The following is a 110,518-nucleotide window of genomic DNA, read 5'->3' as shown; positions in this document are numbered from 1 at the left end:
TTCTCCCCTTGCTAAGCTAGGTCTTAAGTGAAGAGTTCAAGAGGCCTAAGATAAAACAATGATGATACATGTTGGTACGCAACACTTCTTTTTAGTGGTTGTTGGCTAGGATGTTGCCTGATTTCGCTGTTCACCGCCTCGTTGGAGAATGTCGTCTACAAGTGTCCATCATACCACGAAACAATTGTCCGAGTCTACCGCTTATTCAACTCGCAGTTAATGCACGGGATGGCCCCCGTCAAGAACACTTTCAGTGTTATTCATCCCTGATCAAGGTTCTAAAATACTCACCTGTAGTTGAATTTGCTCAGAGTGTGCTTAAAATTATCAGATGAGTATTGAGTAACTTCATTCAGAAACTTTATTTCATCACAGAGATACTGGGCGTTTTTGTAATAGACTTCACCCGGGATGGATGAATTGTATTTTCATGCATACATATACATAGTACAAGTACATGGTTGGTCACTTTTGATATGTTTGAGAACTGATCACGAATATACTGAACATTATACATTATGGAAATGCTTTGTAAAACACATATGAATCACCTAGCTGGAAAGATTGGAAGACGTTTGATGAATTAAACCTAGCATTAGATAAACGCAAGATATACAATCAAGCATAATAGCAAGAAAGAAAGAATATTGGATAATGCAAAACAAAGATCGCGTGACGTCAAGTCTGTAAATTCAAATAATTCCAACATGTCCAACAAGCAGCCATTTTCTGAATTATTATAGTAAATAAAATTGTGAAATTTTATGACTAACTTTATTTGTTCTCAGTCATCATCTGACTCATGTCAGTCTTTACATGTTTAACAGAGGAGGGACAAAGTACATCCTGTTAGACAGGCTCCAAGCAGGAGTAAGACTGACGCTATGGTTGTGGAGCCTGCATTTCCGAGATTGCATCCGTCGTACGTGCATGTATGAGCACATGTGTAATCCCCGGTAACTGACGTGTAACAGTCATTGCCATGGCCGTAACGGCTGCAGTCGCGGATAAACGTCTTGGAACCATCTGGAATAAATGAAAACGTAATGAGATTTTAGCAAAAGTCAGGCAAACCGAGCCACGTCCCGAAAAAGAAACTTGATTTGACCATCTCCCCCTGGTGCCAACCAATGAAAACGAAACGTGAGCTGACGGTCTACCACCATTTCTGCCTCCAAATCGTTAACTTGTAATGAGCGAAATAATGAATTACAATCTTAAAAACAAAGATTGTTGAGCTCCTAGAAAGCCTTTAAGGGTTTTTTCAGCCAACATAAATAATTACATATGCAGCCCGTAGAGGTTTTTCTGGGACATAAAAAACCCTTTGAGGTTATTCACAAGCTCAAGAATCTTTAAGGATTTTTCATTTGGCTGCAAAACTTCGGGGGGGGGGGCATATTTGTGTCGACTGAAAAACCCTAAAAGGTTTTTGATTGAAAAGCCATAAAACCCTTCTTTTTAAGGGTGTTGTGGGGTCTGAACCGACCAACTTGTTGTCTCCCCGTACAGGGTGCCCTAAAAGAACGAAAGCCATACCACCACCACTCAGCTGAAACTAAAACTATTGCCAGTGGGTGGAGGAGCTTTGTAGAAGAAGATGAGAAGGAGACATTTTGATTTGGTGTTTATATACATTTCGATCCAGAGCCAATTTCGTGAAGCGAATTCGGAGTACTGGTACCGGTACTAGTGTTCTGGTTCTCCGGCATTTGGGGGAAGGGTTTAGGGTATATACATGTATGTTACACTTACTTACCACTTTTGGTTGTCTTCATGACTATGCAGTAATGCTCTACACCACTGCAAGCTTGTGTCTTGTAAGAGGAGAGGGAATCCCTGCACGCAAAGTCACCGGCATCACTGTCGATACTACACACATAACAATTGAGAGATAATGCTGGAAGCGAGAGAAGTAATTGGTTTAAACATCTATATTAGTAGATCGGATAAACAAAAGACTGAAAGAAACAGAAGAGAGCCAATAGGAACGCAAGTCACCCGAAACGCCAACGTGAACGCCTATCCCATCGTTTGACATCCTGATGATGAAGTCGAACAATAATGAGGTGGGCGTTCACGTGGACTTTTCGAGCGCTTTGCGAAAACTCCCTATTAGTCTCCGTTTCTCTGCCGAGTAATTCCCACCGCTTAATTCAGGTAGTCGGAGCCCTGCCTATAGCTTTCCGTCCAAGAAGTTCCATCTAAGCTAGTCTAAGACAAGATCTCATTGGACATGTTTGGTATTCTGATTCATTTTGTCCAAAACTCACCCACTCCAAAAAGGCTCGTCAGAGTTGCAAAACAAACCAAGGTTTTTCCTGAAGGTGACAGCATGGTTGCTACTATTCCGTTTACGAAATTCAGACCTGTTTCACACCTCGGCGTTTTGGTTGCGACGGGAAGGGAAATTCGGGTAGGAGATTATCAACATGAGAGAAGGTTCAATGTGGCAAGTTTGACAGTGAATTAAACCAGAAGTCCCCCTATTCATTAAATGGTTAACCGTTACATTAACTTAAGGGAAGTTTCTTTATCGTTGGCCAGTATGTATATTGTTAACATAACTTCAAAAAATACAAATAGACCCGGTCGCTTGGGCCCCATTGCGCTGGATTTTATTTGTCGACGGTCACTTATTCAAATACGTTCATGTACACTGTTAGCATGCGTTAGCAGCAAATGTCTCCTTAAGGAAGGGGACGTCAATTTTTATTCAACCTTCATTTTTTATTCCCGACCAAAACATTCTCATCATTGTACTTATACTACTTCTTATGAGGGACCGGCCGACGAACAGAGCTGGGTGCCAACTTGGGGATGTTGGGGGAGGGGGGATTCCGATGGTGCCAGAGATATTTTATTGTTTACCGCTGTTGGAAATCGAGTTTTCAATATTTATCGCCGATCAATAAAAGCAATGAGGTTATCACATGGATCCATTTCTAATCGTATGTAGAGTTTGAAAAAAGAAAAATATATAATGGTTATCCGACGTTTTTTCGCCTATCAACAATGTAATATTGCTGCACAGGCACTCAAATCATCAATTTTCCCTCCCAAATCGGTCTGGTCGTTACTCGTCGTGTTCGTAGATGACGCACGCTTCGCATGCGTCATGGGGAATTCCCATTTGGCATTTCCGCGTTAATATTATCGTTTTACACTATAAGTGGTTCGAAGCAAGCCAAAAATTGAATATCTCAACGCTGCTGTAAGTAATTCCTTTCACTACGTCCGTTTATTGCCTTCATTAAGTGATAAGGGTCGTTTTGGGTGTTGCTGAACGCCATGCAGCAGGGAGGCAAAATATCTCCCGGCTTGGGTGATATGAGACTCCCGGGGCAGTCCATTTCGTCATCCTGTTCATGCTGTCATGTGGTGAGGGTCGAAGCCAGTCCACCGCGTCCGGAGTGTAAGGGTGATCGTTGGCCGTGACGCAGAATGTCACCCTGGGTGATGTTCTGTATGTCTATACAGTAGTTCTGTATACAGGACATCATCCCACAGGGTGACATTATGATTGCACTATGTGAAACCCTGTCTAAATTCTGTGCATTCTTCTATGCAGGATTTGTTAAATACTGACCCTATGTATTTCCCACTCTTCCTGTATACACAAGGTCGAGAGGTAGGCCTATCGGCACTTAGTATAATGCCTACAAGACTGTCCTAATTCTGGGAAACCGCCATTCCAGCTAATATGCCAGTCATTGTTGAAATATCTGGATATATCATGTATGCCTGAACATATCGTCTATGATATATTTGATGCGAATTGAGGACGACTCATGATTTATGTAGGCCCAATCCTGAAAGTTCGGTAATATATATTACACTAAGCCAGCTTTCTCACCATAAAATAATCATCAGAGTCATTAAAAAATATGTACTTCTTTCAAATGACAGTGTATTTTTCGGATTAGCGGCTTTTCTCCCTGATTTCGGATGAGCGGGTCAAATTTTTTTATTTCAGATTAGTAGATCTTTTCCCTGATTCCGGAAAAGCGGAAAATAAGACTAGCGGGATCTTTTTTAAAGTAATTTTATAGTGTAGGCCTACTTTTCGGACTAGCGGGTCTTCGGACCAACGCACCTTCGGACTATGGGACGGTCATCGGTATTTCAAGGGGAGGGAATAATTTCTCATGCATCTTATCATGTAAAGATTCTCTGTGGCCATTGACGGTTACCGGAAGATTAGTTTATATACCGTGTGCGTGCAATAAAAAATCGATGAAAACCTCGAACTATTGATTTAGACAACTAACTGTACAGCAGCTATTCGCAGTGTTTGCTGAAGAAATACATTTTAACCACACTGACACTTTTTGTTGCCAGCTCTGGCGTTCTTCTCATTGTATCCAATAGCATTCCGCGATAATGAGGTCACTGCAGCTGCTGCCCTCTATTTCCCCATGGTTGAATTACAGGCAATGTCGGACAAACATGCGGTTTCGTAGTGGATTCAGGCTTTCTAACCAGGGCAGTTAGATTCAATCTGGCACATGTCCGAGTGTTGGAAATACTACATAATTGTTCTGAATATTTCTCTCTCTGACTCTATGGTATCATTCATGCAAAAACAATGCAGGGTCAAAGATAATTGACTTTGAAATAAGCTCAAATGCGTAGAAATAAGTGTCGATGTCCGACTGTCACGTGACTAAAACGTCATCAATATCTTATTCAAATGACCTTGTGAGCTATAAATAGTAACGTCGCGGAATGCTATTCCTTATATTTTCCATTACGTGTATTTGCCGTTGCTGGATTAGGCCTAATGACCCCCATGAAATATGTTTTGTGGGGACGATGTCATCAAGACCTTTGAAAAGCCAGTAAAATAACTGGAATTTCTAAAGACCTACGTGCGAGCGGGCTTTGTGTATGTATAATGTAGGTTTGAATTCTTTTGATTGCGAGGTTAGGGGCAAAAACGGTACAATTTCTTTTTCATTTTCAAGAGATTCCGACCAACAATGTCTGACATCCCACCAGGCTTGGAGTTGCAGGTAGATCTTATTTTCTACCTGAAGGGTGAACTTAAAACGGAGGAACTCGAGAGTTTCAAGGATGAAATTGGATTTTTCAAAGCCATCCAACCCTACTACTTAGAGAAATGCAGGACCTTTGAAAAGGTTTGGCAAGAGCTCGAACAGTAAGTTGATGGAAGGATTTCATAGAAAGCTATTCGTTACTCCACTTGTCATTGGCGTGTATCAATAAACAGAGCTGGCACTGCGGCTAATGAATGCCTTTATATTTAGGCTTCTAGAGAAAATCTTGGACGTTGACTAATCAAGGGCTCTTGTCTTATTAACCCCAATTTGCCTTACCACGTCCTCCCAAAACTAGAGGCTTAAGACCAGACAGTCATGGGAATTTGAAAATGATAATTTTGAATATGTGTCGGCCAAAGGGTTGAGGTCAGAATGTTTGACATAACATGATATCAACACGACTGCGGTAACTGTAGATAAAATGTTTTGTGTTTTTTCATTGACATACTGTTATCATTTTCACCCGTGTGCTTGCATTACAGGAGACAACATATTAAACTTGGTGACTATGAATTTATCATCAAGTGTCTGCAAAGGATGGGAAAAGTAATGCAAATTGAAGCAGTTGCAGTATATGAGGACAAAATAAACATAATATTAGGTTAGTAGGATGTTTTATAGACTCAATGGTTTAGCTTATTTCAAGCTTTTTGCTAAAATGTCACTTGCACATATAAAAGATAAGCCACAGCAAACACATTCGGGGCAAAGTTCTGGACAACATCTGGGAGAGATGTTGACTGCAGAGTGACAACACTACTCCAAGAACGTACATGAACATAAATTTCTACATTGTGTACCACATATCCTTATATATCATACATCAACAAGTCAGATAAGCCAATGTCGTTTTTATTGATCTGACATGTCTCTTTTTGTTCTAGGCAAGCAACCAAGGAGATATTTACGAGAATCTGTTCGACCAGACGATGACGATTCCATTCCCAAATTTGGCACTCAAGCATCGATCCCGAATATTGGCTATCCAAGACAGGGCGAGAGCGAGTCCACGCAGTCTAGGAGTCTTGAACTGACACGGGTTCCCCCTTCTCAAGAATCATATATGAGATGTCATTCAAATCCAGCCGCTGAGACCAGCACATACCAATCACAGCCGCATAATCCATTATTCCCACCAGTGACTAGTCTTCTCCGAAAACTACGGAGTGAGGACCTTTTTCCAGAAGTGGGCAGTCCTTTCCATTTAACAGGTCGAGATGCTTATTCATCAAAACGAGTCGGTGCAAAGATCGATTATGAGGTCAGCCAATTCCAGCTGCCAGGTCGTGTTCCACTTACTGGTAGTGGACATATTGAACAGTCCGAAAGAAACTGTGATCGATCATCTACGGAACTAGAGAGCGGTAATTTTAAACAGGCACAAACCAGCCCTGCCCGGGCAACTGGTGGTGATTCGTCGTCTATGAAACTACAGACTGGTAATTTTGAACAAGCACAGGCCAGTCATGCCAAACCTACTGGTGGCGATTCAATGTCGATGAAACTACAGAGCAGTCAATTTGGAGAGGCACAGATGAGCCCGAACCAGCCTACCGGTGGTAATTCAATGTTTGCAAAACTACGGAAGATGCATTTTGAACAGGCACAGGCCAGTCATGCCCAACCTACTGCCACTGGTGGTGATTCGTGGTCGATGAAACTACAGACTGGTTATTTTGAACAGGCACAGGCCAGTCATACCCAGCCTGCTGGTGGCGATTCGTCGTCTATGAAACTACAGACCGGTAATTTTGAACAGGCACAGGCCAGTCATGCCAAACCTGCTGATGGCAATTCGTCGTCTATGAAACTACAGAGCAGTCATTTTGAACAGGCACACGGCAGTCATGCCCAACCTACTGGTGGTGATTCGTCGTTGATGAAACTACAGACTGGTAATTTTGAACACGCACAGGCCAGTCATGCAAAACCTGCTGGTGGCAATTCGTCGTCTATGAAACTACATAGCAGTCATTTTGAACAGGCACAGGCCAGTCATGCCAAACCTGCTGGTGGTGATTCGTCGTCTATGAAACTACAGACTGGTAATTTTGAACAGGCACAGACCAGTCATGCAAAACCTACTGGTGGTGATTCGTGGTCGATGATACTACAGACTGGTAATTTTGAACAGGCACAGGCCAGTCATACCCAGCCTGCTGGTGGCGATTCGTCGTCTATGAAACTACATAGCAGTCATTTTAAACAGGCACAGGTCAGTCATGCCAAACCTGCTGGTGGTGATTCAATGTCGATGAAACTACAGAGCAGTCAATTTGAAGAGGCACAGATGAGCTCGAACCAGCCTACCGGTGGTAATTCAATGTTTACAAAACCACGGAACATGCATTTTGAACAGGCACAGGCCAGTCATACCCAACCTACTGGTGGCGATTCGTCGTCTATGAAACTATATTGCAGTCATTTTGAACAGGCACAGACCAGTCATGCCAAACCTGCTGGTGGCGATTCGTCGTCTATGAAACTACAGAGCAGTAACTTTGAACAGGCACAGGCCAGTCCTGTCCAACCTACTGGTGGCGATTCGTCGTCTATGAAACTACAGACTGGTAATTTTGAACAGGCACAGGCCAGTCCCGCACAGCCTGCTGGTGGCGATTCGTCGTCTATGAAACTACAGACCGGTAATTTTGAACATGTACAGACCAGTCCTGCCCAACCTACTGGTGGTGATTCGTCGTCTATGAAACTACAGACCAGTAATTTTGGGCAGGCACCTGCCTATTCAACCCATCAGTCTGAAGGTTATTCGTCGTCTATGGAACTACCGATATTTCTTGATGAACTGGCAGAGACCGAACCTTCCCAACAACCAAGTGGTGAGCCATCTTCCGCAAAGCTACCGAGTTGTCTTGATGAATATGCAGAAACTGAAGGTGATTGGTCGTCTATGGAACTACCGATATTTCTTGATGAACTGGCAGAGACCGAACCTTCCCAACAACCAAGTGGTGAGCCATCTTCCGCAAAGCTACCGAGTTGTCTTGATGAATATGCAGAAACTGAAGGTGATTGGTCGTCTATGGAACTACCGATTTTTCTTGATGAACTGGCAGAGACCGAACCTTCCCAACATCCAAGTGGTGAGCCATCTTCCGCAAAGCTACCGAGTTGTCTTGATGAATATGCAGAAACTGAAGGTGATTGGTCGTCTATGGAACTACCGATTTTTCTTGATGAACTGGCAGAGACCGAACCTTAATAATAATAAAATAATGTCTAGTATTTGTATAGCGCTACTCAGACCGCATTGCTGTTTAAGCGCTATTTGTTGATTTCCACTCATTGTCACTGATAATGCCTCTCGAACAGCCAACACTTCAAGCGCTTCCTAAATGTGTACAATTTCTTTTTCATTTTCAAGAGATTCCGACCAACAATGTCTGACATACCAACAGGCTTGGAGTTGCAGGTAGATCTTATTTTCTACCTGAAGGGTGAACTTAAAAAGGAGGAACTCGAGAGTTTCAAGGATGAAATTGGATTTTTCAACGCCATCCAACCCTACTACTTAGAAAAATGCAAGACCTTTGAAAAGGTTTGGCAACAGCTCGAACAGTAAGTTGATGGAAGGATTTCAAAGAAAGCTATTGGTTACTCCATTTGTCATTGATGTGTATCAATAAACAGAGCTGGCACTGCGGCTAATGAATGCCTTTATATTAAGGCTTCTAGAGAAAATCTTGGACGTTGACTAATCAAGGACTCTTGTCTTATTAACCCCAATTTGCCTTACCACGTCCTCCCAAAACTAGAGGCTTAGGACCAGAAAGTCATGGGAATTTGAAAATGATAATTTTGAATAGGTTTGAAGTCAGAATGTTTGACATAACATGATATCAACACGACTAATTGTAGAAAAAAAGTTTGGTGTTTTTTCATTGACATAATGTTATCATTTTCACCTGTGTGCTTGCTTTACAGGAGACAACATATTAAACTTGGTGACTATGAATTTATCATCAAATGCCTGCAAAGGATGGGAAAAGAAAAGCAAATTAAAGCAGTTGCAGAATATGAGGACAAAACAAACATAATATTAGGTTAGTAGGATGTTTTATAGACTCAATGGTTTAGCTTATTTCAAGCTTTTTGCTAAAATGTCACTTGCACATATAAAAGATAAGCCACAGCAAACACATTCGGGGCAAAGTTCTGGACAACATCTGGGAGAGATGTTGACTGCAGAGTGACAACACTACTCCAAGAACGTACATGAACATAAATTTCTACATTGTGTACCACATATCCTTATATATCATACATCAACAAGTCAGATAAGCCAATGTCGTTTTTATTGATCTGACATGTCTCTTTTTGTTCTAGGCAAGCAACCAAGGAGATATTTACGAGAATCTGTTCGACCAGACGATGACGATTCCATTCCCAAATTTGGCACTCAAGCATCGATCCCGAATATTGGCTATCCAAGACAGGGCGAGAGCGAGTCCACGCAGTCTAGGAGTCTTGAACTGACACGGGTTCCCCCTTCTCAAGAATCATATATGAGATGTCATTCAAATCCAGCCGCTGAGACCAGCACATACCAATCACAGCCGCATAATTTTAAGCAGGTAATTTTAAACAGGCACAAACCAGCTCTGCCCGGGCAACTGGTGGTGATTCGTCGTCTATGAAACTACAGACTGGTAATTTTGAACAAGCACAGGCCAGTCATGCCAAACCTACTGGTGGCGATTCAATGTCGATGAAACTACAGAGCAGTCAATTTGGAGAGGCACAGATGAGCCCGAACCAGCCTACCGGTGGTAATTCAATGTTTACAAAACTACGGAACATGCATTTTGAACAGGCACAGGCCAGTCATGCCCAAAATACTGCCACTGGTGGTGATTCGTGGTCGATGAAACTACAGACTGGTTATTTTGAACAAGCACAGGCCAGTCATACCCAGCCTGCTGGTGGCGATTCGTCGTCTATGAAACTACAGACCGGTAATTTTGAACAGGCACAGGCCAGTCATGCCAAACCTGCTGATGGCAATTCGTCGTCTATGAAACTACAGAGCAGTCATTTTGAACAGGCACACGGCAGTCATGCCCAACCTACTGGTGGTGATTCGTCGTTGATGAAACTACAGACTGGTAATTTTGAACACGCACAGGCCAGTCATGCAAAACCTGCTGGTGGTGATTCGTGGTCGATGATACTACAGACTGGTAATTTTGAACAGGCACAGGCCAGTCATACCCAGCCTGCTGGTGGCGATTCGTCGTCTATGAAACTACATAGCAGTCATTTTAAACAGGCACAGGCCAGTCATGCCAAACCTGCTGGTGGTGATTCGTCGTCTATGAAACTACAGACTGGTCATTTTGAACAGGCACAGTCCAGTCATGCCAAACCTACTGGTGGCGATTCAATGTCGATGAAACTACAGAGCAGTCAATTTGAAGAGGCACAGATGAGCTCGAACCAGCCTACCGGTGGGAATTCAATGTTTACAAAACTACCGAACATGCATTTTGAACAGGCACAGGCCAGTCATGCCCAACCTACTGGTGGTGATTCGTGGTCGATGATACTACAGACTGGTTATTTTGAACAGGCACAGGCCAGTCATACCCAGCCTGCTGGTGGCGATTCGTCGTCTATGAAACTATATTGCAGTCATTTTGAACAGGCACAGACCAGTCATGCCAAACCTGCTGGTGGCGATTCGTCGTCTATGAAACTACAGAGCAGTAACTTTGAACAGGCACAGGCCAGTCCTGTCCAACCTACTGGTGGCGATTCGTCGTCTATGAAACTACAGACTGGTAATTTTGAACAGGCACAGACCAGTCCCGCACAGCCTGCTGGTGGCGATTCGTCGTCTATGAAACTACAGACCGGTAATTTTGAACATGTACAGACCAGTCCTGCCCAACCTACTGGTGGTGATTCGTCGTCTATGAAACTACAGACCAGTAATTTTGGGCAGGCACCTGCCTATTCAACCCATCAGTCTGAAGGTTATTCGTCGTCTATGGAACTACCGATATTTCTTGATGAACTGGCAGAGACCGAACCTTCCCAACAACCAAGTGGTGAGCCATCTTCCGCAAAGCTACCGAGTTGTCTTGATGAATATGCAGAAACTGAAGGTGATTGGTCGTCTATGGAACTACCGATATTTCTTGATGAACTGGCAGAGACCGAACCTTCCCAACAACCAAGTGGTGAGCCATCTTCCGCAAAGCTACCGAGTTGTCTTGATGAATATGCAGAAACTGAAGGTGATTGGTCGTCTATGGAACTACCGATATTTCTTGATGAACTGGCAGAGACCGAACCTTCCCAACAACCAAGTGGTGAGCCATCTTCCGCAAAGCTACCGAGTTGTCTTGATGAATATGCAGAAACTGAAGGTGATTGGTCGTCTATGGAACTACCGATATTTCTTGATGAACTGGCAGAGACCGAACCTTCCCAACAACCAAGTGGTGAGCCATCTTCCGCAAAGCTACCGAGTTGTCTTGATGAATATGCAGAAACTGAAGGTGATTGGTCGTCTATGGAACTACCGATATTTCTTGATGAACTGGCAGAGACCGAACCTTCCCAACAACCAAGTGGTGAGCCATCTTCCGCAAAGCTACCGAGTTGTCTTGATGAATATGCAGAAACTGAAGGTGATTTGTCGTCTATGGAACTACCGATTTTTCTTGATGAACTGGCAGAGACCGAACCTTCCCAACAACCAAGTGGTGAGCCATCTTCCGCAAAGCTACCGAGTTGTCTTGATGAATATGCAGAAACTGAAGGTGATTGGTCGTCTATGGAACTACCGATTTTTCTTGATGAACTGGCAGAGACCGAACCTTAATAATAATAAAATAATGTCTAGTATTTGTATAGCGCTACTCAGACCGCATTGCTGTTTAAGCGCTATTTGTTGATTTCCACTCATTGTCACTGATAATGCCTCTCGAACAGCCAACACTTCAAGCGCTTCCTAAATGTGTCCTGATTGTCAATCGCAGTTAGTTCCGTCGGCAACTTATTCCACAGCCGTGCCGAGGACGCTGAGAAACTGCGATCCCCGTAAAGTGTCTTTGTTCGTTTTACGGCCAATTTCGAGGAACCTTCGTCCATCGAACGCGTTGTACGATGGCAATCCAGAAGTATTAGGGTAGCAGGAAGGGTTGGGCGTTTGTGGTTTCTGAGTCTGAGGGGGTTGGTGTCTGTTGACTGTGCTTTAAGAGAGACTAGGCATGGCGCCAGTCTCTCTTAAAGCACAGTCAACAGGCATTTGGTCTCAGTATTTGGGTTTTGATTGCCATGACTGTACCCCTGTAAAAGTCAGAGGAGGAGAAGTTTGGAATGATGAAAGCATTGAAGAAGAAGAAATGTTATTATATATTGAGGAAAGCAAAATTTATTATGAGACTAGAAGGCAGTGTCCTGACTTGATTATTTTGAAAATGGCAGTCTGAACACATTAAAAGGTGGAACATGGCATTTTATCGACTTTGAAGTGTTCCGCAGTTAAAGGGAGACTATAGGCAGCAGCTAGGTAGGCAAGATAAAGTCATACAAATTTGCCAATAGGGGTCAGTCATATCTCTAGGCATGGCGCCAGTCTCTCTTAAAGCACAGTCAACAGGCATTTGGTCTTAGTATTTGGGTACAGAATCAAGGCAGCTCAGAGAGCAATGATTGAACGATGCTGTGGACAAGTCCAAGGATACTGCATCAGTCACGACCAACTTCTCATCAGAAAGCGTCACCACCAGCATATTCAATGTTCAGTTCCAACCTGTACCAGTCCAATGCACGCCTGTCATGGTCAGCAGTGGTCAGCGTAGCGCGATATGAAACATTCTTCCGAAACTCAAGCGAGGTAAGTCTGCTCATTAGCCTATCTCGCGCACTGCTCCTTCTTGTCAAACATCGTAGTGAAATCGTGGTACAGTGTGGCGTCCTCGAGGATTGCAGCTGGTCGGACAGACGTGAGGTGGAATGTGGGCGGCTGCACTTCTTCGTTGATGTGCGATGGCAGATAGCACAGTTGTTGCGTTGCATGACAGCTGAAAGTGAATGTGATATCATAGAACTGAGGCGTTTGCAATGAGACTATAGGTGAAGTAGAAGCAAGGAGTGAAATGGGCCATCTTCCAGTGACTAATATACAGAGTAAGGGCACTGGGTGTTGTTAGATTCAGCATTGAATGTATTCCTCGTACAAGCGTGAATAGTGTGGACATACAGTGAGAGGTGAGAGACCCCTATTGACTACTTCTTGTAACTTTATCTTGGATATTATATTAGTATTGAACTTCTAGCCATGGATTATGAAGAAATTGAAGTTGTAGGCATGGAATATGAAAAATTATTCAACGTTGAACGACATTATTCCATGAGGCTTTGCCGTGATCGCAAAGGACGCGACGCGATTGGTTCACATGCTAATGAGGTATGATAATGATAATTACCTCTATAATGCTACTTGGATAGCGACTGTGTCGTTGATTGCAACAGTGGTCTATGTCAATGTGTGCCTGTAATGTCAATGAAGTATGATGAGGTGATGACGATAGTGCAATTGACTAGGTGGCGCATTTTAGAATCAGCAGTGAGCACTGTGTGTAACATGGTGGAGGCAGCGGAGATAATAACTGTGTCGAAAGTATTGTTATAGGGCCTTCCCTAGGCCCATGGGGTTAAATTTACAATCCACGATTGAAAAGATGTAGTTTGATCGCATTCAACTATAAATCCATTGAACAGTTGTGTTCCTTGGCTTTAGTCAACCGATGACCTTTTGTTGGGCCATGATCGGGGATTGTAAACTGTAAATGTATTATGGACTGGGAGACGGGGGAAACACAAGTGAAATAGACCAAAACAAGTGATTTTGGGGCTTTGGTTTAGACGCATGCCCCACATGCGCCATGCGGGATTATGCGGGATTATACGGTTCATGTGAACTTGTGGACATCTACATGATCTAGTGCCGTTATTGGTCATGGTACATGGTAGGCCTAATCATCATGGCAATATGTTTCAGGAAAAGCTCGGAGTAAAATGAACTGCCGATGAATAATGATGTTGTTCATGTTTACCATGTTTACTATACATAGCCATAGGGTATGCACTGGCCAGTGCACTTTCTGCACGTCGTCATGGTCATGTTACATGTACGTGATACCTTGCATATTTTGTTTTTTGAATGCGCATGCTTTTTGGGCAAAATCACTTGTACCAACACTAATGAATAATGTCTTCTTATCCCTATGACTCCATACACAGTGAGGGCATTGTCCCATTCTCATCAAATGGTAACTTATTGTACCGTATTAGGGTGGAAGTTGGGGAGCAGATACCTACCGCTGCACGCCTGTCATAATCAGCAGTGATGAGCTTAGCGCGATATGGAACATTCTTCAGAAACTCAAGCGAGGGAAGTCTGCTCATTAGCATATCTCGCGCACTGCTCCTTATTGTCAAACATCGTAGTGAAATCGTAATGGAAAACGTCTGGCTTTGCGCCAGACGTTGAGACTAATAAGTGAAGAACTAGTAGGTAAAGAACTTCTACTTGCGCGAGACTGCTCTGATAAAATTATCATTGCAGAGACTACGGTGACGTACACATATATTTTTTACAATCAAAAATGCCCTCAAAAGACGACATGGAATGATTATTTTATTGATATTTCCTACTATATACCTTCCAATTATCACTTTATACAAATAGATCGGCGTTATGTCGCATGCTTTTCTTTCCTGGTGACACTATAAAGCAAAATAGTTGCAACCCCGTAAATGCGCTATAAGTCCAATAATAAGTGACGGTGACCCGTTATAAATGTTTCGCCAGCTTCGCTTTTTTGCCGCTACGCGGCGCGTTGGGCCCTTGCGTCCAGACATTTAACCAGCTGTTCAAGGTAAACTGGTGCCCTTCCATGTAAGATTTTATGCGTCAAGTTGATGATTTTGTACTCAATGCGCAAGTGTACTGGCAACCAGTGAAGTTCCTTTAGTACCGGTGTTATATGGTCCCGTTTACGCGTTTTACTAATAAGCCTGGCTGCTGCATTCTGAACCCTTTGCATTGGAGCAATGGTTATCTTAGGAAGACCATGCAGCAGAGCGTTATTATAGTCCAAGCGAGAAGTCACCAAAGCATGCACCAACTTTTTGGTGCTGTTAGCATCCAGATATTTTCGAATGCGCCTAATGGAGTGCAAGTTGGCAAATGCACTTTTACAGACTTTCTTCACTTGAACAGTCATGTTCATGTGACTGTCCAACCAGCCACCAAGATCTCGTAGGAAATCCGAACTCTTTATCACTTCTCCATCGACAGTTATTGTAGAGATGCACGGAGTTCGTCTAGTCGAGGAGATCGCCATAAACTCTGTTTTTGGACCATTAAAACATAGGTTGTTTGCAACTAGCCACCTTCCAATGCTTTGAATGCAGAATTCAACATTTCCAACAGAAGACAAACCCTGTTTAACATTTCCATTGGGGAAGACTCCAAGTAGCTGATTATCGTTCGCAAACATCTCGTAGGAATGCACATCATGGACACTCATCACATCTCCAAGTGGCAATGTGTACACGTTGAAAAGGACTGGCCCCAATACCGAGCCCTGAGGACACCAGTTGACAATGCAACACTGTCTGATGTACATCCATTTACGCACACTGAGACCATACGGTCATGGAGATCTGACGAGAACCACTTCAGTGCACTGCCAGAGAGTCCTATTCTGTTCTGCAGTCGTCTCAAAAGGAGAGCATGGTCCACAGTGTCTAATGCAGCCGACAAATCAAGAAGCACAAGCACCGCTTCGTTTTGAGAGTCAAGAGCACAAAGAATATCATTGACAACTTTCACTAACACTGTTTCAGTACTATGGTGTTCACGGTAGGCCGACTGGTGCGGCTCATATAACCCCTCTGACGACATGTGCTGCTTCAGCCTCAGTGCAACCACTCTCTCTAGTAATTTAGAGAGGAAAGTGAGGTTCGATACGGGTCTGTAATTTGACAGTTCATTTTGATCCAGTGATGGCTTTTTCAGCAAAGGTGTAATGAGAGCATGCTTCATAGAAGCACGAACTTCACCTAGCAGGAGAGACTTGTTGATAATGCGAACGAGCACTGGAAGTAGCACGCTCAAACATTTACGTAAGAGCCAGGTAGGGATCGGATCTAGACGGCAGGACTTGGCCGGTGCTGCCATAAGGACTTTTCTTAGTTCCTCTTCAGTACACGGCTCCAGCACCTTAAGTCCCAGACCTGAAAAGGCGTTTGGTTCACATGGCATTCATTGTCCTTCATTTTATCCTTCAGCCTATCATGAATTTTCTCGATCTTCTCAGTGAAGAAACTGTTGAATTGTTCTGCGTGATCTCCTGAATCGGAATGTTCTCGTAAGGTCACAGTCTTACGCTTGCCTAGGATGTCGTTTACTGCACTGAAAAGTTCCTTCCCATTTGAGCCCTCAATTTTGTCGACTTTCGATAACAACTCACTGACTCTGATAATGACATATCATCTGATATCTCACCAACATTTTCCGCCAAATCGGAGCAGAAATTTTCAATGTTGTCTTCGATACGTAATGTCCTTGGTTGGAAGAGGTGGTTTCCGCATATTCAGCACGAAATGAACCGCGAAGTGGTCAGATATTGATGGACGACTAACAAAAACGTCAGTGACTGATGAGTCTTCCCTTCGTGAAATCACAGGATCCAATAGATGACCGTCTATGTGAGTGGCTTCCTTAACGTGCTGAATCAGGCTAAATTGATCAAGAAGAGCTCCAAACTTGCGTGTCGACGAGTCCGTAGGAATGTCTAGGTGTAGGTTTAGGTCACCTAATAGGACAATCTTGTCATTCGGCAATTCTGCATTCAAACGATTCAGCATGCCGCGAAACAATTGTCCGAGTCTACCGCTTATTCAACTCGCAGTTAATGCACGGGATGGCCCCCGTCAAGAACACTTTCAGTGTTATTCATCCCTGATCAAGGTTCTAAAATACTCACCTGTAGTTGAATTTGCTCAGAGTGTGCTTAAAATTATCAGATGAGTATTGAGTAACTTCATTCAGAAACTTTATTTCATCACAGAGATACTGGGCGTTTTTGTAATAGACTTCACCCGGGATGGATGAATTGTATTTTCATGCATACATATACATAGTACAAGTACATGGTTGGTCACTTTTGATATGTTTGAGAACTGATCACGAATATACTGAACATTATACATTATGGAAATGCTTTGTAAAACACATATGAATCACCTAGCTGGAAAGATTGGAAGACGTTTGATGAATTAAACCTAGCATTAGATAAACACAAGATATACAATCAAGCATAATAGCAGGAAAGAAAGAATATTGGCTAATGCAAAGCAAAGGTCGCGTGACGTCAAGTCTGCAAATTCAAATAATTCCAACATGTCCAACAAGCAGCCATTTTCTGAATTATTATAGTAAAGAAAATTGTGAAATTTTATGACTAACTTTATTTGTTCTCAGTCATCATCTGACTCCTGACAGTCTTTACATGTTTAACAGAGGAGGGACAAAGTACATCCTGTTAGACAGGCTCCAAGCAGGAGTAAGACTGACGCTATGGTTGTGGAGCCTGCATTCCCGAGATTGCATCCGTCGTACGTGCATGTATGAGCACATGTGTAATCCCCGGCAACTGACGTGTAACAGTCATTGCCATGGCCGTAACGGCTGCAGTCGCGGATAAACGTCTTGGAACCATCTGGAATAAATGAAAACGTAATGAGATTTTAGCAAAAGTCAGGCAAACCGAGCCACGTCTCCGAAAAAGAAACTTGATTTGACCATCTCCCCCTGGTGCCAACCAACGAAAACGAAACGTGGGCGGAAGGCCTGCCACCATTTCTGCCTCCAAATCGGTAATTTGTAATGAACGAAATAATGAATTACAATCTTAAAAACAAAGATTGTTGAGCTCCTAGAAAGCCTTTTAGGGTTTTTTCAGCCAACATAAATAATTACATATGCAGCCCGTAGAGGTTTTTCTGGGACATAAAAAACCCTTTGAGGTTATTCACAAGCTCAAGAATCTTTAAGGATTTTTCATTTGGCTGCAAAACTTCGGGGGGGGGGGGCATATTTGTGTCGACTGAAAAACCCCAAAAGGTTTTTGATTGAAAAGCTATAAAACCCTTCTTTTTAAGGGTGTTGTGGGGTCTGAACCGACCAACTTGTTGTATCCCTGTACAGGATACCCTAAAAGAACGAAGCTGAGACTAAAACTATTGCCAGTGGGTGGAGGAGCTTTCTAGAAGAAGATGAGAAGAAGCCATTTTGATTTGGTGTTCTGGTTCTCCGGCATTTGGGAGAAGGGTTTAGGGTATATACATATATGTTACACTTACTTACCACTTTTGGTTGTCTTCATGACTATGCAGTAATGCTCTACACCACTGCAAGTTTGTGTCTTGTAAGAGGAGAGGGAATCCCTGCACGCAAAGTCACCGGCATCACTGTCGATACTACACACATAGCAATTCAGAGATAATGCTGGAAGCAAGAGAAGTCATTGGTTTAAACATGCGCCATATCTTACAATGACCAATACTGATCTATATTAGTAGATCGGATAAACAATAAAGACTGAAAGAAACAGAAGAGAGTCAATAGGAACGCAAGTCCCCCGAAACGCCAACGTGAACGCCTATCCCATCGTTTGACATCCTGATGATGAAGTCGAACAATAATGGGGTAGGCGTTCACGTGGACTTTTCGGGCGCTTTGCGAAAACTCCCTATTAGTCTCCGTTTCTCCGCCGAGTAGTCGGAGCCCTGCCTATAGCTTTCCGTCCAAGAAGTTCCATCTAAGCTAGGCTAAGACAAGATCTCATTGGACATGTTTGGTATTCTGATTCATTTTGTCCAAAACTCACCCACTCCAAAAAGGCTCGTCAGAGTTGCAAAACAAACCAAGGTTTTTCCTGAAGGTGACAGCATGGTTGCTACTATTCCGTTTACGAAATTCAGACCTGTTTCACACCTCGGCGTTTTGGTTGCGACGGGAAGGGAAATTCGGGTAGGAGATTATCAACATGAGAGAACGTTCAATGTGGCAAGTTTGACAGTGAATTAAACTAGAAGTACCCCTATTCATTAAATGGTTAACCGTTACATTAACTTAAGGGAAGTTTGTTTATCGTTGGCCAGTATGTATATTGTTAACATAACTTCAAAAAATACAAATAGACCCGGTCGCTTGGGCCCCATTGCGCTGGATTTTATTTGTCGACGGTCACTTATTCAAATACGTACATGTACACTGTTAGCATGCGTTAGCAGCAAATGTCTCCTTAAGGAAGGGGACGTCAATTTTTAGATTCAACCTTTATTTTTTATTCCTGACCAAAACATTCTCATCATTGTACTTATACTACTTCTTATGAGGGACCGGCCGACGAACAGAGCTGGGTGCCAACTTGGGGATGTTGGGGGGAGGGGGGATTCTATGGTGCCAGAGATATTTTATTATTTACCGCTGTTGGAAATCGAGTTTTCAATATTTATCGCCGATCAATAAAAGCAATGAGATTATCACATGGATCCATTTCTAATCGTATGTAGAGTTTGAAAATAGAAAAATATATATTGGTTATCCGACGTTTTTTCGCCTCTCAACAATGCAATATTGCTGCACAGGCACTCAAATCATCAATTTTCCCTCCCAAATCGGTCTGGTCGTTACTCGTCGTGTTCGCAGATGACGCGCGCTTCGCATGCGTCATGGGGAATTCCCATTTGACATTTCCGCGTTAATATTATCGTTTTACACTATAAGTGGTTCGAAGCAAGCCAAAAATTGAATATCTCAACGCTGCTGTAAGTAATTCCTTTCACTACGTCCGTTTATTGCCTTCATTAAGTGATAAGGGTCTGGGTGTTGCTGAACGTCATGCAGCAGGGAGGCAAAATATCTCCCGGCTTGGGTGATATGAGACTCCCGGGGCAGTCCATTTCGTCATCCCGTTCATGCTGTCATGTGGTGAGGGTCGAAGCCAGTCCACCGCGTCCGGAGTGTAAGGGTGATCGTTGGCCGTGACGCAGAATGTCACCCTGGGTGATGTTCTGTATGTCTATACAGTAGTTCTGTATACAGGACATCATCCCACAGGGTGACATTATGATTGCACTATGTGAAACCCTGTCTAAATTCTGTGCATTCTTCTATGCAGGATTTGTTAAATACTGACCCTATGTATTTCCCACTCTTCCTGTATACACAAGGTCGAGAGGTAGGACTATCGGCACTTAGTATAATGCCTACCAGACTGTCCTAATTCTGGGAAACCGCCATTCCAGCTAATATGCCAGTCATTGTTGAAATATCTGGATATATCATGTATGCCTGAGCATATCGTCTATGATATGTTTGATGCGAATTGAGGACGACTCATGATTTATGTAGGCCCAATCCTGAAAGTTCGGTAATATATATGACACTAAGCCAGCTTTCTCACCATAAAATAATCATCAGAGTCATTAAAAAATATGTACTTCTTTCAAATGACAGTGTATTTTTCGGATTAGCGGCTTTTCTCCCTGATTTCGGATGAGCGGGTCAAATTTTTTTATTTCAGATTAGTAGATCTTTTCCCTGATTCCGGAAAAGCGGAAAATAAGACTAGCGGGATCTTTTTTAAAGTAATTTTATAGTGTACTTTTCGGACTAGCGGGTCTTCGGACCAACGCACCTTCGGACTATGGGACGGTCATCGGTATTTCAAGGGGAGGGAATAATTTCTCATGCATCTTATCATGTAAAGATTCTCTGTGGCCATTGACGGTTACCGGAAGATTAGTTTATATACCGTGTGCGTGCAATGAAAAATCGATGAAAACCTCGAACTATTGATTTAGACAACTAACTGTACAGCAGCTATTCGCAGTGTTTGCTGAAGAAATACATGTAAACCACACTGACACTTTTTGTTGCCAGCTCTGGCGTTCTTCTCATTGTATCCAATAGCATTCCGCGATAATGAGGTCACTGCAGCTGCTGCCCTCTATTTCCCCATGGCTGAATTACAGGCAATGTCGGACAAACATGCGGTTTTGTAATGGATTCAGGCTTTCTAACCAGGGCAGTTAGATTCAATCTGGCACATGTCCGAGTGTTGGAAATACTACATAATTGTTCTGAATATTTCTCTCTCTGACTCTATGGTATCATTCATGCTAAAAACAATGCAGGGTCAAAGATAATTGACTTTGAAATAAGCTCAAATGCGTAGAAATAAGTGTCGATGTCCGACTGTCACGTGACTAAAACGTCATCAATATCTTATTCAAATGACCTTGTGAGCTATAAATAGTAACGTCGCGGAATGCTATTCCTTATATTTTCCATTACGTGTATTTGCCGTTGCTGGATTAGGCCTAATGACCCCCATGAAATATGTTTTGTGGGGACGATGTCATCAAGACCTTTGAAAAGCCAGTAAAATAACTGGAATTTAGACCTTCGTGCGAGCGGGCTTTGTGTATGTATAATGTAGGTTTGAATTCTTTTGATTGCGAGGTTAGGGGCAAAAACGGTACAATTTCTTTTTCATTTTCAAGAGATTCCGACCAACAATGTCTGACATCCCACCAGGCTTGGAGTTGCAGGTAGATCTTATTTTCTACCTGAAGGGTGAACTTAAAAAGGAGGAACTCGAGAGTTTCAAGGATGAAATTGGATTTTTCAAAGCCATCCAACCCTACTACTTAGAGAAATGCAAGACCTTTGAAAAGGTTTGGCAAGAGCTCGAACAGTAAGTTGATGGAAGGATTTCAAAGAAAGCTATTCGTTACTCCATTTGTCATTGGCGTGTATCAATATAAACAGAGTCATTGGCGTGTATCAATAAACAGAGCTGGCACTGCGGCTAATGAATGCCTTTATATTAAGGCTTCTAGAGAAAATCTTGGACGTTGACTAATCAAGGGCTCTTGTCTTATTAACCCCAATTTGCCTTACCACGTCCTCCCAAAACTAGAGGCTTAAGACCAGACAGTCATGGGAATTTGAAAATGATAATTTTGAATATGTGTCGGCCAAAGGGTTGAGGTCATAATGTTTGACATAACATGATATCAACACGACTGCGGTAACTGTAGAAAAAAATTTTTGTGTTTTTTCATTGACATAATGTTATCATTTTCACCCGTGTGCTTGCATTACAGGAGACAACATATTAAACTTGGTGACTATGAATTTATCATCAAGTGTCTGCAAAGGATGGGAAAAGTAATGCAAATTGAAGCAGTTGCAGTATATGAGGACAAAATAAACATAATATTAGGTTAGTAGGATGTTTTATAGACTCAATGGTTTAGCTTATTTCAAGCTTTTTGCTAAAATGTCACTTGCACATATGAAAGATAAGCCACAGCAAACACATTCGAGGCAAAGGTCTGGACAGCATCTGGGAGAGATGTTAACTGCAGAGTGACAACACTACTCCAAGAACGTACATGAACATGAATTTCTACATTGTGTACCACATATCCTTATATATCATACATCAACAAGTCAGATAAGCCAAGGTCGTTTTTATTGATCTGACATGTCTCTTTTTGTTCTAGGCAAGCAACCAAGAAGAAATTTAGGAGAATCTGTTCAACCAGACGATGAAGATTCCATCCCCAAGTTTGGCACTCAAGCATCGATCCCGTATATTGGCTATCCAAGACAGGGCGAGAGCGAGTCCACACAGTCTAGGAGTCTTGAACTGACACCGGTTCCCCCTTCTCAAGAATCATATATGAGATGTCATTCAAATCCAGCCGCTGAGACCAGCACATACCAATCACAGCTGCATTATCCATTATCCAACTGTGATCGATCATCTACGGAACTAGAGAGCGGTAATTTTAAACAGGCACAAACCAGCCCTGCCCGGGCAACTGGTGGTGATTCGTCGTCTATGAAACTACAGACTGGTAATTTTGAACAGGCACAGGCCAGTCATGCCAAACCTACTGGTGGCGATTCAATGTCGATGAAACTACAGAGCAGTCAATTTGAAGAGGCACAGATGAGCCCGAACCAGCCTACCGGTGGTAATTCAATGTTTACAAAACTACCGAACATGCATTTTGAACAGGCACAGGCCAGTCATGCCCAACCTACTGGTGGTGATTCGTCGTCGATGAAACTACAGACTGGTAATTTTGAACAGGCACAAACCAGTCATGCCCAGCCTGCTGGTGGCAATTCGTCGTCTATGAAACTACAGACTGGTAATTTTGAACAGGCACAGACCAGTCATGCCCAGCCTGCTGGTGGCAATTCGTCGTCTATGAAACTACAGACCGGTAATTTTGAACAGGCACAGGCCAGTCATGCCAAACCTGCTGGTGGCAATTCGTCGTCTGTGAAACTACAGACTGGTAATTTTGAACAAGCACAGGCCAGTCATGCCAAACCTGCTGGAGGCAATTCGTCGTCTATGAAACTACAGAGCAGTCATTTTGAACAGGCACACGGCAGTAATGCCCAACCTACTGGTGGTGATTCGTCGTCTATGAAACTACGGACTGGTAATTTTGAACAGGCACAGACCAGTCCAGCACAGCCTGCTGGTGGCGATTCGTCGTCTATGAAACTACAGAGCAGTAACTTTGAACAGGCACAGGCCAGTCCTGTCCAACCTACTGGTGGCGATTCGTCGTATATGAAACTACAGACTGGTTATTTTGAACAGGCACAGACCAGTCCTGTCCAACCTACTGGTGGTGATTCGTCGTCTATGAAACTACAGACTGGTAATTTTGAACAGGCACAGACCAGTCCTGTCCAACCTACTGGTGGTGATTCGTCGTCTATGAAACTACAGACTGGTAATTTTGAACAGGCACAGACCAGTCCCGCCCAGCCTGCTGGTGGTGATTCGTCGTCTATGAAACTACAAACCAGTAATTTTGAACAGGCACAGACCAGTCCTGTCCAACCTACTGGTGGCGATTCGTCGTCTATGAAACTACAGACCAGTAATTTTGAACAGGCACAGACCAGTCCTGTCCAACCTACTGGTGGTGATTCGTCGTCTATGAAACTACAAACTGGTAATTTTGAACAGGCACAGACCAGTCCAGCACAGCCTGCTGGTGGCGATTCGTCGTCTATGAAACTACAGAATGGTTATTTTGAACAGGCACAGACCAGTCCTGTCCAACCTACTGGTGGCGATTCGTCGTCTATGAAACTACAAACTGGTAATTTTGAACAGGTACAGACCAGTCCCGCCCAGCCTGCTGGTGGTGATTCGTCGTCTATGAAACTACAGACCAGTAATTTTGGGCAGGCACAGACCAGTCCCGCCCAGCCTGCTGGTGGTGATTCGTCGTCTATGAAACTACAGACCAGTAATTTTGAGCAGGCACCTGCCTATTCAACCCAACAGTCTGAAGGTGATTCGTCGTCTATGGAACTACCGATTTTTCTTGATGAACAGGCAGAGACCGAACTTTCCCAACAACCAAGTGGTGAGCCATCTTCCGCAAAGCTACCGAGTTGTCTTGATGAACATGCAGAAACTGAAGGTGATTCGTCGTCCATCAAACTACCGATAGTTCTTGATGCACAGTCAGAGGCCGAACCTTCCCAGTCAACAGATAGTGGTGAGCTATCGTCTGTCGAACGGCAAAATGGCCATGATCAGAGAGGCCAGTCACAAACCAGCTCTTCCCAACCTATTGAAGGTGGCCGTGGTTCTCCGTCCATGGAATGGCAAAGGGAAAACAGTGGCCTGACAGATACCACTTATACCAGCTCTTCTCGAGAATCGGGTGGCGATGCATCCTCTGTGAAACTTGAGAGCAGTGCTAACCAACTACTGGGGACGAAGAAGATGGAACTTGAGGAACTCCCATGTTATACGATCACATCAAACCCCCGAGGACTGTGTGTCATCATTAATAACATGGAATTCCACCCAGGTGAAGATGGGACAAAGTTGGAGAATCGACTAGGGAGTGATCGTGACGAAGGTTAGTACCCCCTTTCAGAGAAAACATTCTCTGAAGAGCACTTCCGTCATTTGTTTTTGATACAAGTACATCACTTCGTAATTACGGCGTTATCAATGACAGTTTGGAGATGCTTTGTACGTTCTGTAATTCTCTTCTAAAGTGAATGGTCACGACTGACAGATCATACCTTTCCGTCGAACACAATAAATCTTTTTCCTAACTTCAGGAGCCGCATCTAATTCGCATTTCGCATGTAGTACGTGGCTAAATGAGTAAATACGAATGCCTCGTGATACATGTACATGTATATCAAGCTTGGGTTTGAGAAGACATCGGACAAAGACAATAAATACTGTACATGATTTTTTTTTCTTGAACCCCAAAATAGTGTATTCATTTGGTACTCATCAACGTTTGGTTTGTTTTTTCAGCCAGGCTCTGCAAGACATTTACGAAGCTGAAGTTCAAGATTCAAAAGCACAGGGACCTTCCAGGTGACGACATTATAGACGTTGTAAAAGAGGTTGCTAGTGTTAACCACTCGGAGTACCACTGTTTAGCCTTTTGTATCTTGTCGCACGGCTCAGAAGGATGCATTTATGGTACAGATGGTCAAGCAATTGAGATCCGCGATATTACCTACCATTTCAAAGGTATTAACTGTAAGACTCTACGAGCAAAACCGAAGCTGTTCTTCATCCAAGCTTGCCAAGGAACTACAGAACAGATGGGTTTCCGGCACGATAGTAAAAACATGAAGACGTTGATTCTACCAAATGAAACTGATTTCCTGATTGGGTACTCAACACTGCCAGGGTTCAAGTCATACCGAAGTGAAACCCATGGATCATGGTACATCACTATGTTGACGGATATGCTAGATAAGTACTGTGATAGGTATGTATGCTGTGTGCTAGTCTTGGAGTTGGCCTATTTCTTTGGTGATCGATCATAACCCCAGCCCCATCACCCTTATGCCCATTCCCACACTCAAGTTATTCTGCGTTCCAGGGTAGGCACAGTTTCAGGAAATTTCCCCCCCCCCCCCACTCAATTTGGAATCTGAATTGTTTTCTATGCAGTTGGCTGTAAATCAAGGACGATTCAGAAAATGTTGGTTATCTTTGGCCCTCATTTCCGACCTGCATCCGTGCCTGAAGGTATGGCTGAACTTCCTGTCAGTACGATCTTTTTAATTTTTTTTGTTTCAGGGATGACCTTATGAGCATCATGATCAAAGTTAATGAGGAAGTTGCCGAAGGAAACGCGAAAATTCCGAGGAGTGTAAATGTCGGGAAGCAGAATCCGTTGCCATATGCAACACTGCGCAAGAAGGTTTTCCTGAAAAGTTACTAAAGAATGGCCTTGCCATCAAATTGAAAGCCCCTTGACTGATGACGTCAGGGCTGAGAAAAGCGAGATGCAAAAATGGAAGGAAAATTTGATGTCTGAAAATATAAGTGACTGATTAAAAGGTATTTTAGAATTGAAATTGACCCGTCCGTCGGGTCTAATGTTGAAATACCAAACCCTTGAGGGTGGAGCCGAAGAGTTGAAGAGCCTGAGGCGAGGGTTTATGACGTAATGCTTGTGAGAAAAATTCAGCATCAGCTCGCCGTTTTGTGGGTTGAATTGCCTTGGGAATTGTCTCATCTTGGGTCGCATCTACGCATGCTGATGAAAAACGGGTCGCCATCTTAAAATGCGTGGAGTATTTTAAGATGGCGCCACGTCCATCTCTTATTGACAACCAGCTTTAATGAAGCATACAGATTATACTGTACATAAATCCATACACAACTACAAGTGAAATAATTGGGTTTAGGGTTTAAAGGATAATCCCTTTTGATAACTTCTCTTGTACTTTCATTATGTATAAAGCCTTAAAATCTCTGTTTTCATCCAAGCGGATTTATGAATTAATCTTCGATCAAAATTTTGGGGTAAAAGTAATAAGAATAAAGGCTACTATTTTGCTCACACAACTTATGCCAGATCTATGAAGATTACCCATGCCACTCGAGAATATTTCAAACTCTGGCTATGTGTGAAATGGTGTACGTTTGACCAATAAATGCCCTTGAAATCTTATTAGCTTATTCAATTCTTCTGTGTGTTCACTTTTAATAAAAAAACATTACAATGCAATATTCAAAGTTATGGACGTACACAAAGTGTGTTTTTCTGGACAAACATTCTCCTTAGTAAATAAAGTTGTTCATCGTCCATTTTAGTCCCATTTTAACGGTGTTACACACACAAAAAATTATGACGAATGCTTCGTGGAACCGGAGTTTTTCAATGAATTTATTGAAAGACATTACCAGACTAACCGATAACAAAATAACCACCACAGAAGTAATGACGTCACGTCCATCTTTAACAACATCCGGGTATTGAAAAATAACAATAGAATTTATTACTTATGGCATTGTCATTATCAGGATCAGAAAAACGCCCGGACATGTTCACGAAAAGAAAAATAATTACTCTGCGACAAAGTTTGGTAATTTTTGCCGCAGACATTATAATTTGAACTTTTCAACTGCCAAGTTAAGCCAATACACTTTTGTCAGTTGATAGAAAGGAAGATGTTTTAAAGTTCAGTTTGGCTAATTTTGGGTAAGGAGTTGTTTGAGAGTACTTCATCTTCTGTCACGATTAGACTTCTGTCTAACGAAGGCTAACATGGCGCAATCGCTCCATTTGACGTTGTTTGGTATTGACGGACTAATGACTGAGAAACATGGTTGAGAAACCAAGCGAAAAATTGGTGCCTTTTGAGTGGAATCAATGGCAAGGGTTCGTCACCTGGCTGCAAGTGTCATCGTGTTTGTTGGACAACACGCAAGTATCATTCATGGTTCAGTAGGTTGCGGTTAGGTGTATTTTATCGTGACTCTCATGGTTTTATACTCCATTATAATGACGGAGCAGTATATATTGAAGAGAGATGTAAAAACCTTGGTGACCAAGGACTCTTCAGGCGATCAGGCGATCTCAGATCGGTGAAACGAGAGTACTTTGATACAAGTATATACAAGTTCTAGGTAATCGCCGTTGTCACATGGCAAACTTTACTTAAAACTACTTATAAATTGCCTGTCACCTCGGAATCCAATGCAGAATCATACCTATAGGTCAGTTGTTTAAACACCATTTTATAAAACCTTTAGTGAGGAAACGCGTTTAATAATGATCAAAAGTGAACCAGGAAGCGAGTTATAGTGGTGTAAAGTGCAAGAAGAAAGGCCCTGAAGCCAGTAAATCTTCATATTTCCCCACCGGTCAAGACCACTCAATTGACATCTTTGACCAAAAGTGGTTACTTCTTTGGTTTCAATGCTTCATGACCTTACCCATCGGGTGCAAATGCAACTACACGCACAAAACAGATATAGTTACCTTTTCTTTTCAAATATATTCATGAGAAGTTTGTCGACAATTGTTTGCTTTATTACACTCGTCCATTCATCACAGTCTCGGCCCATTCATCCGTCTTATCAATTTCTCCGTTAAGCTTCTTGCTCTTCCTTCCATTAAGGGAACATTACAACGCTTTTAGCGCTCGGTTAATTTTTCCAGTCTTGTATGCGCGCTATTGATTCGTGTTTACTGCAGTTCTATTAATTTCACTCGATATTAACCGTATTAAGTTGCATCGACCTGTAGAACGTCATCTCAACGCCAAAGCTTTCACGCTGTCGGGCTTCCGTGGAATTTTCTGGTCAGCAAAGATGTGCGATTTCCCTTATTGGTTTCGTTATACGTAATTGCCATTACACTCAGTGAAAGAGATCCGTATGTATTCTATGTTTGACAATCGCAAGTAATCATTTGAGCAAAAACGACTTTCAAAAGCAATTTCGAAAACAGTTGTACGCTCGTCTACCCTACCATCATCATCATCATCGTATATAGCTACGTTCTTAAGAAATCAACGGTTTTTGAGCTTTCGAAAAAAAATTTTCGGCCAACAGAATTAAGATGCAAAGATTTTTCAGAATCTCTAGTACCATTAGGGTTTTTTCATTTTACCGAAAACCGCTACGAGGCCGAAAAACCTTTTTCAAAAGCTCTAACATATACCTATATTTATGAGTGCAATACCAATTGACATGTACATGTATATTTAACATTATAACTAAAACACGACAATAAAGTCTCTATTGCCATAGATTGTTGCAAATATTATTTCTTTTTTTTGAAGAACAGGATCGACAGCAACTGGTTATGGTGCCGTCTTCATGCAGGATACACTCAGAGATTTTAATGCATGGATCAATAAAAAATAAATGTACTGGAACATTCTTCTTCTATGATAATACATTGCTGCGGATATTGAAGTGCAGTGTACATGTAATTTGTTGGGGATATGACATGCCTGGTATAATTTTTTTCCATAGATCATAGCATTCTTTTATAAGTACATGTAATATGCCTGGCAAATTTTCAATGTCACCACCACTTTCATCCTATTTATCCATATGGCTGGCAGTTTGGTGTTTTTACCTAAAATCTGTTTTCTCCCCTGCTGTAGGATAGGCCCCAGCGCGCGTTCTAGCTTAAATGCCCAAAATGCTCCCTGGAGACACCCGAATTGTGTCTAAGGCGTTAATTGGAGGGTATCAAGGTAATGACTGTCATTAACAAGTTGGCTAAGTCTGGGCAGGAATTATGAGCTAAGCAACAGGGCGGAACTTTTTAGTCCATCTGCGGAAAGAAAGGTGTAAACTTGGAAAAGGTATTTACCAAATACTGGGGAGGAATACCAAGACAAAACGCACAGGAGCAGCGAAGAGGAGCTAACATCTTTGGAATAAAAGTAATCGGAAAAGAAGCAGCGAATTATCACGGTAAGGAACAGTTATGAAGAGGATTTTTGAGTTTCCTCGGAGTTAATTTTAGTTTTTGCGGTTCTTTAGCGGGATTAGCCCGGTTTAGCCGATTTTGTTCGGACGAGCGCTCGAGCGCCAGGGCGTGGAAAATGCCCTTAGCCTTCACGCAGGCCTTTATTGGTTTACCAAGGCAAGGCCAGCCACTCAAGTAGCAGACCGGAACAGGATAATATTCACTTGGTCAAGGTTATTATACAAATACATTGTATGGGAGAAAAATATTGCAACTTTCATCACTTTATTTTGGTATGCAGGCCAATATAAAAAGACACCACTTCGCACGGCATTCTCTGCCTGATTTTCTGCCTGATTTTCTGAAACATTTTTTTTCTCGTTTAGTTTTTTGGTGTACATTGCATTTTTAATGTGTATGTTTTGACCAAAAATTGTCACCTGTCATTTTGTGATGCCGAAAGTACGACAGCCATTCAATATCGAACACGGGTTTGATGAGCGTAACCAGGGTGTTGTAATGAAACAACTGATATAACGGAGTAAACCGTGGATATCATATAAATCTTCCTTGGGTAAACTAGCGTATTACATGAATGGGCGTCGTTACTTTAGTGTGATGGATATCAAACTGACGGTACATTGTACATGTTTGTACATTTTGTATTGTCTTCATGACTAGGGTCTGATAGCTGCCCTGGAACATGTATTCACGCGATGAAATCTTCTCACTCCCTTTGCCGGAACCTGATGCCTTCTTTCAATATTATGTTAGCATTTCTCACTAGAGTTCTCAATTCAAAATGCAGTTCAAACGCGATGGCAGTTTCTGGTAACACCCATGTAATTAGCTTATGTTTTCGACGAATAACAAATACAATCATTATTAGTGAGTTGATTTACATGTATTTGTTTTGCAATTTGATAAGGCACCGAGTCGTGTCACCGTCACCTAAACACTCACATTGGGCTGTCGTTTCCCCACGCTGGGTGTGCGAGGTGACCTTTTAGAAGCTAGCAATCTTGTTTCAATTCTGTTCTTGCCTGCAATAGTTCATCTGGCAAAAATATCACAATTCTTGAATTTGTAAATGGCGCCAAGCGCGCGGTCCATTCAGAGTCGGGGAAAAGGCGCTTGAGAGCGCTGACAGAATGATTTGTTATTCGTAAAGATATTCATACGTTTGAAAAGGAGAAATCCGAAGAATAGGGATTAGCTACTTTTTCGGTGTACGTTCTCTGTACAGAGGTAGGACTCTAATGGGAAGTATTGTGATACGAAAAGAATTGGGAGCACTTGTGTGTTTAGAAGTTACCAATGCTGTAGTGTTGTATGTTGAAACATGCATAGTAAGTCCACAAATCTAAAAACAAACACAGACTTCCCTTGGAGTAGGCCAATCTGTCGCGAATTTTGGAAATATGTTCCGGAGTGTTGATTGGCGAAGAGGCGTTGACTGTTCGCGTAATTAGATTGGGAACTTTTGCAAACTCGCAGTTTTAGTGAGGATATCGACTCAACTCCCTCGCGTTTCGAAGAAAGTTCCTCACTTCTCGAAGTGTCATCTTCTCTGCAAGGCTTCCAGCACATGTCATCTAACCACGTCTTGCATAGTGATTCACGATGGGACTCATCGCCGCATTTTAGCATTACAATGGCGCGAAAATGGCCTCCAACCAATAGCCAACTTTTCACATGAATAGAAAGAGAACTGTGTGTGCAATCTATATCCACGATGGGTAGCCAGGATTATATCCGTCCGCACGCAATTTCTCTCAAGTTGTTCCTCTCGTGACTGGAGACCATTCGTGCTTACTCGATACCTACTGTCGAGTTCCCATCCCCTCAGTTGTGATTCCTGCCTGTCACAACCTTCACGTCGGGTCGATAGAGGCGAAAGGCGCGTCCTGCCCTCCTCCGTCCAGGACCTACTCTCCCTCAGGTATGGTACGGTCCAATGACATTGCGATGGTCTATAGGTTTCTGATGACTGGGTTTCTTTAGGGCTCTCACCTGTGTGTTTGATATCATTCCAGGAGGACAATTGACGGCGGACATTGTTGGTTAAGAGAAGCGTCCCGGTTGGTTAGCCACGGATCAAACAGTCCTCGCTCTGTGCCCAAGTATAGTAGCACTTGCCATTTGGATATCTACAGACCGCCATGGAACCAATACCTGCAGCAGAACCAGTCAAGCCGAACATGTCTCACTCCAGTAAGCTCACAGAAGGTAGGTCCTTTTTCATCATTCAACCAGGAGATAGTGAAAGTAGCAGGGGCGAAACTGTTAGGGACAATAACTAAAGAAGTCCCTTCATTGCTTAGATAAAGTTAAAGAAAGTTTTGAATTCAGAACCGTATGGCGAACTAGTGAGATGTCCGTCTCGCTTGACCTCATTTTTTGTGGATATAAATTTAGCGACAATATTTGCGAGACGTAAACACGGGAAATGCTTGAAGCAATGAACTGGTGAAATTCAATAATAATCCATGAATTTGGTTATGGGTGATCAAATTCAGATCAAAACATTGGTCTCGAGCTTTTAGGTTTGGTTTCTTGAGAGCTGTTTCTCCTGAACGACCAGAATGCGTGGGTACACCAATTTATCACTCCGAGCACATGGTCCTCGCTGCCTCTGTGGAGGAATGCTGGCGATGAATGGGGTGAGGCCGGTGTCGGAGTTTCCATACGCCCAGTGATGGGGCATCATCGCAGCTGGCTCGGGGGAAACATTTAAGGATTTAATGGCTAAATTACCATGTATGGTTTCATGGGGTTTGGTAATATTATATTTGTTGTAAAATGGGATACTGAGAGAGGTTAAGAGGATATTTTGAGGCATCTGTCGTTGGCGTCCAATTTTACAACCAATTCTCGATCCAATGAAGTTGTGTAAAATATGAGCATCTTTAATTTTATTGGTATGTAGACGGAGAATATACTTTCATTTTACTGATATGAATTATATAACTGGCATTGTCTTTCCCAATACTCTTTGTAGAGGTGCATGTCTAAGGGTCATATTTGCTGATTGAAGCATGTATTCTCGTAACTGATTTTGGAAAAGGCGGGAAATAATTCTGTGTATCGCACCATAATCTATGAACGTACGATATACGACATTCCTCGTCGAGAAGTTTACTCCGCCTCATTAATGGTGTTTGTACAGTTTGCAAACTGTGTTGTTTGAATTATGTTTGGGTAAAGGTGTTTGTCATCAAATACAAACCTAGACTATTTGTCCTAAACTGGACACTAGGTCAGCTTTACCTCCCCCCTCCCCCCCCCCCTCCCGCCAAAAGAATGCTCGGGTGGAGAAACTTGTTAAAGTTCGGCGTAGCATAACATGTCTCCCGGGAAAAGGTGTTCGCTCCTATTGTATGATGACGGATTAAGGTATGTGGTTTAATAGAGACCATGACCGTATTAGTACCTCTTAGATAAACAGCGCATTATAGAATCATTTTCCCCGGACCCCTCTATACGAGGACTTTTCAAACTTTCACCTGTCTCTCTGAACCATGATGAAGTGAATTGGCCATGTTCGTTTCAAACACGGTCTCATTACCCAAAGGAGATACGAGATTAACTTATCACATATGGAGTTATCTCAAACGCGTGACTTTTGCAAGCCACGTTGCGTAACGCTTGTCACACGAAAAGGTAGTGTATGTATTACGTAAGACCGTTCTGCTACAATAGTTGGGCGGTGGCAGAAAAGGGATAAGCCTTGAATTGGTATTGGTGTATTGATGATCAGAAGCACTTCAGAGTCGATTCAAAAAAGGACTACACGGCTGACGGACGTTTCTCAAAGGAACCTTTGCCTGAAACTCACAAGAAATGTTCTTTTTTCCTGGCGATGAGATAGGCCAAGGTAAGTTGTTATACTTGGCGATGGTACATGTAGTGGATATGCTCTGCCGCTTGTTTTCTGATGCGGATCTGTCACTTATCGTCATTGAGTTCTTGGTCTTTGGTGCGTCATACTGCAAGAGATTCTCTGAGTCTTCGAGGCAAAAGGTTAATATTGTGATCGACGCAGTAGTCCTACTACCGTATAGTTTTGACATATATTGTAATCTTCTAACTTCTCCTTCCTCATCCGCTCAAAGATAGACGAGTTAGTTTTTGTTTACAAACTGATCGGCATGCCCCCTCCCCCTTGGCCACCAAGGTTCCTGCATCTTATCAATAATTAAGATATTCTGTTCTTAGATTTAAAGGTAGTGTTGGACATCGGGGGTAAGCATGTTCCCCTGGCACAAAAAAACATTACGCGACCACCAATATCATTGGTTTTACTTTCCAACCCATGCAGTTCATCGCATATTTCATGTAGCTTTCTGCCCCAAAAGTTTGATTGTCAATTTCATTTTACTCTTTGGAGATCGCATTTTTTCTCAAAATCTGAAAATCTGGTACAGTCTTATCGGCATTCCATTCTTTCCCACACTCCCAACTATTAACTTCGCAGAGTTTTTAGGTTCAATTTCGCATCTTTTATCAGAGGTTTATCGCGATCATTTTTGATTGTGCTACAAACAATATCTCCACTTGCTGCCCAAGTAACTTTTCATTCTATTGTGTTGCACTTGTCTACCAGATGAATACATCTTTGTCATAAACGACAACCTCCCATCGGTTAAAGATGGTGAGGCCAATAATCAGCTGAACCCTGGGGTTTGTAACGAAATATGTCGCGAATTGTTCTCCGTATTGTCACCAGAATTCACATGTTTATGTCCAACTAGTGCGGAGGGAGTGTCAGCCCACTTCGTTGGTTTTGACATGAAATATTCACACATTCGATACTTCCTGGTGATGTGCCGTGGTGTCGACATAGTGTTTTGTACTGTCTTTATGCAGGTGTTATCCATGTTATGTCTGAGAGAACGATTAGAAGAGATCCCGGTGCGCAAGAAGATATCTGGTACCCTGTAGCTTTTATATCCGGAGATGAACAAAATGCAGGATCCATGTTCTCAGGCGACGTTCTACCTATTATTTGGTGTCACTTTCATGTACATGTACACGTGGGCCTCCATGTACATGTATTGTGGTGACGAGTAAACCATAGCTACTACATGTTGTACATACTGTATCGATACTACATGGCATATCACAGCTTTCGCTAAATAGGACGTTATGAAATGTCCCACACCCTCAAACAAATTAAAAACGAATATCCCACAGAATCTATTGTCACCAGGTAATGCCGGCTTATCATGATGGAGCAGTGATTTATAAGCTACCGGTATAGTATGAAAGTAGGTAGGATTTAATGAGAACACTCACACCGACTCCAGCTGCCCCTCGTCCTTGTATTTAATACTCTTAATGGACGTATTAATGGACGTATTTACTTAACCGACTTGTTGAAAAGTTCTTATAACAATAAAAACCCATTCCTGTAACAATAAAACACCAATACTTTGACAATGATGAGAACTAGAGGTTAATTAGCAGTGGCTGTGTTTAATGCTAAGTAAGAGAGGAACAAGGAATGGTGACATCGATTATCAAGCAGTTTATAATACTATATAGAGTAAGAATTGTCAGGAAATGCAATGAAACGAATGAAATAACACTTCGGGATATTTTTTAATAATCGGCCATTTTGGCTAATCACAAGGGGCCTGCCCTATGGAAAGGGCTAATTTTCCCTTTCTTGTCCTTATCTCATGCAGAGACGCCCACACTTGAAATCCTTGATGCTAATGATAATGACTTCGAGAAAAAAGCTAAGTAATTGAGTTTCGCCACGTGAATTGGCTACTCAATTTCAGGTGACTAGATGAGAACATTATTACAGATACACCACTAAGGTTATAAAAAACCCTTTGAAGGTCTAGGATATAACCAAGAATTTTCATTTAATGTCCATTGCAAGCCTTTTACCTGAACAGTAACAGAGATCATAAAGATCAGACATGTATGTATATAAACTCTTTGCAAAGATCCATCAAGATTGTGCCGGTTAATTTGGACATCAACCCCTTCATTAAGTGAAGAAAGAAACAATATTTGCCAAAAGCGTTGTCATTCCATTTGAAGAATGACCTAGATGCTCTGAAAACGCTATTTTATACTCCTCGTTTGTTGCATCTCAAGAAACAAGAAGAATGCATTTTCAGGGCATTGACCATAAGCTTCAACGCTTTGTTTTGGCCGTTTTGTCAGACTCTTTCAATGTGACACTGTCTCAAACTATGCTGGAGTAACACTGTACAAGTGCATAATTCTTTTATGAAATCAACTGAGAATTGAGAGTTTTCGACTAAATGGTCTTTGGCGATTATCAACTGGGGTTTGACTAGTGAACCAAATATAATATACCATTATTATATCCTGGTAAAGCTTTAAAAACTTGTTAACAAGTTTGACATACCATTTTTAAAGGAAGATAATGTAATGTTTATGGTAAGTGTCATGCACGAGGCATGTGCATACCTGCCCATAATAACTTTTGAATATGGTCTCATACTAGCTCTCGGTATGAATGGAAGCATTTCCTCAGAAGACCCCCAGGCCTTGTTTCGTATTCTATCAGAACTATACCATTATCACACATGTATACAATTTCATATGATTTTATTTGACGTATAGTGAATTAGCATCAAAGTTGTTAGAGCCAAGTTCGAATCATGAGACATTTTATTGGCAATGCGGTGGAGTCATCAATATCAGCATTTGAATAAGCCTTTGTGCTGTAAACTAAAGATTGCTTTGTAATATTTTCGGAAATTCACATTTTCTATTTGGTCTTTGTATGAATTGTGGGAGCGGTAAAGACAGGCGCTCACATGAAAGGTAAACTACACTTTAATCGAAGGAAAATGAAACAACCTTCAAGAATTTTCGGTCACCAGCAATGTTGATCTCCAAGTATAACTGCCTGGAGATATCAATTACATGAATTGTGTGGCCTGAAAAAGATTTTGCAGTTGAGTTTGAATATGAATTCATGTTTCGTTGTGTTTCGCCCAGTTACTCCATGGGGCAATACAAAATCCTTTTTAAAGCACGATAGCTTCCATATCGGCCCTATTTTGACTATGATGTCGATGAAAACATCGCTTTGGACATAAAGAAGCTTTGAGAAGACATTTTGAGAAAGATAAATCCGTTTCCCATTTTAAGAAAAGCTTTACCAACAGTGATACGATTTATAGTCATAAAAATGTAGTATTCCATATGATTTGATATATTTTTAGAATCCTCCAGTATTCTTCTCACCTTCAATTAAACCTTCCTTTTCAATCGCATAAAAGCAAGAAAATTTAGGCATAGTATGATACAAGGTCTCGCAGTGCAAAGTCAATGGTGGGCAAGGTCGGCAATGTTTATATCGTTACGGTCTTATTCTTACAAAAAATATGGGCCAGACCTACTTATTGGCTGCAAAATGAGCATCAGTAGTCTCATGGTTGACCACCAACTGTAACCTATCATGCACCAATTGAGCTACAAATGTAATATTTACCATTTTAATAGTTTCAGTAATCTTTTATTTGCAATGAAGTGATACGTTACGCTCGCTTTCACTTTGACATTTCCACTCGAGTGAGATCAGTGGGGATTCCTTGGCGCAGCTCAAACAGAACCTTTCCCTTTCTTGTAAACCTTTCCCTCCTACACTTTATCAACAATGACCATGTTTGCATAGACAAAATAGCGAATTTACTTTTAACTTAGGTAGGGAAATGACCTGGAACCACTACCATACGTTCCAAGGTCTCACTCGCCTGTTTGCTGGCGTGTGCCGGTCCGCGCTCTGCTGCAGACGAAAGGCAAACCACGGATGGCTTGAAGTAGTATTGTGGCCGATTCGAATCCCCGAAGCATGACACTAGCTCATATCAAGGACTGGAATCAATGGGTGAAGCACTTATTGACAAGAAGAAGGATCAAACCCCATGCCCACAGGTCAATATCCCAAGATATCGCAACATATCATAATTGCCTGACCTGCTGCCGTATTTGGTCGAAAACTGGCCACCAACTCGCGCAAAATTATTTACTACTTCACATATGAAAGCACTCACTCATTCGAGCAAATACTTTTTCATTAAAATGTTTGAGTAAACGCAAATAGTTACGCTACCTTATGCTTAACATATGTCTCTGGTTCGTCGTTTTGCAAATAATATTGGTTAAATATCAATCCTGTCAAGCTACTATAAAATAAAGATTTGTTGATAATCCAATTCTGTGTACCATTTCCGAAATTATTGTCATCACGTTTTTCTGTAAACTTGAATGCTTCGCTCATTTGTATTGAACGATTTTAGGATGGCCAATGATATACTGTCTGTCTATTTTGTTTTATAAAAGAAGCCAAGATTGGATAATTTTTTTCAATCAATGTAGACATCCGTTCGATATCCATACAAAAGAATATCATGAATTTTATAAATTTTATAAATTTGTGGACAAAAGATAGAACTCGGATATCCCGATATTCTTCATCAGAGTTTCAGGGTGGGCGGCTCTGAGAATTCGCTGGATAATAATGTAGGAAAAGACATTCGTTTCAAATTTAACATCAGGTTAACTGTTGGATTAAAAGTGCTTTTGTTTTATGTTTACAGAAGGGGCTATCGACATGTCAGAGGCCAGCAAGGCAGAACAAATGGAGACCCATCAGTATCAACCGCACGCAGTATACGTTGCTGCCGATGTTAACAGTAACGTTCAGAAGGGTAAGCCGAAAACTCTTATTACCGTACTCTTTCAAAGTGTCGAAAGGTGCAACCAGAGTCTTTCAATATAAACTTATTGTAAGACTCTGGTGCAACTGAACAAAGCTGCTGCGGCTTGGCGTGATGGTCAGAATCGAAACCAATTAGAACAAAGAGAAACCTATTAGATACTGCGGCACTGGTAAAAGACGGTTTAAAAGAAACAATGAATGTTACCTCAGCCAGCTGTGTTTTCAATTCTTCTCTCAATTATTTGGTTGCGTGATGTAAACGGTTTTTATTGAAACCCGTGTAAATCGTGACCTCGAATCACCTTTTTTTAATGGTGAATTAAAAATACCGCTGCGGACCTTTTTTCTGAGGTGTGATTGCGTGTTCATTCTTAGAAAAAAAGGTTTTTGAGGTTTTGATGCAACTTTTTCTTAAACTTCAAAGGTTTTTTTCGGCCAATACAATAATGCATTAGAAATTTTTCATGATAAAAATGCCCTCATGGTTTCATTGAGATTCTGATAAACCTTTTTTTTTTATTTCGCTGAAAAACCTCTACATGATGCATATTTGTGTTGAACGAAAAACCTTTAAATTGAATGTTTTTCAAAAGCTCAGAAAACTTTCATTCTAAGAGTGTAGACATGACTGAGAATGACAAATGTAAGCCTATATTTTTTAAAGCAAAGATTTTCACATCCATGATTGAGGCTTTTTCTTAAATTTACCGTGATCTCTTTGTTTTTCAGTTCGCTATACTGAGTTAGAAAGTGAAGAGGCACATGCGCTTCAGGACACAGACATGAACAGCAATTTGAAAAAGGGTATGCATAAAAAAGAATGCGAAAATGACAGAGTGTCCTCATAGTTTTTTAACTAGAGAGATCGATTTTAAAAAAAGGTTTTGAATATGCTGGATTAAAGTATGTCATACATGTATGTCCATCATAATTATTGACTCGATCATATAAGTTGCATCATAATAGATGGCCCGATCATTTTCTATGCCTTTCATCTTTTCTAGCCCCATATCATGAACTGGAGACAATAGGACAGCCGATTAGCTTAAAGACAGGTGAGCATTTGGCGTTGTTCAAATGTACAGGCATAGTACTAGTACTGGCGCTGAGGAGGGTTTCGAGTTACCGAGAGAAGCCCGCAAAAAACTCTTCGAATTATTAGAGTATCGGGCGGTTAAATTTCGCAAGGGTAGCTCTGTTGCCATGGTATGGCATTTTTGCAAATTTCTGGTGTATTTTCAGTTTTGTTGGAAGTACATGTACCATTATTTGGAATAAAGAATATAACGTTCGCAAACAATTTAGGTGTCCTTTCTTTTTATCACGTTCTTATAATCATTTTTTTTTCATTATTCACATTCTTGTAATCTTTTTTTCTCGTCCCGTTCCAGAAACCCACCATTTGGAGAATGTACCTCAACACCTCATCACACCACAGGGCTTCACAACCAACTTGAAAAAGGGTGAGTCAAAAACATATCTAACATAGAGTAGTACCAACAGATGATGATGATGATGATGATGATGATGATGATGATAAAACAAAGACCATGATGATGACGTCACGCAATATATCATCCCGCCAATCCCTTCGCCTTCTTAATAGGGGCCGTTCATTTAGTACGTACTAAGGGGAAGCAATCCGTTTCGGTCAATTTGGCGTAAGCGTGCGTACATGTGTGTTAGGGAGATTGAAAATTAATTTGGACATTTATATTGACCGTAAAATGCCATCATGTACATGTACATGTGCATATGTGTGTAGAAAAGATGAGATCATAGATTCACTTTGTACAATAAGAAGCTAATTCCACATGACGACATCCACTGTACTATTGAGTACACTATACCAGTATCGACTGATCTTTTTGCGCAGGTTTTACGTACGTACGCAGGTTTTTGCGTACGTACGCTTGTGGGAGCCTGTGCTCTAGCGTATGCAGGATGACAGGGGGAATCAAAAATCGGTACATCATGTGTACCATGTACTACATGTATGTACTAAATGAATGACCCATTATTTGCAAGCTCATCAAGAAAGCTTTAGTCTCGCCAACGTCTTACCACTGCGGCGACAGAAGAGAATGCGCTTCGACTGTTTCACTGTTGTATATGATTTTATGCCAAATGCTGTTTTAGTATCATTCTGCTCATCAAATTCTCATTTTCCTGTGATGTAGCTGACACTCCTCTGTGGTATCCACGGATGGATTGCTACTCGTGCCAAACTAGAAATAAAGGTTTTTGAGTTTTCGAACGAAAGGGATTTTGGTATGAGTTTCTGAACTGAAAAACCTTTAGGGGCTTTCGGCCAACAAAATCTCTTTATTTTCTAAAGAGCTCTGGTTTGCACATATTTTGACCCCTGCCATCTTCCCTCCCGCTGCACACCTCTAATTATCTCCCCCCTTTCCGCGATTTCAACCAACAACAGAGCCATACTCGAAGAGCGGAGACGCCGAGCAACAACTATTTGTATTCCCTGTCACCATGTTGTGTGTATTTACCCGAGTTTCTCCTTTCAGAATGATGCGACCTTTCTTGGGCAATTGTATCTCTTTTCTATAGTGAAGTTTCGTGGACATTCAGCACCTGTGTAAACGCTTTTGCCATCAAAGACAACATTGTCCAGACCTGCCTATTCCTGAAAACATGTTTGGTGAGAGAAAAGCGTTAAATTATTGGCATTCAAACCGTCCCAACATTCTTCCCAGCGAATAATGCCTTGAAATTTGTCCCATTTTAACACCATACCATATGTTATAAAACGTTCCAAAACTTGAAAACGTCCCAAAGTTAGAGTGTAGCAAATTATTTGCATTTGTGGCATTTCTTGAGGACGAGGTCACTCTGTTTTTGGGTGTTGTGGAACTCTATCAGGAAATGATTGGCTATAAACTTTGTCTCGTAGGTGACTTCTCTCCGGTCCCAGTATAAAAGGTCATGGGAAACCTTCAGTTCTATTGTGACGTCTTTACACTGCCTCCGTAATATCCGTCCAAAAATTCATTTGGAAACCCAACAAATTGCTACATTGACGGAAAACTTCAAAATATAACACGAGTGAGTCCAGTGTGCAACATGTATTTGAAAATGTTTGGAATTATGCCACTGGTTAACCTTGTGATTAATCGACCAATCAGACCGCGTGTTACATCATAAACAGACGATGAGAGTAATTGGTGTATTAAGGAACTTTTTGATAGAGATCGCAGTTGATTCTAGGGTGTTTTCTAAATGACATCCCAGATAAAAACAATCATTTGATATGATCTACAAAATACACCGGTGCGTTTATGAATGGAAAAAAAATCTTTGTGGAATCAATTGTTTTGGTTATTGGCAACGTTTCGTCACAGATAGGCATCGTCTGAGTCGAAGGTTCTAACCTATTACGCCCCTGGCCAATACATTGAGCTGCCATGTTATCTGCGGGCCAATCTTCCACTTGGCAAGAATATGTTTCTGCCTTGGCGAAAATACCTACTAAACGACTTCAGCCGTGGGAGGTATATTAAGTGCAATTGGTCATTAAATGGGTTGATTGGCAGTTACATGTGACAAGGACATATGTCAATATTGAAAAAAAAATTTGGGGGGGGGGGTATTTGGTTGATACAGAGTGTCGTAATGATTCCTTTCCGAACCTCAACGTTCGAGATGACAGATAAATAACTCACTCTACTTAAACTGAACTTTGTAAATAGAACTCGTATCAAAATTCTGGGCGAAGTCACAATTCACTATATCACCAAAACACAATCTAAAAGTAGACCACGACGATATGAGCTTTTGAAAAATCTTTCACTATACCGTAAAATTTATTCTTTATTCCTTATGGTAACGTCCCATTCTTTTGTCAAGCAAAACCTGCCCGATGTCGCCAGGAAAGAATGATATCCTGACTACATCAATCTTTTCAATGAAACTCAGTGGTGAACCTGTTCCCTACTGCTTTATGACCAGATAATTGCGGAGCTCCCCTCAGAAGTGGGTTAATGCCCCGGCAAGCAACAGGCACAGCCTGACAAATTTTCAGAACCACACCTCGTGAGTTATAATTGCCGGTGGCCTGTTTTCATGACACTCTTGGGATGTTTCTGTTTCCATGGTTTTCTGACAATAGCCGGCGTCAATCGGGGGATGGCGTATAGGCCATCCTGGACAATCGGCACCCTGACGTAAAATGTTACGAATTTCTGGACTTTGGGCTTAATACAGTGCACTTTGACCCGTGCAGCCGCGGAACTACAGATGTACATCCTGAAGTGACTGCCAACGAAGGCCACTCTTTTTGCTCCGCTACTCCACGATTCGTTTGTTTTTCTGTAGATATTGCGGTGACCGATCGATCGCTGATGGATTTGGTGATTCTGATACCCATCACGCGCCAGATGCACAATCGGGACCTCATGGTGTAATGGAGGTCAGTGTTTTTGCAGAGAGAATATCCTTCGAAATTCTTGAAGAAAATGGCTTCGCAGCTCTGCCGGTAAACTGAGACTCATATTCAACCTCGTGGCACGTAAAAGCGTATTCACGATCCCCAGCAAACACTGTCTTTATGATAAAAGATCTGTCATTACCTTGATCACGAAAATGTGTCCTCTTTCGAAGTCTACAATCATTAAGAGCTGAAAGACTGAGCGAAATATTTCTTGCTGAGTTGAAAATTCATATAAACCATTCTACAATGGCGAGGTATTTTATCATCACTTATACCTGAGTAAAATGTCAAAAGCACAGTTACGTGTGAGTAGCTTCCGCAAGCCGACCGTGCGACTGGTTAACCTTGGCATGAAAAGGAGATGTAAAGGTCAAGCATTTCCTATATCATCGGACCAACCCGACATTCAAGATAGCGAACGAAAAGCCTTTCTCGGCGGTGCACTATCACTGTAAGCGTGCCGCGCAAGTAGCGATGCGAATCACTATCTGACTGTGCCCAGCAGCCCAGAACAGTTTAGCAAGTTAATTACAATATTAACAAAATGTTTTCACAGTATTTACACCAATGATACCATAACCCGTATTCAAAGGCAGTGACACAAGCAGAAATCATCGAAAAACTTGTCCTCGTTAAGGCTGGCGAATGGCTTTCAACGGTTAGGCTGAATTAACCAAGGGTATCATTGCTTAGATGTCTACTGAGCCATCTCAAAGGTGTTGAACCACAACAAGTATATATAACAGGAGGTATCAAGTGAATGCGCTGATCAGTTCCAGTCTAAAGCTCATTTCAGTTAAAACCATTTGTCGTGGTGAGCTATTGCAAGTGAGCAGTTTACAGTTACGTGTCCCTTTCGCTCGCAGTCTCAGCAACTCTGATAACTACTGTTACGATTTACAGCCATACGGACCAGGCCAATGCCCTCGTACCAGCCAAAGATGGATCCGCACTACCAGTTTGTCAACTACCCAGCTGGTAATGGCTACCGATCCAGGGGATCAAAGAAATGTAGAGAGAGATTGTAGCAAAGGGGCGGTCATAATTCACATAGGACTGTGTGTGTGCACTCTAGCTTTGCCAACATATCGTCCTCAGACGGGCCAAGATGATTTTCAGTATTTTCTCATTTGGCCAAGTTGGCTTCACCGCAGCTCATTAGATGCAAACTGGAATGAATCCAACATCTAAAGTTGATATCAAGCAAGCAATTGATGCGTTTCCGATAGAAAGATGTGCTGGAGTAGCCATAATAATTCTTGGTTATTCACCAACGAATGTTTACAGATTTATTTTACTCCTTCCTCGAAACATTTGGCAAAGAAATGGAATGTGTCTGCTGTGAACAAATGTGCACCTTAAACATAAGCAAGACGGTTCAGTGCTGGTCACGTCTCGGCTGTCCAAAGATGAATAGTCATGGGTGTCGAATACCGTACATAATAGACAGCCCTGGTCATGGTGCCCTAAAAGGAGACCAGGGTAGTAAATTAAGCTCTCAGCTTCTTTGATAGCATCTTGCCTGTGTTAGGGACTCGGTACGAACGCGGGGTGTCCTGTTGGCCTTGATGATCTTAGACACCTGATGGATAATATCTGTCATCTTCATTGACGGGCTCAGATGCAGGGACAATGTACCACTTTAGACAGTGGCCATAAGAGGCCAGGTCAGTCGGATTTGATGGGCGAGTTACGAGGGCACAGCATGGCCTTCTGGCCAATTTTAGTTACTGTTGCCCTAACCTTTAGTATATTGAACTTTCTTGTTTGCGTGGCAATGAAACATTCAAACTGATCACCCAATTTTCTTGTTGAGATGAGCTTGAAAACCGTCCGCAAAATCTCTTTTTTTCCATCCAAAATCGGTGTTTGCAGCTTCATTCTAAACCTCACGTTGTTCGGTGCATCTGCAATTTATGATTGACACCTCGGCAGTAGCAGACGAGAGGGTCAAATTTCCCGGATTAAGCTGTTGACAAGTTGATGACACCTTGCCTTGCCACAAGTGTCTCTTAAAATAGGGACCGGACCGAAGCTGGAGATCTTGTTCCTTGGCGCGTAAAGGGAAAAGGGTGGGGTGTTTATGCATGTGTAGCGGTCTCGTCGTTTGGTGAATTTTTATTGATTTGTATACAATTTTCGTAAAAATCGTCAACAATTGGTATTTTTTTAGCTTCAAATGAAAATGCATTTTCCATTCAGTAAATGAGAGTCGAACGCGTCGATTTGATATTTCGATTGTCAAAGCGGCGAAGTTGGTTACTTAATTAAAAGCGCACCAGTACTAACGAAGGAGTTCAAGAAATCGCCCAGGGGAATAAAAACTTTGACAAAGCTTTTAAGAAATCAAGCCAGACGTTTACTGCCAGAATGAGGTAAATATTCAGTCATAATATCATGACAGGGATGGCCTATTTTTGAAAAGAAATATTTTTCATTTTATGATAAACATTACTTTTCTTGGAATGAAACCTGCCCGCGATATTGTTTGGCGCCGTGCCTGGCCGGGTATATCACTAATCTTGGCGACTCCGGACAAAATTAGAAAACTTAGCAAAATTCTAAGGCGCACTCATCAGCAAAATATTTCTAACGCTTGAAAACAAGACATAAAAATAACTCAGTATCTCAATACCGTTAGCCCACGCACACAGGTCAAGTCTTTTAACTCAGCACACCTAAAATTCTTCTTGTGAAATTCTTGTGTTGCTAAACGTCAGGCACTTTCAACTAATTTTCCCTGCTTATTACATTCGCAGGTTATTTTTTCCAGATTTTCACACAATTTTTTTTCCATTTACCCTGCGTGGGAATTGAAGTGAATCACTTGGGCACTATAGCTTTCATATTAATGGCCTATTTAAAGCTTGACGTTGCCAATTTTGGCGTCTTTTGATTTTGATAATAAAAAATTGAAAGAAGGCATTCTATTCGTAAGAATGTGAAATTGCCGGTAATCACCGTATCTTCAAACGTCGGCAGAGGCCACTCGCATTAAAGGCCTACGCCAATCGTTAAACATTTGAAATTTGTTATTTGAATTTGAATTTTTTTACTTCGTACTACCTGAATATAAATTTCAACATTGCCGTTGTCTAGACAGATATTGAAATATTTCAAATAGCAAGTTTCAACAAATTCGCATGAATAATAATTGCCCATCATCGTTGTGTATAGCGGCATTTCTATTTTCCTGAGGCACCAGTAAATACGAATAGGGTACCCCTTAAGAAGAAACTTTCTGATTGGTTTTTTTTTAGAGACTTCGAATCACTTCGCAACATATCACGGTCTAGGTTACATTAAGTATATAACATACAGTAAAACTGTCATATCGGACTCGGCATGACCAACATTTTTGGCCAATGTTCCCTATATTACGTCATAAGCATCACCAATATACTTGGAACAAACACTTTGAAACCGCTTAGTTATGTATAAATCCGGCTTATGCGAGTTCGATATTTTAGTGCAAGTACATGTACAAGTAATCCGAGTACTCATGATCGTTACTCTCACTTGTATTCTACTTCAATTTTGACTGTTTCCCAATTCAAATATAAAACGGCTTATTTCAAGACAAATCATGTCCTTAATTGTTGAACAGATTAGGTCGTGTCGGAAAAGTAGACTGACGCAAAGAAAACGATCCTCACATTGCTATCTTTTCAAGGGGGAATACAAGCAAAGGGAGAATCACGTCGAGATGAAAACAGTTTCGATAAAGTACAAGAAACAATTGACGAAAGCTTATATTTTCATTCATGAATCTTCTTCAAAAGCTTTATTTCAATTTTCTATGGGAAAGTTGGCTCAGTGTATAGGCAGGCACCCCCGAATTTCACATTCTAGCAAAGAAAGCCAGCTGTGTTCTTCAACACGCTTTGTGCTCGCTTGTGAAGCTTGGTGGAGTTCATCAATTCTTCTCCTATCAATCATCTTTTTGCGATCACTGCAGGAGAGATGTTGTTTACCGACTTGCAAAGACGAAGTATTTACCTCTATATCTACAGTTTCTGTCTGATCGGACTTTTAACCTAAAGGACATCGACTTGTTATGGACGAGTTCGTGCAGTGCTGGGTTCATATTAACAGTGTTGATGGCTTTGCTACTGAAAATTCAATCATCATCTTCGAAACCGGCAACTGTTCGCCATCATTGGCCATACATACTGTGTACAAGTGTAAGCGCTACTGGTGTTCAAATAACTATTCATAGTGAAAATCCGTTTTGAATACAATTTGCGTTTGATGAAACTTTAACTGAGAGTGGTCATTCTGTGGTCAAAGCTTTGCCGCTCACTGATGCATTGCAACAACTGTTCTCTGCCATATCTCCCATCTCAAACGAGCCATATGATAAATTTCACCAGTCAAGTTCTATTCACAGCATCCAAAACTTCTGAAATCATCATTATCTTGAGAGCGGTCAGAATATGGTGACAAGCAAACCACACTCGTTACCTCAAATCCAAAATTTCATTCCCCAAACCCAGGAAGAAATCGCCTCGAGATCTATCACATCCTCCTCGGGCGACTTCAGATTTAATCTCTAAATCCCCAATCATTTCTTTGCCTTGCTTACGTAACTTTGATCGCGGTCGATTTCGCGTCAGGTGCCCGAGTCCCCAAACCACTGCCACGATCACTGGCGCCATTGTTCTGGAGTCAACAGAAGTCCCTTTCACACCTCTCATATTATTCCGAGGTCAAAATATCACGTAAGGGACGGGGTCCATCTCACGAGAAGAATCTGTGCATCCTGTACGCGCCATTTGTAAAATGTGCCTAGTTTTGAAGCAAACTTGCCTTGAGATGGATGTACACAATGTGGCCTCTGGACCGTGGGAGAATGTCGTCTGCCGTGAGAGACGGACCCGCCCTACAATGGGGAGGAGGGCCACATCTTGTGCTGTGTTAGCAAACATGACCACAAGAACCCCGTAATCAATCGATGTATATTACTCGCCGTATCTCAAGCCGTCTTTTAACAGACCATCGGCAGTTTTAGAAGTTTTGAACAGCTTCTATATAATCATAACGCTTTTGTTGCGAAGTGGTTCTTAAAAGTTGATTACTATACTCAATGCTGATTTTTCAGTATGAAAGGCTGTGAATCTTGATGTCAGAAAACTGATCACAGAAAAGTGTATGTATCTCAAATCTTCACCTGTCATCAAAGGGTTTCCAACAGCGTGAATTACAGTGATGGTGTAACTAGTGAAATGATTATTTCTAACGATATTTGATCCATAGAAGCAAATAGAGTCGTTTGGTCTCCGCCCATTTCAATAGTGCTTAGTGTGAATCAGCCATTTCTGGCAGGCATCGTATTTCTTTAATATAACATTTTGGAAGCGTATAAGAACTTGAAAGCGATGTGCTTTTTTACTGGGGGAGTTAACTTTTTTAACTGAAGGAAACTCAGATTTTTGTTGAATAGTTTGTGAACAGTAGCAAATAATCTGAAGGCTCCTTTTGAGGCGTTACGCAGGTGTTACTCCGAATCTAAGAGAAACCGTTCATTTTCCGTGGCCATGCTGCTTACAAATGGTTAATGCACTTGCACCTCTGTTTGTGGGATCATGTTCCGACTCAACACCCCTTACAACAAGTTGTCACTATTTAAGCCACACAAAGCCTGGGGTTGACACTGCGCTATCGTATACCACATTGATGAATATGACAGTACTAATGCTCCTCCTGACCTGTCCCAGAACAAGTCGTGAATACACCTTCGCAAACAATAACACAGTAAAAGTACTTTCTATGATTATTAGTGCAAATATTTTGACTGGGGGACGGGTAGTTGAGTACGATGAAAATTACACCTTAAAATAACTTTCTACGAATTAGTTATAAAAATGTTTGACAAACTACATGATAGTATTCATGTCGGAACCAGACCCTTCTTTTCTCCAAACCACGATTGCTCAAGTAATAGTAATTGTGCTCAATAATAGACAAGATCATTGGTGGCGTCAAGAAGTCCGAGCCATTTGGACTAATTTTCCTTGAAGAATACGCACGAAGCTATTAATGATCACTCCGACTTTCGAATGGTGGTAGACCATGGTAATCATAGCAAATCGTCAAGATAAAACTGGTCAAGTGTAAGAGGTGTCTTTTCATTCGCTGAGCGTTGTATTTTATCCCTTCTCGTGCTTTTTTACTTTGTGGTTTGGCGTACCGAAAATTTGACGGAAATGATGCAATTGGAGAATTCCTCACGTCAAGAGTAGGCACTTGCTATAGAGGCGCAGCCATGCAGGAAAGACAGGTGTATTTATTGGTGATCTTCCGTGAAGAATAAGGTGTAACGTGTGGTAAGAGTAGGTAAGATGGGGGTGACATCTTGATTAGTCGCGTGTTCACTTCTACCCATCGCCCAAGGGAATAAATAGATCGCCACACGGACCGCCAGAAAAATTCTTCAAGTATTGAAAAAATACCAAGCCTGGAAGGAAAGGCAGGGTGCAAATTCTGAATACTGAACACGGCATATTCAGGCACTCCGAAATAATCGATGTTTTGAGGAGTGCGTGTCCGAAATTGGTACACGTATACATCAATTGTCGGACGTGCGTTTGTAAGAGCTTCCCAATGTGAAGGCACGTCAGACATCCAGCATAACTGGTAATGGTCGTTATACATATGTATAGACATGACAGAAGGTCCTACGTTCAGATATACGTTTGGAATCCGCTGCAGTGGCTACCGCACCTTGGGTAATGACCAGCGACTTCCTTGGCCATCTAGGACTTCTTGACAGTCCATGAGGATAAACATCGGTCCCCCGCTGAAAACTGGCGCAGAAGACTTGAAAAAAATAACGGACAAGTGAATTTCCAAATGTAACATGAAGTAGGCAACAACTATTAAAAGCATGTCTCCTCCATCGAAATATGATTTAGGAATGCACGTCCCCAACAGATACGAACAATTTCTTCGGAAGATATCGTCTTCTCTTGTTAAGTGACTGACAGATCACAACGGAAAAAAACGTCATAAAGTGGCATTTTTCTTGTGGTAAATCGTGTTGTCACCGCTGCAACATGGCTGACTATTTGGACGTCCTCCTTTGCATGTGTACACAGGCCTTTGTGAACACGACCAAATCATTCAGCAGGTGGAATGGTGTGTTTGCCTCCGTTATTTGATGTCACGAATGTCGAATCTAACACCAAAACGAACACGGCGCCAATAGGTGATTGATTGAAAGAGGTAAATTGCTACATACTTCTTTAGATGTCATTGGGAGGGGTACTTTTCTACACAGACCATTGAATGCCATTGTAAACTTGCGCTTCGCGACTGACTTCGGTCAAGAATGGAATAGGTTTTGTCGAAACCAGGTGGGTCGAGGTTGTCAGTTGGAAGATTGGAAGATTTTGAGATTCGGACTGTTGTATTATTCATTTTCCTTCTTCGGTACACATACTTCTTTACTTACTTGTACGCCCGGAAATACGAATTGAATCGAGTTGTATACATGCTTGGCTGTGAGGAGGGTTTGGTATGGTATGATCCGGTAATTTCAGGGGTTTTTTTCGCCGATGATATTTCCCTAATGATTTTATGCTTCCATTGCTCTTTATATCCGTGATAAAAGTGCTGGTTGAAGTGTTTTTGAATAAACAATATACTTTATGTTACTAATCGTGGACTACTTTGTCTTCTGTTTCTCTTTATTAGTGCTAGGAATGGAATTCGATTCGTCAAAATCGGGTGAGTCAATTTTTTAGAATAATTTTGGTTGCAGGAACGGCCGAGGGCAACTGGAGCTAAGACTGTCCAAGAATATAATGCATTGAGAACTTTAGCTGCAAATTGACCTGTTTCGTGTATAAATGCGTATAGCACAATGGTTATAATCATGTTAATTTTGAAACATTCCTCAAGAAGTTGGTCATGACAGTGCCTGGGCAATATCGTGCATTATATTCCTGGTTAGTACCGTTTTTGATCACGTCATTAACGGAAAGTATATAATGATTTTCATGTCCTGTTATGCCTTTCTGACAATGCAAGTCTTGTTTCAGTAATTTATTGCTTCCCTCGTTTACCAGTACCAGCATTTTGTTGCTGGTTTTGCGAGGGGGAAAGCTAGTCATGGTCAGAGAATACTAGGTCTGTTACCGATGTGAAAGTAAATGTAGTCCCCTATAAAATTAGTCCTGCCCTATTGTTGGATGACAGAAAAAGGAACATAACTTTAAAACCACCGGCATTAAATTACGATTTTTAAATGGGGCACTTAATCCCCCGACCTTCCCTCGGCTGGCTATTCACCCTCTTGTTAACTTATTGTACTCATTTTCGTGATTTTTTGCATGGGCTTTTCACTTATTTGGATAAGGTGTTCTGTCGGCTCCTAGTTGACCGAGCCCATTAGATTTTTTACTTTGATACGCCAATGTTCCTTTTATCGGGGCGCGCATTTTAATCTGTTCTTATCTTTCTTTGGCCAGTGCAAGAGATTGAAACTCATGAACTTGCCACAACGTATGAGAAAAAAACACGACTCCTTCACATATTAAACTGACATGTGTGATTCTCTTGACCTCTGTCCTGAGACACTAGGCTATTCCGTCCGTGTCACTAGACTCATTAAACCTATTCCAAAAGTCAACATTTTTATTCTGGTTTAAAGCTCAATTGGTTGTCGTAGACTGAGCGTAACTATGTGGAAATCAGAACTAACTCTGATCAAAAGTATTTAAGTTCGATTCTGTACTCTGCAATAACAACTTTGGACGTCGACGGGTCAGATGGTTTAGTTTACTTTTGACATTTGTTGTTGTTTAACTGTTAAGACTCCGACTTGTTTTCTTTGGGAATTTGTACAAAGTCAACTGCCCTACCACAGACTGATCTTCCTAGAGTGAAGTGGTAAATCCCATTCATTTTCAGCCCGGGGATATTTGTTTTGTAGTAGCGCGAATAAGAATGGAAAGAGAACAGGAAGAAAAGGAAATTTTCCAATAACTGTCCAAAATTCAGCCATTGTTGTGGTCTAGGTGCTGCCGCCTGTCAAGGATCGGTCGAACTGATATAATCTCGCTATTTTAACAGTGAATAAGTTACATTTCACATAAAATATTTTTTTCATGCCAAACGATTAGCATTATATGCTGCGACTAACCGATATTCGCATGATCTGTGCATATTGAAAAGCATAGTTTCGTTCTAGTTTTGTGCTGTGATAATATTATCACGTCCGATTTTGCGTGGATTTTAGTTCAGCGAGATTAATCCAGGTGTCTCTCTCGACTAAACACGTAAGAAATAAACTGCCTTGTATTGTAATCGATTCGTTTCCAACTCCTTCAGGTTTCTTTAGTTGAAAAAAGGATCATTAGTCAAATGATAGCCAGCTTGTTATAGCCAGCTTAAACTGTAATACATGTTTCTCCGATTACGAGTATTTGTTCGATTCCAAAATACGACTTAACTGATTGAGCCGTGATGATGGACAAAACGCGCATTAACCACTCTCAGAAATAAAGGTTTTGAAATTTTGAAAAATCTTTAAAGGGTTTTTGGCCAAGAAAGAAAGGCACTCCTTGCGTTTGCCTTGGAATTTTTCAGTAAAAAACATTTTTTAGATTCTGTTTCTCCTACTTGGCACTGGCTTCACCTGAATGATAACCTACTGGATCATAAGTGATGGACCCATGTTACGAATTTGAAGCGTAGCCGATGACTGGTCACTGTTGCTTTCAAGCAATCACACTTCTTCTCTCAGTCGTAATTGAATTATAATCTAAATCCGCATCATTCTTGTGATGTTGTAATAATACTACCATCCTGCTATCTCTACGCAATATCATGATCTCATCACTGAAGCCATGATGCCATCGATGGCCAGATGATAGCCTCAGTGCCAGATGACCAGATAATGTGCCCTTTCGCCTGATCAATTCTTAGACATCTCAAATAGAATTTTAAAGAGTCATCTCTGATGGCAACGGCATCTTTGGGAGGTTTCGCTACGCCTTGGTTGCGTCGTTCGCGAGAGATTTCGCGGGCCGCCTCCTTCACGTGGATGCTCGCAGCTTGTAGGGGCCCTGGGGATCGCCACCAAGCTATATGTCTTCAGCGTATCATATCTATGTAACGCCACGGCGCGTTAGGTTCTCAGTGGGTCAGAAAAATGAGATATTTTAAGATAAAAGTTGTCAATAAAAGTTTGCGGCTGGAGTAGCAGAGTTGTGGCGGCAAATAATGTAATTTTACGACTCAGTGGGCCGTCACGGACATCTCTTGAGTGGGGTCCCTCGCGCCAGAAGTGAGTAAGGCGACGTCTTCTTACCGCCTTACACAGATTTAAACTTCATTAACCAGTTGATGGAGTTCATTAACAATCTTCCATTCTACTGGTCGTGATCGATGGCCTCTTTAATGTGTACTTCCACTTTATTATTGGTGCGTACTGTGCATGTTGATGCTATGAGGTAACTCCTGTCGCTCGGAGAAGCCATCCCCAATGAGACATGAGGGGGCCTGACCCCCGATCACGCATCGCCAAAACAGCGCAATGTTTCATTTCATTTTCACAAAGCGGGCGCGTATTTATTGATGTTTTTTACTGCCATTTATCACGCGGAGCAAATAATCGAAATGAAGACAGTCCCAGCGAGATTTATCGCTGTAAAAGCATCCAGTCCCCGCCTCGGTTTGTCTTGCGGGACGCAAAACCCATACCCCGTGAAAATAAACCTCCATGATTGTTAAACCGTAAAAATTGAGTTTGAAAGTTTCCGCGTTTCTTGGCACGTTTGAGATCTCTAGATCTCTGCAGTGGCAATTAGTGGCCTCTTTATCTCTAGTCGACAGACCTTGGCGCTTTTCCCTTATTTTTGACGGTCTTGGATCGCACCCGATACATTCCCATCTGGGCACAAGAAGAATGCGAAAGATAGCTGGGACACAGAACGGCCTTTTATCAAAGAAAAAGGCCGTATATAATGGCCATAAACCAATTGTTCTTCCATTCATTATTGTCAACTTAAAAGCAAAGTTGCATTATAGTTACATCATTCGTGAAATTTGAAGTTTCCATTAATTGGTATGATTTGATATAAATAGGAGTCCATTCTGAAATGTACTTTCATTCCATTATCTTTCGATTCTATCACTTTAACGGCACATCGTTATTCATCGGAAATAATTTTCTTCGAAGCTAACTATGTCGTCTTGGTAACTCCTTCACCAATCCTTTTTGACTCTACTAATTTGGTATTCCCGGTGATTTTTTATTTCAACTTCCTTCAGGAACAGTCAGTGCCCGTTTCTGCCGATGCGAAAAACCGCCTTTGTCTTAAATAGGTGTTCTATGAATCCAAGAATCATATTATAACGCTAGCCGAGAACCTACCTGCCTTGACATCAAGAATCACGATTTATGGTCACGATCTAGGCATCAGACACCATCTATATTCATGGTTTATTCTTATAACCTGCCCTTCCTGTTGTCATAACACCATCTTTGTTTCGGACACTCAGATCTGACCAAAATGAGCTGTGATCTAGCATAAAACAGCCACAATGAAATAACCAAGTCCTTTTCCTGCTTTATTATGATCATATATGCCGCTTATTGAGCTCATGCGATGGCCGACCACAGTTCTCTTACAGACACGCGGCCCTTCTCGCGGACTATCGAAAGATTGATCGCCTGAGAGGGCGGGGCGTGGACATACATATGTATCCATTGCAAATCGACAAAGGTGCGCTGAGGATGGTCAATGATAAATTGAAGAAATATCGAGAATAATTGTATCATGATATGATAAAGAATAGAATAATTATTCATTGTCCTCTTATATCGTTCTCTTATTCTCGTCTTTGATGTTTTGATGAGCGCGGGGAGATGATGAGTGGATGATACGGTCGTCTGCTCGCCCGGGCGCGTGGATCTCTGGTCTCTTTCACGATCACCCCACCAGCACCTCGACCAGGCGTGGGTTATCTTATTTAGCTTGTTCCAGTGTCTCCTGATATATTGACACGAGACAGGTCACATTTTATCGGCTAATGAGGAATCGATCATTGTAGACAAGTCATGGCAGGCAATCGTAAACTGGTAATGGCTGCCAATCAATCCTCGTCTCTGATTGGTCAGTTTGTATCGGATCTGGTTTGGCTTGTTTTCATCATCCATCATCATGGTCTTAAGTAAGAAAGACGAGTATGGTTTGTTAGGGAAGGGTAATCGTTTGTTTTCAACGGTTCGGTGGGTCAGGTTAATCCTGGTCGTTTGGCAAAAGATGGTAGATATAGCTGCATTTGGTATAACCATTGACAGAGTTGGACTGAACGAAGCAGTGGGTTCGGGTGGTTATCTTTTCTTCCCACATGCATATACGAAGCATATTTATCATCAACATTGGCACCTTCCCTTGAATTGTCATCGTAGCATACTATAGTATACCTGTCACAAGTGTCAACTTAAGGTTCTTACATGTATATCTTCTCACTACTTACCAATAATCGGAATTTCAAAATGGCCGGGTCTCGGCGCCATCTGCATTTTTACTGTGATAAAGCATGCTGTGATATAGAAATTAATAAATATATCCATTCTTCAGATCTTTATTAGCAACATATCTTATAAAAATACTTTCAACAGAAATCTGCATGTGCACAGGACAGCAGTGCAGTTCAGTCGATAATCTATCAAGTCCAGCATTCAAACAGACGTTTCCTAAATCGATAATAATCCCTTGAATACATTCATGAGGCAACTGTAACAAAAGGCCTATGAATGCAATTATAATGTAACTGTCCAGCTGTGCAGAATTCTTCTGTATCTAATTTTCATCCACCTCAAATCTAACCAAGAAAAACAGATCAGATTTTGATACAAATAGAATTAATCTCGTTTCATGTTCAATGGTGAATGGTATTCAAAGGCATTAGTTAATTTGAATGCAGTTTTGAAGAAAAACAAGACAAATCACGCCATACAAATGAACGATTTTGTCAGCAAACCATCGATGAAACCACTTTTCAATCCAAAAGCCGCTCACCGAGCTCTTCAGCAACAAGATTACAAAATAATCCCCAGTGAATCCTGCACCAAAACATCACGGTTGACGATCACCAATGCTCGCATGCAATGCACACAAACAGGAAATGTAAGGTAGAGAATCGCCAGGCAATCCGTTTATGTATTCTACCAACGAAGCTTAACGAGTTTTAAAAGGATACGCCATTCTGCCTTGATGATTTTATGGCGTTTCGCGAAAGCTGGTGCACTCGGTATGATTTTAAAGATTTAATTATAAATTTGGTCCAACATGTATAAAGAGATGTTATTAAAATGACTCAAGAATTCGAGGTAAAGGTGCACTGCACAACAGCTGAAATTGCATGCAGATTGTTTTCTGTTTGAAACAAATATGAAAGTTACACTTGTCGCATTAATGATCGATGCAAATCAGAAAACCAATAATGTAGAAAACGCAGCTGATTATCAGTCGTACTAAAAAGAGATGACATTGATTTTCGAGTTATTTTGCTAGAAGTGATAAGAGAATAGCATATATGCTAATGCTTTTGAAAGCAAATGTATCAACGTCACCCTTTGCCCAAATTTATTTCTTTTAAAAGAGAATAGAATCACGCATGGCGTTGATGGTGACTCAGTGCCTTTACGACTTGGAAGAAGGCTCTACGCCTTGTGACCACGGCAAATGGCGGACGTGGCCGGCGTGGTAATAGGCAACGTAAAGTACCGCTAGAGCCAGTTGTGCTCTTTTTCTGCCAAAGTTGGGGAGTACGCTGTTGTCTGGAAATGAGAGGTTACTGGTGATGCTTTTGTTCCCCTGTAGGCTTTTAAAGAAGAACATACAGAGTATCATTGACTTGGTTTTTTTGGTGCTTGCACACTCTTAGAAAATAACAATTTTGGGCTTTTGAAAACTTTTACTAGATTTTTCGGTCCGACAAGTACATTTGTATGCTCCACGTAGATGGTTTTGGCAAAGAACAAAACAAATTCTTTTTAGAGTTCAAAGGCTTGCATTGGTTTTTGGTGACAATAAAAAAGAACTCTCCTGCTCTCTTCTAACTTCGTATAGAAGATAACACAAACATACTGTTCACAAATACCAGAGTAATCCTTGTCGTCATTTGAAGATTCAGAGGAGAACACTAGCAATTCGTTTTTATTGTTACCGAATAAAAACAACTTTGTCATTTGTAGATTAAAGATGAGTCCTCTATGATGAGAAAAAAAAGTATTTCTTATCAATACCCTGCCAAAGATATAAATAAGAAACCCATGTTTTAAAAACACAAATTAAAAAGCAATTCCCAGTGCCGGCATAACACAATGCAGCTTCATTGCAACATGGTATCTATTTCTGCCAATCTCCCTGGAGAAATTAACCACCAACAAAGTATTACAAATCAGAAAAACATTACCCTTGATGAAGCTAGACAATAGATCCGATACAATTGGAGGCAGAATGATGCCTGGCTTCAGAAAAGACTTAATTACTTTCTCCGTGTCATTTACCTAACATTGTTAAGTCCTTCCGAAGTGTTTTACAATGAATCGTGACACCAGCTCAGGCTAATCACCAAGATGGTATCTATACGCGCAAGGATGTCATTGCGCGCTCCCCGTACGGTTGAGCAACCCTTCCCCGGTTATCTTGTTATCTGGGTTGATGCAGCCGGGCTGGGCTCTCCACGGTCTCTGCGTAGCTCAAGTCCCCCCACTGATAACTAAGCTACGACCATTACTTGTGGTTGGCGCGTCATCAGCGCAATCTTTCCTTCTCTTGTTTGAGATTCACGAACGCTGCATGCTGTAAAACGATACCAGTGCGATATGCTCATGAATTGTAATGGCATTGTCATTAGTTCGTACCTTCAGGCAATCAACACGAAACGTGCGAAACTTTATTCTTCAACTGTATTATTATCTTTTTGTGAAATAATTTATGATCTTGAGAAGTCAACTATCGCCGTGGAGCAAGAGGGCATCTTTATATGACATGGGGTGAAAGCCGGTATTGCTAATTACTTTGAATGGGAAAGTGACTAGTTTTAATTTCTCAAGGGGTATACATGTAATATACAATAGGTTGCCATTCTCGTCTGCATTGCTGTTAGGTACTGACTAATGACTTAGATAAGTTGCTGTTAGTCGTTGATGAGGTGAACGATTTTTTTCGCAAAGTCGAGTTGTTTCCTTAGACTTGTTTATTTAAGATGCCTGAGAATAAACATGAAAATTACCTGCAACAAAAAATGTTTGAATATAAATGTTTGTCGTTCTTTTCATTTTAAAGATAACGATCCGCATTCAGCACACAAACTCTATAGTTCCAAGTACATGTACATGTATATCTAAAAGTCAGTTGTGTTTTGGAGCATAGTAAATCTGTCCTGAAAATACCTGGGCCGTTTCATCCCCTTTTCCTTCTCACCATTATATTGCTACTTTTAGTGTTAAAAATATGCTTATAGAGTATCACTGAGAAGAATGCTTTTCTTTGGACCTACATGTACATTGTACGTATTTTCAGTGCATCACGTCGAAGAACCGAGAAGAACCTCATCTCTTGTAGAATGTACAAAGAGAATGTACAGGTGTACACAAACAAATGTATACGCTTTCAATACGATCCTGTGGTTTATGCACTACACAGTGTTCACTGGTAGAGTAAACCACGTCTGTCAAAGATGACAGGCGACCACGGTTGCGGAAAATGAACTGAGCATAGTCACGCACAGGGACGAAACATTATCCGTGAGGCTCCATAATCCACGACATTTAGAACCAAACGAAGCTTTTTCACCTTTCTCTCTCTGCCATTTTCCTTGGTGTTGATGCCGCAAATTAAAGCCGATTCCAATGTTATTTTTCATTATTTACTTCCCCCACCTAGTACCTTGTCAAAAAGGTATTACAGTAAATCACTCGGTTGTTTCGGTTTATCGTTTCCTTTCCTTCGGTTGAGGAAGAGGTTTCATCGTTTTTATCCGGCAATAAAACAGCTACAATACAACTGTTTTCAAAATGAGACCTTAAGGTTTTGTGTCTGGCTTCGAGCGGAAGAGGAAATTGGCTATCTTTTTCGAGGCAAACCGCAGTGAATTACAGAAAACATATGCATGGTCACGATCATTTCATTATTATTTCTGTCGCCTATCCTCGATGTTTTTGTACATAATTATCTTCTAAATTCTTGATAATCGTATAACCTTTCTTTTATTTCCGAACCCTATATTGTCAGTAATAACTTGTTTCGGTTCGTGATTTAGTGCCATTTCTCAGCAAAATTTGAGACAGAGAAAAATGCACACACTCATGTTCTGATCTGGAACTGCTCACATCACATTCTTGGCATTGTCAGTGCCTGCACAATGCCAAAAGCAAAATCACTCCGTATCAATTATTTTTATTCTTCCACAACAGATTATCAACCAATTTTTCGTAAGTTTTGGATTTTGTATTCGATTGAGCATATAATAAACTCGACGAGGCATAGGTCTCGGCGTCACTCACAGCCAGTGAGTTTTAATCAAGCTCTTCTGCTGGTCTTCCTTCGCAGCTCGTCATAGCATGTTACTTTGAGATTGCTAAGGTGCGCCTCACACCTGAACCGTGGTCAGCCGAGCATCGCCTACCGCTAGCTTGACCATGCGGATCGGACGACTTCCCCGCAGTTTGGGTATGTGCGGAGCCGGGGTCCCCTGTACCATCCATCATTGCTTGGCTATGGTGTATGTGTGTGTTACCAGTGGTGCTAGGGAGGGTTAAGTGGCGGGTAAGGTGCAGCCACCGGAGGGGATCCACCCGTGTTGATACTGGTGGTTAGTGACGCGGCTAGTGACTGAGCAGTAGCGATAGTCACGCCTGTACACGAAAATTCACTCTTCCATAACTATGAGCAAACTAACGGGGTAGGGAAACGAACAAAACTGTCACCGGCCCTGCATCTATGATTTAAAGGAATGTAAATAAATTGCCTGTCTTAACGCTGCTAGCATTTTGCTCTCTGTTTTGGGTCTGATCAGATGCTTTTAGTTGCTCTCTTGGAATTATTTGGTGGACCTCCGTTTTTCGGATAAATATTCTCTGGATTACTAGTACACTCCGCCATGCTATTCGTCTACCGCCTGCTTTTGGTAGATGACTTCATTTTGGATGTTTTCAATGCGAACCAGGTAATACCATGCTAGCAGTGTGACGTATCAGTACAGGAATTCCGTACCCCTACCCCTCCCCAGTGATGACCACTTGCTTTCCATCACCATGTCCTCTTCAAATAAAGTGATGAGCAACGTTGTCATATATCGCGCCAGGATGAGACATGATGATGCAGTCACTTGTAATTTGCATTAGAGTCATTAGCCGGACGCTGCAGGCTTACGGGCTACAGTGCCCGGGACGGCTTGCCAGAGGCAGTGGGACACGGTTCATTGGTATTTAGAAGAAATAAGGCTTAGTCATCTCGACCTAATTCTAAGCATAAATTAACGGAATATTATTAGACACTGTCGTCAGCTTTCAAATCCTCGCTGACACACCAAAGAATATGATACGAGCAGCCTTGCTAACAGCGTTCTGCTCTTGTCATTGTTATAATTATATATGAATGGTTTACCGTGGCAACCTACTATACGGGCTTCATATTTGTGATGGCCGAAAAACAATTAAAAGTTTTTCGAGTCCTCAAAACCTTTCTTTCGAAGAGTGCATACCGGAGAGTCCCGAAAATTCGTAACGCTTTTACCACATCCACTACGGAGGTTAATTTCTAAATTCCGCTACAATCAATAGAGGTATTGCCTTAGTTCCTAATAACTTATCAACCTAGAGTCGGTTAAGAATTCGATTAAGTTTGATATTAGCTTATTCAAATTTTGAAGATGACCATTCTCGCATGAACGCCGTATGGTCTTCGTAAAAATATCATCAAATCAAACTTGGCTGGGGTCAGTCTGAAAATACTTTGCTGTTTTTCCCCATTGGTACTTGTATTGGTTATTGTTAAAAACGAGCATAAGACATGTTAAGAACGTTCAAACGGACATAACATAGTGTTATGTTGGACGTGTCCAGTAGTCAGTAAAATACTTTGAGCAGAACGTGTAAAATCATAAATAAAATGTCAAAATCAAGTATTTTTTGGCGTCATCGACCCAACTTGAATGTATTTTTATGAAAGCCGCTTAAAATATAGAATTTGTCAAAGAACCCACTGCGTTTTGGCAGTTCATGCAATGTTTTGGTTATTTTTATGCCCGATTAGAAAGAAATAATGCTGACCATTATCGGTTTAATTCAAATGCCATTACAAAGCAGAAAGGAGAACGAGCCAACTTTAAGATTGAATATGACCGCACGAAAATGTTTGTTAAGCCTGGATACTAAAATTTAAGTACGATGCTATATGTGAAGGCTATACTATGCGATTGATGCACACTCTCCTTGTGTATGGCTCGCCCCAATGTCGCAAAGATAATGGTGATAACAGTTCTTGTTTTATCATCACATTCTACATCAAAGGCAGCCATATAATGAATACCTTCCAAGGAGAGAGTACGGAATTCATGTTTCAATAAGAAGAGTTTATGCATTTTTGAAATGAGTTGTATTCATGAAAAATGAGAGGATAGTTATTGTTAGATGAGTCAATACATGAATACATGGCACCGGTTTACCCTTTAGACAACGATAAAACCACAGACTCGCACCGGTTTACCCTTTAGACAACGATAAAACCACAGACTCGCGCCGGTTTACCCTCTAGACAACGATAAAACCACAGACTCGCGCCGTTTTACATCTTTTGGTTGAGAAGTTCCGTCAATAACTTGGGAAGGGTCTCATCAAACTTTGTGTCAAAGTCTCAGCACTTTTTTTACCTCGTGTCAAACAAGGCTTGGTCAACTGGTGAGACATTCTTTCACTTGGTTACACTTAATAGGCTTTCGATAAAAATCTGCGCGGTGACTTTTACGGCGTTTGTGGTAATGTTAGATGATTTTTATATACGAGGGGGGATTAATCCCCTTAGGACCACCGTGTTTTTGGTGCAAAATACTAAAGCTTGATCTAGGTGAGTCCGAAAGTCACTCTGAGAAGAATAAGCCCAGACAAAGCTCGTTAGGCTCGTATATGGCCAATTAAAAAATGGCTCGTACCACAACGCTTTGTGGAAAATAAACATGATTGGATCAAAATGAATATTCCGAGGGGACTATTTTTGGATGATAATCTGTTATTTTAGAGTTTAGAATGATCTAAATGCCCATCAGGCGGTTGACAAAGCGTAACGAACTGGACAAACTTAATATTTTAAACCATTCGAGTGTTGATGCCATTTCATGTTCAGGTGTAATTTACAACTGACTCTTCCTGAGACAATTGCTCATAAGACACAGGGCCGTGGGATTTAAAAGGAAAATCGGGCAAATTCTTCAAATTGAACTTTCACTTCGAGTCATTGTCTCGTGGGGCACTTCCTGCACTCTGATGGAGTTTATGGCATATTTACCGCAAAGTCATTAGTGGAGACATTTTCAACTTTCAATGTAACATTATTTATATCAATTCATGTTGGATAACACTGTATAATCCGGTGGAAATGGACCCAGTTTGATTTAGTGACCATTCAGTTCCTCCTATTGCTCTGACTGATGTCTTCTCTGGTAAATTCTCCCCACAGATTACTCGGGAATGTGTCTTGATTTGGCGGCGCCTGCCCCGGGTATCAGTTACACTCATTAGCATGATGGGGACAAATTGTGCATTTTGATGAAGAAGTTGGTGATTTCATCTCGCCGGCGTACATTCCTGGCATAGGTGACAACCTGTTGGCGACCAGTACGGAAACATTGAGTCAACATTTCGGGCAAGACGTACACGTTCAAGGTGAAAAACATTGACTTTTCCCGCGGCGGAAACGTAAATGTCGTGACAAGCGTACAGTTTCAGCTGAGGATTAAGTCTGCCTTTGTCGTTGCCACGGCGTTCCTTGCCCCTTATTGTTTCAAGTGGCATCTCTGGGGATCAACCACCATTGGAGAATAGAAGACATCAACTAATCAGAGAATTTTTGTTGACATCTTTCTTCAAACTTCCTTGGAATATATACCACTCTACCTTCATCTTTGCCAACCCATCTCCTACTTTTGAAACTCGTCAAACGCTTAAATGTACTGTTCGATTTTTGGAAATTTATTAGAGTGAAGAGTTTGGAGAACTTAACACTTTTCTTTTGGTGATATCAGGATGTGCAGTTCATATCTTTGACTACTTTTATCCAACTTTTGTCAGGAAAACCAACACGGAAAATTCGGAGAAACTATATCCGTCTCTATCTTTCATGAGCTGCGAAATTACATGCAGTTCTGGCAAAAAGAACTCGTCAATGACAATGATGTTCACCTCGGGACAAGGATACCCCTACTCCCACCATATACCACCATCCTACAAGTGCGACTTTTATCCAAAAAGGGAATATAATTCATGTTCATACGGAGATATGCTAGGTAATCCTCTTGCGTCCCCCTTTGGTGGACCTCAACAATGCGCTTGGCCTCAGTTGGAGCACACCAGAGTAAGAAGTGGTAGAGCTAAAGGTAGGACGAAAATAAAAATGATGAAAAATTGAAAAGTAAGCAGTGATAAAGTAAAAATGTTCAGAACTCTTCTTTCTGCGCCGTTTACAAATTTAACAGAAATCTTCGTCTTGAGTGCTTTTTCATGACCCCCCAAATCATTTTCATAGTGACAAGAACATCCAAAAGGAATGCAAATAATTCCAAATCCAATATATTGAGATAGTTTCTCAGTGTTTCAGCTAACTGTAAGTTGACAGAGACAAACAGCCGCCTAGGGATAAAACTCTCCTTTTTTAAGTTAAAATTTTCCTGTATTTTTTCGCACCGACACCAACCCCAAACACTTCACTCTTAAACCAAGGGCACTGATTTGCATCGCCCTTCAAAGCACTTCCATACATTTATCATTTGCTCGCGCGTTTTTAATGAATAACTAATTGACCGTAAAAAGCTATGTGACCATAATACTAATGATAAAATCCACGTTGATACCAAATCAATAAATTCAAAATTGGATGACAGGTATACATTCCGCAGACTCGTAGTATATTGATGCAGTGGTTGGCCGGAAACTAGAACTCCTCCATTTAAATTAAAACTAGTCTAGCTGGGCAAATCTGGTATTTTTTTAATTTCATGAAAAAAAATATGCACCGTGCCCTGGTGACAGCCATCGCCGAATAGTGAGATGCCGAGAGCCTATCACATTTTGAACACTGGAATTAATAGCATTTAAAAAATATCTTGTCATCTTAATCAACATTGTTCGAATCCTTTAATTGAAACCAAGCTTTACCATTCTCCTGAATCTCAAACAATTCGAGACCTGGTCCTCCTTTCACCGGAATTTAGTTTTAAAAGTACATTTATGTCACCTGAACAGCCGAAACTCCAACAGGTGATGTTATACATAGCTGAGAAATCAAATGCATACAATGCACATGCATGTACATGTACATGCACTATTGCGAAGTGTATAGATGTCGAACCACCGTGACCCACCTTAATGATATGTCAAAGTATTCACCGCCTTCATTAGAAATTCTTGGCCAATTCGGTATCAGATTAGCCCGCTATAAATTGACATTCATGGCAATTTGAACGCCAGGTAGGCGCGAGTGTTGATAAGCGTGGAATTCAGTTTTGATTTAGATTATTTTTGAGTCGGAGCTGAAGTCCATTGTTTACAAAGAGGTCTCGTGATGATTTGGTGTTTTTTTTTTCTTCCCTGTTCTCAAATACTGCATAATACAAATGTATATGCACGTCATTTTCAATTTCTAATTCTTATCATCAACGTTTTGCAAGTCTGAAATCGCCTGTATTCAGTCCGAAAAAAATGTTGGGTGTGACTTTCCTGAATCCTAACGCCAATGTAAAATTCAGAGCCGAGAATCGCGCGTTGCCTTAAAACAAACATTTACAGTAATGTTGATACATAAACGCGACGCGAAAACTTCAGTTTACCAGCTGGATTAACTTTTGCTTTAGAAAAACTCAAGGAAAGGAAAAACGTCAGAATATCGAAAAAATATTCGGTTAGACAGGTGACAGCCGTTGTATTTGAACTGTCCGAAATACACGATATGTCTTGTTGGCCGTCATTTGCAGGTGTACAGGTGTTGCGACAATAACCCGATAAAGCAAGATATGAATCGTACTAGTTCGTGACTCCGCCAATTTTCTGCAATTTTCCGCCATTTCTGGAAGATCATTCTTTTCATGCATTTGGGGCGTTTACTGATCGCTTCTGTCATTATTCTTTTATTTGTATCATTATCCTTTGTAACTCGAATAATAATTGCGCCATTTTCACGAAGTGCCATCTCGGACTTCTGTGACAGTTTAATTTAAATGCTTGGACCTATTCTGACCTGTATATAATCTTAGCATGTATCTTTATTGAGCGCGATGATGAATTTCATTTTCATCTGAAGTGGCGCTTTAGTCCATTAATTGCTGGAAATAGTGATCATGATTAACCTGATTAAATTAATATTTCACAAAAGAGACTGACAATTCAATTTCATAATTGGTCATGTCGGATAATTTTGATATCGGCATTGTGGTTTTAACTAAAATTGAATCAGAATAATTGCCAAAGATTGGTCAGTTTGCATTTGCCCTGTCGGGCCAAACCTTTTACCATTGTCAGCTGATCAAAAAAATGTAAAATCTTGCTCCATGATGGTATTACTAATCCGTTTGATTTGCTCTCGATATTACGATTAGATTAAACCAAAACTATGTCTTTGAAGCAAGAATTTGGAAAAAAAGTGAAAGTGTTCAATTGTTTTAGTATCAAAAGTGAACGTCTTGTGATTCAAAATTAACATAAGATTACCTTGATTTTAACCAAAAACTTCGAACATCGCCCAGCACTTAGTATCAATTTTCCTTTCGTTCACTTGCAATTAAGTGCAGAATCTTTTGTCATTTTTGACATTTAATACCACATAACGTATTTGTGAATTTCGGCGAAGCATCAATGTATATATTACATCACATTGCATGGCAACAATGCAGGAGTTTCGAAATCCAGGTGTGCAGCCGTGTTGCCGATCAAAAAAGATTTCTACTCATTAAATTTGTTATTTGTAGTTTACAATTTATCATCAAGAATCACAGATCGATATCAAAGTGTTGGCGACCTGCAGAGTCAATAATGACTTTACAGGTGATTACGTCATATTACTCGGGTACGCTAAAATTAACACACGGTTTCCGGATGACAACCTTGTCTTGAGTTCACCATGAGGTTGACCTAGATTACCTGTAGAAGAAAGTGGTTTGCTGTATGTAATGCACGGCTCATTTGGACTCAATTACCTGTGAAAGGAACTGAAGTTGTCAGGTTTACCTCGGACACAACAACACCGTTTCCCGCCAAATCTAAAGGGAAGAAAGAAAAAGAAGATAAGAATATTCGCAAAAATATTTTTCTCCTTGTTGCTAACCAAACGGACTTAGATAGAGGTATGTGTTGCTAAGAAAGTTAGAGAATCTTGTAGGAAACCCCTTGCTGCAACATTTCCGATTGATGCATCGGTTAACCTTTGGTAACTTTATTTCAGATTTAATTAACACTAGAAGTGCACTCAAATAAGACTTGTTGATAATACATTCATGCTTTAAAAACAAACTTGGTAAAATTAAAATTAAAATGTACTGCGTATTGAAATGTCTATTGATACATGTACTTCAAAGTTCTAATGATATTTAGTATTATGCACATAAATAAATTTAGATGCAGCTGCCATTGATTGTGCCGTCAAAATGTTGGGGTGGGGGGGGGGGGGGCACATTCGAAACAGCGGCGCAATTCTATCGAACCACAGTGTCCTTGCAATTTTAAAGCGCGCCATTCAAAACAAATGATAAATATCTGCGCGACGACAAAGTTAATGCCAGTTACATGTATATCAAAACCTTGATCGATCGGGGGGATTAGAATAAAATTCAGCCCACCCAAAGTGTTTGGGTAAAGATCTTGATTCAAGAACCTTTCGATCAACATCTTGAAATAACTAAAGAAACCTTACGAAAAACTGAATGAAAAACGAAGTATTTAAGTGGTTCAGGGTTTTTTTTCGAAGTAAAATCTCCGTCAAATTTAATCGTACTCTCTGACTTGAGACATTGGGGTTTAATCTTGCAAATTACTTTTGTGACTTTTCCAACTGGGTTACCTCGTGTTACCCAAGGGCCTCCCCTGTGTTTCATAAACTGACCGGGCAAGTAAATCAGTCGGGAGAGAATCGACTTGTCATTTTACTAATGGAACTGGAAAATTGATGGAAATCATAAACTATTAATCGTCCGTGGCTCACATGGACTAACTGCGTGAATAAAACTCGATTGTGTCTCGGAGTGGGGGTAATAAAACATGAGTGGAGGGAGTGCATGTTGCTACAAAATGGCCATGATGTGTGTTGGGAACATATTGTGTCCGCTTTTCGCCATTGTTCCTTAAAGGAGCTGAGGGCAACCAAATGTCAGAACGAACAATTTCAAAAATGATTCATCTACATTATATGCTTGTCATTGTTTTATCATTTTCCATGTTCAACAAGACCAAATTTTGCTTTGTGATGTTTATGATTATTGAAGTAGTATCATCAGTTGCATGATATATCATCAGCTATTATCGGTTTTACCAGCAGACGAGAGATGTTTTGATCGCAGGTCGCTGCGACAGAAATTGCTCCTTTGTGCGGCCTACAGATAAAGTACAAGTACATGTCGATACAAAAATAAACGTTTCGTATATTATTTCCAAACGATCACGAAAAATATGTTTTTTATACTAATCATCTGTTACATTTGGATGATTTTGACCCTTTTCACCGTCTCGGTTGCTGATTATGTCTCAAAGGTTCTGCCTAGCATAATTTCCTATGTAAAGATATATCCCAGCACGATATCGATACAGTATCTATTGACATATTCAGGTAATGCATTTGTGTTGACAATGTCATGGTAACTAACCCCGAATTTGGGAAATTGCCATAACGGTCGAGTATGAAATAATAACAGTGTGCGTTTCCTGAACTATGACAGTGACTGGTTTTCTTCTCTTTCATAAAAATATTGGTGACGATTTCAAATTTAGTAAGCTCCGCTATTAAACACCTATATTGTTGTGTAATTGTCCCGGGTACATTTCCCACAGCAGAATCACCGCGGGTCCATCGAATGAGACGGGGACAAGATAGTAGGGCCACGTGACTACCCATCTGCTATTCTAAGCGTTCCATATGGAATTCACCTGTACGTTTGGTGATTTTTGCTATTCATTCGAAAAATCGTGAAAACGTAGGTAAAAATCATAAAACGAACTAACCAAGCATATGGTCCGCCGTGGGTCAGTCACGTGGCAATCGCATTCAAAGAAACGCATTTTTACAATTTCACTCAGCCTAGCATTATTGGGATGCATTAGGCATATGCCGTAATATTTCGTTCGAGAAAACCGCGTAAATATTTGATGACTCTTTTTCAGTCTTTGCCGATTAGGTACCTTTGTTGCATTCTGGTGACAAACCGAGCGATAAATTCAAAGGTTGAAGTTATGAATTAATATCTGGGGTATAAATATTAATCTCGGGTGGAGATCGCGCGACCTGGCCCGGGAGTCATCCATGTGATGCAAACAACCAGTACCAGGGAAAATCTGCAACAATTGCACTCAAAGCATTTTTAGGTTCAACCGGAAGCCCTTGGACACCGCAAAGAAGATCCCGTTTGTAATGATCATTCCCGTTTTCTATTCTTCTAATATACGTTGGGAAAGCAACACCTGATTGGTCCTTTGTTAATTAGTTGAACGCGTAATTCCTGGAAAGTAACATTTCAAAAAGCGAACTTCATTTTATCGTTATTGTTATTGTTATTGTATTGCTTGTGTACTGGCATTGTAGGTCAGTTAGTACAGTCCCATCCCTCTCTCACGTTTTCCAATTCTTTTCCGAAACCTCGACAAAAATATATATAATATCATTATGCCATGCATTATTATTGCTTATAAACAAAAAGTATTACTACTCATGCCAATACCTCCAACTTCTCAACAATTACCTATTTCTCAAGCAAATCTCCATGATGACGATTTAAACAAAAATATTTTGATACACAACCAATCATTTTATTGTAGAATGTGCAATCCAATATGATTTGGACAAAACTTGATGTTTTGAAATCCGATTTTGCACCTAATGGCACGTGACCTGGCGGACATGTCAAGCATTGCTCCTAAAAAGGGTTTATTGATACATATCTGGCGATCATTAGACAAGTTCGCTAATTTGTGGTAAAGAATGGAACAAAACGACTGACTTTTATTCTGCAAAGAAAGTCATAGACGTTTTGGCACCAGAACACAAAAACACAGATGTTGCACGTGACCAAAATAATGCTTCCTAGACGAAAAAGTCATCAAAAATTACAACTTTCTAATAAAATAAGACTTTTACGTATTAATTGCTCGATTGATAAAACTGAAAGTAAACCAGGCATCGTATCTAACAAAAGTCATGTTTGTGCGCTACACAAATAGATATGATGCTTCATCGCGGTGTTTTGTGTGTAGGTCGCCTGTGCACCATCTCGACTTACATAATTGAGGCGGCATCCCGTATCGTAATTCATTGCATTGATGGACAACAAAAGACGACTTGGAGAGAGTCGCTTTAACAAGACTCCAATTAGTGTCTTTACTCTTTTACTCACCTGCTGTAGCGTCCTGTTGGCTGCATTCACATTGTGAATAGACTCCCGATGCAGTCCATTTCGTCATCATATTCGTGGTCCACTGCGTCCGGAGTGTATTGTGAATAGATAATAATTGTGGAAGACTAAACAAGTTTTTAAAAGTTTGATGGTAACAGCTTTAGATCGAAGATAAGGAGCTTCTGATTAAAAATACTGTGACCATCTTTGGAACAAAGGTATATACAGTATATTGCATTGCTTCTGAACATAATATATATAACCTGGAATATCATATATGAAACTGTGGTATCAAGCCGAAAGAATCACCGCTGTGCTATGTATCTTTTCGGCCAACACAAGCATTAATCGTTTCTGAAATTCTGAAGCTTTTTAGGGTTGATAATTTCGCTAAAAAACCCTCTATACGGCGTGCATACAAAATGTGCATGTATTAGTGTTGGCCAGAAAAACGCCAAATTACATGGACATATATACTGACTCTCCATCTCTGCCACACACCAGTCATACCTAACCCTTCTTCTCCAAGCATCGACAAAGTTTGCCTCTTCCTTTTAATTGTCATAAAGTTCCCTCGTCTCCTCCCAACTCTGTCATAACTCCTGTGTCTATTTACCCAAGCCATTAAGGTAATAGCCAACGCAAAGTGGATCATATAAAACGACTCGACGATGCATTTGGGTTGGTCTGTTGACTAGTGACAAACCATCATCACAAACTAATGGGGGAATGGCCTCTTCCTCCGGGATTCTTGATTGACGTAATTAAACGCTATCTCATGGTACAATATTTGATTATGGGGTAATGAGTATGGACCAGCTTCCAGAACTGCGTGATTTGACTGGTGTAGTTTCTGATGGGCATGCGAATGATCCGGGAGGGGGACGTTTGAACGGCCTGCCGTGCAAGATCCATGGATCATCAATATTGCCTAAAATAGGGCCTCACCACGCTGAACGCGGCTTCCGGTCACACAAAAGGGGAAAAATCAAATTTCATGTATATTAGTAATCATTTTGATAAACTCACTCCCAGCTGTTTAGCGTCCGTCAGTTTAGAAGAAGGGAGGCAAGCATGCAAATTGTTACGATCGGCACATGGTTATAAAATGGTGGTCAATGACCTTTTCTTTTTCAGTCAAAATGGCACCAGATATGAAATTCTTCATCACCCTTTGGGGCTGATAAGACGTCAAGGACACATTCTCATATTAGCCGAAGTACTGCAGCTTCCACAACTCCTTTTGCTGGATGTCACAATCGCATTTCCTCCGCATTAAATTACAAGGTACCTGATAAAGTTTGATAAGCCGTGACTTTCGAACAGAAAAAAAGTGTCGAGAATTTACCGCAAAGACCAAGGTTAAACTGATTAAGGACATAACCCGACAAATTGAAGTGGCCCATAGCAACTCGGGCAGTTTGAAGGCGCCAAAAGTTGCTGAGAAATGCGGAGGTGTAGTCTGCAGTCCTGATGACGATATAATTACAGGTTACGCCGTAGCTTTCCCTTAAGCGAATCTTTCAATGTCTTTGGAGTGTCCCATACCCCGTAATTGTCCTATTATTTTGATCCTGCGCTAATAATTCTTCCAAAGTTATCAATTATCAACACTGCTCGTTTATTAATATGAAAAGCTATTTATTTGTTGTTCTATTCAGGCTATCAAAGGTCCCCTAGCTCATGCAATCTGACAGTTTCCATTACGAGTTTGACGTAATAGCGCAGCCATTAGGGACATTAAGAATATCTGCGCCCTTTGACAGCCGTAGCTCCCGGACAAACACTTCTCCATTTCCATAAACAGATTTAATACAATTTCGCGCGAGGTCGTTATTACAGTTATTGTCTTTCAATTTGTGACGAATTAGGGCCGCTGGCGTAAATGACCAGTTCTCGTGATTGCAACACGAGACTTGGCGCTGATTGGCTAAAAGAACATCGGACAACAATGGCGGGTGTTTTTTTACACAGCATCTTCTCCTTGTCCTACCGCAAAACGGAAGGGTCCTTACACGCGATTGTGAAGAGAATCTGTCAAAAATTAGGGGAATGTCTAATCCTGACCTAACATGATAAACGACTATTTCCCCCAATATATTTTATATTCGGAACAAATTTTCCAGGTCGTCGAGCAGACGATTTGTATTGTTTTGACTGGCGAGGATAATTTAGAAATTTGAATCTTCTCACTTCGGTTAATATTCGGGTTTCCTCTCGCATCCAAGGGGTGTGAATTATTGAGTTTAAAAAGAGGAAATTGAACATTATCTTGAGCTGTGGCGTCTGTTTTAATTCTGAAACTCATCTATAATATCGTAAACATTAAAATCGATGGAGAGGAACATTATTTTGCCAGTCGTCCTAATGCTAATTTATTCGGGCAGAATTACGAACGCATGCGCACTCACTCAAATTATGTATCATTTAAATTCATATCTCTTTTTATTGTGGTCGAATTCAACAACAAAAAATACAAATTGCAAAATCACTGTGGCACCAAGGACAATGTAGTTTGCAAAGTTCACTCGTTTTTCATGTTAACTCATGTGTATTTCTTCATCTGTTGATAGGAATCTTGATTCAGATGGTGTTACCTGCATCTATTTTGATGCAGGAACTGTGAAGTTCCGCTGCCAGTCAGTCCGCTAAGAAATAATCTGAGGTGTCTCTCATGTGAAACATAAGTGGCCGACTTCTCCAGATTCGCCTCATTCCACACGGTCCATGTAGCCAAGACGTTACCCTTGCCTCAGTTACAGTATTGATATCAATATCATACCAAGGTCGTGTCTCGCCTGCCCTCCAACCCGAGTCCCCTCCGCGACCCTTTCCAAGCTCCTGGTAACATTTATATGTACAATATCAGAAAATGAGCCCCTCGATCCACATGCCCAAGTAGTTTGTTCCAATTTGGCATCTCGGTCGAGCTCCAGTGCTCCCTGGCTTGGAACACGATTCGTCATCGGCTTCACCAACGTATCGGAGATCGCAAAGGGCATGGAAATGTATGAGAGCTGTTTTTCTCTTCAGACAGGCGCAGGTCTCAACGGAGTTGGATCAATTTTATCTGCCGGCTGCAGCCGAGCGGGCCGCGCCTCGCTACCGTAATGAACCCGCCCTACCGTGACGCTCGGCATAAAACAGCCATCGCCTGTTTCGACTGATTTAATATCTCTTCCCTTTATGAGAAAATTATTTTGCCTTTTGCGTTTAGCTGGCGGCGATCATAAGTTTCTGGTGTCGATGATCTTATTATTTGACAGAATTGCTATAAGAGTTGATCGGTTTTCCAAAGCGATGTCAAAGTTATTTCAAGTCGGGGTGCAAATGGCGCATTTGTACTTGTACAATGTACACGCTTCTAATAGCATTGTATCACATCGCTTCGTCAGTGGTACTGTATCTGTATTTTCCTTCCCTACATAAGTTCTATAAGGTTGTAGAGCCGGGAAAATCTTTACCTTGTCGGAGCATGGCCGGCTATCGTAAAGGCTGGGTCTCTCTATATATGTCTGTTTAAACAGTTGATTTTGAAAGTCGTCGGATTTGTTTCGGTTTGAGTCGATTTTGTTGAGGTCAGCTGACTGCAAGACCATTGGGATGCTTGTTGTTACCACACATGTAGTTGTACTGCAAACTGGGGATGAGTCAATTCCGTACTTTGTCACTACTTCACGAGGCTGTTTATCATCACTTGATCCCAGTCAGAAACAAAGCAGTTCTACGCTATAGCAATCAGATATGATATGCGCTTCTGCACCAAATGAATTTGTCCAATTAATTATCGAGCATCCTGGTACTAGTAAATATATTAATTATTTACTTGGTGAGATATAATTTGTCACGCCTAGCTGGTGATCAAGTTGGAGCATTATCAGAAAATTCCTTGTTTTACTTTTAGAGAAACATGTGCTAACTTCGTAACTGGGATTACTAAAAGGCTGACGTAGCGTTTGGTCCAGGTACATTTGGGACGACCAGTCAGTATTCGCCAATCAAAAACGCTTAAAAACAAAGGACACGACCATTGTGATTAGCATCCTAAGCGACAGTGGACGCCATTATCATTATCTTAAGCAATAGGAAATGACTGATCAATCACAAAATTCAAAATCTTCGGTTCGTTTCTTGATTTTTATTATGCGTCCACCCTTCTGTTCTACAAGTAAATAATTCATCACCCTCTCCCTAATAAACGCACTGCACTCGCCTGAATAATAACATCGGGGCTTGGGTACAATGTATTGGTTGACCAATTCATATCCTGTTTGACACCTGACTCGATGCGTTGAATGACGCTGTCCTCTAACTGTAGCAAAATATGACAAATATGACGAATCATAACCAGGGATTCGTCATCTTCTGACTAAGTGGTCTTTGGTGTACAAAGAAAAATGTCTCAACTGAAGAGAAATGTGCAAGGAGTCCATTTCTCAAATTAGTTACTTATTACATTGTTTCTTGGCAACTCGCCTTTAACTTGATACAAATTGCATTCTGGATTAAAGGGAGGCAAATGGTGTTTCCTTAAGTTCATTAAAAAAACTGAATGTTCGTGAATCATTGAATATAATCAATTTTGTATTTAGTCAAAGTAAGTCGTCATTAAGTCATTTGTGGTTTATCTCTCAACTGAATTGAAAATAAATTGTTGCACGTTGATCTGTTTATGTAGGGATCAAAGAAGAATATTGCTATTTAATTAACAAATTCCAAGAGAGAAAGGTTTTCTTTTCGCCGTATTGATGCGCCAGGTGTAGTTTTGTTAGGGACATCTGATAAACCTGTACCTTGTTATCAAGATGAAAATCGGGCTGGACCCTGTTCTATGTGTTCTGTCACAGTATATCACAATGGCAAGAAGACCATCTAAAAGTCGCGAGCCTAATTGATAATAGGGTATAAATGCCAATATGTTCCAGAACATGGCCCGTTTACTTTCAAACTGTATTGATGGTTCCGTACACGGGGTCCCCGCAGGTCCCGCTACTGTCATGGCTGACCGTGCCTCAGTGGCGCCGTTGTCCTGACCGGTGTCAGCTGAGGTAAGTTTCAGATGGCTAGCCTAGCGGATCACTGCCTGCCTTCAGTTACTGGCATTGAAACGTACATGGAGACCTGTCTGTGTGTTGCCGTGGGTTTATCAACATGTTACTGTCAAGAAGTGGTCTACTTAGAATACACACAAGTGATTCGTTTCGGTCCATTAGTTCAAAGAGGGCACATAATCCACATCTGAGAAGACTTGATTTGAGATATCCCTTTTTTTTATTCATTTAGATTCAGTACGATCTTTATATTTTCTGAAGTTTCAAAATATATGTGGTGGTTTGCGTTTCGTCCGCCAGGGGCTGAGAAAGTAGGTCAGCCCAATTTGCCATAGGTCTACACATTCATTTCTGCTCCTCTATTGAATGCATCAAGTCTTGCTTATGCCTATTTTTGTGTATCATTTTTGCCTGTTGACAATGTGATGCGGGCGCAGCTATTGAAGATATTGATATCTGATATCTAATAACTGCCGAATCTATTGCCTTATTATTTCTATTCCAGAGACAAGAATGATTTGTTTTGCAACAAAGTCAACATTGAATCACGACCTCTCATTTAATCATATCGACATTATGTTTCACAAACCATTTCCCACCTTTTTAAGTAGAATACAAAACACCCCAATCTTAAAATTCAAAAAATCAATTAATATGACAGGAGTTCCATCGGTGCTGATTTTGTTTTGTATTTTTGTATTTGACTCCATTCTCGCCTTACCCAGGTGCGTGGCGCGGGAGATGGAGCACTTCCTAACCAGAGTGCCTCCATTGTACGGAGACCATTCCGCGCGTAACATAGGGCAACATATTAAGGATTTATTGAATCTAATAATACGATAACGGACAATAAGACAATTCTATATGTTGGTAATAATGTCGCCTGATTCAATTCGGACGCGGTAAATGAATTGTTATTATCCCAGAATGATGTCCAACTTTTCCATTTGCACCTCGTCGCGTGTTTCAAATCACATCACGTGCACCCCCTGCTTCCGTTTTGACATTGACAGTCCTGAAACCATTTTTCATTCTTCTGATATTTAATTTCATTTTTTGTAAGATACATGACAATTTGTCTAATTTAATTAAAGTATATCTCCATGACGATGCTCAATGAAATACTCTTGGAACGATTGCAGGATATTTTGTTTCAATCCTACAACCGGGCCCATTATATTTACAACCATTGTTTTAATTCATTTACGCTGGACTTGATTGTTGTCGTAATTTTATGATTTCAAATCATGTCTTCAGCTTTATAATTCGCCACGAAATAAAGACCCCCACTCCAAACGACTCGTTGTTGACATGCGTTTTGAAAACTGACTCCACCATACTTCTCAAAAGAGAAAAGGGCTGTGTTTTGCGAAGAGTCAAGTGTTTGATGTACAGTAATGACGTTAGCATGTAGTGCATTCTCTTGCTTTACTGGAATCATTGTCTTCAGATTCTGAAATGTGGCTTGACACTGCTGGAACTGCACTGAGCTACAGGCTTTAGTGAGAATCCCACCAGACCAACATTTCTATCCGTGGTACGGTGTTAGTACTTATCACAAACGTGAATTGCGCGTGAAAACGAATGTATTCAATAAGGTTTTGAAAAGAGGGAACCTCAGGCCAGTGGTCATCGCTAACATGAAACCTCAAGCCAGTGGTCATTGCCTTCCCCAACAGGAAACATCAGGCCAGTGGTCATTGCCTTCCCTAACAGGAAATATCAGGCCAGTGGTCATTGCCTTCTCTAACATGAAACCTCAAGCCAGTGGTCATTGCCTTCCCTAACAGGAAACATCAGGCCAGTGGTCATTGCCTTCTCTGACATGAAACCTCAGGCCAGTGGTTATTGCCTTCCTCAACAGGAAACATCAGGCCAGTGGTCATTGCCTTCCCAAACAGGAAGCCAGTGGGCACTGCCTTCTCTAACATGAAACCTCAGGCCAGTGGTTATTGCCTTCCTCAACAGGAAACATCAGGCCAGTGGTCATTGCCTTCTCTAACATGAAACCTCAGGCCAGTGGTTATTGCCTTCCTCAACAGGAAACATCAGGCTAGTGGTCATTGCCTTCTCTAACATGAAACCTCAGGCCAGTGGTTATTGCCTTCCTCAACAGGAAACATCAGGCTAGTGGTCATTGCCTTCTCTAACATGAAACCTCAGGCCAGTGGTTATTGCCTTCCTCAACAGGAAACTTCAGGCTAGTGGTCATTGCCTTCTCTAACATGAAACCTCAGGCCAGTGGTTATTGCCTTCGCTACTAACACCAGTTATCATTATTCCATATAAGGCAATCACCAAAGGGTTCATTGGTGTGCATCATCGAATATGTTAGATTTTTCAACATAATCGTTACACTTGCACCTCGACACTTACGCAACGTTTTGCAAGAGCCTCAGATAATGGTACCAGCTTGTTTTCTGACGACTTATAATACCTGACTACGCGTGTTCAGATTCTGTATATTCGAGTTAAAACCTGACCCAAACATATCCGACGATTTGTTAAAATTGATTCATATGAAAGAAAACAACACTCTCTGTCACTCACCATTACCCCCACTTCAAATTGCGTCATCTCGTTTAACAACCAATCACCCATTGTATTTCAAACCCATCTGTGGTACAAATCTGCATAAGATGGTAGCAGCAGGCGAGGGCAAACCCTTGACAAATCTGTGTTATTCTAATAGATAAGGTATTTAGCGACAATTCCATGTTGTTGCACGTCCAACTTTTTCAACGGACGATGTTGGAGTGTTTCTCGTGTCTTTTGGCTCACAGCGGTTTTCCCACGGGCTTTGAGGCCAAACCCTAAATCGTATCTGGGTCATTAGGTCAGTAATGCAAAAATGCACACTGTTTCATCGGGTCACGCGTTGATTGTTCCCAAAAGCAAATGATGGATATAAATCGGTTAAAATTATAAACCAATGACATGAAAATGTTTATTTCGTGGTTTCTACTCTGTTGGTGTCTTTGGTTGACCAATTTCAATCTGAAGCTGAAGCAGATTGTTTTTTACTCTGCTCAACACGTCCTTGCTTTCGCTATTGCTAGTACCACTCACTGAGCCCCACGCCGTTTGAACAATTCTCGCACTATCCTGACAACCAAGATGTGTGCGCCTTCTCAAGATTAAGAATATGAGCCCAACATTTAAAGGGAGTATAAGACCATGAGGTCCAGGAGATGTTCTCACACCCGACCCAATGCTGTGTCACGGTTAACCATGGTCAGTGCTCTTAAACCCTGTAACTTCTCATTGGAAACATTCTATAAAGATTTTCCGTGGCGCAACACTGACAATGTCCTTGCTTCTTCCCCAGCATACACCTCCCAAGGATAAGAGTACTCACGCAAACCAGTTGAGGGCCATTGAACTGGTCGCATCATAGAGTACTCGATAGACGCATCATTTGATTTTATCGCTTTTCAATTGGACTATCACTTCTGTTGAAATGTTTAGCAAAACATGCTTTGCCCGCACCAGTTCCCTGGTCACACGAGCATAAGCCAACGGTAAATAGACTAGGACGTTTTAATATTCATACCGCGATGACGCGTGCCTTTCAGCCAATCTCAATGGCGGGAGGAGCCATCTTGAAAGAGATTTCGTGATTGCCAGTCACGTGACGCCATAGAGGGAGGGATCCGCTGCAGACCATTGGTGGAGCATGGAATAGACCGGATTGATGATTGTGACTTTTATTGTGCATATTGCCCATGGGGACACGCTTAAAGGCTGCTGTGTATCAATATTAATGGTCGCGTAGCTCACTTGATAGTTAGATTCCATTCGCCCTTATACCTTGATAGTGCGTAGGAAATATTGTCCTGTTAAGTGTGTTCGGTCAGCTCGTTCACCCAAATTATCACCATGGATCTCGCCACGGCGTATAACCCGTATAATATGAACCACAGAAATATGAATATGATGGAGTTTTATCACTCATGTAAAAGTAAGTAGTCATTTTATTACATCACTTTATAGATATTTGAGGTAAATTTTTTTATGAATCTTTAGCCCTTCGCAGTTGTTACTTTTACACATGTTAGAATGTTCACGCACTTGGCAATCACGAATTCCATCCTCCACTTCGACAGTTCCCAATGTGGAAATGGAACAATTAGATTAAGTTCAACATAAGTGATATGGAAGAGCATCTAAAGGTATTCAGAGTAGGGGTCTAAATCAAATTAGGGGTAACTTTATTTGTAAGTAGTCAAGCTTAACCATAGGATGCCTTAGATTTTCTTCAAAGCTTTTGACCGGGGATTAGGTTAAGACAGTGTTGGAGTATTTAAACCGAAAGCATCCAAAAGAATTCCGTTACGACTCTTTGGAAAGGACGATGACTTATAACACGGGATATTGCTATTTGTTGGACTCGCACTATGCATTGGCGTTAGCCACGAAGCTAGGTAGGTGTCCGGTGAGAGATTGTTTCAATTGCAAACTGAGGAGATTGGGTATGGACTGTCCTTGGCCTCGTCCGGTCTGGCATTGGTGATGCGCACGGTGAGGTCTCCGCGGCAGGCGCAGCCAGCGGAGCATCCCGAGTTGTTCCATGTGACTGCCCCTCGATGCCCTTGGTCTTCGATCCATTTCACTGCCTCTTTTGACACCTTGCTGCATTCTGTCGCGATAAGTCCGTATCTTCTTCTGGCTGCAGTGGAATACCATACGCATGATTGTCAAGACATTGTCACCTGTAGCCATATACCCATTCAGAGGACTCTATTAATGTGTTTTTGTTGTGATGGACATGCACCATTATCGTTATGACAAACTATTTCTCGGCCTATTATGCGGCGTCCTGCTTCAAATCTTAAACATTCATTCATTTTTCCAAAAGTCACACTTCCAAAACAGATTTTGACAACCCGAATCTTGATGCTTCTGAAGGCGCCCTACTTCCCACAATTCTATTCACACTTCTCTGTATATTTAATTGATTTGTAGGCTCCTGCTAGGGCCTGGTCAAGGTGTTGCACTGGTTTTGCTAAACTTGGCTTGGATACTTAACCCCGTCCGGGCTTATACGCTTTCAAATTGATATAATTATGTTGTTAACAGGCTGGCTCTCTGACGCTGCCCGAGCGGGAAAACTGTCATCAGAAGGGTAACGACCCACGCCCTAATTACCAATCGGGCCCAATTGTCTTTTGTAGACATCGTATTGTTTAGAAGCCGCGGATGACAATCACATTGATTGGTACAGGCCTATTAAATGACATAACACATCACCGCATGACACTGGAACGTCCTTTAAAATCTTCCTCCCTTTTTGTGACCGCTCAGTCTTGTTTGAGTACTTTTCGAGTTAGGTACACCTCGGAGGACTTGGACTTGGAGTATAGGAATAAGAAATTGACTTCCCCACTCGTGTTTAGGCCCTTAGTACAGGATTGTCTCTTCTTGTCTCGTTTAGTGAAATCACAAGCAATGGTTTACGGACTGGATCCTTGTTTTCCAAACATCCCCGGTTTTGCCCAGCAAGGTTGTTTTGCGCAGGAAGGTAAGACTTGAAATTTTATCTTCTGCTCCATGGAAATCCGGTTTACTGGTCCTAGATTTTGGTATGCATGAAATATTGGGCTATAACATTGGGTTATCTATACTAAACTTCTCGTGCAGGTTATTGCGCCTTGTTTGCATTATGCTTGGGTACGTTGCAATATCAAGTACCTGCAGTCAAGTTTGCAATAGTTTTAACTTGACCTTAGTTTTGCAAGTCTGTCATCCATGTCATCTTTGTTGGGGCCACATCCAAATCCTTTGATTTATTAAATTTTGATATCGGTTATTTGGTCAAGTGGATAGTCAGTGGTGGTGTTGGTACATTGCATGATGTTATATCAGACGAATAGGCCTAAGCATTTGTGGCATTTGCAATACAACATTATTGTGATGTCAGGTATAGTTCTGTTCATTCGTCAACATTAGATAAAAACATACGAATATCGACCATCGAAATATTCTTTGAAGACTTTTGAAATGATGTTCATGTACTAGTACATTAATTAGGCATTCATTGCGAAACGATTTGTTTATTTAAGAATTATAACAAGCTGGCTAGCGTTTACAAACACAGAATGCAACTCGTCGTGTTTGTAATTCTTGAGAGACAAGTCGGTCTTAATCCACGCTCTGTCAAAACCTTTGTCATTTGAGATAAGTGCTTCAGAATCCGTTCTATTCAATTAATCCAACCATATTGTCATTTGAGAAAACTGTTCCACTATCTGTGTACATTAACAGAATGAGCATTCATCAAATAGAATCAATCATAAAACACCACTCAATTACACCATTACCTATTGTGAGATAACACAGATAATGATAGTTTGTTGGGGGTATGGACTTAGTTGAGGCAGGGGGCTTCCCTCGCAGCTTCCGAGCAGCGGGCAAGCCTCAAGTTGCGGACAATGGCGTCCACTGTCTATTATTGCTAACAGTCGTCATCTAATTACGAGAAATTGTTCGGAAATTACAGGATTTGCGGAAAACATGTAGGTAAGCGTTGACAAGAACAACAAAACTTGCAATTCCTTTTTGGAGGAGTACGCGTCTCTTAGCTCAATCTATCTTATAATAATGGTATCTGCGTGAGTGCCGCAAACGCTTGGCCAACCGACATGGCGCCCAAATGTGTGTGTCTTTTACTCTGAAATTGTCACTAATTCCAAATGGGCGATGTTTACTTTGGAGGGACCACTGATTAATGTGGTCCGAATCTTGGGACATGCGAGGAAAGTTTGCGTGTGCAAGTCGGTGTTTTTATTGGTGGCGAGGCCCCTGTTGTTTCTTTTGTTACACGAGTTTCTGAATTAATTTCTTAAGATATTTATCAATCATTGATTAGGATGGATGCCTTTATTGGTAATTACGTGTAGAAGGCGAACAATTATACAATTTCGTTGCATTTGACACGAAATCAGTGTTTCTATGCTCCTGGGGACTGTATCAGATGAAAATATTGTGACGATTTAATAGTTGAGGTGATGAAAATATATTCAAGTGTTTGTGATTAGTGTCATTTACGGCTAGCCGAGGCTGCTGCACATGTCCTTGTGAAAATGTGTTATGATCTTCGCGAGATTCAGGTAAATGTGGGTGAAACAATCACAAAATCTACCTGCATTTCAAGGGCTAGCTTTCGACAATGTGCATTTACGCACCTGAGATTTCGCCCCAGTTACGAAGAAATTAACTCAACATTTGTCGCGGAAGAACACCTGTAAGGCGAACTTAATGTATTCAGATTTCAACAATCTGTTCTCTGATAATCACCATCATGGCCACTTTGTAATTCCATGGCAACATTTGAATTCGAATTGATACAACCCGCATGCTGTCTCGATCAAAAGCATATGGTTCTTCGTCGTAAAATATATGAAATGGTCAGATGAATGAATTGAAACATGCCCAAAACTGGCTATTGAATACATTTTTGAAGTGATTTCCGTGAAACCAGCGTTTCGGTGTTTTTAAACATATTTCTGAAAGTTATGAAACAGGTAGAATTGATATATATTGTATACAAGTAGTATTTGATATATTGGTTATTTGCAGGTTTAATGTCGCCTGGTTATTTCCTTTCCCACACTTTCCTCCATGTAGTTTTCCTAATGTTGGATCCTCTTATCTTTTCAGGCCATGGGGGTGTCAACCAGCTCGGAGGGGTCTTCGTCAACGGGCGGCCCCTACCCGATGTGGTCCGGCAGCGGATTGTGGAGTTGGCCCACCAAGGGGTCCGGCCGTGTGACATCTCAAGACAACTCAGAGTATCACATGGATGCGTCAGCAAAATATTGGGAAGGTAAGATGTGATTTTCTCTCAGCATATCTTTTTCACAAAAATATCTTGCCATGGAACCCTTGCCATGTGTGGTTGCTTCTCCAATGGTAATGGATAAAACATTGAAAAATCAAAGCTCTGGTGTCCTACATGTACATTCAGTCAAACTTCCAACTACTGAACTTTAAAAGTTATATATCTTCGCTGTATTCACTATCAGTAACTGAGGAGAGAAAAGAACGACTGGTCACATATTCAAAAATAGTTTGATGGTACGTAATGAGAGATGCTGTTGCGCTGGATTACTGTAGAAAGTCATAATGTACCGATTCGCCTGATGGTGCAAGACTTCAGTCTTCAGTTGTCACAAACCAACCATACGTGGAGAAGCAACGAGACATGACATTTCACAAAAAAATACATCGTCAGAAATACATTCTCTATCCCTTAGTATATTGTATATAGTTCAGCCAGACAAAACCTGTTCTTATCACTTATCAAATTTCCGAAAACAGTTGGATGGTAATAAGGGTTTACTTAGGTGGACATTAGCATACAGCTGCGATAATAAAAGGATGGTGTAAGTTATGTGCATCAATTAAATGTGTTTTTCCTCTTGTACAATAAGTTGTCGCCATTGCTTCAATTCCTTTCGAAGACCGTGTAAAAAATACTAGAAACCACATTTCCGGGAATTTCTTACTGAACGTTTACTATCGCTAAGTATTGGGGTAAATTGTCCTGGAATAGTTTTATCAAATATAACGCAAAGTTCCATATCAAGTCAATTCAAAGGCAAAGGAAATTGCGTTAATTCCCAAATGATTCTACGACCCCAAAGTCTTTAATCGACAATACTTGCAACATATACATGTATAGTGTAATTAACAATCTCAAACTCATAGTAATTATCGAATTTTCAAAGCTTTCCTCCTAATTAACATTTTGCGGTTTGTCAACTCTCGTAACGTGATACAGTTTATCAGTGCTGCCAACAAGAGTCGAATCAAACCACAGTCAGGTCATTAACTGCTGTAATGACAGAAATTGGGAACGACTAGCTGGCGCGTTGTAATGTCCAGTATGAAATGGACGCCGCTAAATGGATATCAACGCCACTTAAAATGTCATTTGTCGCAGTCCATTAAGTACGTGATTACACTAATTAAGTTTTAGATTAAACGGAGAAGTACTTTCCTTTATTTCTAACTTGTGAAAATGTCTTATTTGTTGATATTTCGGCGACGAATTTTTAGTTGTTGTTCAACTATTCTTGCAAGCCAGATGTTTGGATGCGTTGTGAATGCTGTTTTCGGCCAGGGCGTTTTTTACTTTCGTTTTCTTTACTCACAGTGCCAGATTGAGACCCGCTGCTCCAAAATTAAAGCAGTTTCTTCATTTAAAAGTTAGTTTACGTTTGTGAGTACAATAATATACATGGTATAACAAAACTTTGAATAATCCATATTTTCATAATGATTCATAACTCGCAGGATGTAAAACCGACAGAGACCAATTCAATCACATACCTTCTTAGTCATTGTCATTGTTTTCATACAAACGCATTAATTCCCGTCTTCATATAAATTGCAGATTTAAGCACTCGGAGCATTCCAAATGCGCAACAGGCCTCATCATTTTAATGTAAAGATTTAATTTACCAACTGCATAATAGTAAATCGTACCCTATGCATATTTCATTAGAAACAATGTCATTTCGTTTTGAAGTATTAACGTTGATGTTGGACAGATGCGACGGATAATAATACAGAATACATATTTTACCCTGCATTTAAGACAACAGGTGTCTGGAACTAAGCAAAATCATTTCCCTTTTAAGTACAGCTTTTGTTTAAAACTACTTAAAAGGCTACAATACGACAATTTTGAAAATCAATCTTCCTTTTTATGGTCGAATTCGGATTTGCCTTTAGACATACCTAATCATTGGTAAATTTTAAACAGATCATAGATAAGTCATTGCACAAACACACTGCGCCTTGTCTAGACCCGTGTGCCTACATATCAAGGTTGGTTACCCACGTTGACAAACCCACCAGGTTCTAGGGCCTAGGCCTATTCAATGAATTGACGTACTTGGATAGACTTAAAATTTATGATGCAAATCCACCGAACATTTTAAGTGCCATACCGATCCTCAGCAAATCTAAGCGTCATAATAATCAGATGACAAGTGTTATAAGCTTGCACCTGGATCTACTTAAACACATAACTTTAAGTACAATAAAAAAATGATTTCAACCACTATCTTTGCCAAAAACAGGTGGACAGGCTTACGCAGACAATATTCTCATTAGGGTATCTGTAGCGATCTTTTGTTTGTTACCCATATGGGGTATAAAATGACAAAAATAGTCAACTGCCATCTTATATTTGATCAGAATAATCTGACATACAGATGTTACAGATTTTTAAAACGTTTAGTAAATGTTGTGGCGGTGGATATTTTGACAAAATTGCTATAATTTTTGGTCTGCTGGCCTCCTCATGCGGGTGACCAGACACCACCGCCATACCTGGGAATAATACCGCGCGATGATTACAGAGAAGGCTGTCAAGAGTGGTCAAGAGGCGTACTTATACTTGATCCTCGGGGACCACCTTGTAGACTCGGATGTCACCAGGTCCTCTTCAACCGACAACGCTTATTCTTTAAATTGGCTTGTTTTATAAATTATAACACCACGACATGTTACATTATTTCCATAGAGTACGTTTTGCAGACTACAACTTCCAGTGGTAGGAGTTGGTCCAATTCTGGTACAATACAGAAAAACTGAAGAGTGAAACTTCAATTTTTCAGTGCTTTTCTGACGTCACATCCTTTGATGCTGATCCCGTGATGACTGAGTTCCGCTTCAGACCAGTTTTGTAATGCATACTTTCATTTAATGTCAAAACAATACTTGTGTAGAGCAGATTTTAGTATAACCTGCTCTTCGATTTCTACTGATTGAGAAAAATAAATAAATTGAAGGGCCAAAATGACAGACAAAAATAACTTCAACCGACTCTTCAAACTAAATCAGTATGACAGTGTTGCCCCTTGTGGTCACTTGATGTCAGGCGTCCGTCAACTATGTTTGTACACAGCGTTCTCAAGTTGACATTAAACCCTCTCCAATGGTGTAAGCTTTTTTAAATTGGTCCGATCCTAGCCCCTTTAAAAACATGAAATAATTACGACTGAAGCTTTGCAGTGCAAAATGGCTTGAACATGACTTTTTTGTCGTTAAATGGTCAGTTGGCGCTCCTTGGAGATATCAACTTACATGTAGAAGTTGGCACCTCGTATCAACCCAGATTCATATAATTGACATATTTTGCTTTAAAGGCCTACAACGTTCGTTAAAAATTTTAAAAATTTAATCTGTAATTGAATATTTAAAATCCCATAGCGTAAATACCCTTTCTATACTTATCATGATTTTACCACGACACGTCTCTTCTACTAACAACGGTTCTGATTCAAAAATACTAACAAACTTTTAAAAATGCCAGTACATCAGGAGCTCATATGTATGTTTCCAGGTACTATGAAACCGGGTCAATTCGACCTGGAGTGATAGGGGGCTCGAAGCCCAAGGTTGCTACCCCTAAAGTTGTCGACGCCATCCTCCATTACAAAGCTGAGAATCCCACAATGTTTGCCTGGGAAATACGTGATATGCTGCTATCGGAATGTGTCTGTTCACAAGAAAATGTCCCCAGTGTCAGTTCAATAAATAGGTAAGGTTATTTATCATGAATCATATTGACAATTTCAGATATTATGAAACGGGGTCTATTAAACCCGGTGTGATCGGTGGTTCAAAGCCCAAGGTGGCTACGCCGAAGGTTGTGAACGCCATTGCTAAGTACAAGAGGGAGAACCCGACTATGTTTGCCTGGGAGATCCGGGACAGGCTGCTGGCTGAAGGGGTGTGTGACCAGGAGAACGTGCCTAGCGTCAGTTCCATTAATAGGTAAGAAGATAAACGTACGGTGTCTCACCCTCACTTCCCGCATGGCGTTTATCTTCGGTGTTGTTTGGCTGTCACATGTACTGGTATTCCTTGCCTATCGATAGCACCGACCATTGCTGCCCATTTCAAAATGGAATAATTCCAGCAAGTCGGCATCAGATCAGTTGTAACAGAAACCAACTAAAGGTGGAGCTATATGCAAGGAAAACTAGTATCTTTGTATAATAAGTTTTGTTCTGTTTTTACACGTTGTACATACGCTAGCTTCACTTATCTAAGACCTGTTCTGAATCAGCATTCAATTCAAGTGATGTACACGGTCGTGTACCGTCGTGTTCCGACTTGACCTTTGTTTCGATGTCGTAGTTATTAATCAACCGGTCTTAGATTGGTGAAACTTGAGTATATTATTTTCTCCTAAATTACATGTAGTATTTTTCTTCTTGCTTATTATAAGTTTAATCTGTATCTTCATCGACCGGAAGTAGCATGAGAGGCTGTACAAGATGCTGAAAATATGATGTCACTCCCTGATGAAATTCTTATATTTTCCAACTTTCATCAACTCTTTTTTTCCATAATTGCATCTGATATCAACAGTTTTGGAATGTATTCGTATCAGTATCATTTCTCTTCCTTATCTCCAAGCATGTTTTCAATATTGCTGTTGTAATCCCATGGGTTTTCCCTCCAAAGCCCTGGTAATTCCACGTTTTATAAAAATCCATTCCGATGTCGTCTGTCTCAAAACGATTCAATTCAAATATAAACTGTCTGGACGAGAAATGACTGAAAATATGAAGAGAAATCATTAAACTGTGGCGTCACTTTCCTTCAAGTCAATTAAACAGTCAAAATGTTACATCGTTGACATTTTTTGAATATCTCCTTCCACTTTCCGATTGGCGTTACAACTCGAGTGGAAGTTATGTCGATGCTTTCAAGTTTTACTCGGCATTCCTCGTCTATTTTGGTCGCCATGTAAGGTCCAGATGCTTGGAATAGTCCCGAGATTGTCCGAATTGCAGCGGTGCCATACGGTCCGGCCATCTTAGCAAGAATCACTGTCCACCATTGAGTGCCATTTGGCAAAGTTGTTGAAGACCACAATCAAGCACAAAAGATTTGATAGTGAAATCTGCAGCGTCTTTCGTAACACGAAATGAATTGCGTAATCCAGTCAAAAGGTCAATGGGTGTAACCAAAATGCCCCCACAGTCTATCCAAATTGAGGATTCACGAGATCCAATTCACTCTCAATTGGTTGTCACAACAAAGAGACGATGTTTAGGAATGGTGTTTACATGGAGTGGGGGAAAGGTGACCACAGTTGACTCCATAGTGACCATGTTTATGAGGACTATCGTGACTTTGGGGGTACTTTCTCAGGGATATCGTATGGTGCTACAAGTATTGTTCTTGCATACCAATGCTATGATGCACCACGAACTGGTATGACTTCGCTTGACTTTCTCAACCCACTCATGGGTAGTGTGGGATTGGCTTTGATGATTTACTAAAATCAATCTAATTCACTTTAAACGATGTGAACAAAGATCCAACTGAAAGAAAAAAGTTTCAGGCAAAAAAGATTTTAATACAAAATCTACCACCAAATTCTTCACTGGCACACAAGCAGTTTGATGTCATATGATCGTTGATGGCATTTTTTATTGAGGCGCATGGCCGCTGATGCCAAGAGAGAAACCAGCAACAGACAACGCCGTCTGCTACCTGCTGCCCTGGGAGTGGTCAGCGCCCGTCACGTGCCATTCTCGTGTGACATTATTGGTATTCGTGACTGTTCACTTGCCCGCCAGATTCTCAAACAGTTACGGGAGATTATTTAGAAAATAGTCTCATCAGACACGCCTCGCAAAACAATGGTGGTTTCATAGACTTACAATGCGATTGATGTATGCCATTTTGTTATCGAACCGAGCTAAGATAAACAGATATTTCAATTAGGCAGACGATGGCTGATGAAAGAGCGCCATTATATTGGCGCAGATTAAACTTGTGCATCACGTGACTTGTCACCTTCCTTTCATCCGACATTGTGGTTGGAGAATGATCAAAAACAGACATAGCGGGTGATTTTATAAGGAGAAAACCATAATGTGATTAAATTCAGCCGTCCCCTGTCCCATTGCCGGCCGAGTGGAAACTTGGAGACAGGAGCGTGCGCCGTCGTCTTATCCCCCCGTACGATAATCATCTCTGGGCCATCAGGCTAAACCCAGTCCGATTGTTTCAGCCTCAATAAAATTGATTACAATAAACACGCAACAGCTACGTAAATTACAACGTTTTCTTTTCCGGACGTCCGTAGTTCCAAACTTTTATGTTTTATTTCAAGACGTGTCACCGACAGCACGGGATCCGTGCATGAACTCGACAGTAGGGTTTCCCAAAACCTCCCGCACGAGATCTCGGGAAAGGTCGTGTGATGTGCGTTGCGCGCGCCGTCTGTGTCATCAAATATGAAATCCCCGCGCCCGGTCTTCGGATAGGCCACATGGCCTTCTTACTCTCTATTGCACAACCTTTGTCAGAAGGCAAACCGTCATCAGCCTTATACAGAAGCAAGAGCTCCTTTCACTCGACTTGCCCGATCAATTACGCCACTCAATTTTGCAAACTAATCAAAGTGTAAAATTGCGTTATAAATGATCATCTTATCCAGTGGACCGTTCTCCCGGATGGTGAAAGAGGTTTTCCCATCGTGTCTGGACCCGGGCCGTATGAGATCATACTCCTGATGAGTAGGACCTTACACCCTCCCCGATCTCGCGATACAGTCATTGCCATCAGCCGCCCATATGACATGGTATAGGCGGGGAGAAACCCCCGAAACATGGCGAAAACTTGCCCGTGTCACCTCAGTATAATCAAAAAAGGCTGGAAGTTAAAACAGACCCTATGTTTTGATAAGATACTGTTCCCTTAGCTTATAACTGACAGATGGTGGTACACTTGCAAAAAGATTCCTATCACAGAAAATTTTTGCTAAAAATACATAAACGTCACTGATAAAAATGGCAAAAAAACACAATGATGTTACGGTCATTGTATAGCAGACAAAAGTATCAAAAATTATCGTGTTTCCATCTCTAAAAATATCGGGTACAATTGCATGTTGTTTCACACGATATGTCAACTGTATTGTACCACGCGCTTACACGCCCCGTGATTGATGTCATGAACTGTATCGTCGGAAGTGGTGTATTTTTTGCTGACATTACATCTTTTAAGGTATCATTTTCATGTTTCTTTCCCAGTGAACTCATCACGTATTTTTCAGAAAATTCAATTCACTGAAACCACTAATTATGACATGACAACTTGCCCAGCATCCACGACATGGTTTGGAGCGTGCATTTTCCGTCTAAACTCCCACTAGAGACAATTCTACAGTGAACAAAGCCAAAGTTAGCACAACCACTGATCACAGATTGTTATCTCAATGCAACGTAGGACACCTGTCCGTCCAAGTTGGTTGGTTAACTACACGGACTCACTCCAAAATTCAATTACACTGCGTTAGATTTTGCCCCAATCCTTCTCGGGTCACTTCGTTTTATTTTCACGAGATTTCTCTGTGTAGACATTCACAATTGCAGGTTGTCTCCGGCAATTTTGTTTCAAAGGTAATTCTGATGGTGTCCTCTTGGAAAGTTGTTACTGTTGGTAATAGATACGGGCGTGATGTCTTAGGTTTCATTCCGAGTGCCCTGCAATCATCGGGCCATGCGTAATCGGACGCATCAAACCGTAAGGAGGCAAGTTCTGCTCCCACTATCTGCATCTGGCCCTAAGTGGAAGAAAATGACACACGCAGAAACAAAGGCTTTGGTTATTCAAAGTCCACAATGTAATGAACCTGATCTATATTGAGTTAATGTCGAAAGTAGATGGATAAGAATAGGGGAATCTTTAGCTGTTGTGTAAAGACATTCAGTTGGGCAATTCGCGTTCCGGCGTGAACTCCCGAGAGAGTTCGAGTTTTCCTTCTGGCGCTTCGATCGCCTGAGAGCTGGCAACGGGGTGTCGTTTACATATTTATTAATTGTAAATCTATGAAATAATTACACCCCGATGTTCTTTTCTTAAATCGTGACACGAAATCGCCTAATAGCTTCAGAGCAATGTTATAGTAATTAGCGACGCGCTAATGAAGATGTTATTGCTCAGAAACGGACGTCACTAAACTAAGACGTGATCGGATACCGAATGAGCTGCCGTCATCTACGCATTTTGTAACCGGAGCCGTGGAAGTGTTTTGCGTAGCCAGCTGCTTCTTTACTCTCTTGTTTGGTTGTGACATTTATGACAGTGAAAGTGCATGAGAATTTACAAGCCTTGGGGCAGTGGTATTAAAGACACTCGCTACACAGGCAAAAGTTTCTAGAATCTATGATGCTTTTTACAAACTAAGTTTTACATCGAATTTCCCATTAAGATTCTATTTCAAGTGTGTAGATGTTGGATTCAGAGCAGTTTGTCGAATTCCATCCGTAAACAAATCAGTGGAGTTGTCAGGAACTATTGGCGAAGTATAGCTTAAAACATGTTTCAAATCAAATACTAGATTGACAAGAGCTCCGGGCCGAGGCTATGACTATACATTGTACCTCTAGTACACAACGCGTTCAACCCGATTAAAAGCTATACTTCTCCCTATCTTTGCTGCTATCTTCTTGGCCAAAACATGGTGAATACACCAAGACAACAACTACAAAACTATTCCCAAAACATTTACCTTTCAAGATTTACTTGAACCGAGTAACTTGCCCGTAGTTTAATTCCAAACAATAACATCGGACATTTCAAGTGAACGGTCCAACACCTTGGATGTGACACCGACCTCACTTCTGTTGAGTAGTCTCTTTATCGTGATCTGATTGACGGCCAAACAGACTAGAGGGACCTCTTGACCACTTCTTGAAGTTAATGAATCTCTTTAATCCATCTAAGTGCATTTTCAACACTTTTTACCTGGTCGTGAACTTGTGACCAGGGACCCAGCTACCAAAAAAAATGTAAACAAAATGCCCTTCCTGGTTTAACCCTCAGTACCGCAGACTTGCCTACTAAATCTGAAAACTGTGCACTTGCGGTGTTTTCTATGTTACGGTTAGTAATTAAATTTAATCCATTTCGGAAAAGATTATTCTTTTGCAGACCAACCTTCCCCGAAGATCTACTAACCACAACCACCCTCAATCAAATTCAATAAATCGTGAAGACTTTAATCGAGCAATATTCTCTTTTAACGGCTTTCCAGAATTGTACGAAACAAAGCTGCCGAAAAGCATAAACACAACCCAGGCTCCCCAAGCGGTAGTCCAGGCCTGCCACAGACGCCTACTCCCATGGATGCCTTACTAGCCCAGCAGAAAGCCGGCTCCTTCTCCGTCAGTGGAATACTCGGGATGCATACTCCCAATGGTGCTGCTGCCCCTGTCCAACAGTCCCCTACCGGCGAGATGTCGAACAAGCGGAAGCGAGAACCGGAAGGTGGTAAGTTGAATACTGTGTTTTGTTCTTTTATTTTGTCCTTCACCGTAAACCCCTCTTTGTACACCATTAACCTTTTTTTGGCAGACAATCACGAAATGTTTATAGTTGGAGAAGATTTGTCTCTATTGATATTGTCAAGCATTTGGTGATAACAAATAACCAAAAACCACATGACATTTTGAAATATCCAACTTTATCAGATCGTGGCAAAATATTTTATGCACCATCATGATCCAATCTACCTTTGTTGATAATCCGAGCATGTCACAAGAGATGACTTTATTGCAAGGCGGACATATGCCCGCTTTAATCAGCCGAGCAGGATTACACAGCAAATCTGATCAGAGCCAACCAATCAAGATGGCCGCCGCGCTGAAAGCGATCCGTGTACACTGGTGATCGTCAATTGTGTCTAATCTGATTTTGAGAATAGTCAAGATCGACTTAATCAAATAATATGTTATTGAGAGAATTATCGGTGGTGGAATAACATGGAATTGTATCAGTGGCCCCCTGTCATTGCCCGGACATCAAAACCTCGTTTTTCTATTAAGCAGTAATTTCATTAGTTGCGGAGAGCTTGCGGCGTAGCATCAAAGTCGCGATCTCGTCGCCACGGGAAGACTCTAACTCTCGTGTTAATGAGGAGAGACTTGTTTTTATTTTGAGGCGGATGAGCACAATTAAGATGACACTGCCACCTTATCATGGCATCATGATGGCAATTGGCGAGAGATGCGGGGATTACTATTGAGAATAGAATGATTACACAGATATTTTCTATGGCGATACCGGGCACCATCTTGATTTTCAAGTGCCTCTCGTCTGTTCCCGTCGCTGAGGACTTTGTTGCAAATTATTGGGTGGAGAAAAAGACACTCGTAGAAGTAATCGAATTACCTTATAGCGATGACATGGGGACTTATACAGTATCTGTTTCGAGTTGTTAAAAACCGAGTAAATACTACACTCTTAGAAACAAAGGTTTATATCGGTCAACACAATATGCACCTTATAGAGGTTTTTCAGAATCTCATCAAAAGTTTGTTTGAACTCTCGTGTTCAAACGTACAGCTATTTGAAACCATCGAATGACTTTTGCAAGAGGATGAAGCTATTCGTCCTTTCCTTTATCACGGGCGTGGTTGCTTCGTCGTGCTTGTCTATAATACCCCAATAAGCTACCTGAAGATCCGTAACTGCTTCCCTAAAACATATAAACCATGATCACCATCCACGGTGACTTGCCCCTCTCCTAACCATCACATCTTTACCTCATCTCAATCAATCACGAGTCACCCAGTCGTAGGAATCATCAAGCTATTCCTCAGCGGCCTGGCCGGTTCAAACAACAATCATAACCCTAATCACATTTCGGCCAATTTTCGGAACGGGTCGGCTGGTAGATTAATTGCGAGGCGAAAAGATGACTCGGTGGTCACCAAGGGGTGGAACCTGTTCGCGATGACTGTCTACCATTGTCTAGGTTCGAGAATACACCATTCAAGATGAACACACTCGAAGATATTGCCTCATTTCGATATGGTTATTGCTTCTTTCAACAAGAACAATAATAATTGTTTCTACTTTTCACTAGTTTTCCTAATTTTCTCCTCAGGATTTTGCCACTAACTACCACAAACCCATACATTCTAATCTTAAACCTACACTTGAAATGTCCCTTTGACAAAGTGACAAATCATCGGGAAGTCTCAGTTCTTATCTCTGAGGTGAGAAGTTGGAATTCGTCATCTTGACAAACTTTGTTTACTGACTACATCACGACATATATATTGATGCACTGGATAAAACGGACGGTTTGACAAATCCGTAAATGTCAGAAAGACACAACATGCAGTGATGCAGACATAAGAAAGGTCACCACAAAAACCTCGATGTGGTTTCATCGGATAACATGGCACTAAAGGCGCGATAATCCAGCTGGTGTGAGCCTAAAGAATGATCATTACATTTTTACAATGGGCTTTATAAGCTGCTATCAAGTGGTTTTGGTCTTTCCATCTGCACTGCCACAAGCAGCCAAACCTCCGTCACCAGAATCTATTAGAAAGTCATTTCCCGTACGCGAAGGGCCCATCGTCGCGACAATCGTGTAAGCAGCGCTCCGAGGCATTCGGAAGAATGAGTCGCCCAGGACAATAAGGTGCACATTATGTAAATTTTTCTCTGGGGGTGTTGGGGAAATTTATTAATCAATCTGAGTCTACCCTCGGGCGGCTTCCCTCGACTTTATGGTGGAGATCACGCTGAGTAGGGTAGGAAGAACTGACATGTGGGGACAGGAATAGTATGCAATCTAGCAACGATCTAAAGATAAATCTCATTGAAAATCACACCAATTTGGTTTAATGTACTTCCGTTCGTTGCAAGGTCACAACGATAATTTGCTGTTGCGGATCAACTTCTTGGATTTCGCTAAAAGCAAGTTCCAATATCCTGATTCTGTGTGATCAGTATCCCATGTGATGATTACCCAAGGTGGAACATTACTATGTAACACGAAGTTGGAATATATGCTGGTTGCTCCTTGGTAAATCGAAGGGTGATGCTGGTACCAACAGACGCGTGCACGGCCACTGCGCGCATCATTAAAATGTGTCCGAACTCTGGTAGCTCCTTGAGAGACGCTGTCTCAAGATCCATTAAGACTCTCCAGAATTAAGTCAAGCATACATCATAAACAGAATATAAAAGGCTCAGGGCTTTGACATCCCAGCCTGCCGTTCACTCCTCCGATGTATCACTATTGTACGGACGAGTGTTTGGGTGAAAAATTGCCATTTGGTTACTAAAGATCTTGTGTTTCGGAAATTCTGCCGCGTACGGGAGAACTGGTCGGGATAAAGCGCGTTCGAGTGCCGGAGACGGGGTGGAGTTGGCCAGCGCCGGGGGCGGGTTCCATCAGTTACACACACTCACACTAAAATAACTCCGCCAAGAGGAGGCTGTAGAATATCCCTGGGCTAGCAAAGAAACCTATTATCCAAAGAATGGATGAATAGAACTATAAACAGTAAACTTTTCAATTTTCTTTTCAAAATTGCAGACACTTTTGGTGAAATATTGATCGTTTTATATCCCTTCATGTGGCCTTTAAAATTCAAAAGTGGTCCAATTCAGAATCACTGACTCCGATCCTTTGCCTTGCAATTATGTCATCTCAAACAGCGGGATTAATATCAGTATGTCATTGGTGAAATTTGTCGCCAGGTAATAGCTTGAAAAATTGGGGGTCTCCCGGCAATGCGACGGACAATGACAGGCATGGGACATTTAGTTGAAACACTACAAAAATATAATGAAGGCAACAAAATCAAAAGGAATCCATAACCAAACCACAGGGTGTTACGTCTCTCTGTCTTTACAACGAGGTGGTTCTGTAATTTTTTTGTTTTTTTCATAGTATAACTATAAGGACCTTTCGAGAAATCAAGACTACTCGACTCTTCAAGGCACTTCAGCTTTTTCTTGTATTTAAGAGGTTTACCTTCCAGAGCCCCTCATCTTCAAATCCCACAGGCAAAGTTTTCCCATGGCAGTCTCTCCCGTCGAATTGCCGTGACATCTGCGGTCCGACGTTAACTGTTCGACTCATTACCCCCTAACGGTTAATGATCCCTTTGTATTCTCCAGTGACTAACGGCCACAGCGACACAGAGAACCATAACAACAACAACAACACAAATACGACGAACAACGAAGAGCGACGCCCGACGTCTGCGGAGGAATTAGAAGTAATTTTTTTAAGAGCGATTTGATTGACAGCCACATTTCAAGATGAAAAAATCACTCACTTAATACGAGCACATTTCATCGTTTTGTATCCCTGTAGGGGAACTTGGAGATTATCACCGGAAGTTGCGAAAACTAATGATGAATACTTTTAATGAAATACGTCGGATTTATCAAATTGCTGAAGTATAACGGATAATGTTTTGGTCAAACGTTTTTATAAACCTGAATAGCTGTACTCTTTGAACAATGATTTTGGAAATGAAAAGATGATGAAAAATATGTAGCCTACGCTACAAGCTAATTTAATTGAGACGTTATGTCTACATGTATACCATCAACACTCCAACACCTGATGATATTGTAACTAAATTTTCTTTTCTGTTCGCTTTCAGCAACAAATGTGGTATCGACGACAAATTAAAATGATCCGGACGTCGGATGGTGAAGTGGCCGCCCCAATGTCGGGCTCTTTCCCTATGCAATACTCTTCAGTCTCGGCCTACGTACCCTCAACCACAGCAGGCGACGCGAAAACACCAGTAAACTACAACGCCACGGTGCCAAATATGGCCGGAACGATACAACATATGAACTCACCAAGCGGAACGAATTCGGAACAGGCCAACTCAAACAGCGGACATTACAGTCCTCCCAACAGTGAGTACATTCGATTGACATTAGTCGTGTGGTACTGCATTGCATCTTACGCTTTTTATATTTTTCAATTCTGGTGATAGGTATGCGTATATGTGTTGTGGTTGCGTATGCACGCGTTGACGGCCCATTTTGGTCTTTTAAATGAGTACGTGGCGTATTGTTAAAGTACCCTAATGTTCCTTTATGGACATGCAGAAAATGTAGGATAAAATTGGCTACTGAGAGAGATAAATTACAAATTAAACAAAATAAATTCTACCATAAAACAGTATATACTTGGTGGCTACCTATTCCGCAGCCAGCAGAAGAAAAGAAACCAACAGGCACTGTGCGTGGTTGAAGCAGCAATTGCAGTGATTTCTTCGTTTACGAAAAGCACCCAACATCAATTTCGCCGAGGGGCACCTGGTCGCCGAAATGGAACCAGTATTCATGAGTCCACACTCCCTAATTTGGAGACCAATTCACTGCATTATAGAGCCTATATTCTAGACGATTGCCTCCGAAAGGATAACCCATCTTGTGATAAATTTCTCACTACCGTATCAGCCACAGTAGAGTGACTCTATTCTGGCTTGTCCAAAACCCTATAATTTTCATCCTGCTTTTACCCAAGGCGAGATCACCACAGCGGGCACTTCAGCATCCCACTGGTAGCTTGAGGCCATCCACCAAAATCGTCTTATCCGCATTCACACTGCTCAACTTAAAATAAAACGCCCTGTTGACCGCACACTCCGGGCTGTCCCAAAACCTGACTTTCGCTCTTTCTTCAAGCAATCAAAAGAACCATATTGAGACAATTATCGTGTCAGGAAAGGTTCTTTTTCTACTGTTCCTCATGAAACCGGGAAAAGAACAGACATTTTTAGATTGATATAAATGGAGTGAACATTTATAACTGAAAAGTCCATTTATGTTGCAGTTGGTATTGAAACAGCCAATATCAACTAGTAAATTGGAAAAGAAGTTAACCAAGTTCCCGTTTTGGCAGTAATATAAGGGTTCAAAAGCTATTTGAAATACACTGCATTTAAAAAATCGATGATCGATTGTTTAAGTTAGTTACAAGTACATGTATATGCATGGCGAGTCAAAAAGTGGTAAAAATTCATCACCGACTTGTACAAAACAATTTGAAGGTGGCCTGAGATGACTTTAAAAGGATTTTCATTTTTTCAATCTCTCCTTCATACCCTCCCTCATCCACTCCTCTGCTTTGCATGTACATTGTAATAAATTGGCCTATTTTTAATCACACGCTGTCAATCAGTTTTGCACTTCTCCATTCTGAAAGCTGAGCATTCTCCTATTTTGGCAGCTGAATATTTCATGTTTGGATCATATCTGATTTTCCTAATGGAATTTTAATGATCCTTGGTGCGAAAATTATAAACCTACGATGACAATTACGCGGCAGTGGGTGTTCATTGCAAAATTGTGATCCTCACGCATTGACATAAGCGACACGACGCCATTTGCAATTTTCCCTTATGACATAAAAACAAATCAGTCTTTCGCCCAAATAAAAAAAGTTTGAAAAAATCAAACATTGATATCACCAACAGATAATCGAAAAAGGTCATACCCGCAGTGTTCCTACTTTCTCAGTGTTCGTACTTTCTGCATTATAGGTGGTACATACACCTGCTTGACCACGGTTAGTGAGCAAGACGTCAAACCCGTCATTTCGTCAGATGGATCTGTGCGAATCGCGTCGGAACGCTATGATACCGAGAGTAAGAGCATGCAGACAACAAATTTCCTTGCAATGCACAGATCGACGCAAAATTACCACGAGTGGATCCAGGGGTTTCGCATGAGATTTGGAAGTTGAATGATAGCAACAAGATGACGGCTTCTTTGACAGCCATATCTCTTTTATATCATTATCACATTTCTTATGGTAACTAAATCGAACTAGTAAAAAATGCCTGCCCAAAACCCCTGGATGCACTGTTCGTAAAGTTATCAATTTCTTTCCTTCTTTATTCATTCGTGCTCTTTCTTTTCTGTCCTTCTCGGGGCCATGGCTGAAACTTCCTTCCGAAAGCTAACGTTTGTGCTGGGAGTAAACTAATTGGTTTTATATTTGATGGACGTGAAGTGAAAATAATTGATTTTAATTTTCTAATCACACTGGAACGCCGGAAGTGCATCGCCGTTTTGCTCCCTTGCGCGTGCGCAGTTTGCTGAAAAATTATTATTTTGTTTGGCCCGCACTGCCGCTGTGAATAGGCACGCTGAAAGCTATTTCAACAAGCCTGGGGGGTTTTCACCGTACATCTCGATATAGTTTAATAGACGTCGATGTAAGGTGAAATTCTGACAGGTTAGGATGAAATAGATTTCTAACACTTGTGTGGTAGATTTCTTTTCTTGTGTGCTATGTAATTTGCTGTTGTATAATCATTTCCTTTCCTTTAACCTCTCTTAACCCTTCCTCCCTCTTCCCCATCCACAGAGAAAGTTGAAACATTTAGAGTAGAAAGAGGTGCTTGAGTTCTAATGATGTGTGTGCTCGTCGATTTATTTCGATATCATTAAATATTGAAACAAACTTGGGGTTGTCCACTGAAAAAAATCCTTCTCAAATCATAAAAACAAGCAACGGGCACATTTTCCCACTCAAGCACCCAATGACGGTGTAGACTCTAGGTCAACCGGAAACTGACGTTCCTCCATTTTGTTTTAGCCAACAATGACACCCCCTCCCCTGCTAAGGCCGATACCCCTCATTCGGCGAATTCAGACTTTACGGAATTGAAGCCAGTCAACACGCCGTCATATTCCAATGTTTCTGCATTCCCTCAGTTTTCATGTAAGTTTTGTAAAGTGGTTTTGTGTTCTGCTTAACCATTGTAGTGTTTATTTTAATTTGGCTACAACTGCTTTGCGGTGTTTATTTGGCTACATTTGCTTTTTAAATTGATCTCTGTTTTCCTCCTAGTCGAACTGACTTAAAATACATATCCCCAAAAAATCTAATACTTCCTTGAAACGAAGATATACGATGATAGAAAAGATTTATTAGGCTGTTTCAAAGTTTCCAGTTTCGAGTTACACGTACTCTTACTTTGGTGGTCGGTTCCTTCTATTTATAAGTCCTGCATGTAATAACTCTTTAAATCTGTCTTCCATTCCTATCTAAAAAAACTCCTTTACCAACGAAAATCGTGGTTGTATTGCAATAAATACAGATATCGTAATTTATGGTTCGCCGAAACTGTTTATGTAACTTGACACCAAGTACAAAGTATCCAATGAGTTGCAAATTTAAAAAAAGGTTGATCTACATGGACAACATTTGCATACAGTCAGCCAACGATCTCGATGTTTTGAAGGAAAGTTGGGTTCAAATGTAGGTGTGAAATGAACCTGGACGCAATATTAAAAAAATGAAATAAAATTGAAAGTCTACCGTAGTCGTCTTTAGCTTGTCACAAAGTGAATTCACACTTGTTGTGTTACCGTCAAATAAGTGTTGTTACAAATAATAATGTGTGCTCTGTAAGCCAGCGTTCATACTTATAGTCTTCTCCTTATCATTGCAGCAAATACGACGCCGTACGCAAACCCCGCACACGCCGCATATCCTAACCAAGTGGGCAGTATTGTACCCCAAATCATGATCCCATCGTCGGGGTACCAGACGACAGGAATGCCTAGTAAGTACGACCTCTATAAATCCTCATTTGCCAGTGAATTTATCTTCCAGTAGAATTTTTTTAATTCTGGGGCACGGTTAGTACATTGTACATTGTATTATAAACTCACTTGGCGTTAGCTTAATTTAGCGTTAGGCGATAACGCCATGTTGAAGGAATCTGCACCAATTTTATAAATTGCTATTTGATATGGAAAGCAAAAAGTATTTCGGGTTTCAATTAATTATTCTTTGCTTGAACGTACCCGGGGAAGACTTTGCAGAAACACCTCGAAAAGCTACAGAAAGGAAGCTTACCAATGAAAAAATTAACCCGTGATTTAACCAAGGAAGTCGTACTTATAACGTATGTCAAAAATGATAGAAGATATGATAGATCTATCTCTCGCTTCATTTATTTTTAAATTTTGCTTGACTAGGTCGTGAAAAATGCCGGATACTGTTTTTAGTATTATCATCAGAGTCAGTAATTTAGTTTTCAATGTACTGAACACATCACACAATTCGATCCCTAATTCGTTGAATAGATGACATATTATGATAGATGGCATCCGATTTTTAACAGTTTATCGCCAGAGGCAACTTTGAGAGTACTAGTCCTAGTATATCCTGTTTAAAATGAGGTGACAGACAAGTGATTCATGTACTAGGAAGGTATGCCGTGTTGTGATCCCTCTGCATATACATTTGGCTATACCGGTGCGGTGTGTTATCTTAGCCCCTCTAGCAAGTGCTTTGGTGGTGTTCGTCTTCCGACGTTACGCGTACGCGATCAGTCATGGATATGTCAAGATAGAGAATGCCACACATTCTCAATTTAAGTTGCAAACTGTTTAAAAACATGAAGATAAACTGTCCAAAAGACACATCCTTTTGTCAAAGAAGACGATGAGGGCGTTATGTGCTTTGATTGTACTGCCCCTTCATTTTTGCTATTATGAGCCGAGTACAGTGGTTTTCTTCTGATATCCGTGACGACCACATTAATTTCCCGGGCAGCCGAGCGTTTCGGCTGGAAACTATGACGACCACCGATCCGCATCACTGCCGATGATTAACTAGTATAGCTTCGGCAATTTTCGAAGTGACTTCTGCTGTATTCGATATGCAGAGCGTGTGTATCAAAACGCTGTCGATTCTTTCCATTTTCCTGTCCCATATTCCCCCTATTCACTTCACCATTCCTCTTCTCGAAATGAAATAACATGGCCTAGTTCTCTCATCATCTATGGGTTGGGGGAGCATGCCCTCTTAGAAACAAAGGTTAATGCAGTCCCCACCTTTATATAGGCAAAGAGCTCGTTAATATTGGGACTTTGCGAGGAATCATGTTACTCATCGAACTAATGCACCACTCCACGCTCGGGTTTGTTTCCGTAGACATGAACCGTTACACGCAAGGTTCCAGACCAGTGACTGAGCAACAAGTCGGCACTCGTCCATCCCGGTTTAGCAGCCAAGCAAGCCACTGCTCCTGACTATCAACATTTCCTACTGGGCAGTGTATTCTTACTATGGTTGTCTAATTCTTACTCACCCTTCGGAGGTGACGGAGTGTGACATTGGTGGATGACCTGGTATTCTTAGAACCGCCACACGCCACGCTCCGGTCCAGCGACCAAGCCACAAGATGAACCAGTCTCCGGTCCGGCAGTCAAGCAGGAGACTGGTATCAACAGCTCGTCCTTGCGGGGAGGCAAGATGATAAAAAAGCACACAACAAGGCGTGTAATTACTGCCGAGTAATTTGAATGGCGATCCGCCATCATGTGCTTCGCGGCCCGTCTCTGGGTCCCTGTAGCTGCGTGCTTGGTGACCGTGAAGGCACCGTTGTGGACACCGCCGTGCCTTCCCGTAAACATATCAAACCGATGGCATCCATCGGGCTTGAATTGCTCAAATCAATCGGCTAATTAATCGCGTGCCAGTTTCGACACCCTGCATGCATACCCCAGAATTGTCTTGTTTGAAGTTTAACACCCTCGGCGTTCCAATCCATCTCACGTGTTAATGATTTATTCATGTTCATGTTTATATACATTGAACTTAATGAAGGTCACTCAATTGTTCTTCACCGGAACGATTCACTTGACGAGGGAAGATGTGACGATAAAATCATTGACGTGCACAAAAAAGGCTTCTCGTTGATATGGCATATATATTTATTTGAAACCATGCAAGACACTCTGAAACGTAATTTGGAAACACCTACTCGTCGTTTTGAACCCAAAAGATATTCATAACTCTTCCCCCTCAAAATGTGACAATACCCCCGAATGTGAGTATAGCCCTGAATGGTCGAGGTGTTGCAATTGGTGGTCTTTGATTTCACCTGGAGGGAACCAAATGGGACCTACCTATGTTTGTATTCCTTAAGGTTTGAATTTCAGAGAAGGTCCCAGGCTTTTCCATTTTACCTCTAGACCCAAACATCCCTTTTAACCCCGAATTTCCCATTGTATCTTTTAGGTAGCGAATACTCATCGTACCCCAGTGGTTACACGGCTCAGTACAGCTCAAGCCCATACGCAGATCCAGCCTGGTCAGCAGTACGATACGCACCGTCTAGTGGACTTTTAAGTAAGTTGTCAGTTTGACTTTGACTAGACACGCCAAACCAGTGAGATTTATAGAAATAATTACGAAGGCATCGGCGACTTGGCAAGCTTTAGTATCATCTGGCCGTTTGCAGTTGAGATTGTAGAGACCCAGTGTGGGCCAACTGGTGTAATCCATTATGTTACATGAATGATTGTGATCAGCCGTCTCTTCTGCTTGTACTCATTTGAACGTTCCTTTTTTTTCAGATCCTCCTTATTACCTCACTCACAGTCACGGCGCCCCCTCACGGTCGGGAGAACCAGCCTCAGTTGCCACTTCGTCATACAAGGCAGAGCGGTGTTAGTATTCTCGGAAAAATCTAAAGACTATTTATAGGAACAATATGGCGGAACGCGGCGGCCATTTTGAATCGTGTGGATTCGTATGCGCGTCCGAAAGGTTGACTCTATCTTAATGGTTAGGGCAAAAACTTTTCAAAAGCAATACTCGGCCCTGACCATCAGTATTTGTAATCGAGGTGGCGGTTACACTAACAAAGTGAAACATTAGTGCAAACTACAGATAACTAGTATTTCTCTCACGTGTGTCGAAAAGGAACACAAGTAGGAAATGTAACGTGTCGACTTCATTGGACCTTCAAGATTAGATTATTTAGTCGCTGTTACTATAAACCGCCAAATTTTTGCGGTGCTTTTATTTTCGTGGATTTCGCCAAAAAAATTAATTCAGGAAAATAAAAATCGCCAAAAAAAGTTTTTCATTAGAAAAAAACAATAAATTTCTTCGTAATCCGCCAAACAAAAATTGTGAAAATATCAGAATTTTTTGCGAGGCGCGATCATTTGGCGTTTTATAGTCTTTGCCAAATTTTATGACAAACTGTGTCAGATAGTCCTTTTAACAATATACATGTAGGTAGCTTTTCCCAGTTGAGGAAAATTAACATTCCTAGTAGCTTTCAAGTGAGATATTTGAATGGAACCTGATGAATGATACAGAAGGATGGGGGGGGGGATATGTGTTTGATTATCATCCTCAAAAGCTTTGGCGTTACATGTATTATAGAATGCTTTCTATCCTCATTTGGTTTTGGTTTGAGTTGGTGATATTTCATCGGCCAGATCGACCGTGTCATCTAAAATATAAGTTACTTGACAGAAAATTAATTGATTTTCCAAATCAAATCACCGTCACAATACATTTTTTTCTGTGGAGCAGTCGTGTGTGTACTCTCGTGTGTGGTAAGCGTCACGCATGATGCGTTCCCACGAATATGGCAGCGGCATCGCACGACTGAATGCCTATGGAGCGCCAACGGTGGAGAACCAGTGCATCCCCTTCTTTGGAAGCACTTAGAGCAGTTCGTTGCACATGGCCAGCCGTGCTTTTTTCTAAACCTTAAGAAAGATGTAACTGATTGTTTACCTACATATGTTGCTGTCAAGAAGATTTCTATTTATCATCAAAACGACACTGATCATAATCTGATTGTGTATTTTTTCTCAGATCCTGTTACGTTTGTGTGAACCCATAAAACTTAATTCGGGCATGATGGTTGACCTTACCTCCGGCTGAAAGTCACCTAGAAGTTGTAATGTTCAAGAGAATATACATTGATATTGTTAAAAACCAAACGAAAAAAAAGAAAACATAGTTGTCAAGTCGTTGATGGGCCCCGACTTAAACATTGCCGAAACCGAACTAGTTTCAACAGGTTTTATGCATCTATTCTTAACCTAATTCACTCAGCTTTCCTTATGTTTTGGCTTAATCAATATGACTATGCGGTCAAAACTGCCCAGCAAAACTTTTCATTTTGCTAAAGTTTATCTACTCTGAAGTTTGTAGACCCATGACAAAGTTCTGTTGGACACTGCAAAAAATATCACTCTAAATTTCTAAACATGTATTTTTATATAGTTGAGTCATTTCATTTCAATTTCGATTGCATCTTGCCACGTTTAAACATGGATTGTACTTCCTTGTGCAATGATTTCAACCTTCAATTACATACCATGACATTGCTTCATCATCAGCTCACTCAAATAAGGCAGTATATCAAGAGATGACACTCATCCTCAACTTGTCATTATGGTCTTATCTAACAGATAATCCTAATCCCCCTGTTAATCCAAAATTTGTGGCGCCAGAGGAAATGTACAGTGACTACGCATACTTGTCATGATTTGTTCGAGTGGTTTATGATGATCGACCAAATGAAAGTATTCTCTCATATGCAAATGTAATCTGGCCCGAAACAATTAGCTGTGTTGGGTCGCCGGTCACGTTCGTGAGATCCGCTCGAACACGTGTTTCGTTGTCTGGAGTCCCGCGGACAATAGACTACAAACGTTGCTGTTTTAGGGGAAGACATCCTCCTAGGTCGTGAGTGGTGCTGTCGCGTGACCATTGTACCATTTGATCACCAGAGAAGTACAATATGCGTAGATGAATCCCGCATTGTCTTAATGTAATCTGATATATAGCCCCAAGAAAGGTTTCAAGCGTCGAATTAAGCAAATTGAAATTTATGACCATGTGCTCAATTGAACAGAAGTTGGTCGGATTATAGAATGAGGGTATGGAGGTCGAAGGGCAAGGGGATAAAATGAATGCTAAATTTTATTTAGCCTTAGTTGAAACCCCGGTTATATTTTCTGATACTTCAACCATGCAAGCAATGTATTAAGGGGTCACCTGTGCCGTATTTTCCGTGCCCTTTTTTCATCTTGGCAACATCTGGAAATGGATTGACTGGAAAAGATCGCTAACCCATAGTTTTAAATTAGCATTAATAACATAAGATCAATGCAGTTTATATTTCATTGGTTAAAGAGATTCCTTTCTCCATTGTGGCTTAGGTGTTTTAAGTACGAAAAGATGCACCTGACGATCTCCGGAATCGTTTGGTCAGATCAAGAAAAAATACCTTGGAGGAACTGCCATACCCGGCTGCCATAAAGGGGGCACTAGGCTCATCATCGGGTACTGCCATGCCTGGCCCCATAAAACATGCACTGGACGCATTATCGGGATCACTCTTCAATAGACCTCCGCGAAAGCATATTCACATGCATGTCCATAATGAGTGATTTTCACCAATATTGCTTATTATCTCCTGTAATATCAATACCGTGGTCTATTCTATTTCTGTTCTTTTCAACCCCAAAAGACAAAATTAGTTTATCCCGCATAATTTATTCCGATTCACGTTTTACAGTTCTCCCATTTCTAGTATTCCATTCCTTGTCTCGTGACAGTATTGTAGACAGAACTGTTGAACCTACTGGATGGCCTGATGCATCGTTTATCTTCTATTGTATCGCTTGTCATCCCTCCATGATAAGCATCGCTTCAGAAGTGTCGCACTAATCACATAAAGTTTATTTTAATAGTACATTCCTCTCGAATCATATCATTTTGAATCTTACCTTTTTGTAACAAAAAAAAATATTTAATGAGATTATTACAGGCATGACCATGACAGTACCACAAGTAGATTAGGATTTGACGTAGCGTCAGCCATTTTGCCCAAAGATCACGTGACCTTGGGTAGGGTGACGCTGTTTTGTGATGTGTAAGTCATGCAGCATGACTTACAAAATAGTAATATTCTTTAGTATATTTTCTGTATCTGATTGACATATGACTACCATCATATCCCTATGTCTTCAAAAATATTTCGAACCAATCAGTTTCTATCAATAGTGATTGTATTCTTCTGTGAGGACAATTTACGTCCTTGACCTTAGTGTTTGTCCTTGACCTCATTATCATATGTCATTCAGACGACAGAAGGAGATAAATTCCAAAGGAAATATTTCTTGCCATTTTGTGTATATAACGAACGATATTAAATTTTTTAACAGAAATTAGCATATGTATTTTTATTATTTTTAAATTTAGTCCAATTTTATTATTGTGACGGTACTAACGATATAGAACTATTGTTGGTAAACTGCACTGGGGCGATTCCACACATGAAGTTCTTGTCAATTTAAAGGTTATATGCCGTTTTACTAATTTGGCATTTATTAGAGTTAGGTCGACACCTTGTTGTTCCATTTCCACTGTTTACCAAAATGTTCTTCAGTAATGTCATTAAATTTTGGCGAGGGAATACAAAAAGTTATAAAATGTCATAAAAAGTTATAGAAGATATCACCTTGAGTATATGAAATCCGCCAAAATGAAGTAAAAAGATTTTTTATTACCCTTTCGTTGCTACACCTTTAATGACGTCACAGTATGACTTTGGGGTGTTCGCCACGACATTTTGCTAACTTTGCTTGTATTTATTAGAATCGTTTGGGTTTTCATGGGGTGTCATTGGGGAAGAATAAATGGTAGGTTGTACATAGTAGATAATTAGATTTTTATTGAGTTCGATAAGGTGTTACAATGTAGATTGAGTTAATTCAAATGATTGTGGTGAACATCTCAAAAAGAAATACCATAGCAAATATAGCTGACATTAAACAGTGGGAGTTCCGTTCTGCACAGCTGAAAACAGAAATACTCAATACATATGGGTCACTTTTGATTCCGGAACTACATTTGTACTTCTTTTCGAGTCGAAATGATGATGCCTACCAATTTTACTTCGACCTTTGGTGAGTTGGGGAGAATTTTCTTTAATTTCTTTACTCAACACGGCTGTGTCGCTCACGAATTTCATTCATGCACTTAAACCGTTATTTATTGTTTTGGGCACAGAAACGTTTGCAAAATGTCTATTTTGTTGGTTAGATTCCAAGGGAATTCCATCCGTCGAAGACTATACTTAAATGGCGAGTTTTTATTGTGTCCTCGCCTGCATTTTGTTTCGTACACCAATGGTGTACATTAAATGTGCAATTAAGGAGTGCAACCAAATCATTCAGATACAAGAGAGATTTTCCCCCTTCAATCCTCTTCTGATTAGCTTGGATTTCTTAAACCAGTATTGCTCTTCTTAATAAGTGGTCTCTACAGTTTCGGAATGATTCGGTTGCGCCCCGTTACATGGTGTTTCGGCCATGTTGGTAAATACTTCATAGTGTGGGCTCGGCAATGACCTGTATGGAGACAAAACATCATAAATGTGTGGATAACGTTGATATAATTATAAATACAAAGAATTTGAAATATAACCCTGATTTGTCTTTTTCTGTTCTGAATAGCAGTACCTTATAGAGTTGCTCTCAATCTCTGTAAGGAAAAGGTCGTAACATATTTTCGCCGAAGTGGACTTGTGTGGTTTTCGTATCTAGTAGGTGCTTCAATTACCAACGGTGGTGCTGTTTTGGTCCAAATTCGTTCAAGAAGCTGGGCAGCCTACCACAGTCCATGTACGTTCTTCACACAAGACCTTCCGACGAACACCCTGTACAACGGATCTTCCCAAAATGTGAAGCACGGACAAACTCCCACCACATTTCGTGAACGCCCTACCGATGCCGCAGGCCATCCTGCATCTTGTAAGTGGCCCTATCAGCTATTCAATAGATATCGTCTATTTATCATAAATGCAATCAAAATATGACAATGATCCCGGCTGAAGTTTGGTCTAGGATATTTCCTTTTGGGCTAGAAATTGGCTGGGGCTGCTGCAACACGCGCCCAAGTCGCTGAGCACTTGCCGCGCGGTGATAAAAGAGTCGGCGTGAGCGGCGATCGAGTGGACAGATCTCGCGAAAAGCAACTCAAAATGACCGGCAATTAATATCTTTGCTTATAATCAATCACAAATGGCAGTGAAAAATTGGCCAACTAAATTTGTTCTCTGTTTCTAAGAACTATCGGTCATGACTCGTACACCCTCCCCACAGTACGGGTTCATCTACTTTTATGCGCTTACAGCTCATGATATAAAGGAAATGGTCGTGATGACTCTTGAGTGTATGCAGCTCTATGGGCAAAACGGTTTCACTGGAAATCACTTCGAAGCTTGGCATGACGCGTCTTTACATGTTTTTGACTGAGCTGTATTAAATCTGTGTCCGTTGTGTGGGCATCCATGTGTCTTTTCGTCTCGTTGTGACTGTCTCAGCATTCATTAAGAAAACTACCTTCCAGTAACAGCTACAAGTATTGCTCGAATGTCCGTATTGTATTCGAAGACCACTCATTTATGAAGACTAACACGTTTGTCTAAATTATGTGGTTTATGTATCATTTTTTCATCAGTTAAAATTGCGACGATTTTTCTCGTGCTATACCATTATGCAGTTTTTCAGTGCAGGGGAGCATTCCTCCTGCTTCACCAGTCACGGGTTGTTAAGACAGGGAACTATTCCTCTTGCGACATCAGCAACAAGGCGAGAAAGACACGGAACTACAATTCTTCCCGCTATAAAGTCCAACTGCAATTTGTAAAGTACAAGGGACAATTCCTCTTTCTACACAAGCCAAGGCTTGTTAAAGTCAGGAGCTATTCCTCCTGCTGTACCAGCCACGGGTTGTTACAGAAAGTGAGCCATTCCACTTGCAGTACCAGTCACTGGTGATTAAAGTCAGGGGACTATTCCTCCTGCTACACCAGCCACGGGTTGTAAAAGAAAGGGGCTATTCCTACTGCTACACCACGGTTTGTAAAAGAGAAGGGACTATTCCTCCTGCTACACCACCTGCAGGTTGTTAAAGACAGGGGACTATTCCTCCTGTCACACCAGTCGCCGGTTGTGAAAGACAGGGGACTTATTACCTCCGGCCTCACCAGCTACGATATGCTAAAGGCTGGGGGTTATGCCTCCTGCTAAACCAGCCACATTTTCAAACCAACAAGGATCTATCAGATAGTTACCCATTATGCGAATTCCCAAAAGACCTCGGAGCAATATTTGTACCCCCAGTACCGCTACCAATCATCACAACAGAACGTGTCGCGAATACCCAAACTAATTGACGCCATCTTCCCACTTGTCATCCCTTTGTTTTAAGGCAATAAACCCGGAGTGAGAGTGCCTCGGCAATAGACTACCAACATCGCTCATTCAGCGCGTAACCCCCTCTCCTACTCTCGACTAATGACTTAATCAAATATTGAACAACCTCAGCCATTCTCTCTCCTCCTCTGAGCTCCATTATGTGCCGATCAAAGACCAGCTTCTGCAATATTCATGGTTTGTTTTATGGTGGGCCGTGTCACGCCAGTGATTGCTGAAGTCACGCCTCTCTGCTTGCAGTAAATGAGCACCCCATCGAACAGGACATACATTAACCTCAGAAATGAGATAATTGACTTGGATGACTGATATCAAAGCCGGTCGTTCATATTGCTTTTTTGCCAATGCAGAATTGTTTTTGAGAACGAAGAAGCCCGCGCTTTTATCAGATATCTTTTCTGTGCGGTTGCAACATCATATGCTAGGCTTCCTGATACAGCTCTCACTCATGCACCGTAAGACGCGGTAGGACTGTCACAACCAGACTGAAAGGAACATGACTTACACACCGAGAGACACAGTGAGCCTATCACAACCAGACTAACGGAGACAACACTTTCACATCGTGAAACACAGTGAGCCTATCACAACCAGACTACATGGTTCCAACAGTCTTATCGACAGGTCGGCGAGGTAGGCTGATGGACATAATCGAGCTGGTTCTAACTGTCAT

The 110,518-nt window shown here is 41.1% G+C and overlaps 3 protein-coding genes and 1 long non-coding RNA gene across 15 annotated transcripts; all 4 read left to right on the top strand.

Moving 5' to 3' along the window:
* Positions 1 to 3,167: 3,167 nt before the first annotated feature.
* On the top strand, positions 3,168 to 5,659 carry LOC135482968 (uncharacterized). Its single transcript, XR_010446288.1, has 3 exons — positions 3,168 to 3,214; positions 4,968 to 5,161; positions 5,546 to 5,659. It is a non-coding gene; the product is annotated as an uncharacterized LOC135482968 (long non-coding RNA).
* A 3,355-nt stretch (positions 5,660 to 9,014) lies between these two features.
* LOC135497413 (uncharacterized) lies at positions 9,015 to 12,173 on the top strand. Its single transcript, XM_064787303.1, has 2 exons — positions 9,015 to 9,127; positions 9,411 to 12,173. The coding sequence occupies exon 2, from the start codon at positions 9,718 to 9,720 to the stop codon at positions 11,911 to 11,913; it is 2,196 nt and encodes a 731-aa protein (XP_064643373.1). The 5' UTR covers positions 9,015 to 9,127; positions 9,411 to 9,717; the 3' UTR covers positions 11,914 to 12,173.
* A 7,698-nt stretch (positions 12,174 to 19,871) lies between these two features.
* On the top strand, positions 19,872 to 29,246 carry LOC135492129 (treacle protein-like). The gene is made up of 6 exons (XM_064778333.1): positions 19,872 to 19,940; positions 21,681 to 21,874; positions 22,287 to 22,405; positions 22,689 to 25,094; positions 25,508 to 25,973; positions 26,288 to 29,246. Exons 2-6 carry the CDS (start codon positions 21,696 to 21,698, stop codon positions 26,430 to 26,432), a joined length of 3,315 nt encoding a protein of 1,104 aa, XP_064634403.1. The 5' UTR covers positions 19,872 to 19,940; positions 21,681 to 21,695; the 3' UTR covers positions 26,433 to 29,246.
* Positions 29,247 to 30,666: 1,420 nt separating this feature from the next.
* LOC135492075 (paired box protein Pax-5-like) lies at positions 30,667 to 108,051 on the top strand. Of its 12 annotated transcripts, none has more exons than XM_064778236.1 (18): positions 30,667 to 31,175; positions 31,964 to 32,156; positions 38,522 to 38,632; positions 39,373 to 39,447; positions 39,648 to 39,698; positions 40,035 to 40,106; positions 50,786 to 50,818; positions 80,399 to 80,485; positions 82,624 to 82,789; positions 86,321 to 86,518; positions 92,042 to 92,277; positions 95,932 to 96,032; positions 96,426 to 96,690; positions 98,325 to 98,429; positions 99,386 to 99,511; positions 100,245 to 100,358; positions 102,827 to 102,937; positions 103,165 to 108,051. In XM_064778236.1, exons 2-18 carry the CDS (start codon positions 32,090 to 32,092, stop codon positions 103,260 to 103,262), a joined length of 2,016 nt encoding a protein of 671 aa, XP_064634306.1. In that variant the 5' UTR covers positions 30,667 to 31,175; positions 31,964 to 32,089; the 3' UTR covers positions 103,263 to 108,051. The 12 variants fall into 12 exon arrangements, with proteins under 12 accessions (XP_064634306.1, XP_064634315.1, XP_064634298.1 ...); XM_064778245.1 differs by lacking the exons at positions 30,667 to 31,175; positions 86,321 to 86,518 and adding exons at positions 31,194 to 31,869; positions 86,557 to 86,754; XM_064778228.1 differs by lacking the exon at positions 30,667 to 31,175 and adding an exon at positions 31,196 to 31,869.
* Positions 108,052 to 110,518: the final 2,467 nt, after the last annotated feature.

This window comes from Lineus longissimus, chromosome 1, assembly GCF_910592395.1.
Source record: "Lineus longissimus chromosome 1, tnLinLong1.2, whole genome shotgun sequence".
Classification (NCBI taxonomy): domain Eukaryota; kingdom Metazoa; phylum Nemertea; class Pilidiophora; order Heteronemertea; family Lineidae; genus Lineus; species Lineus longissimus.
The sequence above is the reverse complement of the archived record's forward strand: the minus strand, read 5'-3'. Positions and strand labels throughout refer to the sequence as shown.

Coding starts and splice junctions, on each gene's coding strand:
- LOC135492129 (XM_064778333.1), top strand. CDS start 21,696: ATGTCTGACATCCCACCAGGCTTGGAGTTGCAGGTAGATCTTATTTTC. Junction 21,875..22,286: donor GTTTGGCAAGAGCTCGAACA/GTAAGTTGATGG, acceptor CTTGCATTACAG/GAGACAACATATTAAACTTG. Junction 25,974..26,287: donor CTAGATAAGTACTGTGATAG/GTATGTATGCTG, acceptor TTTTTGTTTCAG/GGATGACCTTATGAGCATCA.
- LOC135492075 (XM_064778236.1), top strand. CDS start 32,090: ATGGAACCAATACCTGCAGCAGAACCAGTCAAGCCGAACATGTCTCAC. Junction 86,519..92,041: donor AGTGTCAGTTCAATAAATAG/GTAAGGTTATTT, acceptor ACGGCTTTCCAG/AATTGTACGAAACAAAGCTG. Junction 96,033..96,425: donor CGTCTGCGGAGGAATTAGAA/GTAATTTTTTTA, acceptor GTTCGCTTTCAG/CAACAAATGTGGTATCGACG.
- LOC135497413 (XM_064787303.1), top strand. CDS start 9,718: ATGAAACTACAGACTGGTAATTTTGAACAAGCACAGGCCAGTCATGCC.